Source organism: Aethalodelphis obliquidens, unplaced genomic scaffold, assembly GCF_003676395.1.
Source record: "Aethalodelphis obliquidens isolate GAN/ISIS:26980383/991018 unplaced genomic scaffold, ASM367639v1 scaffold5, whole genome shotgun sequence".
In the NCBI taxonomy this organism is placed as follows: domain Eukaryota; kingdom Metazoa; phylum Chordata; class Mammalia; order Artiodactyla; family Delphinidae; genus Aethalodelphis; species Aethalodelphis obliquidens.
The window spans coordinates 33051936-33196114 of record NW_020837949.1 but is presented as its reverse complement, the minus strand read 5'-3'; the positions used below and the strand labels follow the sequence as shown (position 1 = coordinate 33196114).

The 144179-nt window shown below is 37.8% G+C and overlaps 1 protein-coding gene and 1 pseudogene across 2 annotated transcripts; both read left to right on the top strand.

Moving 5' to 3' along the window:
- The first annotated feature begins 28280 nt into the window (after positions 1–28280).
- On the top strand, positions 28281–75904 carry TES (testin LIM domain protein). 2 transcript variants are annotated; one of them, XM_027102128.1, is made up of 7 exons: positions 28281–28481; positions 54287–54372; positions 65484–65736; positions 66907–67242; positions 68214–68429; positions 68848–69006; positions 74647–75904. In XM_027102128.1, the coding sequence occupies exons 1-7, from the start codon at positions 28455–28457 to the stop codon at positions 74833–74835; spliced, it is 1266 nt and encodes a 421-aa protein (XP_026957929.1). In that variant the 5' UTR covers positions 28281–28454; the 3' UTR covers positions 74836–75904. The 2 variants fall into 2 exon arrangements, with proteins under 2 accessions (XP_026957929.1, XP_026957930.1); XM_027102129.1 differs by lacking the exon at positions 28281–28481 and adding an exon at positions 38485–38505.
- A 7351-nt stretch (positions 75905–83255) lies between these two features.
- Positions 83256–111251, top strand: LOC113618567 (zinc finger and SCAN domain-containing protein 5B-like; annotated as a pseudogene).
- The last annotated feature ends 32928 nt before the right edge of the window (positions 111252–144179 follow it).

Sequence of the window (144179 nt, the reverse complement as noted above, 5' to 3'; positions counted from 1 at the left end):
GTGGTTTTGGTTTATATTCTCCTGATGACTAACGATGTTGAACATTCTTCATGTGCTTTTTTGGCCATTTGTATATCTTCTTTGAAGAAATGTCTATTTATATTCATAGCTCATTTTTTAATTGGGTTGTTTTTCTTTCTATTGTGGAGTTGTAACAGTTCTTTATATATTCTGGATACTAGTCCCTTGTCAGATTATGATTTGCAAATATTTTCTCTCATTCTGTAGATTATCTTTCACTTCTTTGGATAATATCCTTTGATACACAAAAGTTTCAGATGAATTCCAATGTATCTATTTTTTTCTTCTGTCAGTCTTTCTTTTGGTGTCATACCTAAGAATCCACTGACAAATCCAAAGTCAAAAAGACTTACCCCTATGTTTTCCTCTCATAGTTTTATTTTCTTAACTCTTATATTTAGGTCATTGGCCCATGTTGAGTTAACTTGTGTTTATAGTGTGAGGTAGGGTTACAACTTCATGTTTTGAATGTGGATATGCAGTTTTCTGCATACCATATATTAAAGAGATAAGTCTTCACCCATTGAATGGTCTTGGCACCTCTGTTCAAAATCTATTAGCCATAGATGTATGGGTTTAGTTTCTAAACACTCAATTCTGTTCCATTGTTCTATATGTCTAGCCTTATGCTAATACCATATTGTTTTGATTATGGTAGCTTTATAGTAAGTTTTTAAATTGGGAAATGTGAGTTGCCTAACTTTGCCCTCTTTTTTGAGATTGTTTTGGCTATTCAGGGCCCCTTACAATTCCAAATGAATATAAACTATTCCATTTCTGTGTGTTGCCACTGAAGTCTTTGTTCCTTTATCTTGTGTTCAGCTAGTATTTTGACAGCAATTTCCTTGTACACTAGGAACTTAAAAAAAAAAAATCCTCTCCCAGTTTTCATAGATTGGCTCTGTGATGAGTCACTCCCTCAACACTTAGCCAGGATGTTTACAACTCTGACTTAAACTTTACTTCCTGCTTACACTGAGACTAGAGGTCAGCCAGAGGTAAAATCTTAGGGCATTCTATGGTCTTTTCTGAGCATCTGACCTTCCTTGAGCAAATGTGTGGTTTTCTAAATTCCCCAATATACATGGATACTTTTCCATGTTTATTTCTCAAAACAATTCTCCCCAGCTTTTCTTCCCAACCTTTGGGCAGTCTGTTGTGTCTCAGCTGTAATCTTTAACCCTAGCTGGCTGTGGGTTTTTCCTCACCTTACAATGTTTCTGAGCAATGCTGGCCACTTTTCCACCCTGAGTGAGTTCCAAGTTAGGCAAACCAGAGACCTTGCATAAGTGTCTCAGGCAGTCCCCAGAGAGCTTAGAACAGACAAACATAATATTTTGCCAATTAGATCTGCTCTGCTCCCTATGGAACTGGGGGTCAGAATCTTACACTGGGTAGGTGGGCTACCACCTTCAAGAACACCAGCAAGCTGGGGAGGGGGTGGGGCAAGGGGAAGTAAAAAATGTCACAGAGCTTTTCTGTCATTGCTAAGTTGCTTTTTGTTTGCTTGTTTGTTTTTGATTCAGCATTCACCTGGCTGCTGTAAACCTCTGACTGTTTTCCAGATGTCTGACAAAGTTGATTCTGCCAATTTCTGTTTCTTTTCAGTGTTTCTGTAGAGAGACAGGAGCTTAGAGCTGCCTGCTCTGCCATTTTGCTGATATCTCAAAGATCTGTTTTTAAGGGCATGCAAATCTACTCAATGTGTATTTAGAAGTTCTTGTGGTGGTCTGCATCAACAGGGTAATTGAAATAGGTAGGAGGCTACTCATAAATTCACCTTTCCAGAGTATATCCTGTCTGCCAACATATAAAGAATTTTTTTGGTCAAATTTTGTTTGCAGAAATGACTAGAATTTTATTTTAGATGTCTTTGGGTGTTTTATAAGTACTTATCATTTTTAAATATCATGAATAAAAATAACTCAGTTAAAATCTATTATATGCCTAGTCAGTACACCTCTCTATTAAATAGAAAAATGCCACACACTACTATTAAATGTAAAACTGCTACAGGGCTTCCCTGGTGGCGCAGTGGTTGAGAGTCCGCCTGCCGATGCAGGGGACACGGGTTCGTGCCCCGTTCCGCGAAGATCCCACATGCCGCTGAGTGGCTGCGCCCGTGAGCCATGGCCGCTGAGCCTGCGCGTCCAGAGCCTGTTGCTCCGCAACGGGAGAGGCCACAACAGTGACAGGCCCGCGTACCGCAAAAAAAAAAAAAAAAAAACCTGCTGCAATACAAGGATAATTTGTGGTTTGGAAGATAATCCATTTTATGTGGTCAAAACTCCAGCTTTGTATTTCACTGATGTGTTTAGAAATGTAGATTTATATGTACAGTGTAGATTTATATAAATAAAGGCATAGTTGCTCACATATTTAAAAAATAACGAAAAAGTACATTTTGAAGGTGATATCAAATACTTAACCTGACTTCAGTCTCACAGGAAGCCTGTGAGGGAAGGATTCCTACAGCAATTATTCTGAGGCATCAGGACTGTGACTCATGGGTATCATAAATATCATTCTGATCTTGTACCTGAGAGAGATGAGCTGTGAGAAACAGAAGAATATGACTGACAGAAGACTATCTTAACTGGAACTTGAAAAAATGGGACTAGCCACTAGGAAGGGGAATAAAAACCAAGAAAGATATAAAAATATTTTAGGGAACTTCTTGGCCAACTAGCAGGGAGACTCCCTTCTCTTTATTGGGCTCTTAATTAACTAGTTCTTTTTTTGTAGGAGAGTGTGAAGAAAGATCTAGAGCTCTAAGAGAGAAATATTAGTCAAAAGGGTTTGTTTGTTTTCAATGAAGTCCTATTTACTTTCTATTTTGATGGTGAGGGTCTATATTTTGTTTCAATTATAGAAAATTAAAAGCACCCTACCTCTCACATCCCTTACCACTGGTTTTAGGAGAGGCAGACAAAGAGACAGAGGTTCATCTATTATATTATAGAGAGGCAAGCATAAATAGTTTTTTAGCACACAAAATAAGATTTCAAGATACAGTAAAACATCCCTTAATTTTGTTTTTATCTATTATTGAAACTCAGATAAATTATTTTTTATGATTTGAATTGCTCAGGTGTTACCTATATTTTAAGAAAGCTATTGATATTGGAATTTATTTCCTGGGATTAACTAAATTCCACGGGAATATGTGTAGGTATGAGTCATTTTTTTCTTATACTCTGTTTTGAACTCTGTATGCTCTTTCTATCTCCATACTTTTGTCTTCTTCTAATTTGAGATGTTTTCCTTTATGTCTTTGGTAATTTTCTTCCTGCCATACCTCTTCTTTTTTATAGAACTTCTACCATATACTGGGTCTGCTGGATTTACCCATTATATCTCACTTTTTTCTCTCTGATTTTTTACACAAATATCTGTCCAAAGAGTGTACTCCATGTCTCTTCAATAGCTGACAGTGGCACTGTCTCCTCTGCACATTTCTCTAAGGCCCTCGGAAATTCCACTGCCAGCTACCCTGTGGACACTCTCTGGCACTGCCCAGTGTCATCTGGGATCCTGGAGTAGGTGTCCCAACAGGCTGACATGGTTTCTGCACTGGATCCTGAGAGACCATTCCCTTCATGAACCTTCGTAAGAATTCACAGCACATCAGCCAAACATGAATGGCTGGTTCACTGGCAGATCAGAGCAATCTCAGAAAGAAATTACAAATTTAAATTCTAACAGCTTCCCTTAAATGTCACAAAGAAAGGAATTCCTATGGGTGCCCTGACTCCAACCTCTGACCAAGCTTACCTACCTTCATGTTTGTAACCGTAGGGGGAAAATGCATAAGAAAACATACTCTAAATGACAAACAGTTATTGTGCTACGATGGTAGGGATACGGGGGATTGTATTTATTTTTTCCCATTTACCAGTATTTGAGTAAAGTAGTCCTATTAATTTTAAAATAAACAAAAAATTCAAAGTAAACCTTAAAACAAAAATGTGAAGCATATCAGTGTTTATATAGTCAGTGTTTATATAGTCATTTGATAGTCAAATATTCGTGACTTTATATACAGTAAATACTACAGTACTACACCATCAGCAATTGGTTGAATCCACAGATGCAGAACAGAGGATAAAGAGGAACCTCGGATATGGAGGGCTGACTATAAATTATATGGGTCCTGGGGACTCCTTGGAGGGTTGGTGGCCCTAACACCCACGTTGTTCACAGGTCAACTGTAGACATTATTACACCCTTTCTACAGATGAGGTTAACTGAATCTCAGAGAGCTAACCACTTTGCTTGAGATCTCAAACCTAATAAGTGCAAAAGCTAGCCATAAAACCCTGCTTCTAAGTCTATTGGACTACCCATCTTTCCAGAGCCACCATTTTTTTAAGATGAGACTACACAAGATATTGATCTCAATGGAGACCAGCCTTATGAATAGTACAAGCAGCTAACGAGTGTGTTGAGAAGCTCTAGGTAAAATCCCCTTCTCCAAAACATTTCACTCACTCACTATTTCCTCATCCTTGTACCCAGGTCAGGAGGAATTTAACTGAGATGAAAGTAGTAACAATTTCTGCCCTTATCAGTTAGTAATAAATATCAAAATAATGTTGGAAGATTTTTCACTGTACAGTACTTATGCCTAGAACCCTCTATCCCCTCCTCCCAAATTCGTATTTGGTATAGGGAGGGACTAGCACATATGTATACTGAAAATCCAGGGGATTCTGAAGTACTTCTCTAATTTAAGAACAACTGTCTTATAAGGATTTGTTGATAGATGGCTGTGAGCAAACAGTATTTTTCCTTTAAAATATATTTATTATCAATTATCCCTTATATGTGGAATCTAACAAAAATGGTACAAATGAACTTATTTGCAAAACACAAATAGAGTTACAGATGTAGAAAACAATCTTATGGTTGCCAGTGGGAAGTGGGGGGGGATGGATAAATGGGAGACTGGGATTGACATATACACACTACTATATATAAAATAGATAACTAATAAGGACCTACTGTATAGCACAGGGAACTCTACTCAGTACTCTGTAATGACCTGTATGGGAAAAGAATCTAAAAAAGAGTGGATATATGTATAACTGATTCACTTTGTTGCACAGCAGAAAGTAACACAACATTGTAAATCAACTATACTCCAATAAAAATTTTTAAAAAATAAAAATAAAATAAAATATATTTATTATCAATCATATTTCAGGCACTATATCAGGCACTGGGAACATACTGATAAACAGGTGGGTCAGGACCACTGCCTTCAGAGAGCTTATACCTTTTTTTATTAGGTATAACAATTCTGTCCTATCCAAGCATTGAAAGATAGTAGAGAGATTGCAGAAAGGGCAACAAAGCTAAATTATCCATACCTGAGATATTAGGAAAATTAATCATAATTAAAAAGAAGCAAAATAAATACTAAGACTTGAGAAATAAAAATACTGACTTTTAAAGGTAATGATATTCTAGCTAGATACAGTTTATATAAGCATCAGCCTGACAGCCTTGCTGTAACAAATTCCAGATATTGTTAAAATATAAACACTGGAAAGAAGAAATTTTTGAAGCTGGAATAAAAAGTGAAGGAAAGAATATTGACATAAAATTCAGTAAAAAAAATATTTAGATCACTCAGCAGGGGATAAAGATCTTGTGAGACATAAGGATTAATGTAGTTCTTTAAAAGCAGTCCTTTATCTAGTGAACACCTGGTAACTGCCATCATTAAATAATAGTATTAACATGGAAAACTGGATTAGACAAAGTCCTAAGAGTTGCACACCAGTAATAAACTTTAATTAGAGGGAACTAACTATAATATGAGATGTTCTTTAATACTACCTTCTTTAATTCCATAGCATCTTCACCCTCAATTTCCACTGTTTTAATTTGGCACATGAAGCCTCCCATAATCTGGCCTCCCCCTCTCTTTCTAGCCTCATCCCCCCCAATTCCCCACAACTGGTCCCCATTGCATACCCAGTAATCTGGTCATACTGAACTACTCTAGTTTCACAAGTAAGATATTATCATTCATGGTTACTTGTTTTGCATATTCTCTTCCCTCTGCTTAGAAAAGTCTTGCCTTTATTTTGAAAAAGAAATCAGAATATGTCAGTTTGCTAGAGCTATCAAAACAAAATACCACTGACTACATGGATTAAACAACACAAATTTACTTCCTGGAGGCTGGAAATCCGAGATCAAAGTGTTGACAAGGTCAGTGGTTTGTAGATGGCTGTCTTCTCCCCCATGTCTTCATATTGTCTTCCATCTTGTCCAAATTTCCTCTTCTTACAAGGACAGAAGTCATATTGGATTAGAGCTTACCCTAATAACCTCATTTTAAATTAATTACCTCTTTAAAGTCTCTATCTCCAAATACCATCACATTCTGAAGTACTGGAGGTTAGGACTTCAACTGTGGAGTGTGTGTGAGGGGGAGACACAGTTCAGCCCATAATACAAATTCTTACTGTGTACAGTGTATAGCTTGCTCGTAATTTCTTCTAGGAATCCTTCATCTTGAATCTTTCCATCTCAGGCTGGGTTAGGTTTCCTTCCTCAGAACTCCCAAAGCAGGATACACATTCCTCTGTCACATTAAAGGGGCTGTTTTCTTTACTCCACTTTAAGATATGTCTTAATTTTCTTCATCCCAGCAACTATCCCTATGCTTGGTACATGGTAAGTGTGCAAGACTCTTTGTACCTTTATGCTTTATTGAAGTATAAGCCCTCTGGCTTGGCTGTATTATGACAGCATTTCCTGAGATAGGAAATAAAGGATTAGCAAGTTTGCCCAAGGACCTTTCTTTTGGCATGTTGAGTTTAAGAGCTATCTAAATGCAAATATCTAGCAGGGAGTTAGAAGTACGAGCACAAGCTCAATAGAGAAAACCATGCTAAAATTATGATTTGGTGAATGGATGTGATCATTAAAGAACATATAAATGAGAAGAATGTCATGAAAAAACCTTTAAAGAATGACAAAGTTTTTAAAGAATGGGAGAAAGAAAAATGAAATGGAAAGGTCAGAGAAGTAAATGAGACTTAGAGAAGTTGGTTTCAGTTTCCATTTACTCTGATTTCCAAACTAAAAAGTCTGGAATTTTGTGGTTATCTGTTTTTCCTTTATGTTGCCACCAGGGGTCTCCAACAACTCCTGCAATATCTGTCTGGCAAGTCCTCAACAAGTATCTTTTAGCTGTCATTACATCATTACAAGGGCTTTTCCAGCAGTGTCATTCACTCATCAAGAAGACCATGTACCTTGCGGCAGTAGAAGTTTATTGGATGCCTGACCCTCGACTGAGGTAAGTTCCGATGCGTCCTTCTAGTGAGTCAGTGGTCTGTGGTTTACTGACCTCCGTGTAGTCTCTTGAACTGGCAGCTTTATCACATGATAAATGAATGACACATCCTCTTCCCATTTCAAGAATTGGGGCTGGTTATCTGCCTAGGACACATTGGAGCCCAACATATAGATTGTATAAGGTTTGGTGAGCCCTCTAAGCATACTGAAAAAAACAACTGAATGTTCTAAAAAATTCATCATGTTATACTGACTCTAGAAACTCTCTCTCTCTCTTCTAAAAAAAAGATGAGAGGAAAAATAGTCTGTCCCCCTAGAACAATGAGAAAAGATGAGACTAGACAAAGCTGACATTTATTTCTTAAACTTTTTCCTTTTTCTAATTATTCCTGCAGATGACATTATTTCTGTAATGACAACCTCATTATCTCCAACAGGTTATAATGCAATTAAGTTATGTGTATATGTACTTTTATATTAGATATTTAAAGTTTTACTAACATGAAAATGTTTAATAATATAGAAAAGTAGAAATACCAAAATATCACCCAGAGACTCCCTATATCGTTAACACTTTGCCGTATTTATTTTTTCTATATATGTTTTCTTCTTGAACCATTATAAAATAAATTATAAATATTCTGATGCTTCAACCTAACTGCTTTAGCATGCATTTATAGAAAATAAGAGCATTCTCCTACCTGTTGACAGTACTGTCATCACATCTAATAAATTTAGAAAACTTCCTAATGTCATCTATTTCCCAGTCTATATTTTAATACTGCTACTTATTTCTAAAACATATTTTATAACTGTTTTTATTTTCAAACCAAGAGCTAATCAAGAACCATGCATTGTCTTTAGTTGTTGTCTCCCTTAATCTAAAACAATTACAACTCCCTCTTCCTTTTTCCTCTACAATACAGACTTGAGACAAGTTGTCTTGTAGAATATTACATATCCTTGCTTTGTTCATTTCCTTGTGGTATCCTTTAAATTAACACTCTATCTCCTGTATTTCCTATATACTGGAGGTTAAAACTGGACCTCCTGAATTATGTTCAGGTTTATACTCTTAACAAGAATTCTTCCTAGGTGATACTGTGGACAACATTGTGCATCACATAGAAAGGCACATCATGTCTGATGTCCCACTATTAGTGACAGTAAATGGGATTACTGAGTTAAAGGGGAGACGAGCTAATCTCTCGGTTTTAAAGTTAAATTATTTTCTTTTGGGACCTGCATATAATCTGTATTCCTCATCAACCATTTATTTAATGGTTTTAGAATTCATTAATTTTCCCTCCTGTGATAGGCACAATAAGGTCCCCAAAGATATTCATGTCATAATCCTCAGAACCTATGAATATGTTACATTACATGAAAAAAAAAAAAAGAGAAGTTTCAGATGTGATTAAGGTTAAGGACCTTGAGATAGGGAAATTATCCTGGAATATCGAGATGAATCCAGTCTAATCACCTTTCCCAGTAGAGCAAAGAACCTTTCCCACATGTAGTCTGAGAAAGTGATGTGATGAGACCAGGGTCAGAGAGATGCTAAGTTGCTCTCCTAAGCAGGGTCAGGAGATGGAGTAAGGGATCCATGAGCCAAGGAATTCAGGAAGCCACTAGGAACTGACAAAGGCAAAGAAACAAATTCTCCCCTAGACTTTCCAAAAAGGAATGCATCCAGCTGACACCTTAGATTTTAGTCCAGTGAGACCCCTGTAGGACTTCTGACCTACAGAATTGTAACATGATACATTTGTATTTTTTAAGCCACTAAATTTGTGGCAATTTGTTACAGCAGCAATAGAAAACTAACACAGATCTTCCTCAACTTACAATGGGGTTACCACCCAATAAATCCATTGTAGGCTGAAAATATCAAGTCAAAAATACACTTAATGAACCTGACCTTCTGAACATCATAGCCTAGCCTACCTTAAACGTGCCTAGAACATTTACATTAACCTGCAGTTGGGAAAGTCATCAAAGCTTATTTTATAATAAAGTGCTGAATATCTCATGTAGTTTTTTGAATACTGTATTTAAAGTAAAAAACCAGAATTGTTGTACAGGTACAGAATGGTTGTAAGTTTATCAGTTGTTTACCCTTGTGATCACATGACTGGCTGGAAGTTGCGGCTCACCACTGCCCAGAATCTCAAGAGAAGATCTAATGCATATCACTAGCCAGGGAAAAGATCAAAATTCAAGATTCAAAGTATGGTTTGAAATGCATATCGCTTTTGCACCATCATAAAGTTGAAAATCATAAGTTAAACCATTGTAAGTAGGGGACCATCTGTATACATACCTAAATCAATTATTTATTGAGGGATGTGAGTGAAAGTGTGTATGTGTTTTCTACATCAGTCATATTTCAAATAATATGCTCCTAAAGGCTATACCTGGTCTACTGTATTGAACTATAAACACAATCATGGCCCATCAGTATTTAAGTAGTTATGCAATTGAATGATTTTTACTAATTTGCATGTCATAGAATGAGATTTTCCTGGTTTTTCAAAAACTCTATACCTTCTCTATCAAAACTTAGGCCTTTATTATATAATAACAACATTGAGGTAAGCCAGAAAGTATTCATTCCTGGCAAGCATTATCATCCTCAGTTAAAGAATATTGCTTATACGGGAATTTTCCTGCATAGTTCAGGAAGTTTTAGAAGCTTTATAAACATTAGTTTCCTCCTCTTTCCTACACACTACTTTGTCCCAGAAGACAAATGCTAATAGTAACTAAAGAGAGCTGGAGTGGTTGTACTGTTATCAGACAAAATGGATTTTAAGATAAAAATTGTTACTAGAGACAAAAAGGGCATTTCATAATGATAAAAGGGTCAATTCATTAAGAAGATAAAACAGCAATAATATGTATACACCTAACAACAGAGCTTCAAAATACATGAAGAAAAACTGACAGAACTGAAGGGAGAAATAGACAATTCAACAATGATTGTTGGACACTTCAATATCCCATTTTCAATAATGGACATAACAACTAGACAGATCAACATGGATATAGAAACTTGATTAAATTATAAACATAGTAACAGACACAGAACATCTATAAAACACTCCCTCAACATCAGAATATATATTCTTCTCAAATGTACATGGGACCTTCTCCAGGAGAGATCATATGTTAGGTCTCAGGTTTAAAAGAATTGAAATCATACAAAGTGTGCTCTCCAACTCCAATGAAACAAAGTTAGAAAATAACAGAAGGAAATTTGAGAAATTCACAAACATACAGAAGTTAAACAACACACTCCTAAATAATCAATGGATCTACCTGGCTGGACAGCTGGATTGGGAGACGTTACTCCTGTAGATGATTATTGGTGATAAGCCTTAAGGCTAGAGGCAGTGTTAGGTAAGGCCTAAGAAATGCTGCTGTGTTCAACTCTGAAATAGTTCTTGGATTTGTCTTTGTCTGCAAACAAATATACATTTAATGGCTTCTGAGAAAAGCTCTCAATCCCATTATAATCAAACCTTGTGAATCTATTAGACTATTACTCATTACTGCCAGTCCAACTGCCCAGCTAGGTTAATTCCTCAAGGTTTTATGCCTTCACATCCTCTGTGCCTTGGCTATGTTATTGAATGCCTGCTCTCACCTCTCTGCCTCAGTATGAGACTCAATATGACATCATGTGTATGCAAAGTTTTGTAAACTATAATAATACATTAATGTAAATTACATTTATTGGAATTCACACTCTTCAAGAACCAGTTTAAGTCTCCTCTTCTTCTAAACTCCTATAGTCCTCACTGATCTCTTATTTCTTTTTCTTTTCTATATTTCCCTCCCTCCCTCCCTCCCTCCCTTCCTTCCTTCTTTCCTTCCTTCCTTTTTCCCTTCTAAAACTGTATTCTCCTTGTTCTATACCTCTATCCCCCCCTCCCCAAACCTGGTAAACACTATTTTGAATTCTATGTTTATTACTTCCTGGCTTGTTTCACAGAATTTATCATTCATGTATATTTCCTGAAATAATAAACTGCTACATTTTGTCTTTTTTTAACTTCACATAAAAGCAATCATAATGTATTTATTCTTCTGTACCTTGTTCCTTCTTATCATCATGGGTCTGTCAGTTAACTTGAGTAGGTTTTACATACGTGGTTCAAAAAGCAAAACAATACAATACAAAATACTGAAAGCCTGACTTCCTCCCCTGCTGCAGCCAACCTATGTCCCCCTCTACGTTGTCCCCATGGGTAATCACTCCTATCAGCTTCTTTTGAATCTTTCCAATAAAAGCAAACACAATTGTATTCTTACTCGCCCCCCCCACCTTTTTAATTTATAAAGGACCTGACATCACATATAAATCTTTCCATATAAATCTTGGAGCACTTTCTTATTCTTTTTTATAACTTCATAACATTCCATGGTGTCCATCTACCATAGTTTTATAACTAGTCCTCTACTAATGGACACTTGGATATTCTCTAATCTTTTACTAGTACAATGTTGCAGATAATAACATATGCCATGTTTTTTCTGTGTGCATATATTTCTGTAGGATAAATTCCTGTGAGTAGGACTCCTGGGTCGAAGGGGAAATACATTTATAATTTTGACAGGCATTACCAAATTGCCCTTCAGAAAGGGTGTGCTATTTTATGCTCATCCAATGATATATAAGTGCCTGTTTCCCACTATCTCATTAAACTTAGATTTTTGCTAATTTAATAGGTGTAAAATGCATCTATTGTATTATAATTAAAGTTGCGTATGTTTTTCTTATGTTTAAAGCCATTTGTCTGTCTTTTCTGTGAGATAGCTTTTCATGTCTTTTGCACATTTTTCCCTTAAATTATTGATACTTTTTCAAATTAATTCCTAGCATATTAATTCTTAGACTTACATGAGTAGCAATTTTTCTCTGATTTGTCATTTGTGTTTTCACCTTGGGTATTGTAGTTTTGTCACCAAGAAATTTTTTTAAATGTAACTAGTTTTGACAGTTTTAACATAGCTCTGGATATTTTTTTATTTTTACGGTATGCGGGCCTCTCACTGTCGTGGCCTCTCCCGTTGCGGAACACAAGCTCCGGACGCACAGGCTCAGCGGCCATGGCTCACGGGCCCAGCCGCTCCGCGGCATGTGGGATCTTCCTGGACCGGGGCACGAACCCATGTCCCCTGCATCGGCAGGCGGACTCTCAACCACTGCGCCACCAGGGAAGCCCTGGATTTTTAATCAAAGGTACAAAGTACTTTCCTAATTTAATTTTATCAAGACATTCTCCTATGTCTTCTTCCAGTATTTACATAATTTCATTTAAATCTTTGAGTTTATATCAGTGCGTAGTACAAGGACTCACTCTAACTGCATCTTTTCCTAAATGGAGCTGCCTGGTTGCTCCACCCCAATATTATGTATAAGATTCACTAGTGTTGATGCATGTAGCCACAGTTCATTCATTCTAAATGTTGAATTCCACTGTGTGAATATAAACAACTTATCTTCTCCAATGATAATGAACATGTTGGTTATCTCCAGAAGTTTGCAGTTATAAGCAGAGCTTTGTAAATGTGCTTATAACATCTTATTTCTAAAGTCTGTAGCACTTTCTGTCTATCACTTATAACTTGCATTAATTGAATAAATGAACTGATATTTATTTCTTACTACGCATTCACTCCTTTCACTCTAGGACTTGAGAAAAAGAGGATAGTCTTACATCTTTGGGCTATATACCATATCGACTAGGAGAGGAATGTGCTCTCAGTAGTAAATACAAACATTTCTCCAAAGAAGATATACAGACTGCCAACAAACACATGAAAGAATGCTCAACATCATTAATCATTAGAGAAATTCAAATCAAAACTACAAAGAGATATCATCTCACACCAGTCAGAATGGCCATCATCAAAACATCTAGAAACAATAAATGCTGGAGAGGGTGTGGAGAAAAGGGAACACTCTTGCACTGCTGGTGAATGTGAATTGCTACAGCCACTACGGAGAACAGTATGGAGGTTCCTTAAAAAGCTACAAATAGAACTACCATATGACCCAGCAATCCCACTACTGGGCATATACCCTGAGAAAACCATAATTCAAAAAGAGTCATGTACCAAAATGTTCATTGCAGCTCTATTTACAATAGCCCGGAGATGGGAACAACCTAAGTGTCCATCATCAGATGAATGGATAAAGAAGATGTGGCACATATATACAATGGAATATTACTCAGCCATAAAAAGAAACAAAATTGAGCTATTTGTAATGAGGTGGATGGACCTAGAGTCTGTCATACAGAGTGAAGTAAGTCAGAAAGAGAAAAACAAATACCGTATGCTAACACATATATATGGAATTTAAGGGGAAAAAATGTCATGAAGAACCTAGGGGTAAGACAGGAATAAAGACACAGACCTACTAGAGAATGGACTTGAGGATATGGGGAGGGGGAAGGGTAAGCTGTGACAAAGCGAGAGAGTGGCATGGACATATATACACTACCAAACGTAAAATAGATAGCTAGTGGGAAGCAGCCGCATAGGACAGGGAGATCAGCTCAGTGCTTTGTGACCACCTAGAGGGGTGGGATGGGGGGGTGGGAGTGAGGGAGACACAAGAGGGAAGAGATATGGGAACATATGTATATGTATAACTGCTTCACTTTGTTATAAAGCAGAAACTAACACACCACTGTAAAGCAATTATACTCCAATAAAGATGTAAAAAAAAAAAAAGTAAATAAATTGAAATGAGTTGAATTAAATTGAATGGAATTAGTAGCCTGCTGTGGGCAGTGAAATGTAACATTCTTTCCTTTTATTCACCAAAAGCAAAAGCACCAGGACAAAATTAACTGTATACCTATTTTGAATATGTATAGGTGTTTATTTTTTAAGGTTACAGAGAACTTGAGTCTTAAGGAGAAGCATACCAGTCAATTAATTCATTCACCTTTGATACTCTTGGAATGTCTTGTGCGCATATGAATACTGATACAGCTTCTATGACCTATCAAAAACAGATGAGATATGATGGAAATTTTATTGAGCAATTTCCTTTTCACGTATTCAAAAAGAACATGCTGGCCTTATTTGGCATACCTCTCACATCATTATTTTGACTAATCCTTTTGTTTAAATGATAGGCTTCTAGGAGTTACTACATCCTCTTATGGTAGAAGAAAAGCCTTTTAGAATGCATTCCAGGCTAGGTTTTTGTCCAGGGATTAAAAGCCTGAGTTTTAAGTGAACAAAATCTACATCTCTTTCAGAACTATAATTGATTTTCCTCCTTATCCAGCTATTACTGCAAGCATGACACTAAAATATTCACCAATAGGCTGTTGTCATCCCTTTTTAGGACTGATTCAACTTATGAAAAATAAATTAGTAGCTTGAGTTCACACTTAGGCTTACCAGAGACTCATATTTATACTATGGTTAAGAGACAGTCTTAAAAGTACAACATTTCCATTAGCCATATCATATTGAGCTCTCAGGAAATGGTATACGCAAGGAAAATCAGTTTAAAAAAAAATGAGATCTGTGTAAACTTTTAAGGTAAGAAAATTTATTAAATGACAATATATTAGATAGAAGAATATTTTCCTATAAAGTAAAATTATGATTTTACTATTAAGTAATAATACTCCTTTAAGGCAAGGTATTGTGTTATAATTAATGTAGAATTAAAATATCTGTGAGCTTTGCGCTGTATAGGAATTGCACATAGTACTGTGTCTTATGTACAAGCCAACTTGTCTTTTTCTGTACTAAAACACTGTACTAGAAAAACCATAATTACATTGTTTAGAATATAAACTGCTAAAATAGTTAAAAGAATGTAAGACAATAATATTTGTTTAATTTTGCATGTTACTTGTCTTAGTCCTTTTGGGCTGGTATAATGAAAATACCATAGACTGGGTGGCGTAAACAACAAATATTTATTTCTCATAGCTCTGGAGACTGGGAATTCTGAGTTCAAGGCACTAGCAGATTAGGTGAAAGCCTGCTTCTCCCTGTGTCTTCACATTGTTGAAGGGGCAAGGGAATTCCTTGGGGTCTCTTTTATAAGAGCATTAATCCCGTTCATGAGAGTTTTGCCCTCATGACCTAATCACTTCCCAAAGGCCCACCTCTTAATACTACCACATCGGGGTTAGGTTTCAGCATGAATTTTGGGGGGACTCAAACATTTAGTCTATGGCAGTGCTCATGGTTCTTTTCCACAGCTGTTTTAATTACTGAGCAAAACTAAAGAAGCCCACATTGCTTATTCCTAAAAGGTATCATTCTACCCAGGGAGCATGCTGCCTGAGACAATAATTCCACAAATACCATTCAGCACTCACTGCATTTGCCCACAAGAAAATATTTATTCTAAAAATGATGTGAAATTCTCCATTACAAGACACACAGGGATTCCTAGCCAATTACCTCAATAAACTCCAATGCTATAATGTCTCATCCTTTTATTTTACAACCCTTTTATATCACATTTTCCTTGTTTGCCTAGGAAAGTAGTGAGCATATACTTAGCATTATTATTAACATTTAACAATGACTTGTGGGAGAAACAGATAATTTCTGCTTTTTACATCATTTCTAAATTCATCCAGCAATTCAAGAGGGATTATTCAGTGCTCTAGGTTTAGGGTAAAAATAAATATTACTAAATTTTGGTGTAATAGTATGGAGTTTTCTCAACCAAAATAACAGAAGAAAAATGTTTTTTTCCTAGAATAGAAAAATGAGTATTTTGTGCCAGTATCTTCCTTAAGATTATAAGGGACTTAAATAAGTGATAACACCTTGTGACTCCTTAGTATAATAAGAAAAGAAAGCTTGACTGATCATAGATCATTCCCAGAATTTTTCAAAATTGAACTTGTAAAGAAGAGCCTTATTTTATTTGGTTATGAAAGATGTGAGCTTGAACTATCCGTAGCCTTGTCACCCATGACATGGAGAAGCTTGTCTGAGAGAATGAACCTGAAATACTGCAAGGGGCGGGGGGGAGAGAGAAAGAGAGAGAGAGAGAGTGAGAATTATAATGAAGTCAATAAACCTAATTGGCTTAAACTATTTCAAATTATGTTTCTGTCCTATGCAACTAGATAATGGCAAGACATTGAGAAATTACTATCTGAAAATGGGGTATTGCAAAGGAAAGGCTTTAATATGTGATTCTGTTGGTGGAGGGAGGTGACAATGAGATACAATTCTTTGAAAATGATATTAAGAAAGTTGGTCAAATTTCTTTCCAGTTTTCTGTTAGGACACAGGCCATACACATCAAGGCTGTCACTTAAAAGAATTCCATAGCAAATGTCAGGGTATTGGAGGGTATGGGTGACATCTTGAAGTCTTCATAAGTTACAAGACAGAGATAAGCTAGGATCCAGGCTGGCTCATCAGAAAGAAGAAAGGATCCCTTGGGATCAATCAACAGTGTTTTTAAGAGAAGCACTTTCCACCTGTTGCCAGAAATCCAAAATAGCAGAAGGTCAAAAAATCAGGTGTTCTGCTCATTACAAAGACTGAACACTTTGTCCCATACTAAATGTAGTGTGTTGGCTTAGAGTGGTGCTTTCAGAAGGAATCATAGGAAGGAAATGGGGAACATTTAATCTCCCATGATTCACCAAATTATCTCCTGTGTACTCCCTACTACAGTACTCTCCAAAACCCTCATTTCAAGCCACAGTAACCTGGGATTAGCCCTGTGGCAAGGTGAAGCTTTCTATTATCTCTGTTTGAGGACAGTGGCCTAGAGCAGGCAATTAAATTGAGGTTAGAGGGGGTAGATAGAAACCCAAACTTGCTGCTAAGAGATCAAATCTATGGCTATAGGCTAGAGATACAAAGATTTTACTTGACAAGAGTGGCAGACTGTATTTTCCAAAGATGGCCACAAAAATACCTTCCATGCTATATTCTTACTATGTGATATTGACATCCTTCCTATTGCACAGTAAAGTCTATGACCCCGTGATCCTGAGTGGACCGTTGTGACTACTTTGACCAACAGAATTTAGTGAAAGCGATGCCATGAGACTTATGAGGCTAGTTCAGAAAAAGGTCAGTCACTTCCACCTTGCTCTCTGATGTTTAATCTGGAACTCAGCTACCATATGTGAAGAAGTTCAAACTAGCTCATGCTGAAAGAACACATGGAGAGACCATTTATAGATGTTCTTGTTGATAGTCCTAATCACCAGCCATCATCAGCTAGACACATGAAACACCATCCGATAATTCTAACCCTAACCATTGAGACAATCTCAGCTTTCAAGTCTTCCAGCAAAAGTGTCAAACATGATGTAACAGAAACAAGCCTTTTCCTATGTCTGTGGTCCCCAAGACCACTCTCAGATTCAATGATTCAGTAGAAAGACTCACAGAACTCAGAAAAGCTGTTATACTCATGGTTATGTTTTATTACAATGAAAAGATGCAGATTAATTTCAGCAAAGGAAAAAGGCACATAGGGCAGAATCCAGGAGAGACATGAGATTCTAGTTGTCTTCTCCCAGTGGAGTTATAAGGACAGCACTGAATTCTCCCAGTAATGATGTGTGACAATATTCATGAAGTATTGCCAACCAAGGAAGCTCTCCTGAGCCTTAGTGTCCACCGTTACTATTAGTAGTCATTCACATAGGCATGGATCTTAGTTACTCAGTCTACAGTCCCTCAAGAGGTCAAATTGATACAGCACAGTCCAAGGCCCTTACCATGAGTCACGTTTTTAATATAAACCATCTAGTATATCCTAAGTCTCCAGATATACAAAGACTTTGTTCTCAGGAAGGATATTCCAAAGGTTTAGAGGTTATCTCCTAGGTGACAATTAAAGCCAATCTTATATGTGGAATGTGCAGGGTTTGAACAACCCAGATCTGCTGAGTTAACCCTCTACTGAGCACAAGGCTAGTTCAGAAAGATGCCATGCACTTCCACCTTGCTGTCTGGGATCTTGGAATTCAGCTACCATGCTGTGAGGAAGTTCAAACTAGCCTATGCAGAAAAAACACATAGAGAGGTCATATTTAGATGTTCTTGCTGATAGTACTGGTCAATATCGATCATTAATCAGACATGTGAAGACATCTCCAGAGAATTTTGTTCCCCAACCATTTTGTCATCCTTAGCCTTTAAGACTTCCAGCTAAAGTCCCAAACATCATGGAACAATACTTTCCCACTATGCTCTCTCCAAATTCTTGGCCCACATAATTTTTAACCCTACTAAAATTGCTGTTTTATGCAGCTAACTTTGGGATGCTTTGTTACAAAGCAATAAATACAACAACAGCTTTTGAGCACTGGAAGTAGGGTCCTGCCCCACCCCAGCCCCCCAAAAAAATCTAAAACAGGTGGCACTGGGTTTGGGAAGAAGTGAGAAGAAACTTAAGCGGCCTTAAGGATACTATCTGAAAGTCTAATGGGCTTCTAGGCAACAGTTATCTGAAGCTAAAGGAAGCTGTCAGTGAGGGCTTAAAGGAAAGTATGAAAGTGTTACTAGAAGCTGGAAGAAAGAAAGCAGTTGTTATGTAGTGGCAGAAAGTTTGCCAAGACTGTTGTCTGCAATAATGTAGAAAACAGAAAATACCTAGAACTTGATGACCGAAGAATATTGAAAGTGCCATCTGGCTTCTTTTTACCATCTATGATAAAATGTGAGAAGAGAGATGAACTAAAGACTGAAATGCACTGTTAAACACTGGTACTGTCTGCGTTCAAAAGTAAAACTGTTTCCCGTACCCAACATTTCCATATGTCAAATAATTTTTAAATTAAGAATTGAGAAATGACTTCTGGGAAAAGATCAAATCCAGGCTGGTGTGTAACAGCCTTTGTTAAGACATCAGAAAGGTTTAACAGAGTGACTCATATATAAACTTTTAGACAGATGGAAGGCCCCCTAAGGATCTTAAGGGTGTGCCTCAGAAATCTTCTGCATTTAAAACAGAGAGTTTCTAAGAATACTAAATGTGATATCTCATGGAAATTTCACACTGGTAGGACAAGATAAAGAAAGGATAGTATCAGAGAGGTTTGTGGATACGACTTTGGCTTAATAAAATAGATTATACATTGACACATAAGAAAACACACATGATTTTTCAAATAATTATACCAGCTTGGACTGAAAGGGAGAGAGTCAGTACAAAATGCAAAGGGTTTTGGATTCCTAACTTTTGCATTCAGGAGGCAGATTGAGACAATGACTCAAAAGCAAACATGGAGTACTTTTGATGGAAAAGGAAGAATGCCTCAGAGAGCAGAGCCAAGATTCCAAAGAGTGGAGCCAAGATCCATGAAGAACAATTGCCAGGGAGTAGAAATGAGTCCTAATCAAGAAAGTCACAACATGGTCCTGGCTGGATTTCAGAACTGCTATGGAACAGTGATTGTTATATGCCTCCTGTTTTACCCATTTTTGAAAGGGATGGTTTACAGCAGGTATTCTAGGACTGGCCCACTATATATTAAGTGTGTGTGAGGTACAGATATCTTGTTTCTTTAGTTCAGAGTTTTTCAGATCAAGAGGAATGGTATTCAAAGAGCTGTAACCAATTAACCACACCTGAGTATCATCCACATCTAGACTTGATTTAGATGACTTTGTACTGAGAAGACCTGAAGATCTTGGAAAATGAAATAATTATATTTGGCATGTGGAAGGGATGTGAGTTTTTTTGACAATAGGGCAGAAGGTAGAAGATGATATTTTCCAAAGAAGATTGCAACAATATCTCCCATCCTCTATACTCTTCTTAAATTGTGATTTGGATACCCCTCCCATCAAGGTGGGGGTCTATGTCTCCTCCACTTAAACTTGAGCAGATCTTTAAGATTATCTCAAACAACAGAGCACTATATAAGTGGCACTATGTGACTTCCATAGCCAGATCATAAAAATGCCATAAATTCCACCTAACTCTCTTAGAACACTTGCTTTTGAAACTCAGCCACCAAGTTGTAAAGAAGTCCAATCAGCTCACAGAGGCCCTAGCTGGAGAGGATCTGAGGCGGCCCCCTACAAACATCACTGAGGTCCAGCACCAACATGCCAGTCATGTAAAACCATTTTGCAGTACTCCAGTTCAGCCATCTCAGCTGATAATGCATGCAGCAGAGACAAGGGATTCTGGCCTTTCCTGCTCAAACTGCTGATTTGTGAGCAAAATAAATTTGTTGTTCTTATTGTGTAAAGCCATTAAGTTTTAGGGTGGTTTGTTACACAACAATAGATAATAGATTTCTGGAATCATTTAAAGCTGAGTGGTTCTCAACCGAGGATGATTTTGCTCCACAGAAGACATCTGGCAATGTCTGGAGATATTTTTGGTTGTCACAACTGGGGAGGGATGCTACTGGCATCTAGTGGGTTAAAGCCAGGAATGCTATTAAACAGTCTACAATACACAGGACAGCCCCCTGCAACAAATATCAATAATTATCTGGCTCAAAATGTCATTGGTCTCATGCTTGACAAATGCCGAATTAAAGTTCCCCTGAAATAAAAATGACAGGCATATAGTTACCTTAAGTCTCAAGCCTGGCAAAAGGTGTTATGTTACCCCAAATACCTCAGTCCTCCAAAAAGGTGCGTATGCTAGCACAGCTCTCCAGAAGGAAAACCTCAATCAATGCCTTTCTAGAAATTCACCTTAGGGAACACTCGATAAGAAAGAGTTTTCCAGAAGGAATAATCCAGTGCATCTATAGTAGAAGACAAAGGAACTAGCCCCACTGACAGTAAATTTAGTTCTTATATTCTCAATTCTGCAAGATATAGTGTTTGCTGTGGAACAATGGCCACTGATTGCTTCTGCTTTTTCCAAGTAGCAGTTTTATTGTGGGTATGTTACTTTTGTTCCCCCACTGTAATGGGTCATACTGTGTCCCCCCAAAATTCATATCCACCCAGAACCTCAGAATACAACTTTATTTGGAAATAGGGTTTTTATAGATGTAATTAGTTAAGATGAAGTCACACCAGGTTAGGGTTGGCCCTAAATCGAATGACTGGTGTCTCCATGAGAGACAGGAGAGATTTAGACTCAGACACAGAGAAAACAGCCACGTGAAGATTCCTCAGGAAGGGCTCATGTGAATTGTATTTCCTAAGTTCTATGTTTATAAAAGTTTGTGCCCTTTATACTTGAAAGTCACTTCATACAAAATCCTTGGTTTACACTATCTTTCTTGAATAGCTTAAATATGTTACTCTACTTTCTTCTGATTTAGAGCATTGCTGTAGAAAAAGTGTGATGTTAATATAATTGTCTTCCCCTTGTAAGTCACACCCCTTCCTAAAGCTGGATACCCAAAGGATTTTTTTCCTATTGTTCAAAGTCCAGTAGCTTCACTACAATATGTCTTGTGCTGGTCATTTTGAGTCAATATAGTCTCAAGTATGCAGTATGATCTTTCAATATCTAGTTTCATATCATTTTTTTTTAATTCAGGAAAATTTTCTTGAATCACAGTTTTTTAGTGTTTGTTCCTTTGGTTTGGTTTGCTTCTTCAGAGACTCCTATCATCCATATGTTTGATCTCTTTATCTTATTTTCAATATTTGTAACATTCTTTAGAAAACTTTATATTTCTGCCTTCATTATTTTTTTATTTTGTTAGAAAAAAGAATTTTTACTATCCATTGTTTGTAGGCATTATCAGTTTTTTGGCCTGGTATTCTTTTTACTTTAGTTTTCATCTATGTAATATTATTTTCTTCATTTCTAATTCTTGCCTGAGTTCTATCACCTCACTTCTGAGTTTTTCTAACTGATTTGTGTGGTTCTTTCATGACATGCATTAACTTTGTAATGTCTTTAACTTGTTTTAAAGTAATAGCTTATAGTTTTGTTCTGTTTTGTGGACACATCTTTCTGACGTTCTTTCTTTATCTGTAGGGAAGTTATTCTGCTCTGTTTTCTCTCTTTTCTTATAACCTTGTATTGGATTTGACCTTAATATAACATTTACTGTTACCTATTTTTATGTGATATTAATTTTCCTAAACTTTTACAATGACGCAGCATTCAGAAAACCGTGTCCAACTTGAGAGAGCTCCATCTTCCCTTGTTTTTATGGAGTGTTTGAAAATACAGCAGGACTTTTAGGATTTCCTGACTCTGTTCCCCTTTCTGGCTGCTGAGCACTTGAAATATGTCTAAATTTTAAATTTTAATTAATTTTAGTTAATCTAATTAAATTTTAAACAACTACATGTGATTACTGGCTACTCTAATGGAGAGAACTCTAGCCTTTCACTTTCCACTGTCTCTTCTGCCCCATCCTACTTGATTTTGATTTCCTTCGACAAAGTTTCTTGTTGTGGGATCCTCTCCTAGAAAGGAGTCCTGGTGGGTTAGTTTTCAGATATCATAGGGTGAGATTGCTTCAGCCCCTTCAGTCACTTTTCACTGTTTCAGTTGCTGTTAGAAAATTGGCCTGCAATGTTTTAAAATGAGTAACTGGAGGAGAACATCTTGAATTTTCCTGTCCATCGGACACCAACTTATTGCTTCCCTCCCTCCCCGACAGAATTTTTTATACATGCATGTCTTGTGGCTCTTGGTGGTTTGTCCTTACCTCTTGTGTTTGGGGATTTATGGACATACCTTGTCACCCAGTTTTATTGTAAAGGTTGTCCACAGCTTTCAGTTTTGCTAACCAGTTTTTTTTTTAAATGTAGATTTTCAGGCAGATTGAAAAATTATGCTGCCACTGCCCTATCTTCCTAAAATGCTTTGAATACAGTAAGTCCCCTACATAGGAACCTTCAAGTTGGGAAATTTCAAAGATGCGTCCTTGCTGTGCAATAAAAGGAGCTTACTAATGAAGACCTGATGGAATTGGAGGTCCATAGAAAGGACGAAAAGAGACAAGAGGAAGAAGAAGTAACTGAAGAACTAAGAGATTCACAATGCAGGAAATAGCAAGGGGATTTACTTTATTTGAGGAGGCACTGTTAGTTTCTGAGGCACAGGAACCGAACGTAGAATTGTACACGAAGGTTGCAGCAGCCGTTCAGTATGCAATCCAGGGCTACTGTGTCATCTATGACGAGAAGAAAAGAGCTACTATCCAGAAACATTGGATCATTTTTTCAAGAGGGTAGAACTGAATACAGCAAGGAACCAGAACCTGTGCCATCAATGTCAGGTGAGTGAAATTGCAGCTTGCCCTCCGTCTCCTATTGCTGATGACCCTTCAGCTCTACTATCCGCCACCTAGTCTCCCTCCTCCACTCAGTAACTCTTCCTGTCTGTCACTTGATGCCAGACTCTGTATGCCAGCTGTTGTACTATACTACTGCACTTTTCAAGGTACTGTACTGTAAGATTAAAAATGTTTTCTTTATTTTTTGTATTTGTTTTTTATGTATTATTTGTGTGAAAAGTTTTATAAACCTATTACAGTACAGTACTATACAGCTGATTGTGTTAGTTGGGTACCTAGGCTAACTTTGTTGGACTTACAAATGCGCTCTGGGAATGGAACTCATTCGTATGTAGGGGACTCACTATATTATATTTTTAAATAAGGTTTTTCCATTAAGAAATATGCCATGATCATCATGGAATATTTTTTAAAGGAAGGAAGGAATCCCTATGGACCCACCAATCACAGACAAACCACTGCTGACATTTTAGTGAATTTTCCTCATGTTTCTTTCCTGTGCATGATGTTTTTGCATAGTTGTGAGCACAATCTATATAAATTCTATTTTGTTCCTATAACATTATAATTGTTTGCTGTTACAAAACAATTTAACATAAACCTATCATGTGAATCATCCATTATTTGCTTAGCCAATCCCCAATGCCTAGTCAATTAAAAAAATTTTTACAGGTAATAGTTTGCTCTGAGAAATGTTGGTATATCCCTATAGAACAATGTGTAATCCTATACCAGCTGCTAATGAGCAATAATAGCTATGTCAGTAGCACAGGAGTTCCTCTAACAGGTGTTAATAAATGATTAATATTCACTAAAGAGGCCACCTTGGACCACATTAATAATTGAGGAGACAGGTACAGTCATCTTTACCTTGAAAATTTACCTTACCTGGTATAGAAAACGTTCCAATTGGTGTTTCCTTTTCCTAGTGTTTACAGTATGTTGACCATGTGTGTGTGTTTATATGCACATGTGTATATGTAGATGTGTGTGCCTGCATATGTATAATCAGTCATCTGTATCTCCAGCCCAGATGTTTCTTTTGACTGCCAAACTCAGATCCAATTGGCCTTGCAAAATCATTACATACAAATGAAACCCCTCATCTTTCTCAATCAAACTTCCTCCTCCTGTTTCCTATCTTGAGTGATTTACAGCCATCATACCAGTTACCAAAATAGATTCCTAAGAGTCACTCTATGCTCATCCTCCCTCCCTTCATTTCAACCAGTCAATTCCAATTTTCTACTGCCTTAAAATCATTGGTTACTCCTTCTAACTCTCCATAATTGTTGCTGCCTCAGTTTGGCCCACAGCCTATTTCACATGGGATATAGCTATCACTTCCCAAGTTTACCAATGACTTCCTTTTTGTTAAACCCAATGAGAATTTGACACTTCTCCACAATTTGACATTGTTGATGAATTCCTTCTTGAATTTCTTCTCTTAGTTGTTGGGACTCTAATTTTTTTTTCTTACCATCTGACTAACCCTCAACTCCTTTCTGTGCTTTTTTTTTTTTTTTGCGGTACACGGGCCTCTCACTGTTGTGGCCTCTCCCGTTGCAGAGCACAGGCTCCAGAGGCGCAGGTTCAGCAGCCATGGCTCACGGGCCCAGCCGCTCCACGGCATGTGGGATCCTCCCAGACCGGGGCACGAACCCGTGTCCCCTGCATCGGCAGGCAGACTCTCAACCACTGCGCCACCAGGGAAGCCCTGTGCTTTTCTTGCTCAGCTTTGCTCAATTGTAGTGTTTGATATTCTTTTATTTTGCAATATCCCATGCTGATCTTACTCCATCCATGGCTTTCAATTATTTGTCTATGTAAGATGTTGACTCCTAAATTACCATAGCAGTCCAAGTCTCATCTCTAAGATTTATATTTGGATACCTTACTTCAATACCCCAACCTCAAACCCAATATATTAAAAACTGTACCCTTAGGGAGATCAGCTCCATGCTTTGCGACCACCTAGAAGGGTGGGATAAAGAGGGTGGGAGGGAGACGCAACAGGGAAGGGATATGGGGATATACGTATGCATATAGCTGATTCACTTTGTTATACAGCAGAAACTAACACAACACTGTAAAGCAATTATACTCCAATAAAGATGTTAAAAAACAAAACTGTACCCTTTGTCCCCACCTCACCCCCAAGAAAACACAACTAAAAAAACACTGCCTATCATCCTGTATTTTCCCTTTTCCTGAACCATCTATATAAATGATCAAGCCAGAAACATGTGTCATCTTCTACTCATTTCTCTGTTATCAACTACATCTTGTCATCAAACAATGCCAGTTCTAACTCCTCAGTATCTCTTTAGCTTAACACTTGAATAGCTAAATAAGAAATTGAAATCTAATCCTCCTAACTTAATATTTATCTACCTCAAAGTTACTTTCTATATAATTGGCATAGTAATGATTCCAGGTAGAAATCACTGCATTTCACCTTGCCAATGATACACAAAGTGATGCTGGGAGGGTTGAGAGGGAAGAGAGAGAGAGGGGCAAAATATGATGGTAATAAAATGTTTCCAGATATCTTTCTTAGTGTTGTCTCTGAAATCTCACCAAATAAGCCCAAAATTTATGTTACAACATTTGTTTGATGCCTTATTTAAACTGTTTCACTGGACATTTTAAGCTCCCTGAAAGAGATCAAGTTGCCTTGTCATAACTAAACCTCATGCTCATTGGAGCTTACACTGGGTAAACTTTGCAGGGGCCCAAACATTGTAGGATGACTTGGGAAAATGGGATGGGAAAGTTTTACTTAAACTGAGTGAGAAGAAAAATTCATGACCATTTTGGTCATTCCATTTTTAGTTTATTAATAGGATAAGGAAAACATCACATTATAAATCAATGTTCTGTTACTGAACTGAACTTGGGTCTGCTCATCCAATGCACAGTAAAGCTAATCTACTGACATGAGATGGTGGTGAAGTAAAGTATAGTGTTTATCGCAAGGCACCAAGCAAGGAGAACAGGAAGCTAATGCTCAAAAGACTGGAACTCCCCAATGGCTTTTACAGAAGGGTTTTCAAAGGCACATCAGGGGTGTGGGCTGCAGGGTGCCTGACCAGCTTGTGCACAATTCTCTGATTGGTCAATGGTGAATTAACAGGGTGCTGTTTCAGGAATCCCTGAAGATTCATTCATTCCAACTGGTCTGGGGTCTACACTCTGGTGGTCAGCAGTTTTCATCTTGGGGGGGAGGGTCTGCTTTCTGCAAAATCAACTCAAGGATGGTTCAGGATATTATCTATAGCCGTTAAGGAGGAACTAAAGGTCCCTGACTTTATTTTATGGTTAAACTATTATTATTTAGCCTTGCTTGACTGTTTTCCTTTGTTTCTGCATTTTCTCAGTTCTCTGTTTAAATCTGCTCTTTGGAACTTAGGAAAGGCCTAGGTGGCTAAAGCTCTTCTACAGACAAGGAGCAGAGGACACCAGGGGTCTGTCCCTGGGAAGGTCCTGCAGGGTCTTGCTTGGTTTCATGTTGAACAACATTAATAAATAGCCAAGTAAGCAAAGGGTTAAAAGTGTTAGCTAAAATGAATTTGGGGTGTTTTCAGTTACCAAATTTCCAGAGGTAAGGGGGAGAGAAATCTGGACCTATATATCTACATGATTTGGGACTTTTTCCTTTTTAAATTTAGATGCCAGATTAAGAGGTCACCTGCTACCTGACCATTATAATTTTCTGTCATTACCGTGAACTGGGGAAAAAAAAAAAAAAAAAAGGATTCTTTTCTTTTAATTAGTCAAAATTCTGTGTTTGCTGTCCCAAACATGCTGGAGACATTGCTTAAAGACTCATGAGCACTAGCTCTGCCCCCAGGAGACTATGAAATTGGGCAGGTCCCTATACCTCTGGGGTCCTCAGTTCCCTGCAAAATGAGAAAGCTAGACTCAATAATCCTTAGGATCCCTTTCAGATCCACCAAGCTAATGGTATATTCATTGCAACTGCTCCTGAATGAGGCCATGATTTGTATCCAGCTCTAGTGCTTCAGTGTTGCTTGTTATGTCTATGAAACTGCTTCATCAAAACATGACGCACATGAGCACCCTCACACCATTTCACACAACAAGGACAAAGGGCAAACCTCTACTTCCAAAGGAATGACATAACCTGTCTCTGAAGTGGTTCACATCATCCTCATCTTTGAACTAACAAGTGCTCAGAAAACACATAACCATCTTCATTGACATTAAGGCTGTGAGAGGAGATTCCCAGTCAGTGCTTGGGTCTTGGAGAAAAGCATTTAAGAAAAGGCCATCTCCACAACTTAATAGTGAAATTAGGGTGCAACACCCATCACAAGGATCCCTAACAACCTCCACGATTTCTTTGCTAGGAAAAGAAACCAAGAAGCTAGTAGTGGTATAATACTCCGCTGGACACATATCCAAGGTCCCAAGCAAAAACAGGTACAAGCTTACTGAATGGAAGGGCTCTTCTTCAGTTGGAGGTAGGCTGGGTTCCAATTCTTTACCATCAGGTCGGCTGAAGGCCAGGGCAGCCTCAGACACCAGGTCAGGGATACTGAATTGCGCTCTGCAGAGCGCCGCCCCGGACGGGGCCCCGCCCCTCACCTTGCCTTCGCCGCGCTCCGGCCGCGAAGGTGCGTGCGGCGCTCGGTGATTGGCGGCTGCCCGGCGGGGCCAGGCTGCCATTGGCTGCCTGGGCCTCTTTGTTCCCGGTCCCCGCCTCAGGCCGCCTGTAGCGGACTGGGCGGCGGAAGTTTGACGGCGCCAGGCGAGTGGCTGCGGCAGCGGCGCTGGAGACCCAGCAGTTCTCCCCTAGTACCTGCAGCGGTGCCGGGGGCCAGGCGAGCCCGGGTGTTAGATCCCGGACAGCAGGAGAAACCCCTCTGACACACAGATATGGACTTGGAGGCCAAAGTAAAGAAGGTAGGGCGGCGCGGGCAGCGGGGCAGCGGCCGCTTCACCTGCGCGGGGCGCCGCCCTCTGGCTGCCAGCGGCGGGTGGGGCGCACGGGCCACCGGGCCCGAGCCAGCTCTGGGTCTCCGGAACCCGGAGCCCAGGTACCCGACCCTCCCGGGAGAGGGGATCCCCGGCGGCCTCGCAAACTCCTGAAACCTGGGAGCGACGGAGAGTCGTGCGCGCGCGCGCGCGCGAGGGTGGCACGGGACATTTCTCCCCGTCTAACCACGTCCAACGGTTGGAAGTGTTAGAAACTTTCCTTAAGATGTTTCAGCTGCGCCTGTGCCTCCCTAAAAGAAAAGGATGAGGTTAGGGCGCGTTAAGGCGAGGCTGTGACACTACTTCTTCCTGCCTCAGGAAGTTCAACTTTATTAAGCCTTTGTGGTTTGGGGTCACTTATGTGACTTTGACAGCTCAGACCTCCTCCCCGCCCAGCTCGGCTGTCCGAGGCTCTCTAGAGTGAGCGTTGATTGAATGCGCTTCCTTCGCACCCGCGGCTGGTGATAACGTGAAAGGTGATGATGTTTTTTATTTATTTTTTGGTCATTCATTACTTGACTTCCAAAGCACTGCCTCCCTCTTCCAAAGAAAATGTTCTCCCTGTTTGGCAGCCATCCCCAAAGGAAGATTGTCACCAGTGGTTTAGCTCCAGGAGACGTTTCCTGCCTGGCTGCCCTCCGGGCGTCAGTACCCACGGCCCTACCTGAGCCGCTCCCTGATTTGGGGAGCCTTACGTTTCTTGGGAGAAAGGGGTGGGGGACCACACTGTGTCTGAAAAGGAATGCTGATGTCACATTCCAGTGTAATGTTCGGTGTGAAAGGTCTCATTCCAGGGAATTGCTCATATTTACTTTGCGGTAAATTTAAGCTAGCTGCTCCTTATCAAATAAGGAAGGAAGTTTTGCAGAGAGAAAAAGGGGAAAAAATAGAACCTAATTTTCTTCTCTTGCCCACTGTTGGTTGCCAACATTGCCATTATTTCATCTTCTAAAGACAAAGTTCCTGACCTGAGCATTAATTCTGTTTCATGCCCAGAACTGGATTTTTGAAAATGTATGCAAGTGCAAAATAGTAGGTCAGGAGGCTGTTGAAAAATGAAAACCTGCGGTGGGAAAAAAAGTTTGCCCCTTATGGCTAGAACCGGCACTCAAAACGGAATCCAAGGACGGGAAAACATAGTGTAAATTCTGACAGTCCTGATTGCATTCTGTTATCTTCCAGTTTGGTTTCTTATTTTCTTTGCTTTTAGATGACACTAAAATTTTTTGTTAATTTTGCTTGCTACTAGGAAAGCATTTTGTTTGCCGCTAATTAGTCTTCTGTTGATGAACACTTCTTATTTTGTTTTTCAAGTGGGAAAGAATGGGTAATTTAGTACTTGTCAAAAATTTGGGAGGTCTTGTCTATGCTTAAACATATATTGCTTCAAAAATTACTTTTTAAATGTTAACATCCTTTGGGAGGGGAGGAATGAATGCATGAAGCACAGAGGATTTTTTTGGGGAAGTGAAACTACTCTGTATGCTACTATAATGGTGGTTACATGTCATTATATATTTTTCAAAACCCACAGAATGAACAACACCAAGAGTGGACCCTAAAATAAACTATGGACGTTGGGGGATGATGATGTGCCATTTGTAACAAATGTACCACTCAGATGTGGGATATTGACACTGGAGGAAGCTTCGAAAGGGAGTAGGGAGATATATGGGAATGCTGTCCCTTCTGCTAAATTTTGCTGAGAACCTAAAACTGCTCTGAAAAATAACATCTACTTATAAGAAAAAAAAAATCAACATCCAAAAGTGATTTTGAAATTATTTGAGACAAAGAACAAGTAATTCTGAGGGAGAAAGTACAGAGTTAAGAATTACATGTGCTAGGAAGGGAAAAATCCAGACATTATTTATAAACAATTTACTTAGTTTTAGAATGTGGATTATAATAAGTAATGCTCTTGATATATGGTGTAATTTTTCTCCTCCATCTCCCCTTTACTTTAAAAGGTTATCTTTTCAACCAAGAATCTTATCCTTCTCTCTAATCCTCCTTCTCCCCTTCCCCCACCCTCAAGAAAAAGGATTCCATAAGTTTAAAGCTTTTACAGACAATACCATGACTGTAACAAATCCTTGTTTCACTACTTTGTCATCACTGGTGATTCTCAGGACAGAGTCCTTAACTAGTAAATTGCAAAGTACTAAAAGATCCCAAAGGTGTCCAATTTGACTGCCAACCATACCCTCTGTGTCTGTGCAGGACCCTTGACAGACTTAATGTTCTGTGAATTCAACAAAATGTTTCCCAGCACAAAGAATTTAGAGGTCCCAGGAACACATTTCATAATCTCAAAAAGAAACTTGCATTCCCTTTAGAAATTGCTTTCTAAGACACCAGAAGAAGGAAACATTACAAGATCATCTCTGAGCTATGATCAGAGCCTTCTTACCCTATTTTGGTACCTAGATAGTTTTCAGGTCTCCTTTCTTTTTGACTTGGGTGTACAAGAAAACTAATAGTTTGAATGTACCTTTTAAAAAGCGTGGTTGGAAGTTGGAACAAAGACACAACCATTTAAGTAAAACAATTTGACTTCTGGTTTAAGATACATGGCATTTTTTCCTTCTAAAACCCTTGTACTGTTGTTTTCATAAGAAATTTTCTCCAGGCAGATGATAAATGTTACTTTCCTTTCCCATTAACATTTTGTGTAAAAAGAATTAAAAAGGGTTGTCTTTATTTCACAACCACCTAGGTGGATGATACTATTATAAGATTCTTTGTTTATAAAATGAGAACTTGGGTGTCCATATCATTGGCATAAATTTGGATTCATTACCAGTTAAAACACACAGTCACAAAGGCAAGGAATTTTTATAATTAGATTTTACTATATTTTGTTTTGTTTGAGGTAAGTGAGCTGTTGCTAGGATGTGAGAGCTAGTTTGGTTATACAGAGTTTTTGTTTCAATAATATTTTAGAGTAGAATTTGACTTTTACGTATTGGCCCTGTCGTCTGAGTTATTTGTCTAGATCTCTTCATTATAATTGACTTCGTGTAAGTAGACCCTATGTTTGCTTGGAAAAAGCAATGGACTTCGAGAAGCAGAAAGAGAGTCTCATTTTGGTGGTGACTGGTAGATCATGGCCCACAGCCAGATGTTTTCTTCTTTCCTTTCTGTGTTACTCTTCCATGAGAATCACTTTTTTTCCCTTTAAAAACATACCAGAGAGAAAGAGAACTCTAGTAATTTCCCTTATGCTGCCTGGAATTGCTGCAGAGCTTTAAATTTTACACCTTATTCGTTGTTTGTCTCCATTCTAACCTCCATCTTTTGATCCTTCCTGATGTCTTGCATTTTTTTTCTTAGGACTCTTTTGTTTCTTTAATTTAATTTTAAAAAGATGAGATGTACTTTAAAGATTACAAGTCACTAAAAACCCCCTTTCTCAGCATCCAAACATGTTTTGAAAGCTTCTGTCATTTGCCAAAAAAACAAAATGAAACCAAGTGATTGTGCTTGGAAAGAGTACTGAACCACAAAGATTGTTTCCATTAGAAATTAGAATGAGCCTTTTCTCTAAGGTGGCCCCTGATTGAATGGAAAAGGCAAGTAAATGGTGACCTGGAGGCAGAAATCTACAGTTGAATTCTCTGCTTGAAGCCATTCTTTCTGCGAGAATCATTGGCAAGGCTTGGGGTAATGGGAGGGCAGCGTGCTTCCAGGGCTTTACCTTAGAGGCAGTTACTCTCTCAGAACAAGTATAGAATAAAGTGGTCCTCAGCGGGGCTTTTATCTCTTCCAACCCATAGTATCAGTCATTACATTAATTGGATATGAAAAGTCACTTTCTCTAACTTGGTCTGAATATTGGTTTGAATAGAACTGTAGTAGGTTATCTATTGATTTTGTTCCTTAACTTTATCCTATGAAGTAGAATTAGTGATTTATGTCTCTGCTGGCTGTTAGCTGTGTACCATCATCTCTCTCCTTGACTTTGCTTGCTCACCTTCAATACTAAATACTACTCATCTTTAAAGACACACTCCTTACCCTACCCACACCACACATCACCCTCCAGGTGATCTTTCTTCTTGTTCCTATCTGGATGGAAAACCTCTTTCTTCTGTATTCCCAAAGTATGGCATCATAACTCTTAGGACATTCATCACTTTCTCCCTCTAGATTATAGTCTTCTTCTTACCTAGATTGCAAGCTTCTTGAGAGTGAAATTCATATCCTATTTATACTTGTATAGTTATTTTGTTTGCTGTTCAAAGCAATTTATGAAGTAGATCTTAGCCTCACTTTAAGGATAAAGAAACTAAGGCTTAGATACATTAATCTGAAACTGGCAGAACCTAACTGTGATCTTGAACCATAGTTTTCAGAATCCATGCAACTCCCATCATGCCACCTAGCCTGAGTCCTCTGATATCCTTTGCCTTGATCACTACATGTATGTTTGAATGAAGTACCCTAATATAAAAAGAGAAATAACCTGAGGTCTGTTTCAACATTTTTTATTGGTTTGTTTAAAGGAATTATATTGGAAGAAATGGTTTCTATTCCAATAAAATTACCACCCTACTGGTTTTCTACATTTTACTTATACTTTATCCATGGTTATATGTATGCCCTTTAGTGTAAGTTGCCTTTGACCTTCTTTGCACGGAAACAAGTCTAAATAAGTAAAAATATCATGAAAAGGAACTTCTGCGAGACTTTTACAGTCAAAGAAATTCCATAAGCTCCAATAATATTCTGGAACGTATCTTCTGGATTCTTCCAACTTCCCAGCTTTTGTTGGGAGCAATGATAATGCTGCCTCCTAGCTACTTAATATGGTTCTGAACAATAGCGACCCTGCTTTTGGCTCTCTGCTTTGGGATTTCAACCAGTGACATCTGGAATTGTATAGAGGCACTCATGGTTGGCCTGTTCAAGAATCTGTTCTACCTGCTGAAGCCCAGACTTGATAGAAAGCCTTACACATAGCATGGTAGGCTAAACCTCTCTTTCTCCTAGCAGCAAAGTGCTCAAAGTGCCACTGGAATGGCAGACCAGGCAGCTTAGAATAGAGCAGTTAAAAACAAAAAAAGTTCAATGCTAGGAAGAGAACTGTTCATTAAAGAGCTACCGAGAAGCAGTAGGAAACACCAAAATGTTGAACTGTTTTGTGAGGCTCTCACTGAGCTCTAGGATGATACCAGCATTGTGAGCACGAAATTAACATCATGGACCATCAGGGTTACTCTGAGGGGCCTATTTAGTAGAAAGAGAATGATAAATTGGTAAAAGAGTACTACTTCCTATGTTCTTTTTCTGAGAACCAGAAGTAGTTTGCCCCATGCTAATCTGAATATGTTTTTTATAAACCAGATCACTACAATGTGTTCAGAAATTAGAAAAGGTCAGTAAGTGCCAGTATAGGTAAAGAGCTGTAGTAGTATACAGAAAGATCTTCTGTACTATATCAGCTTTCTCACTCCTGTTTATCAGTATGATATCATTAAATTCACTCTGGGCTGAGAGTTAGTAGATCTGGGTCCACTCTAGTTTTTGTGATCTTGGCTACTTTGGATTTCAGTTTTCATATCTATAAAAATCAATAGGGGGGCTTCCCTGGTGGAGCAGTGGTTGAGAGTCCGCCTGCCGATGCAGGGAGCACGGGTTCATGCCCCGGTCCGGGCAGATCCCACATGCCGCGAAGCGGCTGGGCCCGTGAGCCATGGCCACTGAGCCTGCGCGTCTGGAGCCTGTGCTCCGCAACGGGAGAGGCCACAACAGTGAGAGGCCCGCGTACCGCAAAAAAAAAAAAAAAAAATCAATAGGGGAACCAAGTGATTTCTAAGATTTCTTAAAACGCTGTTACTCTTTTTGACTATGGAAAACATTATAGTTTACCAAGTATAATAGTGTTCCACAGTGCTTAAAAATCATACAAGCCAAGAATATATAAATATATGTGATTTTAATGAAATGGCATGTATGTACTCCTGTGAAGTCCATGAGAAAAATGAAATAATTTTTTTTTCATAGATCTTAGCTGTTTTTCAACTTGTTTTTACTTAATTAGTTTGCCTTTTAAATATTTGTGGGGATTTGAAGACATTAAGTTTAATTAATTTAAATCTGTAGTATAAAGCTTCAAAGGCATATAAACTGCTCTGTTAGCATGAGTCAAATAAGCCTAGGCATGATGTATCACTTTCCTTGGTACTTAATTACAGGAAAGTGAAAAATAATGGAGCTTTTATTGTCTTTAAAAGTTATCTCTTCCCAAATAAGATGAGTCATTTAAAAACTATGTGAGTAGTTTATGTGCAAAGCACTGTTCTAAACTCTGGGGGTATAGTGTGAACAAAAAGGCAAGGTACCTTGTATTATAGAACTTACACTGTTGAGAGGAATGATAGAGCAAAAAAAAGTAAATGAAAGTAAATGACAAAATAAATGATAGAAAGTAAGTGCAAATGGGATTATACCCCTTAGTGAACTCTTTACAGGTCAGGAGTACATTAGATTTCCAACACAGAATGTCCTTTTTTTTTCTTAAATAAATTTACTTTTTTATTTTTGGCTGTGTTGGGTCTTCATTGCTGCATGCGGGCTTTCTCTAGATGCAGGGAGCAGGGGCTATTCTTCGTTGTGGTGTGTGGGCTTCTCATTGTGGTGCCTTCTCGTTGCTGAGCACGGGCTCTAGGTGTGCTGGCTTCAGTAGTTGTGGTGTGTGGGCTCTAGAGCACAGGCTTAGTAGTTGTGGCGCACAGGCTGTGGCATGTGGGATCTTCCTGGACCAAGGCTCGAACCCATGTCCCCTGCATTGGCAGGCAGATTCTTAACCACTGCGCCACCAGGGAAGTCCCAGAATATCCTAATTTAGTGGTGATTCTTGGTATTGGTTCCCGGTTTTGCAAACTTTGTAATTAGGGGTTATTATTTATCTTAAGTAATGGCAAATGAAAAAGAGATGAGAAGGTAGCTTTTATGTATTAGAATATGAAAAAGCTCATAATTAGATAAAGCTAAAATATTTACAATCTTACACCTATAAAATACACAAACTGTCTTTTGCCTGATTACAAATGCCCTACAAGAGTCATTCCTGTATTGCGTTTACTGTTTACAGTCATTACTAATTTTTGTTTGGTAACTACTGTCATGGTAACTGAAAGAATGACTTTTAAAAATCTGTTTATTAGATCATTAATATATAGTACATTTAGGAAATTATTTTGCTTTTTACAAAGTGGTGATGTTCAGGGAGCATTATATAAATTATGAATTATGAAATCAAATTTTTCAAGGAGAGGAAAATAGAGAAAAGACTAACCAAATTCAAAATGGGTTTTAAAACCTCATAAATTTTCAAGATCTTAAGGAAAAATAGTTTGATAATTGATAAATTCACCCCTAGTCTTTGAGTAAAATCCAAGTATTAAAACTTGCCTTAAGCACTGTTATTAGAGGATTAAATTTAGAGGCTATGATTTTCAGCTGTCTAGCTCCAATCTTTGATTTTCCTATAAAAGAGCTCAAGTCATATTTGGTTTCGCTTATTTTTCTAAGTACCTGATCTACCTAACTCCCTACTTGAATAATAGGAAATTAGATAATAATATGCCTGACTGTAATTTTCTAATGAAAGTTCATGCTGTGACCCTAAAATGACTTTTTAATTACTTTTCTTTCTTTCTTCTCAACCACTTTAATCACTGTTCATTGCCAGTGACAAGAACATTAAGAAAGAACAGAAGGTGATAGAGGAAAGAACGAAAAGAAACTTACTTGGTATAATTTGGGAACAGTGCTATGAAAGTGTTTCATGTTTCTATCACAATGAGTATTTAGCTATAAAAACTGGTTGATTCTAGGTATCATTACTTTTATTTCGGTCATATTCAACAAAGGAGAAGAGCATAGCTAGGATTGCCAATTTCTCTTATCCTTGGCTAGTCTGCCAAGAAAGCAGGACTGCTTGGGTTTGAGCATGGCTTGAGGCGGGGAACTGTAGGAGAAGCCAGGCATTGAGCATTGCTGAGAGCTTATCTGCCAAATGACAGCCAGGCTCCCAGTATATAAATATAATTAATCTCTGAATGAGGCTGGATCATCCTCAAATCACAAATGATTCAGCCTGTGTTTATTACAGTGACATTCTGACCACCATACAGATTTTAAAAAGGGGTTTCAGGTTGTCTGTTGGTTATAAAGGTTCTTATCTGAACAGTGAGCCTAGCAAAAAGGGAGGCTGAAAGCCTAGCACCAATGCCTTGGTGCTGAGTCCATTAATAAGTCTGCCGCCACCATGAACTTGCCTGTGCTTTGTTTGAAGATGAAGTGATATCATGTTTCATTGCAAAATGATTATGCAAATGTTAGGTGGATTTTTATTTCTGTAAGTGTAACATCATAGAAGTCTTGATAGAATGAGTCACAAAGTAAAGGTAAAGAATGTATTTCCTTCATGGGGTACTGGCTACAATAAAAATAATCGGGGGTTAAACAAAACAAAGTCACCCTCTGTTTTTCATAGAGAATATTAAAAGTTTAGTTTAAATGTAAGACTACAGAATCTCAACTCCTTTTCTATCAATATTACCTGTGGAGCTTGTATCCCCCAAAATACTGTGATGTCAGCTTTGGTGGATAAAAGAAGGAAGGTAGGCAAGCTAGCTAGTGGGCAAGACATGTACGTTAATTACAGTGCTAGATAGAATGAAATAAGTGCTGTATGCTGTAATACAGTGTTGCTCAAAATATCTATGTTGAAGAACCATTTTTTCAAAACTCTGAATCTGTCATGGGCCGATACTTTTAAAACAAAAAAAATGAATTACTAAAAGGAAAAAAAGACAAATACGAGGCCAATTTTTTAAAAAATAAGTATATCAGACATAAAACTACTGTCAAATTGCTTAACAATTCCTAATTGCTTTCTCTCAGTTTCTTTCTATGTCTGATCACAGACTGGCAACCAACAGTTTGCAGACTGCCACATTTTGTAGCAGTGCAATAATAGGAATAGACAACTACAGTATCCCCCCCCTTATCTGCGGGGAATATGTTCCAAGACCTGCAGTGGATTCCTGAAACCCCAGATAGTACCAAACCCTATATATACTGCTTTTTCCTATACATACATACCTTTGATAAAGTTTAATTTATAAATTAGGCAACAGTAAGAGATGAACAACAATAATAATAAAATAGAAAAATTATAGCAATATGCTGTAGTAATAGAAGTTTTGTGGATGTGGCCTCTCTCCTTAATTAACTTCTTCAACTCTGCCACAAATTCAGCAGTGGCTTCTTTATTGGCAGACGCGGCCTCTCCAGTAATTTTTATATTTTTCTTTCCAAACCTATTCCTGAATCTTTATAACCATCCCTTACTTGCAGTAAATGCTGTTAACACATTTTAGGGGATCCCTTGCTGAAGTCTTCATGTGGGCTCTATTGCTTTCTGGTGCCACATGTTACTACCAACTGGAACATGTTTTCTGTTTGTGTGTCCCACCCACAAATTTAATGTCTTTTCCATCTTAAATAAGCAATTAGCATGCACTGTGTGGCCATAACTTCTCCAGTTTGAGGTGCGACAGCAACACTGACATGAATTTCTTTTTCCTTCTTCACAATTTCATGGATAGAAGATTCCTTCTTACCATAGATCTTAGCAGCATCAGCATACGAGTTTTGTTTGTTTGTTTGTTAAGTGGAGAACTTTCACCTTTTCACCTAAAGGAAGCACTTTAAGGCTCCTGTTTGGCAGATCCAAATTGCTAGCATCGCTGCTTCTGCACTTGGCCAGCGATTTTTATTTTGGTTGGCCAAAAATTAATTCTGTTATTTCACTAACACTTTGCAGGTTATTACAGTCTATAGTTACACGTGACACAGCTGTAAATTCTTCCAGTTTTCATGAAGTGCTGTCTTCAATCCACTCTTCTGTAGAAGCAAAGGAGCATTCTCTAGCACTGTGAGTTTCATTTTCACTTTCCGTATCAGAATAGATCACTAAGGTTTTTTTGTCTTTTTGTTGGTCTAATATTCACATCATCTGAATCAGAACTATATTCTGAAGAACTATCATTTTCTGAGACACTAGTATATATGTCGCTCAGACAGTCAGAGGAAGTATCTGCATAAAATTCACCGAAAAATTCTTCTTCACTCAACATTTCGCAATGCATCATTTTTGAAAGTTTTACGTTTATAATATACACAAGATTGGAACAAAAACCTAACGGAGCAAAATGTGAATGATAAGGACAATCATAAGTTGTATAATGAACCCTTGATCAATTTTAAGCTCTAACAACTTCTCATGTTATGTTAATCGTACCACTGTCTAAAAACGTATCAATACGTCTTCGGTCAATAACGTTCCGGTAACAAAAGACGAATTAATACGTCTCCAGTCAATAATGTGTTTAAGTAAAAATAAGGGTTACTTGAACACAAGCACTGCAATGTACTGCAACAATCAGTCTGATAACCAAGTTGGCTACTAAGTGACTACCTAGCTGGATAAACTGGACAAAGGGATGATTCGTATCCAAGGCAGGACTGAGCAAAGGCTGGAGATTTCATCACGCTACTCAGAATGCAATTTAAAACTTAGGAATTGTTTATTTCTGAAATTTTCCATTATATATATATATATATATATATATATATATATATATTTTTTTTTTTTTTTTTTTTTTTGCGGTACGCGGGCCTCTCACCGCCGCTGTCTCCCCCCCCGTGGAGCACAGGCTCCGGACATGCAGCCCCAGCGGCCACAGCCCACAGGCCCAGCCGCTCCACGGCACGCGGGATCCTCCTGGACCGGGGCACGAACCCGCGCCCCCCACACTGGCAGGCGGACCCCCAACCACTGTGCCACCAGGGAAGCCCTCCATTTAATATTTTTGTATCATGGTTGACCGTGTATAACTGAAACCATAGAAAGCAAAAATGTGGATATGGGGTGGCTACTGTATTATGAAGTTTCAGAAGCAGAAGTAATTTAATTGGGTAGATTGGGAACAACATTATGGAGGAAACAACATTCAAACTGACTTCTGTAGGACAAATAAGGTTTCAGTAGGCAAAGAAGGAATTCCAGGAAGAATAAATAAATGAACCGAAGAAACAAGGCTGCAAAAAGTCGGTAAACCCTTGGTATTCACACCATAACATTTTCAGTGTTGACGCTTCTAAAACAAAGCCAAGGTACATGATCTGTAGTGATTTGTGACTTTCCTAGATTTCAGGTTTGAATTTAGGAAGTGTGCCACTGAGCTTGTACAGGAACCTAACCTACTGCTGAGGATCTATATCTTTATCCTAATCTTGATTCTTATTTAATACACTTTGTCATCTCTTGAGGTAGAGGAGGAAATTTCACTGGAGTCCAGCTGATATAGTCTGGGCTTGGTTCCAAGCTGTGGGTTGGGACTACGTTGGCTCCCCGTATCTTTCATCTTCCTTAGATCATTGGATATCTTAAGCAAAAGTTTGGAGCAATAGTGGGCATGTCCAACTGCAGGAGCACATTTTAAGCCTCTGCTTGTGTCACAGCAGTCACATGTCCAAGTTCAAACTCAGGGGGAGGAAAAGTCCAGTTTAATGACTATGAGGCAAGAGTGTGGATGTTTAATAACTACCTGGGAATGAAGAATTGGGATCATTACTTCAGCCTATCACATATTCTATAGTGGGATTTTTTTTTTAAATTTGGGGGTGTAAGTATACTTTTCTGAAGTTCTCTCATGTATCAGGAGTCCATTCTGAGAAGATATTCTGCACAGTTTCATAGACAGCTGGTATTTCAAAGCAGGGTAGTTTTTGACCCTTTTGAAAAATTATAAAGGAAAATTGACCTTGGGGTATCCTTTACTTGATTTTTAGAGGGTTCTTTTTTTCATTTAGCCACTCTTCTGTTAGTTTTGAGACTAACAGACTTCTCCAAATTCATCCCAGCTAGGTCATATGATCTCCATGTGAAGAAATGTAGAACTCATTTCTTTGGAAAATGTCAAGTTGCCAAAGGTTTTTAAGAGGAGTTAAAAAATCTGACCTTTGAAATACTACAACAAATTGGAAATAGATTCTACAGATATTCAAATGATGCCATGTGTTAGACTCTGCCAGTGGTAGCAGAATAGAAAATTATCCCAAGAGAAATAGGCAGAAATTAATGGTAGAGGGAGGCAAGACAGATTTGAGTGGCTTAATATCCATATTTCTTTTAAGATGTCACAGGTAAAAACAACTGAGATGTTATTTGTTGGCACTTTTCTCATGGACCAGATGAAATCAAGCCAGAGGATGGAATCATCCAGTAGATCACTGATTGCCCACTCCTCTGGAACACAGGGAGTTTAGAGGGAGAAGAACAGAACTTTCATAGGTTTGAATCCCAGTTTGACACTCCTCTAGAAATTTGGACAAGTTTCTTAGCCTCCTTGGCTTTAGGGGACTTATCGTAAAACATAGATAATACCTCCTTATTGGGTTATTGTGAGATTAGATAAAGTAATGCTTGTAAACACTTAGAACAGTGCCTGACATATAGAGAGTACTTGATCAGTGTTATTATTAATGTTCTCTGATCGGTTTTGTTTAGTTATCGAGACCTTAGTATCAATAAGTAAATGTTTGGAGAACCAGAATTGCAGGAAGGTTATCAGCTTTAGAATTCTGGTTTCAGTCTTAGCCTTGGCACTTACTGGCTATGTGAATTTGGCAAAATTATTTAACCCTCTAATCCTCAGGATCTTTATCTGAAAATGTATTGCAGCCATCTATCTCACAGGGGTATAAGAATAATTGACATGAACATTTTAAAGCACAAAGTATGGTGCCTGCACATACAATAAATAGATGTATCATAATCGTTATCAAGAAATCCAATTTAGAGGGAAGAAAATCCTGCATAGATCTTCAAACCATTTAACAAGCACCTGAATCTATCATCAAGAATTTTATGACAACACGCTTTCAGAAAATTATTGATACTTGATGCTTTGTTGGACACAAAGAAATATTTAAAATTCAATAACTGGAATTTATTAAATTACTAGATTTCATTTTTTCCTTTTTATAATTTGCAAATTATTTTGATTTTAATTTTTTATGATAAAAATTTATAAGTGTTTCTAGTACTTGTTTGAGTACATGCCATGAGCTAGTCATTATGGGAAAGATTTCAAAGCTATATTAATTAGGTTCCCTAGCAGGGGCACTTGATTTAACATTACCAGGTACTTTGGTCCAGTATAGGAAATAGGTATGTTTTCCTGAATAGAATCTTCCTCAGAGTTTTTGGGGTAAATTGCAAAAATGGCTACAATTCTTTGCAGCACCTCCCATTAAGAAATGGAGTCTATTTTCCTACCCTTTGAATCTGGGCTGCTGGTAGACAGTGGTAGAACTGATGTTGTGTGTGCTGCAGGCTTGGCCCTCACGAGGGCTTGTTTGCTTCTAACTACTTTATTGGAACCCTGCTACTATCATGTGAACTAGCCTAGTCCAGCCCACTGGAGGATGAAAGATGACATAGAAAAGATGAAACATCTCAGCTGAGGTTCCCCTATATTAGCTGTCCCTAGCTCACCTGAAAGGTGACTACAGATGTAGTGAGCCCAGCTCAGACCAGAAGAACTATCCAGCTGAACCCAGTCCAAGGTGTTAAACTGCAGAAGCATGAGCAGAATATCATGACTGGAAACTACAGAATAAATGATTGTTATTTTAAGCCACGATGTTTAAGGGTGGTTTGTTAGGCAACAGATCGTAACTTATACCCCCTCTATTGCTAGGATGTAAGTCTTCTCAGCCTCCCACAGTGAAAGCTATGGAAAAGGTCTTAGAGAAGGCTTTTCTCATTCAGAATTACCCTCATAGCCCTCTGTACATAAGAAAGAGTAAAGAATCAGGACACTGTAGCTTCCCTGACATCATTGGTCACTTGAGAATGGGCCCCCTTTCTAACCTAGTCAAATCTAATTTTGATTTTGAAAGTTGTCTATTTCCCCTGAACCCTAGACAAATCTAAGATGATGTCTGTGTACCTTTTGTAGTGACAAAGTCCTTGGGCTATAGTTTAAATATAGAACAAAAAGCATGTGAATCTAAACCATTTCTCTAATAGATCAAAAATCAGAAGATGGATCAAAAATTAGTGAAGGCACTTATGTTTACACAACACATCATATAAACATAATTCATTTTTTCCAGAGTAAGGGATGGTGTGAAAAGGCTGAACAATAAGTAAATAAGCATAAGGCATCTGGCAGTAGGGTTTCTGTATCTCTCCCTTCCTTTCCCAGTTTCCAAGACCCCTATCTGTGCTATAAGACTTTGTTTTTGCTCTAAATACACCTGAATGCCAATCCTGGGCAAAAGTGGAAAATGAGAAGATTGTCTTTTTGTGCCTTTTACCCGCAATTTTCTGTGAAAGCCTTCTCTCCGTTGGGCTTTTCTCTCCAGGTCCTTTGGATGCTCATGATTCCTTGGGCATCCTTCTCTAACAGCTCTCTCAGCCAGTGCCACAGGCCTTTCCCTTCATTCTGGCTCTGAAAACATGCCTGTACTGTCCTCTTTTCCTGCGTGTGCTCTGATTAAATAGGCAATTAGTGGCAATAATCACTTAATTGTATAGTTATCCTCACCCCACTCCTATAACAGGTTACTCCTAAAGAAATAATACTGTAGCCCTTAGGCCTGGTAAACAATGATGGTAATATTCAAGTTTTGGGATATGCAGTCTTATTAAAGGCTTCTCAATACACAGCACTATCTGTGGAATCCACTCTTTAGAGCCAGCTGTGGAGGTAGTGACAAGACCAAATTAGAACTGTTTGTCATGATCTAAATTCTTTTAAGAGACTCCTACAGATGGCTTTTGGAATCAAGTTTTTAAAATCCCTTTTATAGCTAATAATTGGGAGTCTCTGAGACCTGTGTATAAAAGCAAACGCATTACGGAGTCTTTCCACTGAGCCAGAGCTCAGCCTATCCTAATTAAGAAGCCATTTCATCAGCAGTTGTAGCCTGTGACATTTTTATAGCCTGCATTGTCTTTCGCAAAGTAACAGAGTTAGGAGGAGGCCCTTTTTGAGTAGAATTCGCGGAAGAGGTATTCTATTGGTGAACATCTCAAGTGACTGCCTTTAGGTAAGAGTTTAAAAATAATTTGATAGTAGTCAGTTTGAAAAACGTTTATAAGGAGCCAGCATAAACTGAACAGACACAATACATTTCTTTTTATAATTTGCTACCTAAAATAAGTGCAGTCTCTTAAAAACAAAATCTAAATTATTTTGTCCCTAATAATACGGTGAGGATACATTAGGTTTCGAAAAAGTATACAGTACTGAGAAGTTGGTTATGAACTGGTGACTATAAATACTACCTAATTTGAATCAAGTAATTTACATTCTGATATCACAAAGAAGTGCTATATATTTTTTCCTTTACTTTCCATCACCAGAAGAGTTATGTAATAGAACAAGGTTTATATCAATCTTTTTCCAGTTTTATTCTCTATTCATTAAGGAGGACTATGACATATAAAAATTGTGAAATTTTTCTCTTAAATATATTTCTAGAAATTTCTTGCTAGTCAAACCTGGTATTTTGTATTCTGGTTTGTGGCTGTGTTCTAAAACACAAGTATGTGTGCACACAAGTGTGTATGTATATACATTGAGATGGTTAGAGAATAAGACTTAGAGACTAAAAATCATATTCTACCCTGTCTTCTGGAAGACTGTTCCCTGATCTTGACTGAGTGAACAGGTAAATTGAGGTGAATAAGAGCATTTATAAAGGAATGAGCAAAGTTTTGTTTTACTATGCCCGTTGGGGTGAAGACACATTTAAATATTTGAAATGGAAAAAAATAAAGTCAGGGGTTGTAGATAAGCACACCCTATATCCTCTCCCTTTGTAAAGTCTGTCATCACAAATCGCTTAGTATTTAAAATCAAAACAGAATAGAGGCCATGGCAGACAGTCTCTAAGGTGGCCCCCATTGATCCCCACCTCCTAGAATTCATACTCCTGTATATTCCCCTTCCCTTGAGTGTGGGCTGGACCTGGTCAGTTGCTGCCAAGGAATATAACATGGCAGATGTGATGGTATATCCCTTTCAAGATTAAAGACTGCAGCTTCTGTCTTGGGTACTCTCACCCTCTGTGGGATCACTTGCCCCTGGGAAAACCAGCTGCCATGTCACAGGTGCCAATGTGAGAGAGCTTAAAAGTGGATCTCCTTCCAGTCGAGCCTTGAGATGACTGCAGCCCTAGCTGACCTGATTGCAACCTTGCAAGAGGCTCTGAGCCTGCCCACCTAGGTAAGGCACTCCCACCTGCCTGACCCACAGAAAGCTATGAGATGACAAATATTTGTTATTTTCAGCCCCTAAGTTTTAGGGTAATTTGCAATTAATACAGAGGTTTTCCATTATAAATCTAGGAATTTAATGATTTGAAAAAAAAATGAAAAGAATTATTGCAGTTTTTGCCTCATTATGTAACCCCTGGACACTGCATAAATGTACGGATTCATTTCTACAATGTAGTAAGTAATTTTGAGTACTAGTGATGTCTCCATGTTTTGAATAAAGATCTTTCAACTCTGAGATTCAATTTGTTCGTTTGTATTTCGTTGTTTCTTTTGAAACGTTTTTTCTCTTGCTATAACATTGGAAGAGACCTATTTTGCATCGGGACCCTGGATATTTTCCTTGACTCCTGACCCATTCTTTTGAGGGCCCTCTTGTGTGCGTGATTAATCACCTCAGGGCATTCAGTGTTAGTGCAGCTGACACAGGTTTCTTATAATCAGTCTCAGGTTTGTCTAGGAAGGAGAGCTCCTGGCTGGTGACGAATAAGCAGTCTTTCAGATCAAAATCTATTGTTCTACAGAAGTTACAGATGAGGCATATTACTCATTTAAATTATTACTTATCTTCAAAGTCTCATTTTGGAGAAAAAAAGTGGTGACTTTATAGTCAAGAGCTCAGGATTTAGAGTTAGAAATGCCAAGATTCAAATCTCAGCTCTGCACTTGGCATATTGCCAACAAGATAGCTGGGCAATCTTAGACGAATTTCTTAATCTCTCCAGGTCTCAGTGTCTTTATTTGTGAAATAGGAGTGATAACACTTTCCCACAGGTCGTCTTGAGAGTTTCATAAGGTGATGTATGTATTGTGCCTGGTAGGTATTAACATCTTAACAAATGGTGGTTGAGGTATTTTTACTACCACTTCCACCTTCACAACTACCAGTGCTCATTAAGAAAAAGCATAATTAGAATCGCTTCAAGGTATCCTACCAAAACTAAAATTCATTATTGTTTCCTAGAAAAAAGCAGCAGGATATACCTCTGATCTTCATCAAAAACGTTACCATATTTATTGAAGTTGTATGGATGTCTTAGGTAATCTGCTGCAATTTGATTACATCCCAGATCGAAGTAGACAGGTTGCCTTGGTTACAGTCCTTGTATCACTTACCTAATACTGGTACTGACCTAAGAAATGTAGGGGAAGACTGGGTGGGAGTTATCTATTTAATTTGTTAAAGTTCCAGGAAGATTGACCCAGTACCTCCAGAATAGAATTTATTATAAACTACTTAGACTGAAAGATCACTTGTTTCCTTTTCTTTCCTATCACAATGATTTGTTAGTGATGATTTACTACTATGTGTGAACAAAAAGGTGTCAGTCCATTTGTCTCACAGTGGATTTTATGATACAAATTCATCATGTAGGGCTCTGGCTTTGTACTTCATGTGCTGAAAAGCTGAAGGGATGTGGAAATGAATCCTAGAATCTGCTATGAAGAGTTTTATTCCCACTTACTTCTGAATAAGTGGTCTTGAAAACTAAAGACCCTTCATTGATTATTTTATTCTTGGCTATAATATTTTGATCTCAAGTTAAAATTATATTTCTTTCTATTTAAAAAATTAGTTACTAAATATTTATCTAACCCAGGGTCTTTCCATGTTCATGACCTATGTTTAGGCACTGGAGGTTAAGAACAGGCTTTCGGCAATGCAACTGACATTGGGTCCGTTAACAATTTTCTGCTTTAGTTTCTTCATCTGGATGAAAATGCAGATAATAATGAATAGTTTTCATAGAATTGTTATGAGTATAAAATGAGATGATCCATATAAAAATCTCATAACCATGCCTGATAATATAATTGCTCAATAAATATTTGCCATTGCTTTTATTATCACCATCACCCCTGCCAGAGCCCTTTTATTTTATTTTATTTTATTTATTTATTTTGCGATACATGGGCCTCTCACTGTTGTGGCCTCTCCCGTTGCAGAGCACGGGCTCCGGACGCGCAGGCTCAGCTGCCATGGCTCACGGGCCCAGCCGCTCCACGGCATGTGGGATCTTCCTGGACCGGGGCACGAACCCCTGTCCCCTGCATCGGCAGGCGGACTTTCAACCGCTGCGCCACCAGGGAAGCCCTACAGCCGTTTTTTAAAAAATTTTTTATTTTTTATTTTTCTTGTGAAAAGCAATGGGAATTCCTTGGGGTAAAGGTGCTATGTCATAAATCATTTGATAATTAAAACAAGTATTAAATAAATAGATAACACTTTTTGGCATTTCTACAAATCTCAGGCTGTGTAGCAGGCGTCAGGAATTCAAATATGAACAAGAAACTCACAGTCTAGTAGGGTAAATGGATGTCATAGTATAGAAAAAAGGGACTAAATAATAGAATTTGAACCAAGACCAATAGGAATTCAGAACTTTGCTGAGGATAGTTCAAGGAAGGTATCACCAAGTAACTGCTGTTTGAACTGGGTGTATAGAGAGTAGCATTTTACCAGATGGAGAAGAGGAATGAGATCCAGGCAAGGAGAAAGCTCGTCTAGAAGCAGAGCATGGCTGGAGGGGAGGGGTGTGAGGAAGGGAGCTGTAGGAGCAAGGGTGGTGCCAGGTTGAAAAGGCTTTTTTCTCTCTGCCAGGCTAAGACATGTGAAATTCACTGCACTCATTAAAAACATCTAACAAGGGGAATGTTATGATCATCTTTGGGTTTTATTAAAATAATTTTGGGAGCAGCACTATGACATTATATGAAAGGAGTGATTAGTTTGGAGAGTATGTTCCCAGGTTGATGTGATAGAAGTTTGAACACGAACTGTGGAGTGGAGATGAAGGAGGAAACTGTAGGTTTTAGAGAAGAGACCAGAAAAGACAGGGACCTAAAAAGCATGGCTTAGACGAGGATAAAGAAGGCCTTGTGACTAAGTGACTGACTAAGTAATGACTTTTTCTTCATTCTTGTTCTCATGTATTTCAGACTTGAGTAAGTGAGAGATGGGAAGTTTTCGTTCTTATGATTAAAGGAAAAGATAACAGCAATTTTAGTAGGAATGATTAATCGTGGCTCTTAATCACAATAAATTATTCTCACCTATAAAGTGTTCTCACCTAAAACACTTGGCAAACTATAGAAGTTAAAGGATGCCTCTCTTTTTACTTTTAAGTCTGGTTTTCTATGCAACGTAACCTTTTTTTTTTTTTTCCTATGGGGGGTGGTTACTGAAAATCTTAGTAGATAATGTGAAACAGGCATTGAGCTAAAAATCTAAAACTGTTTAAAATCTGTCAGAGAGATTAATGAAAACATATCGATTTGGGTTTGGGTGGGGGGAACTTCACAGATTATACCAGGTTTCTAAAAGAGCCACGTGCTGAGAGGAATTATTTACATAGAAATGCAGTTCCTTTGTCCAGAATATTCATTCGTGTGAACAAGATCTAAAATGCCTAAGAGTGTAATATGAATGCATGTATGTATACATATATATGTATAGGTAGATGAATACAGATACACATATACAGAGAGAGAGAATATATGTGTATTTCATATAATCTACCTTGGTCAGCTTCATTCCAAGATGATTAAAGAAGTCTTAGTAACACTTGCTTGTTTAGTAACCACATATGATTTTTTGCTCCAGAGGGAAATTTGGTTATGAAAACAGCATGAATCAGATGATCTCACCATGAATACTGAATAATATCTTCCAGACCCAAATTGTATCCAAATCAACTCAGACTGTGTTTGAAATACCAGATGTTCTCTACTCTTCTTTCCTCTTTCTTTAAAGTATCTGACATGCAGTACCCTTTCCTGGGTCATAAGGGTCACTTGAAATATTGCCAACCTATCTGGTTGCCTGAAATTATGAATATGGAGAAATTGAACCCATTCCCATTTCTTACTCTAAAATAAGCAGGAGATGATGGATGTTTGGAGGCACAGATCATAGTGCTATAAGCTCAGTATCTGGATCCTATAATTAAGGATATTTTAAAAGTCTTATTTGTCTATGACTAGTGTTTCAGAATAAATATTATACGTCATTTTTATTTTTTCAAAGGACCTTGATAGGTATTCCTAAAGCGTGACTGTAGTTTTTCCAAATATAGTCAATCCAAAGAACCTGTTTTCTTGGACACCGAAGAAGAAAAATTAATCTGTCATAACCTTGTATTGATGCTGACCAGAATGCGTTACTAAAATTATATGAAGAAGACAGCTTTGGGACTTGTGTGCTTATGAAAAAGCATGTGTTTTCAGGCACCAAGCATTGACTCTGCAGGGAATACTGTATCACATTTGCTGTTGAAATAATTATGTGCAACAGAACTGTGTCTTATCCCTCAGAACGTAAATTTTTTGTTTCCTATGTGTACTTTATAAACTACTATTCCAAGCTGAATTCCAAATGATTCTGACCTGTAAGAGCCAATAATATATTAGCTTTCTCAAATAATTATTTTCTATTTAGTGTTTAAATGTTGAGCAGATGACCATGCTGAATAACAACTAAGATGAAGTTAATCTGAAACATGATTTTCAGTCATAATTTTAGAATTAAAAGGTGTCTTGGAATTGATCTAGTTCAATTCCTTCATTACCTAGATGAAGCCTAAAGAAGAAAAATGACTTCTAAAATCACTGGACTTGGCAGTGATATAATACCTTGGGGCCAGATCACAGTTTTCCTGACTCTCTTCCAGTGCTCTTTCTACATTTTCACTGTTTAGCCATGTAATTCTTGATCATTTCCTTAATACCTGGTGTAGCTAATTCTCGTGACATACGACATATGAGCACACATATATTGGTGTTTATATTACTCCAAGGATCTGAACTTCACGTTCTAAGCAGCTAGGCTATCTTAGCTGAGGCTAATACTTTCTGGACTTCCCTTCCTCTCTACCACCCCCTCCCACACACCATGGGTATCATTAAATAACACCTTCCCTGTTCTCATCCCTCACCAAGAATTCTCCAGCCCAGAAACCTGGGCAGAAACTAACCGGTAAGATCCGGATGTCTAAGAGTAACAGCCATGGCCCTTGAGGAAAGGAGAAGGACCCTGACCAAAGAATGCAGTCTGTGCTGCGGGTAGGGGGAGGGACAAGGTATAGTGAGAAGAATTCTGGATCCTGGACTTAAGGGAATCCTGAACACAGAATAAGGAGGAAGAGAAATTGGCTGAGCCCTTAGGACAGATGGGGTTCCAGACCCTCAAACTGAGACTAAGAAGAGTTGGGGAATCCCAGCTCCTGTGACCTCTGCCCAAAAGGTCTCGGAATAGGTCTTGAGAAACTGTGCCTAGGGCAGCTCTGGCTCTGAAACTCATTTTACTACAGAGTAAAATCTGTACATTTTACTTCATTTGATATATGTTTGACTTGTTAAAGGGAGAGTAGCAGATTCCTGGATGCCTAAATTGGCGTGGGAACAAAAGCAGAAGAAAGTTGCCTCACACCAGTAGGGATGTGTCTGCTGGGGGTGCAATTTTATCATCTAAATTGGATTGAACAGGATTAGAGAACACACTGCACTCTGGATTATAACTTAGCCTGGAACTAGGCACATCGACGAAACAGGGAAAATGCTGGAGTGTGACCCACAGATCTTTGTTGTCTGAGTGGCTTTGTGCTTTTGTATCCTAACTGAGGTTGATAAAAAGGGTAAGATTATGGAAGACGTATCCACCCAGTAAGTGGCATAAGTTAGAGATCTTCAATGCTGGGTGTCAAGGAGGTTGACTTTTTATAGCTTCATTTACAGGGGAAATTTAATGAAATTCCCTTAAAGAGAGTAAATTCATTGCCAGTCTGAAACTCTCTAATCACTTTAGCTGCTAACAGTGGTTTTGAAAACTAGGTGCTTTTTTGGTTTGAGTGTTGTTTTTTAATTAGAACTGCTTCCTTTGGGTTATAGCAGGAGAGAGTGTATCATATTGCCATGACCTCATTCCACTCTCTTTTATTTACTTGTTGTCTCTTTGTGATTTTTGAGAGTCCCCTCACTCCTTATGTCTGGGCCCTGGGGGAAGAGGAAAGTGTGTGTGTTTGGGAAGGTGGGAAGGGACATGTTCTTAAGGTGGTCACAAACCCAAATTGCAGGAAACAGCCTGTATGGAATTAAGGTGACCTTCCAGGCAGGCCGGCCGGCAGGGGTGGAAGAACATTGGAGCAGTGCTTTCTGAGCTTTCCAGGGCAGACTGCAGAGCCCTTTTCTCAAATTACTGCTTTTCTCAGAGTCGGGTCTCCTGAAAACTAAAATAGCTAGATTCTTTTGTCTTTTGCATAACGCACTTTATTTCCGTGGGTCTCCCTAACCCTGAGGTTTGGCCAGCAGAACTTAAGAGGGGCTCTTGCCCCCCTCCCCCCATTCTCCACCCCACCCTCATTGCCTGCATGGCTTTTCTCTAAAGCTTCCTCCTTAGAGTATCATCCTTTCTCTGGGAATGTCTTCTCTGTTAAATCTGGTGGCCTAAGACACCGTACCAAATTGTTCAGGAGATATATTTCTTCCTCAGGAAAAGGAAAAAAAGAGAGAGAACCCCACCTGGCCTGCTGCAAGACTGGCTGTATCACCTCTCAAGTACTCTAAGATGTCCTCAGCTTTAACCATCCCTCTTCTGTCACAGGCTTCAAATATGGTGTCCCCTCTGCCTTGAATGTACTTCCTCCTCCTCTTTACTGAGTTAGATGTTGCTCATCCTTTCCAGCTCAGTTCAGCTATCACTTGTTCAAAAGAGCTTTCCCAACCTCCCTGCCTGATTCAAGGCTTCTCTTTATAGAGGCCTCAAACTCATCTCCACTGAGACATGTTGCAGGAGGCTTGGGGCCTGTAGTTCTTTTCCTTGAAGCAGAAATGAGGCAGGGAATCTTTTTAGAAAACGGAAGGGGTCCCACTGGACACCCTATAGAGTCTGCCCCAGCAGCACTAGCACAGTGCAGCACAAGTCAGACTGGGTTTTAGGTTAGCTTGCTGTCGACTAGCTGTATGACCAGGAGCAAATCAACTCTCCTCTGAATTTTAGTTTCCTGATCTCTTACACCAGGGGGATGCCTAGGCCTGTCCCGCACTAAGAATATGTGGGGCACTTTAAAAGAGTAGATGTTCATGAGACACCACCAGTTCTAATAATTCTAATAAATAAACTGATAACCATTTTAAGACATTGAAAAGCAGGTAGGAAAGAAACAACTTGCCCCTTTCCAAGCCTGACTTTGTAAATCAGCAATGAGCTACACTGAGGCCTTAGTGTAAAATCTCTGGTGACTAATTGAGGTTCTAGTTACATTAGCTGAGCTTCCAAGTTTCATTCAGAAATACAGAATGAGATCGTATTGGTCCAGTATGTTTCTGGTATTTTATTAAGGCCAGTGTTGCTCAGACCAGATGATTTAGATTGGAAGGCAGGCAAGAATTTGTTTAGGTGGCCATTTAACTTAGAGGCAGAAGCATACTTAGTTCTCCATTATTATATAAGCCAGTAAATCTTTGTTTCAGGATTTTATACACACTTACATATAAGTTTGTGTATGTCTGCATGTTTTCTTTCATGGGATAAGATGTATTTCTTACTATGAATTATATACAAGAGAGTTTGAAGCAGCTGATTTAAGCTAAGCTATGTGATTAAGCCTTAATAATGTAATCTTAATTTTCATTTGGGATCAGAGTTTAGCAGGAGATGCATGAAACACAGTATGAGGCAAATCCATATACCAGGAGGATTCAGGATTGTTACCTCTCCTGTAATGGAAAACTGGAAAGGGCTTGAAAAAGAATAGACCTCTTTTTAGATTTGCTGTTCATTTTACTGTGGATATCGTAATGGAGAAAACTCTTTAATTATGTTCCTTGCAAAAGACCAGAAAACTAAAATAGCTAGATTCTCTCTGTCTTTTGCGTAACCCACTTTATTTCCGTACTGTGAACTATAATGATCAGTGACAAGGAAATAATTTGATTCTTTCAAAAAAAAGTGTCTAGTTTTAAAGTATACAATTTAGAGAATTTTAAATCTTTGAAAATTGGTAATGGAGACATGGCAAAGGTGACAAAGTTTAGTTAATGCTGGACAGATTTTTATCCCCTTTAGAAAGTATTCTTGAAAGGGTATACCTTTAAAATATTGTAGGTTCTCCTAAGCAGCTGGGTGGACCAGCTGGTTTTGAATATGCCCTTAGTTATCATAAGAGGATGTGGTCATTTTCTTCAGGGAAAAATGGAAGGGCTTCATTTAAATTTCAGGGCATGGTCAAGCTGATCTTTCAAGGAACAAGTTACAATGTGGTTTTGACTGCACAGGAGAAACACAACTTGGTCAAGCTACAACAGGGAGCCACTGAAAAAAATCTCTCATCTGGCTTGAACTCTTACTCCAGACACTAGGCAGTAACAAATTTGTCAGCAGTCACTGATGTGACATTTAAGCTACAGAATAATTGAGGCACTGGTGATTTGCCAATGTGCTGAAGCAAAGCCAGTCAATCTTTTTTACTCTAGTATCAATAGTTGGGTAAAAGAGGTTCCATTGCCTTCTTGTGTCCTTCCCTCATCTGCACCCCCCTCTTCTGCTTATTAAGTCATGTCTCAGGAGTTCCAGAGGGTTATTGTTCAATACGGGAAAGGGAAATAGTCTGCTATAATGAGGACAGTAGTACAACCCCTCCACCCCTACCTCAGGCATAAGAGCACAGACCTTGGAGTCAGGTAGACCTGGAGTCAGATCTCTTCTCTACCATTTATTAACATTTTGATCTTAAGCAAGCTCTACAGCCTCTCTGAATTTCAGTTGTCATCTCTAAGATGGAGAACAATATTGCCTACTTTATAAGCATTTTATGAGGTTCTGTAAGATTTCAATGAGATAAGTACTTTATCTCTATTCCTGGCATTCAATATGTTTGTTGTTGCTATTATTATTATATTTATCAAAAAATAAAATAGTATTAAATTGTATTTCCCTAAATCATTTACATATTCCATGTTTGCCAAAAAATATGTTATTTGGGGCTAGGCTTGCTTTCCGAGCTCTGGCTCCTCTGACTGCTCCCTGTATCTATTGTATACAGGGCATGAAGTGGCCAAAGAGATGAATTCATGACTTTTTGTCACTTGCAATATTTGTAGTATTCTATGTAGTTGTATTCTAATGCTTTTCTATTCATGAAAAAAAGCAATAAGAATACAAAGTATGTTGTGTGTGTACTTGGAATCGCCATTTAGTGTACCTGGGTGTCATCACTGACTAAACAATGTGACACTCATAAAAGATTTATTTGCAAGTTATATCAACAGGAGTGGTAAATGGAATTAAAGGTATAATTTATTGAATTTTTTAAGATTTTTTTTTAAAAAATGTAATAACAGGTTCACGTTGTTTTCTCTTTAACAGATGGGCTTAGGACATGAGCAAGGATTTGGAGCCCCCTGTTTAAAATGCAAAGGAAAATGTGAGGGGTTCGAACTGCACTTCTGGAGGTAATGTTTTGAAAACCACAACCACAATAGTAATTCCTGCTTTTTGTCACTGCTTCCTCAGACAGCAGAGATCGCTTACAGGCTACCCAGCATGGTTGCTAAGTTGTGGATCTGTAAAGCTATTCTGACTTCCCATCATTATTCGAGCTAATTGGGCCATAGTAACTATATTTAGAATTGTTTGATTTATTTGCTGTTCTTCAGTTTCCCTATGAGACTGAAATACTGAATACGTCTCTTTTCTGAGTGGCAAATAAGTTTGTGGTAATCTTGAAGGACTATTTATTAGTTATTCTTTTGTTAAAAACGTATAACTGCACATCTCATCTGTACATTTGCGATAAACAATAAATATGATGAATTGAGCAGTCATGTCCTAGTTCTCAGGAAATTGACTTGAATCTAGGTCTTTCCAAAATTTTCAGCTGTAAATTTACTACTGAAAAACTTTGAAACACTTGAGTTTAAAAAAATAATAATTCATCGCCATTGTTTTTGTTTGAATCAAGTGCCTATATGTGGAGGATGAATGTTAGTGGATCAAAAATGTGTATTTTGTATAGCTCTTATTTGCATGTTTTTAAAAAAAATTATCATACATCATATAAACCTAAAATTGGTATTTTAAACCTGTTCTTTTGAAGAACATAAATGTTCATCAGCGGCTGTCAAGACCGTAATAGTAGTTTATAAGTCTGTTCAAAGTTAGAATTAGCACAATATTGCTAGAAGAAAAATATTAAAACGATCAACCATACATTATTAGGATGGAAGCTGCCTGTTGGAATGAATCTTACTTGAGAGCCACTTTTGTACTGCGTAGTTCCATAGGAAATGCTCTAGAATAAAAAATGTCCTCAGCTATTGAGGTTGTATACAGTGCAAGTTAAAGGAGAATGTAAAATAAAATTTGGGATATTAGGCTCTTTGAAAAGCTCATTTATTTAGTAAGTTTTAGGAAACAAAGACAGTTGTTTTAAATAGTGAAGGCAAAGGAAACCTTAGCCCTCCCCAAATGATGATACAGTTCTTTATCTGGAAGGAGCTAATATGTTCCAGGGAATTTCAAATTTACAGGACTTTAATAGCTGTTCCTTGTGCTGTCTCTTCAAGGGACATAGCAGTTTGTCAATATGTCTGTCACGTTTTAGAAAGGTAAAGTCACTAGACACAAAATAGTTTTCATGGATTAGAATATTTCAGCTCCTAATGTGAGCGCGACTCTCATTTGTACTCAGTGAGTTTTGTGGAGAGCTGCACTGCCCTCTGCTGGGCACAGTGCTTGCTTCACAGTCTTAAAATATACTCTTTTTAGTTTGACTATACATTTGCCAAAAACTGCTGATGAGATTTTTAAAGCTCATTCCTAAGTGATGGTGTCTTTTCTCTAAAGCAGGTTAGTTTATAGTAGTTCTTATTTGCTCTATGTTATTTTTGTATTGTAGATAACTATCATCTGATATTTTCAGATAAAAATGTCAGATAAGAACAGATATCTATGACATGAAAATCATTTATTTATTTTAATTTTTCCACACAATCTCATCTCCTTACCTGGGTATTGTCTGAGAATCTGCTAAGAGCCATAAAAGACTAGGGCTTTGTCATGGCCTCTAATCTAACTTGGGTTTATATAGTCTGTCCAAATGGTGTTACTTAGTAGTGCTGTCTTATTCCTGGCATTCCAGACACATTTCTCAGAATTTTTGATAATTCCTTGACCTTTTCACCACAACTGGAAGGCTTGAGGGTAAGTGCCTTTACCTCCAGATGAGCCATTTTCAGTACAGTCTTTGAAGACCTTTTACAGACTTTCTAAGGCTGGTTGTCCTGAGTGTAACAAAGATTCCAGGTCTGGTCCAGGGCCACAGAACTTCAGGGCTGGGACTGAAGTGGACATGGGGTCTCAGGATCCTGTCCACTTAGCTTCCTCCTCCATCTTCACGGTGACCCTGGACTTCTGAGACCCTTAGGGCCTCATGGAGCACATTGTGAAAATCAGAGCCTAATTATTCTTCACTGTTATTAGTCTGGCCTTCTATGCAGCCACAAGAATGGTCTTTTGAAAATAGATACTATTATGTACTTCCCAATAGCTTAAGAACCTTCAGTGTTTTCCCACTGGAGTTGATCCTTTAAGCGAAGTCTTTGGCCTTTGATGTTAAACCTCAATATCTGGCCTCTGCTACTATTCCAGCCTCCCCTCCCATTTCAGGCACCTGTGCTTCAACTACTTAGACACATGCTGTTTCCTGAAATTTCTGTGCCTTGCCTCATGTTCCCTTTGCCTGGAAAGACCCTACATCTCACCACCTGGAAACAAAAAGTCCTTCCTGTTCTCTTCAAGTCTTAGCCCAAGCACTATCTCTGAGAAGTTCTTTACTCCCTGTATTAGTCAGCTCAGGCTTCTATAGCAAAATACCATAGACTGGTGGCTTAAACAGCAGGAGTTTATTGTCTTACAGTTCTGGAGGCTAGAAGTCCAATATCAAAGCATCAGCATGGTTGATCAAAGCATCCTCACCAGAACCACTTCCTGGTTTGTAGATGACCACCTTGTGACTGTGTCCTCACATGTCCTTTTCTCTGTGTGTGTACATAGAGAGAGAGAAAGATCTCTCTCTTCCTCTTGTTATATGGCCACCAATTGTATCAGATTAGGACCCCACCCTTATGATCTCATTTAACTTTACTTCCTAAAAGCTCTGTCTCCCAATACAGTCACATTGGGGGTTACAGCTTCAACACAGGAATTTGGGGAGGGACACAGTTCAGTCCATAGCACCCACTGTCCCTGCTTCCACACACTCCCAAGTAAAGTAAATCATTTCCCCCCTTAGCACCTTGTACACTTGTAGGAAGCCAGGAAATAAATACTCAGACCTCATTTTCTTCATCACTTGGACTTCCTGCTGGTGCTTTCCATTGCTGGGGACAAGGTAACACACTGCTTCAGTCCTTAGGGGTCAGCCTCCTAGGGCACAACACAGGGTACTGTGCAGAATGGATCTAGAGAGTGAGTGGAAGAGATCCAACAGGCATGACTGTCTATTCAAGGTGTGTCTCGAAAGTTGTGAAAAGCTGAAAATGAACTGTTAGATGTATGGAAGTTTAGAGTGGGACTAGTAACTTAGCTAGCCAAACCTCATTTTACAGATCAAAGAACTAAAACCCAAGGGAGTTAAAAATGACTTGTTTGAGCCTATTAGTTATTAATAAGAAATATAATACATGAACATCTTCTGTGTCACACACCAATAAACACTTATAATAGTTTTCTGTTGCTGCATAACAAATTGCTACAAATTTAGCAGGCTAAAGTAACACCTGTTAATTAACTCAATATCCATTTATGCTTTAGATCAGAAGTCTAGGCAGCTTAGCTGGAGTCTCTGCTTAGGGTCCCAAAAGGCTGAAATCAGAGCGTTGGGTAGGTTGAGCTCTAATCTGGAAACTCTGGGGTCAGAATCTGCCTCCAGGCTCATTCCTCAGGTTGGTAGAATTCATTTCCTTGTGGTTGTAGGCCTGAGGTCCCTGTTTCCTTGCTGGCTGTCATCCAGTGGCTGCTCTCAGCTTCTAGAAGCCACTCACATTCCTTAGCACTTGGCAACCTCCATCTTCTAAGCCAACAACATTGCTTAGAATCCTTTCTGCACCTTCGATCTCTCTGAATTCCTCTCATGCGCCCAGCCAGAGAAAACAATATTTTTTAAGGGCCCTTGTGATTAGATTAGGCACACCTGGATAATCTCCCCTTTGCCATATAAAGTAACATAATAATAGGAATAACACCAGGGGTGAAGGTCATGGGACGACTTAAAATTCTGCTTATTGCTTTATTTACCTGATTGTACCTAATCCTCATAATACCTTTTGAGATAACTGGTAGTATTCCTGTTTTATATACAAGAAGTCAAAGACTAAGAAAGTTAAATAACTTACTAAGCAAGGCTTATCGATGGCAGAGCTGGAATTTGGACCCAAAACTTGCCAAAACCTTCCTTATCACCACCTTTCTACAGGATAGAACAGAAACTCAGAACCATCTTTACACTCTCCTGCCCAGTGAACTGTGGACTGCACCAGACTATCCACCCTACATGTGGCACTTTTGCGGCATAGACATTTTGGTGGACAATAATATTTTAACTGTGAGCTCTCCTTTTTTTTCAGTGCACCAGTAATTACAAGACCAGAGAAAAATAAAAGGTTGAGGAGACCTGATACTTATCACATAAGAGCTACTATCTTCTGGGCACACTTTTAAGTAATATTTAGAGATAACAAATATTTATGAAATGCAAGGCAGAAACCTAAGATATCAAAGAGTTTATAGCCAATTATTTCATATCATTGGAACCACAGGTTCTTTATCATATAAGTAATATAATTATTTGTTTGTCTTATCCTTGATAAATCCTTCCAATAAAAGAGTTACATTTTACAAGAAAAGTGTTACTTGAATATAGCATACATCTGTCCGGAGAATTTCTGATTGGGGTAGAGCTGGCTGAAAACTGAAAATTCCCCACCATAAATGGATTAATGCTTGTGCTGAATTCTATAACAGAGGCCCACACTTAAGTCCATATATGTATATCCCTGTTGTAAAAGGGCAGCTTCCAACTCTTTTAAATTATTGGTTTATAGCAGTGCCATGACCATTCCTTTAAATCACTGTGACTGCTGGCAGCATGTCAAAGCACTCCAGTTGCTACTACTTGCCTTGGAAAAATAATAATTTTTACAAATAGTACTACAAAAATAATTTCTCTATTGAGGAGATGAGGGATAGTTTCTTGACTGCTTTCAGCCTGAAACTGTAAATCTATCTACTTTTCTGAGGCAATGCTTTTGGTAAATTTTGGTACTCTCTCTCATGGACTTAACTCAAGAACTCTGAAGTTGTAATGTAAAATTTTGAGAACACAGTTCTGATTTGTCATGCATATTAATCTTTGCATGTGTATGTGTTAACAGCATTAAACATTTTTGTACAAAAACTTTTTAGTACAAATAACCCTCCTCCTCCCACATCTTAGAGCTTCCCAGTCTACCAGTCTACCCTCACATCTTTTTTAGAAAGTCATAAAAAAGACTGTTTTAAACTAACTTAACTCAGAATCCCCCCCACCCTTTTTTCCCTTCACACAACATTAACATCCCATGGAGAGCTTGGAGAGAATTGCTTTAGGGCAGTTTAGAAGATTTAGAGGTAAGACAACTGTGCTAAGTATGGGAACTGAGTTATATACTCCCCCAAACTGCTATTGAATTGGAATAGCTCAAATAAATTTAATAAAAATAAACTATTTAAGTCTACATATATCATCAGAAGTTATGTGTGAATCATCTGAGGAAAGATACTCTACAAACCTTACAAACATAGCCCCTAGCACATGGATACTGAGCTCACCTAAGCCCTGTTTTTGTTTTGTTTCCGGTTGGCATAAAACCAATTTTTTAAAGTTCCTTGTTTTCTTAAAAGGGATGGAATCTGGGTTATTTTAGACTGAAATTAAATATATTATAAATGTCCCACTCATCCTCACGCCTTCTCTTAGATACAAAGATAATGGTATCTCTTTCTTCCCTAATTCCTTAACAAAATTCTCCTTTTAATAAATTTATTGGCTAGTTTCCAGATGACTTTGAAAGTTCTTAAATGATATTTCTAAAAATAAAATAATTTTAACTTAAATATGGGAGATTCAAATATAAAACACTATAGACTAAAATCCCAAGAAAAGGATTTAAAACATTTTTTTAAACCTAGATAAGTAGTAGATGGCACACGTTTCCACATGGATAGCTCTTGGCACCTGGCCCAGATTTTATGGGTTTATTTCTTGCCTAGTGGTTTGTAGCTGTCCCTTTTTATTGTAGAAATGGAGCTCTGGTATTAGGAGTCTGGAAGGGATGTGGTCATTCCAGCTCCTTCAGTGATGACAACTCTGACTAAAAGAACCATCCTACCCTTCTTGAGTCACATTCCTGCCAAGTGCTCTGTTACTGCAGGTTACCATGCTGGCGTAAGGATGCAGATGAGGCTAATAATATATTGGGATTTTCAAAACTATCATGAGTCAATCATAGGTTTTCCCCACTTAGAAAACTGATAATCAGGCATAGTCTGACTTCTTTAGCTACTTCTTTTTCCCTCATCACTGCTGCTATTGGTGTAGTGTTTTAACCTGATTTTTCTTGCTTTAATAAAGGTATTTCAGGTGGGTGAAGGGGTGGACAGGGAATATAGATTTTCTCAGAATGTAAATATTCCAAGAATAGCCAAGATGAAAAATAAGAAAAAATATAGAGATGGCTATTATATCACTGGTTAATATACCTCTTTTATATAACATTTTCACAGTAAATATAATTTATTTAACCATGCTACAGCTTGTCGTAGTATAGTTCATGCTTTAGAAAGCCCGCAGGCTTTATTTCACTTACTCTTTTACTATTTGTCTTTCAGATTCTAGAATCTAACTCCCCTCATTTCATAGCATACATGTTGTACTGGTGTAGAACTGGATAATAAACATTTCCAAAGGAACTCCAGTATTCATCACATCCTTGTAAAATTATTACTTCCTTCTTTAGTGAACCACTTTGCTAATATTAGGATGCATGCCATAGTTCACAGCCATATAAGGATCTATTTATCTGTATTAAGAACTAAATTCCCAACCCACCTCTTTACCCTCAGGAAGGTGTGATTTAAAACTTGATCCAAAAGCAATGTGATAGTTTTATGTATAATTATATTGTTTTTGTTAACCGAAGAACAAGAATGAAGAACATACTGTAGTAGAATAGTATGCTCCTTTCCACTAGATGGAAGTATGAGATAACCAGATGTAAGAGTCTTTTATAGCTGAACTGGAATATGCAAACTCTTCAGCGAATTCTTACCAAATAAAGAATTCTGACCAGTGTGTGCACACGGGAAGTATTTAGCCTCTCTACCTTCATATCTCTGACACTCTGTCTCTTTCTTTCTCTCTCTTTCTGGGACTGTATAAATCAGATCTAATGTTTTCAGTTTGCATACCTCACCTTAAGAAAACAGGACACAAAAATCAATAATTATTTAATAATGTGTTATTTGGCAAAGAGTTTTTTAGTTGTTTTGTTTTTTGCTAATTTTCTGATGTAGAGAAATCCAATGATTTATATTAATTTTAAATCCATAAGACTTATTAAACTCTTAATGATGGTGATACATTTTTATATGATCAGTCATAGCATGTGTGGTTAACAACAGTTTAGTTTCTTCCTTTCTGATGAATCCTTATGACTTGTATTTCTCTGAACTTTCTTACTGCTTTGGTTAGTAACCACAGGACAAAATGAATGAAGTCACGATGGCAAGGTTGCTTTCTTGCTTCAGATCCTAAAATGAATGCACTAAGTGTGATGGATGCTGAGTCTTGTGGGGTTTTTTTTTTCCAGAAACCCTTTCTAAAATCCTAATTCCCTTCTACAGCTAAAATTACTTTAAAATGTAATCAGAAGAAATGTTGAAATGTATTGAATCCTTTTCCTATATCTGACGGGAAGTAAACATTTACCTTATCAGCTTCCGCTGTTATCTTTATTTTCCTTCTTTTTTACTTTAGTCTGAATTTTTCCTAACTTCCTGAATTAAACACTTAGCTTATTAATTTTTATTCTTCTTTCTAATTTGAGCATACCTTAACTATAAATTTCCTCCTCAGCATCCCTTTACTTGTGTTCTACAAGTTTCAGGAAGTAATATTTTTGCTTTCTTTTTTCCTAAAATGATTTTGGTTTTAATTTCTATTGTGATTTTTTCTTTCAACATTGAAGTTTTTAAGAGGCTTTTTAAAAAAAGTACTTTGTAGTTACATTTTTGCTGATGATTTCTAACATAATTGCATTCCGTTCAGATAATGTGGTTGATGATGTGTCCTTGGGCATTTCTTGAGCCTTGCTCTATGGCATAGTAGACTTTTAGATTTTCAAAGTGTTTCAAATACTTATTAAAAGAATGTATGTTCTCCAATCACTGGATATGATATTTTTATGTGTCTGTTAGATCAAGCTTGATAATTGTGTTATTCAAATATTCATTTCTAATTTTTTTAGTCTCACCATAATGATGGGTTTCTTCATTTATTTCTTATAGTTCTGTTACTTTTGCTTATATATGTTGAAGTTAGGTTATTAGGTTGTATTAAGTTCAGAATTGTTATATCATAGAAGTGTTTTTAAATGTTTGCTACAATGAAGTGACTCTCTTTATTAGTCATTAAAGAAAAAAGCATTAATTGTATGATATTCATATAGGTATCTAACTTACATTTTGTTGGCATTTACCTGGTTAATCTTTTTGCATCTTTATACTTTCATCCTTTCTGTGTGTTTAAACTTTAAGCATTTCTTACAGACAGCATATTGCTTAATTTTGTTGTATTATCCTTCTGAAAGCCTTCATCTTTCAGCTGGAGAAATGGGTCCATTTATTGTGACTGTTGATATGCTTGGGTTATATCAACCATCTAATTTTTGCTTTCTGCATGTCCTAATTGCCTCCGTTTATTTTTTTCTCCTCTCTTATTTGACTGATTACATCTTTATACTTTCATTCCTTTTTCTTTTAGTTTAGAAATTACATTTCTTTCTTTAGTTATCTAGATATTTTAACATACATGTTTAACCTCTAATGTTAATCTGTATCTTCAGTATCTTCCTGAACAATATAAGGATATCAGAATTTTTTTTAAGACTCAGATTCCTCCCTCTAACTTATATGCTATCATTGCCCTGTATTTTAGTACCAATATATGTTTTTAACCCTACAAAGTCTCTCTACTCTTCTGTTTTCCTCTGTCACCTTTTCCAGCTTCTGCTTCTTTACCAGACTCCTTCCTGAGTCCTCATCTTCTTCCTCTGCTCTTCCCCCAGGAAGTGAAAGTGACCTGTTCAATTAATTCCCTGACTTCCAAACTTATATTTTCTATCAGGCTACAGTTTTTAACACTAGATCTATATATCCTATAATCTACTTGATATCTTTACCCTGTCTCATAGGCATTTCAAACTTATTATTTCAGTTTTGGATAACTTTCACCAACCTTTTGCCCCATACCTCAGATCTGTTCTTTTGCTTTTACGATCTAAGAAATTAATTCCTTTCACCAACTTACTCATCCTGGAAACCTGGGTTCATTTTTTAACAGACTGGACCTTCCCTTCACCATCACTATATGCACAAAGTTTAGTCAGTTTCACATTCAAGGATATCTTAAATTTGTTCCTTTCTTTTTATCTCCAACATCAAATAATCTAGTCCAAGCAATTACACATCTTACCCAGGCCAAAACAATAACCATCCAAGTTGTAAATTCCCCTTGCGAAGTAGCAGTAGAATCTCTGTTATTTAGAACCTTGCCATTGCAAATTGGATGCACCATTGACATGTTAACTGGTCTCCCTACTTTCAATTATGTCTACCCCTAATTCATTCTCCATGTGACAAGTATTACAATTTTTGAAAATGATCTAATCATGTTATTCCATTACTTAAAAGCCTTCTGTGCCTCCTGATTGCTCTTATAATGAAAGCCAAATTTCTTAATGTGCCCTACAAGCCCCTGCATGATCTCAGGCTTGCCTACCTCTCCAACCTTGTCACCACCCCATTTACTTACCTCACTGTAGTCATACCAGACTTATCTGATCATGGGACCTAAGGGCACAATCTCTTTCCTAATTCAGGACCACCACAAATACTCTTTCTACCCAGAATGTCTGGAGGCTTTTCTTCTCCTTTCATTACCTCTTCTCAAATACACACACATACACAATTCACACCTGTTTTACACATCCTTCAGATCTCAACGTAAATGTCACTTTCTTATGGAGTAATGTTCTTATGGAGTCCTCTCCTCACCAGTTCTAAGTCAAAATTATACCCTCTTGGGCTTCTCTGGTGGCTCAGTGGTTGAGTCCGCCTGCCGATGCAGGGCACACGGGCTCATGCCCTGCATGGGAAGATCCCACATGCCGCGGAGCGGCTGGGCCTGTGAGCCATGGCTGCTGAGCCTGCGTGTCCAGAGCCTGTGCTCCTCAACGGGAGAGGCCACAACAGTGAGAGGCCCGCGTACCGCAAAAAAATAAATAAATTAATTAAAATTAAAAAAATAAAAAAATTATACCCTCTCAAAGTATCCTGTACTTTTCTTTCTTATCACAAATGCAATTATAGGGGTGTGTGTGTGTGTGTGTGTGTGTGTGTGTGTTTGTATGTGTGTGTATTTGTTTAATATCTGTCTCCCCACCAGGTGGTAAGTTCTAGAATGTCAGAGACTGGGCCTAATTTTTTCACTATTATGTCCTACTATCAAGTTCATTGCTTGGCACATGGGCACTCATATACATTGCATGAATGAAAGATTACATGCCAGACCAGTCTGGGGAAGGGAGTCGGTGTCCTTCAACTATAAGAAGGCCAGAGACTTTATCTGTCTTCTTATACATAAGGGAGCGCATGATAGGTGATCACTACGTGTTTGAAGAAATAAAAGAAGGGGGAAGGAAAGAGAAAGGAGAAAGGAAATAGAACATGAGAAAAGAGAGGAAAGGAAATTGGAAAGGGGACAGAAAGGAAATGATAAAAGCTAAACCTAAATCTTGGATTACCGTCCTTGATCAGAAAAGGATATATCAACCTCCTTCTCTCTCACTTAGGGACAAAAACAAAAACAAAAACCCATGGGCAATGGCTGTTATCATGCAGTAAAATATGAAGCTGCTTACTCTGATAGTTTTTTGGTGATTTTGTTTTATTTATATATCTGGTTGAGAGAATGAGGAATACCAGATGGGGTTATCCTCAGACATGCCCCCTTGAGCATGCACTTTTTAATCAAAACCTAACTTTTTTCAAAGTCTTATAAAGCGAAGATGCATTTATATGTTTCCTTGTTTAAATTTATGGATGGCTACTTGTAATCTCCTCACCCTCCCCAAGACTTGACTTTGCATACCATTATGTGGAATATTTGTAAAAGTATATTTTGAACTATATATGTATGACTGATTAGATCTAATTAATCATTGCCTACTTATCTCCAAATTTATAGAAAAATATGTCGTAACTGCAAGTGTGGCCAAGAAGAGCATGATGTCCTCTTGAGCAATGAAGAGGATCGAAAAGTGGGGAAACTTTTTGAAGACACCAAGTATACGACCCTGATTGCAAAGCTAAAATCAGATGGAATTCCCATGTATAAACGCAATGTTATGATACTGACCAATCCAGTTGCTGCCAAGAAGAATGTCTCCATCAACACAGTTACCTATGAATGGGCTCCTCCTGTCCAGAATCAGGCATTGGTAAATAATAAGGGGATGGGAAGTCCCGGTATTAAAGTTCATGGGCTACTTATTTAGGGCAATTCCTTTAGTGACCCTAATCGGCCTCAGGTCTATTATTTTTCTGGGGTCCCCATTACTTTGACTTACAACTCCTATTGGTCTTTTGAAAGTAAGATTAGATACCTCATAGAATTTTTGACTACCTAGATAATCTGTGTTAACTTTTTCAAAGAAATGGTCTGACATTTTCAATAATTAAATGAGAAACAGATGTTTTGTATAAATCTAGTAACTTCTATGTTACTCTTGAGAAGATTTCTCTTAAGATAGTTAAGAATATCTAAAGAATAGAATTTTCTTTCATTTTTTATAATTCAAAAGATGTTCAACACTATATTTCTTTTACTATGTAAGGCAAAAAAATGCAATTTTGTGTCAAGGTACTTCCACTAATACAACAACTAGAGGAGACATTTGGAAATCTTTTAAGAAGGTTAGTTAAATCATAAGAGTGAATCTTGTGATATCATTTTCTTATAGTGATGAAAATACTGATGATCCTTAGACCATTCTAAACATGCTGCCTAAAAAATTGTATTCTCTTGCAACTATACAGTTGTGTTTTTTTGGTTTTTTTTTTTGTGGTACGCGGGCCTCTCACTGTTGTGGCCTCTCCCGTTGCGGAGCACAGGCTCCGGACGCGCAGGCTCAGCGGCCATGGCTCACGGGCCCAGCCGCTCCGCGGCATGCGGAATCCTCCCGGACTGGGGCACGAACCCGTGTCCCCTGCATTGGCAGGCGGACTCTCAACCACTGCGCCACCAGGGAAGCCCTTTTGGTTTGTTTTTTAAAATTTTTATTGGAGTATAGTTGATTTACAATGTTGTGTTAGTTTCAGGTGTACAGCAAAGTGATTTTAGCACATGTAAATATTAAAAGAAACTGGAAAAGAGAAAAGCTTTAATTTCATGAAGAAAAATGTGTTCATTTTTACTGACCTCAATCTATTTATTGTACCATTTTTAACGTGTTAACATCTCAAGATACTAATATTATGAAGATCAATTGTTAGTAATGGATAAAACTGACTTCTTTCTTCAGTATTTTGATTCTAATGAGTGTTGTAAAATATCATTTATATGATGGCCAAGGCATCTCCCAGTTAACACCGGTCTCCTTGTGGTCTAGGCCAGGCAGTACATGCAGATGCTGCCCAAAGAGAAGCAGCCAGTGGCAGGCTCAGAGGGGGCACAGTACCGGAAGAAGCAGTTGGCAAAGCAACTCCCTGCTCATGACCAGGACCCTTCAAAGTGCCATGAGTTGTCTCCCAAAGAGGTGAAGGAGATGGAGCAGTTTGTGAAGAAATATAAGAGCGAGGCTCTGGGAGTAGGAGATGTCAAACTACCCTGTGACATGAACGCTCAAGGGCCCAATAAAACGTACATTCCTGGAGGGGATAGAAGCACCACAACAGCGGTAGGGGCCATGGAGGACAAATCAGCCGAACACAAAAGAACTCAGTATGTAAGTGATAACAGTCACCATGTTGGGCCAATTGGTATATTTTACAGGTTCATTCCATTTCTTTGAATGGCTGGTGGGGGGGGCGGGGTCGACGGGGAGGAATACAGTTACTCTGTTTCCAAAAGGGAGTAGATGAGGGAAATAAATTGAATTATAATTCAGTTTAGGCTTATTTTAGAGAATTATCTACCATGTTTGAAGCCTTGGTCTAAAGCCAGGTTTTCTGATTATCTGTTGCCGAAGATAATTGTGAGTTTTATGTATACATAGCAGTTAGCATTGGTGTCGTGCTGGAATACAACATACAATCTAGAGTCTGTTTCTAAACATAATTTTGATGTTAATTGTCTATCTCTTCCCATAAATAAGAATAATACATGCTTAGGTTAATTCAGTTTTGCTTGTGAGAACATGCCTAAAATTCAAACTTAAATTTATGTGGATATATGGTCAATCATACTTTTAAAAAGTCTCTCTAGAGAGGGATATTGAAGTCTTTTTTTTAATGCCTTGAAAGTAGAAGCAAATTGTGACACAGATGAACAAAAAATAAGAACTAAACTTACTGTAATGTGTTTCTCACAGATCCCGTTAGCACATCAACCAACAAGGCTTAGTCCTGTATTAAAAAAAAGAAAAAATAAGTACAATAATTTCTAAAGTAGTCATTTTTGAGAGAACTACTAAAATTGAAGTGAAAATTACTATTAGCCTTTTTCCATAAGCAGCTTTAATTCAGAAAACAGTGCTGTGTTACACATAGGGTGCAAGAATTAGGTTTGGAGAAGCTGGAGAAAGCCTAGAGATTCCTTTTCACAAATACTAACACCATATTGCCTACATGGACAAATTACTGATTTCAGTAGAAATTATTTCTCTTGAAAGTGGTTTCTCTGAATTCCTACTAAAACTGTTGATGAGAAATGCCAGTCTTAGGATGACTAGATTGTTTTGGCTGGTTTCGCTTTCAGTCCTGCTACTGCTGCAAACTGAGTATGAAGGAAGGAGACCCAGCCATCTATGCTGAAAGGGCCGGCTATGATAAACTGTGGCACCCAGCTTGTTTCGTCTGCAGTACGTGCCATGAACTCCTGGTCGACATGATTTATTTCTGGAAGAATGGCAAGCTGTACTGTGGCAGACATTACTGTGACAGTGAGAAACCCCGGTGTGCTGGCTGTGATGAGGTATGTTCTCTGGGGCCACCTAAATGCAGGCTCCTTTTTGCACCCATCTATGGTTTCTCCACCATGGTAACCAGGCCACCCTTAGCGAGATGGTAAGATGAATTAACCAAGCATTAGTTGCTTTATTTATATCCAAAGAAGTTGAATGAAAAAAACTTTAAATTTCAGTAATTCTGAGTGTCCATGTTAACTGAGTTACCTAATGAAATACTGTCCAGAAACGTAAAAGATTGATTTGAACTAAACTAAATAATCACCCAAGTTCAAGCTTTCGGTTGTTTTCAGACTTCACACCCCAAAAAGTTGACTGATATTCCTTGTGGATCTAAATCCCTTATTGGTCTAAAGAACCTAGCTTGGTTATTTGTAGTAAAAAGGAAAAAACATGATTGATCTTTTATTTTTATCCTCTTCCCAGCTAATATTCAGCAATGAGTATACCCAGGCAGAAAACCAGAACTGGCATCTGAAACACTTCTGCTGCTTTGACTGTGACAACATCCTAGCTGGGGAAATATACGTGATGGTCAATGACAAGCCCGTGTGCAAGCCCTGCTATGTGAAGAACCACGCTGTGGTAAGAGACATCTTGGGATGTGGTAGCCTTGACCTGCCTTATTTAAGCCTCCTACAAAGGAGAAACAGAGAGCACTACTCTTAAGTAGGAAACACGTGATTCCTACCATAGGGTGTTAAAATCCAGGTAATTCAAAACAATACATGCACTGACTAGGATGAACCACCTCAAGATTCTACCTGTGCAGTTTACACTATAAACTGCTACTTGATAATCAAATCCCCACCAAAAAAAAGTTCCTTAATGGGAGTTAGACTGATTGATTCTCATCATACAGATCAGATTTCACTTAAATTAAGGTATTTAGGGGCTTTTCATATTGCTTTAGCTCTATTTTAATGTTTATATTTCTGTTCTTGTTACCAGATCACCCACTGTGGCTTTGTTTTTGCTACCTGTAGATTGTACAGTGCCTGCCTATTTCTTAAACTCTCATTGAATTTATATATATAACAAAATTTGACTTGCATATTTATATTTATTTGCATGAGCCAAACATTCAAATATTTAATGTGAAAGTACATATATATATATATATATATATATATATACACACACACATACACCCTGCTTACACAGAGCTTCTGTTCAATGATTGCCCAGAGATAGATAAATTAAATAAAGAGTAGATAAAGAAAGAGTTGGCCATATGTGGTAAAGCTTATAACCCAGGGGGTATTAAAAGGATAGATGTTTACTTTATATGCAGATAAATAAGTACTAGTTAAAGATCTCCCTGAGCTATCAAGTAGAGGAGACTCCTAGCTAAGGAATAAAATGACATATTTATTATGTATAGTTCTCGGAGTATGATACAATGAAAATACGATAAGAAGTTTTGGTGTCAGTGCCAGTTTTCAACCTTTACCCACTGCCCCCAGATATAATCTATCAGCTATCATCTTCTATCAACTCTGCCTCATCGATATATCTCAAATTCTCACAATTACAACTACTCTACTTCAGATCTTTATTTTTTTGTTGTTTGGATTATTGTAGTGACCTCAAATTTGGCCTCCCTACTTCCATTCTTCTTGTTCAAAGCCACCTTCCATAAAGATGGAAGATAATCTTTCTAAAATGAAAATCTGATCATTAAGCCTCTGCTTAATAGATCCAGCCCCTTCTTATCTGTCCAGCCATTTCTACTAGTTATCTAACCCAAATCATACATTTCCCAAGTTACCTGCATTTCATAGTTTATACGCTGTGCTTTGTCTTCTGCTCACACTAATTCCTTTGTCTGATATGTCCTCCTAGTCCCTGTTGTTTTTTTAACTTATTTATTTATAATTTTTTTTTTTGGCCACGCCACACAGCTTGTCGGATCTTAGTTCCCCAACCAGGAATCAAACCCAGACCCCCGGCGGCAGTGAAAGCGCTGGGTCCTAATCACTAGACCGCCAGGGAATTCCCTCCCTGTTTTACTTGACTGTGCCTGCACATTCCTCCAGACTCAGTTTAGGCTTAACTTTTTTTCAGAACACCTTTCCTGATTCCCTACCCCAAGCTCCACCCCTTTCTCTCTGGCTAGGCTGGATGCCTCTCTTCCCACAGGACTCTGTGTATGCTTGCCCACGTGTGTGTAATTGTTAATATCGTTCATCTGTCTCTTCCACCAGACTGTAAACAGCTGGAGGATAGAGCTTGCCTCTTTATTTTCACACCCTCAGTGTTTGTACTTAGGAAATGTTTGAGTGACTGACTTGTGTTTTAACATTTCTCATTTGCTTTGGGGGTCAACATGGACCTTCCTTATACCTGGGGATAAGATGTTGAATCATCATATGGCCTGATACGTCATTTAGCTAAAAAAAAAACGCTTCTCTAAATGTTGTTGCAACAATTTCTCTACAGAAGAAGATTATCATAATGTGCATTTTACACATTACAGGGGTATGTTACCTTGGTTTCAAGGAATAGAATGTAAACTCCATGAGGGCAGGGATTTTGTCTGCTTTTTTTCTGTTCTATTTCCAACACTAGAACAACACAGTAGGTACTCAGATATTTATAGAACAAAGCTGTAAACAGATGAAGCTCCTTTATTGTTACAAGCTTCTTTCCATTGCATTGCAATAATCATTGGAGAGGAATAACCACAGATATGATTAAAAAGAGAATGAGAATCTCTAAATTATTTAGCTTTATAATATGGCATGATTTCTTTTAGAAGGTTTACTTTCTCAGTAAGATACACTATTGCCATTTGCTTAATATTAAAATGAACATATCTATCCATCACCTGAATAAACCTTAGCTGATAGCAAAGAGAGGTACCCATGCAACATGCTAAATGATATAAAAATTGGAAGATTATCTAGTTTAGGGAATTGATCTGCTTAGATCTTTTAATCTTAAAAAGAAAAAAAAAAGGAGTGAGAATACAAATTATTTTTAGACCTGAAGCCAAGAACCCAATTCAAAACAGGGCTTTTCTGAGGAAAAAATTAACGTGGAAGGAGGAAAATGAGAAATAACTTAGTTTGTCTCTTCATAGTCTCTGGAATTCTAGTCTCAAATGGCCACCCCCAGAATTCACATCTCTGAGATTTCATAGGATCCTCCTGCTAGAGAGCACATTACAACAAGTGTCATTATCAATTTTATATTGTGTATACAAATAAATAAAAAGTAGGAGGGATTGAAGGAAATAAGAACTTATTGAATTATTAGCGGTTTAATTAAGAATCCAGGAAAGGGCTTCCCTGGTGGCGCACTGGTTGAGAGTCCGCCTGCCGATGCAGGGGACACGGGTTCGTGCCCCGGTCCGGGAAGATACCACATGCCGCGGAGAGGCTAGGCCCGTGAGCCATGGCCACTGAGCCTGCGCGTCCGGAGCCTGTGCTCCGCAACGGGAGAGGGCACAACAGTTAAGAGGCCCACGTACCGCAAAAAAAAAAAAAAAAAGAATCCAGGAAAAATCTAATGCCAAGCAGAAAGTGGTGAAGTACATCATCTCCCTGACTGGTCCTGGAGTCTCCAGACATTTGGTTGGGACCTGGGCAGCTTTCAGATCTATGAAGAATGAGGGATTGGTAGTTTTTACCTGGGATCATGTCAGACTTTGGGATGAATGGCAATCAAATTATTAATAAAACTAAATTTCATGAAGCCCACAACAAACCCTAAATTCCTATACCATTCAGCGTGCTAATTATTTTTTTTTTACCAAAACAATTTCCTTAATTTTACGTGCAGTTGAACAGTAGTTATCACTTTTTTTAAATTGCAAATGAAAATGTGAGTTTTGAAAAATTATAAAAAGATCTACAAACATGAGAGGGCTGAGATAAAGAAGGTAGATCATGGTCTAAAATCAAGGGAATAAAAACTTGAGTGTGAAATGCTTCTATTGTACACAAACAAGTTTTAAAATATTGAAAAAATAATATGAAATATAGAAAACAACAAAGGGCAACATTCTAAATGAATTACAAAGCTATAAAAAATGAATATACACAAAAGCAATTGCTTGCATGGTGCAGCTACAAATTAGGAGTATGTTTGTAATCAAAACACTCATTTTTGTTGTATTCAGGAATAGTGGATCAATAATGCAAAGAGAGTATCTCCCTTGCTTCTCAGGGAAGATTGGGTTGACATAACCTGTGAATTAAGGAGCTACAATCTCTGTAATTAGAAGCCTTGTAGTTCTAAAAAATATGGAAAGTATATTGCAGGTCTGAAGTGAATATTTATAACAAGGCCTCACTTCACACCCTAAGCCAGTTCACCCACTGAGTGGCAGCCACACTTTCAGGTCTTTTCAAGTAAGAAGGCTTAGGCTAAATGACCTTCCTCAACCCACCCACCCTCATCTCTCAGGAATTCCTGACAATCACATTAAGAGACCAAGGGTGTGGAAGATTAGTCACTTTGATGTAATGCTGGACAATCTTGTTGGTTTCTTCATTTGTTATAAAATATTTAAAACAAAAACTTTAGACACATTGATTTATAATATATATAAACAAGAAGGCATATGAACTATCTAGTGTTTTGGAGCTCTCAACTGGGTAGTTTTGTTTTCTGCTGTAATATTGCCAGTTATTCATTCATTTTCTTTCTATACATGTCCAACTAAAGAAGAAAATTATGTGTGTTTGTGGGTGTGGATGTGTTTATGTCATATGTTTATTTGTTCATAACATACATGTACACTGAATGGTATATGGAATGTAAGTGTTAATGTTCCATGATATTAGATTATACATAAATTATGACATGACAGAAGCCAGTTAACTACAAGTTATATTTTTAGTGCAAACTAATTATTCTCAAACACTGTCAGTATTTTTTGACTGAGTCCTTAATTACTTTGAACATGATTTTCATTTACTACTGTCTAGAAATTAGTGGTGTTAATAATCTCATGTGTCATAGGTAAGACTGGTAAAATTACCACTTCAAAGCTTTAGTGAGTGACGAAAAATCTCTTTTTTTTAAGCCTATTTTTTAGAGCAGTGTTAGGTTTACAACAGAATTGTGAAGGAGATACAGAGATTTCCCATATCCCCCCTACTCCCCTCACATGCATTGCCTTGAGCATTATCCACATCACTCACCAGAGTGGTACGTTTTTTAACAGGGGTGAATCTACATGGACATGAATCATAATCACCCAAAGTCCACAGTTTACCTTAGGGTTCACTGTTGATGTGTATTCCATGGGTTTGGACAAATGTATAGAATGGACAAATGACATATATCCATCATTGCAGTATCATACAGAATATTTTCACTGGCCTATAAGCCCTCTGTGCTTTGCCTGTTCATCTATCCTACCTCCCTGTCCCCTACTCCCTACCCCTGGCAACCACTGATCTTTTTATTTTCTCCATAGTTTTGCCTTTGCTAGAGTGTCATATAGTTGGAATCATACAGTATGTGTAGCCTTCCCAGATTGGCTTCTTTAACTTAGTAATGTGCATTTAAGGTTCCTCCAAGGCTTGACAGTTCATTTCTTTTTAGCTCTGAATCGTATGAATGTACCATAGTTTATTTATCCATTTACCCACTGATGGACATCTTCCAAGTTGTGGCAATTACAAATAAAGCATCCAGGTGCAGGTTTTCGTGTGGACATAAGTTTTCAACTCATTTGGGTAAATACCAAGGAGCATGATTGTTGGATTGTATGATAAGAGTAAGTTTAATTTTAAGAAACTGCCAAACTGTCATCCAAATTAGCTGAACCATTTTGCATTTCCACCAGCAATGAATGAGAGTTCTTATTGTTCCACATCCTTGTCAGCATTTGGTAGTATAGGAAAAATCATAAAACTTTTTTTTATAATTGCTAATGTACAATCTAATAGAATACACTAGAACCAAACACACTGCTTTGGAACTTGCTGTCAAGACTTTTTGCCGTGGGGATATCTTACAAGCACTGAGTCCTGTTTGGACTTCAACTGTTATTTCTCACAGTGTTCCACATATAGACCCCCATTAACAATTGTTGGCTATGAAGGTGAACGAGAAGAAGGTCATTCTCAGTTGTATATCTCTGAGGTTGTCATTCTCAGTTTAATCTGCCATCTGAAGCAATGCGCTGAGTTTGTTCTAACATGAAAATGTTACCATCACAGTTGGATCTCTCATCTTCTTCTTTTCTTTGTATAATTGACTTAACAGGTATGTCAAGGATGCCACAATGCCATTGATCCCGAAGTGCAGAGGGTGACCTATAACAACTTCAGCTGGCACGCGTCCACAGAGTGCTTTCTGTGCTCCTGCTGCAGCAAGTGTCTCATTGGGCAGAAGTTCATGCCAGTAGAAGGGATGGTTTTCTGTTCAGTGGAGTGTAAGAAGATGATGTCTTAAGAGGAGGGTACCAAGCAATATTGAGCCATAGCTAACCAGAGTGGTCTGCATTTCTACTGTAAAATGCAATTTAGAAAAACAAAAGGAAAAAAAGAAACTATAAAGGAAACCAGGAGGTTTTGTTCCGTATCTTTCTTTGATGTTTTTCCTTATCAAATTTTTCATATCAATTTTTAAAATCTGCTTTAAGCATTTGATTTTAAAAATGGTAAAGAGTTTTACCTTTTCTTGGCTTTCCAGATGTAAAATCTTTTGAGTTGGAAGCTTGGGTTTAATCATTCTTCATATTCCTGCCCCCTTTGTGCCAAACACAGTATATATGAAACATTTAAAAGTTAGTATTTGAATGGAAAGATGAGCATTTCATGTTCTATATTCTTTTTCACTTCTTGTATAAAATGAAAAGGAAATTAAACTTGCCCTAATGCCAAGGTTCTACGTTTATTGCCTCATCATATTCACTGAATTTTGTAGCGATACACAATGAATTCTTTTGACAGAGAAAATAGAAATGCAGCATAGTATGAAGAGCCGTTATCATTTTAATGCCTATGCATTTGCTATTTCCTAACTTAGGCAGAGGTGGCTTTATCGCATATCTCTATTTTTTTATTTGCTCTGCCTTTCAGTATTCTCTTTGTAAGCTGATGACCTCCATCTGTGGCCTTGAATATTTTATTGTCACATGTGGCATCCACACTTTTTAATTCTATAGATGATTTTTGGCTTGGACGTAAAAGCCAAGCCACTCCTTTATATTATGCTTTCAATCCAAAGAACATGCATACTTTTTGTATCCAAGAAACTATAACTTGTATTGTTTGCACTTGCCTGCTGTGGTTTGGATAGACTTTTTGCATGGTTTTCTTTCTTTTCTAATGGATACTGTCCTATGATGCCTTTTCATGGGTATATATCAAATGCCTTCTTTGCCTGTATACTTCCATCCTTAGATATTTCTAATGTTAATTCTGCCTTATCTACTTCCATACATAGCTATGCACTATGAAAATTAAATGGAATGAATGATATGTATATTATTATTCAAAATAAAGTCTCTTTCACTTTAGTACTTGTATCTTTATTCTTCGTATCCTTTTCATTTCAGAGCAAAAAAATCCTTCTGCAATTAAGCATTTGTTACAGCAGGGGGCGGTGTTTCCAAGCATAAAAAAATAACCCCCCACATAAAGGCTACTTCTGACAAAACAGGACAGAAACTAGGCTTTTCATTATGGTGAAGGGATAAATTTTATGAAACTTTATAATAAATGAAAGCATTTAAATTGTTGGTTTTCAAGTCATGCACGAGTTTTTTCTTTCAGGAAAAAAAATGTCATTTTAATTGAAGTTTGGGAAAGCTGTATTTTCTTGAGGTAAGTCTAACAAGTATTACTCTTATACTCAAATTGCAACTCTGTTTGGTTTTCTAAGAATTTTTTCATGGCAGCCTATTGTGAAAAGGGAAGCAAATGTGGAATAGTTTTAACTTCATTCTTCCTAATATTAGCAGGTCATGAGATTTCTTTTCTTCTTAGTCTGAAGCATTTGTCAGCAGGAGTAGCACTTTTCTCTGACACATACCCAGAATAATTTGATTTTTATTTTTTTCAGCTCATGTCTGTTTGGCTAATAGCGCTTCTCCTAAATTCCACAGCCAGCTCCCCCGGCCCACCCTACCCCGCACTCACTAACATACAGATATCTGCACTTATTCCCTCTGCACTGTGCCTTCCCCAGCCATGAAAAGAGTGTCTTGAACACATCACCTTATCTAAGAAGTACTCTCATCCTGCATACAATCACAGATATCACAGATATCCATCATTGTCTATAAATATCACTTTATGCTTTCTCTCTTTTACCCTTATCTCAAATGGCAACAGATATATTTCCATCTTTTCCATGAAGTTGAACAACTTAATTTTCCCACACATGGCTAAGTGGGAATAAATTGAAAAAATTTCTTTGCATGCTAACAGGCCTACTCCACATGTCTGCCTGCACAGCCTGCACTCTCCTGCGGCTGAGATTGAATCAGGCTGTTTTGGAGATGTAGAGGCTCAAGAAATTTGGCTAAATCCATCACTTACTACCTGAGACACTGATTGCGTGTATATTAGGCATTTCCTAAAAGAATAAACTACTTTGCCTGAGAAATACAGAACCACTTGTTTTGACTCATTACCCTAAGTTTTAGTTTGGCTTTCTAATACAACAGAATGAACTGTAATGAAATGTAATGCAAGAGAATGTGCACCATTTTTAATTGTTAATCAGTTTTTTTTAAAGAGGTCTTTCAAATACTTTGTCCTATAAGCACTTAACAAGAGTGGAAGATGGTTACTAGATTCTATAATTTTTATTTTTCCTCTAGCCCTTAGGATATGTTCACCGCCTCACTTTCCACCATCATTTTATATTCTGCATTGACCTCAATTCTAAATAATGGCTTACTTGGTACTGGCGCCAGAGTTAAATCCTTCCTTTGCAATGGGGAAAAGATAGGAAAGTAATAAATATTTCTATCTGAATGTGTGCATTTTTTTCTTCAAAAATAGATAATGGAGAATAAAGTTTTGGTCTACTTATTTCTTATGGGGTCAATAAATAGAAATTTCTATCATCCAGATCTCATTTACGTTCTATTTTTCAGATACATATAGCTTATCCATTTTTTGTACTCAATATAGTAGGCATTTGACTAACATGTCTATGTAGTTAGCAGTTGAGAGACCCTTACCCTGAAAGGGACTAGACAGGGAGGAAAAGAATACCAGAATATGAACCACGATAAAGGCACCACAGACAGTAAGAAAAGAAATGCCTTTTTCCCTTCTGCAGAAGCCAACATCTTGGATATTAAAAGGTATAATGATGACTTCTGATTCTCTTATTCCCCTGTTCAGCCGTGGGTACTTCAGAATAACAATGTTGGATGAGGAAAGAGAAGGGAGATATTTCTTTCCTGAGACCCAGGAAGTTCAAAAGAAGATTTTGACACATCAGTTGCTAAAGTATATTGAAGTAATACATTTATCATCCTTATTGGAAGAATCAGACATGTTAGAATGACTAATCATGAACTCATTCACAGAATCTGCACATAGCCTATTCATCTCTAAGCAGAAGGATTTTGCTCTTAACCTTTGAATACAGTTGTAATTTTGAGAAATCAGTGGATTTGGTTATCCAATCCCTTTAAGAAATACAAGTTACTCAAAGAGACTCTAGTCATCATACTTTTTGCTATGGTATCTTTTTTAATTTTTTTTTAATTTTTTTGGAAATGAGGGGATGAGGGTTGTTTTTCCTTTAATGAACTCTATCTGAAACTTCTGTGACTCTGAAGTCTTCAAGCACAGGTTTCCAAATCTGACTTTGAAGTATTTCAGCCCAATTTCACCAAAGGCAAGAAATTCATTATTGACTCATTCTTAAGGAATTTTCAACATGCAGTGTTTAAGCTCATCCAGCTTCACCATGGTTACCAAAGAGACACCACAGCCCAAGATCAGCATTAAGCCTCTGTCTCAAGATGCCCTGGCATATCTGAACTTGTCTTCTGGCTATTCACTTAATTCCTTGGAAAACTTATGACTCCATCAATGTCTCCATAAAATAGCACTTTACCACAAATTCTTACTAGATATGCCCTGCCCCTCCCTGACGTCTCCCGATTGAAGTGTTCAATGACAACTCTGACGACTGTACTGAATATTCACATATATGAAAGGGGTACATGGGTGTGTTTTGATCAAACAACCTGAAGCACATTCTGGCTTGATTAATAGATTTTTTTTCATATATTTACTACATGTTTAAATAGCTTTAGCTAATTATTTTGTCTTCACGGGGACAACATGTCATTGTAGCTTCTATTTAATCTGATAATGTATTTTGAAACCCTCAAAGCAAGGTATCATTAACCTTTTATATTGTTTTCAATGGCATTTTATGCTGACATTTTTGAAGGATGCTATTGATTTTTCTTCAATACTTCCCCCCAGGATATCTCAACCTTCAGACAAATAGCAAAAACAACCTATACCCTGGGGTACCTTTACTAGAGCCAGCCATTATTGAATGCAGAGACATTCGAGTTGATGTCCCCATAAGTAGTGACTAACTGTGAAGGCAACATGGTATAGTTCAAAGGCGGGCTGGGGTCAGGAGTCTAGAGACCTTCTGGCTAAGTCCCACTGATCCTCTCCTCCTCACAGTTACACTGAGTAGGACAGAGGACAAGATTGTTGGATTTGAGGAGTCTAGGAAATAATAGGCCCAAGTGTGGGTTGGACATCTATGAATATATTGAAGTCACCAAGAATAAAAACAGGGAAATCAGTGGAGAGAAGAGTGAGCCAGAGGCTAAAGTCATTTAAAACAAAAAACAAAAAACCCATGAAGGAGTGTCCTGGAATTTGATAGAAGATGGCATCTAAGGGTAGAAATGGGTGGTAAAGTCTGTGGCCACATACTAGATATGCTTCAAAGAGCTGTGATTGTGAGGAAACAAAAAGGAATTAGTAGAAATAACAATGGAGAATGAGGAAGATACCTACCCCACCGGCATTGTGGAATGCCCATATGGGAGAAAAAGTAACTGGCCTCTACTTGAAAGGTCTGGAAGGAAAACCAGGAGTCAGTTGGAGCAAGATGAAGCTGTTGAGAGTACAAGGGAGTTTGCAGTTCACAGAAGTTGAGCATAGAGGTAAATTTAGGGAGTATAGGAAGGGATAGAGCCAAATTAGGGGATTTGCAAAGTAGAATGGATATCAGGTTTCCAAACGAGGCCAAAAAAAATCTAGATACCTGGGGCAAACAGGACTGAGGGGCATACCAAGGTTAGTTTGCTAGAGGAGGATAAGTAATCAATTAGGAATGCTTTTGGTTGTAAGTAACACAGTTAAGAGTAGCTTAAAGACATAGGCTAGCCCAAATTTGGCTCAGAACAAGCTCTTTTTAATCTCTGTGCTCTGCTATCCTCTATGTGTTGCATTCCATTCTCAGGTTTGTCCTTTCATTCAAGCACCACTCCCTCACATAACAGCATCCAAGATACAAAGCAGAGCAACGGCAAAAGGTTTTACTTTCTTAACAAGGAGATAAATCTTTCCCAGGAGGCACCAGCAGACCTACATAACTTTTCCATTTCATTGGCTAAAACTAGTTCACATGCTTGTCCCCATCTGAAGAAAAGGAAAATAGTAGCTATGGTTGAGTTATCCAATCATAATTCATACCCTGAGAGCTGGGCATATGGCCACCCAGAAGAAAATTAATGTTCTGATAGAGGAAGAGAAGAAATGGCCGTTGAGTAGGCGAATGACAAAAACCACTAAGGTGAATGATGGTTTAGAGTTCAGAGTCTTTAGCTGGAAGGTATGGGATGCCCAGGCAGCTGTTTAGTTCTGAAGCTTGGGGTTTCTGTTGGCCTGTGAGATGAGCCAGGGGCATCATTTGGGGGCACCTTTCTTAGGCAGGATGCCACTTACGTGGCGAGAGATGACATGGAGTCAGAGGAAGAGACACTGTGAAGTCCTTGGGGTGACATTACTAGATTTTGCTTGGCTTGCTCCCCCCACCAGCTCACTCTACCCAATCCATTTTCAAGCTGCAGGACATTGTTACTTCCCCTGTCAAGCTCCCTCACACTCTCTTGATTTCTCTCTCTCTCTCAACCTATAACTTGTTCCTTGGTGCCCCTACCATGCTGACTTATCTGGCCATCTGAAACACATTTCAGTCTGTCTGTGCCTGTCTCTCCAAGACCATAACCAACACTTTAGTGGATAACCTCATTGTTTCTCATCAGGGATATTGTAAGTTCCTTTCAAGCCCTCCTGTTGATAGTCTCACCCTCTCACCCTCATTCTAACTCAGTGGCTCACAAGCTTTAGTATGCAGTTTTGTCCAATAGAACATGAACAAAAGTAAAGCAGTCCCCTTCTAGGCTTGGCCATTAAAACTCAAGATCCCCTAGAAGATGGTGGAGCCAAGAAATAAAGAAGGCCCTTGGACATGCATACTGGAACATATGTGAGCAAGAAACAAGCTTTTACTGTTTTAAGCCACTGAGATTAGGTTTGTTTGTCATAGGAGTTAACCTTTCCTAACTAATACAGATAAATAAAGCAGACTTTTTACTCATTTTACAAACATCCCTTGACTAGGTCATGTGTTATATTGGGATGCTGGGGAACTGGGGGTGAAGAAGGCAAGACTTCTGCTCTCAATTCTCCATAGTCTCATGGAAGAGATAGATAAGTAAACAGAAATTAAAGTAATGAAGGGGACTTCCCTGATGGCGCAGTGGTTAAGAATCCGCCTGCCAATGCAGGGGACATGGGTTCATGCCCCGGTCTGGGAAGATCCCACATGGCACAGAGCAACAAAGCCCATGAGCCACAACAACTGAGCCTATGCTCTAGAGCCCGCACACCACAACTACTGAGCCCGTGTGCCACAACTACTGAAGCCCGTGTGCCTAGAGCCTATGCTCCACAAGAGAAGCCACCGCAGTGAGAAGCCCGTGCACTGCAATAAAGAGTAGCCCCCGCTCACCGCAACTAGAGAAAGCCCCCGTGCAGCAACGAAGACACAATGCAGCCCAAAATAAATAAAATTAAATCTTTAAAAATAAAATAAAATAATGAAGACCTGTCCCCAAGAGAAGACAATGGAAATGATCCCAGAGTGACTGTGATATTGAAATGTTTTCTCTGATAGCAGAAGTTATTTTCACTGTTTTCTTAGGTGAGTGGATGGATAAATAGAAGAAACACTGCAAATACAGAGTCTAAAAGACCTATCACAGTGGGATAGAAGGACAGGGAGGAGTCAAGGACAGCTCCGAAGCCCCAGCCCTGCCAACTGGAAGGATGATGGTAACAACCATAGAGATGGGAAATCCACTTGTGGAGGAGCTAGGTTGAGAAAAAAATGATGGGCTAGCTTTGGAACATGTTGAACTTGAGGCAGGTGGAAGGGTACAGTTTAGAACCTGAAATCTGATGCTCAAGAAAAACCTGTGGCTGCAGATGTAGATAAAGAAGTCAATGGAGGGGCTTCCCTGGTGGCACAGTGGTTGAGAGTCCGCCTGCTGATGCAGGCAACATGGGTTCATGCCCTGGTCCGGGAAGATCCCACATGCCGCAGAGCTGGGCCCGTGAGCCATGGCCACTGAGCCTGCACGTCCTGTGCTCTGCAACAGGAGAGGCCACAACAGTGAGACGCCCGCGTACCACAAAAAAAAAAAAAAAAAGAAGTCAATGGATAAAAGTTACATTAGCATCTCATATTAACTTTCAAAAAGGAGCCCGAGTTTCCTTATGAAATATGACTATATGTCAAAGATACTTTTGAAATGATTTCCATGTTACTCTATTTTTTCCAGGGTAAAATTATGACAAGTTTAGTATATTTTCTCTTGAAAAAATAAAAATTATACAAACAGTTTTGGTACTTCCACAATAGGCATTGCAAGTTCTGAACAACCACTTAAACTTTGTCTCAGTTTCTCCTCTATAAAATGAGAATATCAATCCCTATGTGGCAGACTGCATTTTGAAAAATAGCTGTGGTAATAATTCTGGTCCCATATGCTCTTCCAGAACCTTGCCACTCACCATCTGGAGTCTAGCCTCCCTCCCCTTGAACCTGAGCAGGACCTTGTGACTACCTAGATGAAGAAAATGTGGCATGCATCCCTTCCTAGGCTAGGTAATAACAAGTGATATGACCTCTCCAGGCTCTCAAGGGTTATGTCTAGTCACCATAGTGTGAGGAAACCAAAAATAGCCCACCCAGTCCATGTGGAGAGGCCCATGTGGAGAGGAACTAAGGCTCCCAGCCCAATGCCAACATCAACTACCAGAAACATGAGTGAATGATTCTTCAAATAATTCCAGTCCCCAGCTCGAGTCTTCCAGCTGAAACCCTGACATCAGCAGAGAAAAGTTAAACCCATGTGTCTTGACCAAATTCTGGAACCATAGAACCCATGAGCATAATGAACTGCTGTTTGATGTCACAAAATTTTGGGGTAATTTGCTATGCAGCCATGATATTGAACAGAATTATTATATGCATGTTTTGCAAGAATTCTCCTTTCTGCATTATTATACATAATACATAACATTATACATAAAGAAGCATTTCTACAAAACATGTAAATTTGCTCCAGATACTACAAAATGTTACTTATATAAATGTATTACTTGGGATATTAACTTTCATCCTTTTATCTACCTTTCCTCTCCCTTTGCTTAAGGATTTCTGCAGACATACAGTCAATAAATGTAAATCCATAAACTCCATCTGCAGAGTTTATAAACATCAGAAACAGTTATAATAATCTGGATTCAGAAAACCTGGTGATCAGTATTTCAAGACAGTACATTCCATGGGTTAGGATCATGGTCCTGGAGCAAGTGGAAGGCCTATATCCCTATGAGGAGTCTTCAGGTCTTGATTCCTACTGGACAAATGAAATCCTCAGCACTCCAGTTGCCAAGGTGAGAAACACCTTCAATGCTGCTGAAGATTCAGGGAAAGAACTTAGAATACAGAATACAGGGCCTTGTTTATTCTCCAAATCCTATGAAATAAAAGTCACTTATTTAGGGAAGACTGAGGGGGAATTTATTAATAACCCACAAGTTCCCAAGTACTGTAGGTATAAAACTATATACAATATAGGCCTTGCCCTCAAGAAGTCCACAATCGCATAAAGGAGACAGACACTTAAACAAACTAGCAATCCATTGTGATAGAAGAGTAGAGATAAAATCTGGAAATTAGCTCAAGAGTTTATCAAAACTTACAGTTTATCAACAAATAATACTATCACAATCAGTGATTTACTCGATTTCTTATAATTTCTTTCTCAAATTTAAGATGCATTACTTCCCTTTAATTGCAGTTTATATAATACCTTCAAAGTATTGAAGCATATGTAAGGGAGTATGTGAATTTTGACAGTCCTGCTTAACAAAGGCATACAGTACATTATTTTATTTCCACGCACATTTTCTCTTTTTTTTCTTGTTCCAAACGAAGTTCTGCTAATAGACTTGAAATGGAGCAGGGGGAGGTGCGGGGAAGAGAAGCTAGAGGACAACATAGGACCATAGCAACATACAAGACTTTCATTCTGAATCGATTTTCCATGCCTCACTCTATTTTCCACCAAATGGCACTGCACCCAGCATTTTCCAATATCAGGAAATCCCTTTGCAGTTTTGCAAAATCTTTGAAGTAACTGTAGGGAATTATTGTGAAATCATCATCATCACCATTTAATATTTGTTAAGGATTCTTCTCTGCCCATTCCTACTGATGGCAGCATAAAGCAGAGAAAGCACTACAGGCGGAGCTGCTGACATAAAGTGTTTTATCTTAGAGGGAGAGTTCAGTATTCCCATCGAAGACTGAGAATAATTCTTGCTTCTTCACTTATAAAATGAACATAGGAATTTCCATTACTTATCTCCAGCAAAAAACTCATTGCAGGATAATCACAGAGCCTTATTCGGAGAACTTAATAAGGATTTTACCAAAGGAAGAGTTTAAAGCTTTAAAATGACATTTCTTATTTGTGTGTGTTGGGGCAAGCATTATTAAATGAGAGCAAATTTGGGCTGGAACATTTTTTTTTAAAACAAATTTCATTCATAGTCACTTTCTCCTTTTTAAAATTGCCTTAACATTCTTTTTTTTTTTTTTTTTTTTTTTTTTGCGGTACACGGGCCTCTCACTGTTGTGGCCTCCCCCGTTGCAGAGCACAGCCTCCAGACGCGCAGGCTCAGTGGCCATGGCTCACGGGCCCAGCCGCTCCACAGCACGTGGGATCTTCCTGGACCGGGGCACAAACCCGTGTCCCCTGCATCGGCAGGCAGACTCTCAACCACTGTGCCACCAGGGAAGCCCCACCTTAACATTCTTTTGAACAGCAAAGCTAGTCACTGTTCTAAGTGTTTTATACATATACACTCAATCCTTACAACAAACCTTTCAGGTAGGTATTTTTTACTATATCATTTGACAGATAAGGAAACTGAGGACAGTGCAGTTATGTAATTTGGCACAAGTCACAGAGTTAGGAACGGGAAGAACTGAAATTCGAACTCTGGCAATCTGCCCCCAAAGTCTGAATTCTTACTCACCTCACTATACTGCCATAGTGAGTACATGTCTCTTCCCTTTCATATAAACTATGTCAGGACCACATAAAAATAGTTTTCTTTGGCTTGTTTGCCCTGCACAGGAATTTCTCCCATGCACCTCTGCATCTTCCAAAAGCTTTATTAGCGCATCCTTTAAAGAAAGGTCTTCTCTCCTTAAGAAGTTGCTCCACATCACATTGATTCTGGGCCATGCAGCCAGCAGCAGCCCCATGTCAGCCTGCTAAAGACAAAACCCTTTCTGTTTCTCAACCAAATCCCTTATATTTTGAGCAGAAAACAAGAACTGCCCTGCTGAGGTGCCAAGGGAAACATACTTACATTATGAACTGTTTCTAACAAATGTTTTGGAGACTTTAAAGGGACAACTTTCTAAATATTTGAGACATTTGCAAACAACCCAAAAACACAGGCCAGCTTTGCAGCCCAAGTATCGCTTCTGGGTTGTATAATCTTCTTCCTGAAAGCAGCTGTTGCGATGCCCAATTATCAGTCGTCCAAAGATAACAACAAATGTTTTCTAAGGTTAAAGTAAACAAAGTAATCTAGGCCTTTGATTTTGAAATGTACATTATTAATATAATTTTGGCATTATTTAACAGATTTCAAAGTGGAATCAAAGGTTTATGTTTATAAAGTTTATATTCATTCCACAAAGTTCAAGACGTTTGGCACTGCTAGGGAAACTTAAAAAGAGTAACAAAAGATTACCATGAGGAATTCAAAGCTGCCTTGTATGGTAATGCTGATTCAAACCACCACATAGCTCAGCATTGTAAGTTTAGCTGTAATTTTAAGGATGGATCAGTGTGTAGCTGCAGAGATTACTAAGTATAACACAGTGGTTTGCCCATTAACAATTAATAAGGGACTTCGGAAATTTTACAATTAATGTCTCAGTTTTGAAAACACACTGGAGAAATGAGAGAGAGAGAGAGAGAGGGAGAAAGAGAGAGAGAGAGAAACAGAGAGAACTGTTCAATTTTTGGCTTCATTTACTAAGTATTTAGTAGCCTCTTTGACTGTTCTTCAGCAACAGCAGCTCCTCCTTGCCTTGTAATTGTAAACTGCACACTTTTGCCAACTTGGAATGCACACTGTGTTCCTGCCCAGCCCAAGCTCTGAATCCGCCCGCTCTCAATCCCTGCTCTCCCAAGCTCTTGATTTGTTGGCAGCCGGTAAAAGGGGTTTCCTTATGAATCATAGTGCGTGGGGAGGCTGAGTGGTATACCCCTCACTTGTGCCATAATCTGTGTGGAATGTATTTGAAATAGAAGACAGAAATCTAGAGTTTAGTTCAACATCTGACTTCAAGCACATTCTCAAAAAATTGGAGTGCGATGTGGAAAAAACACTGTGTCTCTACTGCTGTGGAAAAGTTTATTCCCACTAACATTGTCTCCAAAGGGACAGGAACTAAGTTGCGCACTTTCAGGCTCTGAGGTCTCTGATTAGGAAGGAGTCCATTTCTCGACGCTTTTAGATGACCCAACTTTCCTGTTCAGTTAATATACTTTTATTACATCCTTTGGTGGGCTGAACTGGAAAGGCGTGTGGTTAAGAATACACAGTTGCCATAGACAACAGTTTTCATCAATTCTATTGAACAAATGTAAAGTCTGATGGATCACATCTATAACTGCAAGACGAAGGCTAAGAATATTATAAGATAGGTGTGTTTATAAAAGTCAGAATAAATGTGAGAACACTTTCCCATCACCTGTCATCACCTGTTTACGTTATGTTAAAGAAAAGGGGTTTACTTATCAGCAACGTGCACTTACCTGGCAAAATGAATTGCAACTAGCTATCCAGTTCTAAATTTCATTTCAAAGAAACTAGATACACTGTACTAACCAAATCTTTTATTTTCTTCTTAGATTGCACTAAGTACGCAAATATCTTAAATGAAAAAAAAGAAGACTGATAAAGGCATTTTGAATGAACAGAAAAACTGGGAAATGTGTGGCTATAAGCTTAGAATTTGCCCTAGAAGCTAAATGTATCAAACTCACATATTCTCCCAAACTATAGAGAATAAATCATGTTTCAGAAATGTAAAATGCACATATATCATAAAGTTTTCTCTGGTTACTAGGCAATAAAATGATTATACCTTCTTAATTCACAAATCTTATAAATGGAAATAAGTCTGATACCTGCTGACTTTGATTAATATTCAAAGAAATAAGTCAAGTTATTTTGCTCATATACCTTGTAACATATATTTCCAAGTAAAGGTAAGTGATGTGAGAAAAGAGGAATGAATAATAATAATAATAAGTAATCTATTTTGGATACTCATAATTTTGGCTTGATACAGAAGTCCCTTCAGTGTCAATCATCTAATACAATCACTGGATATGGCTGATGTCAGCAGTCTCATCAGTATGTAGAAAATATCAAGCCTGTGTTCACTCATTTATTCAACAATCAATCACTCAGGGCTTACCAAATTTTGTGATGTTTACAAGGTGTACAAGGAGCCCATAAGCTCAGGAAGCTCACCATTTGGGGAGAGAGGCAGACATGCCAGCAAGTAATAAGCATGAGCATGTTAAGCCCTCAACAATTGAGGACTAATAAGAAACTGCTATAAAAAAAAAAAAAAAATTTCTCTCTCAGTCTTTGCTCTTCTTTTAAAAATTTATTTTTATAATGGGGTATAGCTGATTTTCAATGCTGTGTTTCGTGCTGTACATCAACCTGAGTCACTTACACAGAGATATAAATAAATTCTTTTTCAGTTTCTAAAAAAAAAAAAAAAAGCCCTCAACAGAGTGGAACATGAAGGGAGCAGAGAGAAGAAGACCAGGGCAGACTTCGGGAGAAAGGCAATAGTTGAACTGGGTCGTTAACAGGAGTGTAAGTGACCCAGGAGAACGGGTGGGAGGTTTTGATAATGTGATTTATAGTAAGAAATATGTACTTGGTCTTTGTCCAGTTCCTGGCACAGGGCTCCCAAAATCCTTGAAATTCCCTAAGTGATAATAGAGGTAAAAATGTCTTTAGTTATTCATAACAAGCCTTTTTCAACCACACTTTAGTCTGCCAGGGGAACCAACCACGTGATTAGAGGGTTGGAACTTTCAGCCCCACTGCCTGACCTCTGGGGAGGACAGAGGGGTTGGAGATTGAGATCAGTCACCAATGGCCGATGATTTAATCAATCATGCCTAGGTAATGAGGCTTCCATAAAAACTCAGAAGGATGGGGTTCTAAGAGCTTCCAGGTTGCTGAACACTTGGAGATACAGGGAGGGTGCTGTGCCCAGAGAGAACATGGAAGCTCTGTGCCCCTCCTCACATACCTTGCCCCATTCATCTCTTCCAGCTGGTCGTTCCTGAGTTATAGACTTTTATAATAAACCAGTAATCTCATAAGTAAACTATGTTCCTGAGTTCCATGAGCCTCTCTAGCAAATTAATTGACCTGAGGAGTAGGTTGTAGAGACCCCCCAGTTTACAGCCAGTGGTCAGAACACAGGTAGCAACCCAGATGTGTGACTGGCATCTGAAGTGGGGGACGTGGAGAGGCAGTCTTGTGGGACTGGGCGCTTAACTTGTGGGATCTGCAATCTCCAGGTAGATAGTGTCAGAATTGAGGTAAATTGTAGGGTACCCAACTGGTGTCACAGAATTGTCTGGTGTGGGAAAACTACCACACATTTGGTGATCAGAAATACCAGAAGTAAAGTAGTGCAGTGTGAGAGCAAGGAAACACACATCTGGCCACTGAAGTGTTCTCTGTAAGCAGGAAAAGGAACACACAGGAATGTGGTCTTTCTGTTCGTTTTTTTGTTTTGTTTTCAGAAGAGACATGGAGCAGTAAAGGGCATTTCAGACAATGGCATTTGCAGCAAGATGGATGGACCTAGAGATTGTCATACTGAGTGAAGTAAGTCAGACAGAGAAAGACAAATATCATGATATCACTTATATGTGGAATCTAAAAAAAGGGTACAAATTAACTTATCCACAAACAGAAACAGAGTTACAGATGTAGAAAACAAACTTATGGTTATCAGGGGATAAGATGGGGTAGGGATAAATTGGGAGATTGGGATTGACATATATACACTACTATATGTAAGATAGATAACTAATAAGGACCTACTGTATAGCACAGGGAATTCTACTCAATACTCTGTAATGGCCTACATGGGAAAAGAATTTTAAAAAGAGTGGATATATATATATATATATATATATATATATATATATATAACAGATTCACTTTGCTGTATACCTGAAATTAACACAACACTGTAAATCAACTATACCCCAATAAAAATTTTTATAAAAAGAAGACACTGTTTGTGCAGTAACAAGACATGTGAGTATGGAGTGAAATGAGGTAGCGGTAGCTTTTGATTAATAAAAGAAAGGGAATATTCGTGGAGAGAGTGATAGATTTTGGGCTGGCCAAGCAGAGATGCAAGGTGAGTTTCACTGTAAAGCTTGCTAAGGAGAATGGACTACACAGCAATATTTTCCAAAAGGTGTTTTATGAACTCTTAATTTCATAGACCACTTGTTTCTTGGGTTATTTATAGTGAACTGAGGTAAACAAAAGGATTCTTATTCAAGTAAGTTTGAGGAATGCTGGATTTCTTTTCTGCAGAAGTTCTCAGAGTCCTCAGTACACTAATCCACATGGCTATACAAGACAAGGTAATAAAGACTGAATTTCCCACACTTATTTGACCAAAGAACCCTGTTTTGCACAGGTTATTTCAAAGAAATAGTGTTCCACATAAGGTAATTTGGAAATGCTACTATAAGGAGTTGAGTGGAATTAAAAGTCTTAATTATTAAAGGTCAGGGAGATTTGTGGCCAAATCTGTATTTCAGAAATGCAACTTTGGCAAGATTAGGGAAGGGGGGTTGGAAGTGAGTCAGAGTTGGAAGATGAATGGGTAAGCTAAGAAAACAATCTAAGCAAAGGCCATGAAAATGGAGGAAAAAGTCTGAATTTGGGAAATTTTCAGAATTGACAGCTCCAAAAGGCTAGTTGGACATGGAGAGTAAAGAAGTGAATGAGAAGGAAAAAGTAAATAATAACTTAACCAAGTAATCCAAGGTAACGTCATCCATAATGAGACAGATTGACACCATGTGCTTCCTGATGTGATACACTGAGAAAGACACACTATCACTTACATTATATTCCAAACAATATATAATCTGAAACTAATCTTAAAAATATCAGATAAACCCAAATTGATAGATGTAAAATCAACAGAATGTATTCTCCAAAAATATCAATGTCACAAAAGACAAAGAAAAGCTGAAGAACCACATCAGATCAAGAGAGACTAAAGAGATATGAAAACTAAGTGTGAGTGTGATTCTTAATTCCATCCTGGACCAGCTAAAAATATGATAAAAAAGACATTAAAGAGACAATTGAGGGCTTCCCTGGTGGCGCAGTGGTTGAGAGTCCGCCTGCCAATGCGAGGGGACTCAAAACAAAAAAACAAAACAAACAAACAAAACAACAACAACAAAAAAGAGACAATTGGAATAATTTGAGTAGGTCTTATGATTAGATAATAGCATTGTATCTATATCTATATATATATATATATATATTTTTTTTTTTTTGCGGTACGCAGGCCTCTCACTGTTGTGGCCTCTCCGCTGTGAAGCACAGGCTCCGGGCACGCAGGCTCAGCGGCGATGGCCCACGAGCCCAGCCGCTCCACGGCACATGGGATACCCCTGGACCGGGGCACGAACCTGTGTCCCCTGCATCGGCAGGCAAACTCCCAACCACTGTGCCACCAGGGAAGCCCCAATATTAATTTTTTATTCTAAAAATTTTACTGTGATTATGTAGGAGAATGTTCTTATACTTAGAAAATAACAATGAATATTTAGGGGGAAAGGTGCATGAGGTCTGTAACTTACTCTCAAACAGAATAGAAAAATTTATATGACTATATGTATGCATATAGATATATGGAGAGAGAGAGAGAGGGAGAGGGAGGAAAGAAAGAAAGAAAGAAAGAAAGAAAGAAAGAAAGAAAGAAAGAAGGAAAGAAAGAGAAAGAAAAAGAAAGAAGGAAAGAAAGAAAGAAGGAAAGAAAAAGAAAGAAAAAAAGAAAAAGAAAGAAGGAAAGAAAGAAAGAGAAAGAGGAAGAAAGAAAGAAAATATGAGAAAATGTTAAAAATTGGTGACCAATCTAGTTGAAGGGCATTTGGAAACTTTTGGATATTTTTGGCAACTTTGGAAACTATTTCAAACTAAAATGTTAAAAAAAAACTCAGCCATTTCACTTGCAAAGCCAATAGGTACAAAATACAAGTTAATGATGGTTTTGCAGTTTCTAGCTTCAGTGATGGATTGAGCATACAGACTAGGGAGGAGCAGGTTTGAGAGAAGAAGGTGGAGTTTTGTTTGGGTCATGTTTCATTAAAATGCCAATATCATGTCCAGGGGAACACAGCTGGTAAGATGCACCTGAAGTTCTGGAAAGAGAGGACACTGGAGCCAAAGATTTTGAGGACACCTTTACATATGATAGTCTCCACCTGCTGGTATTTTTAATTAAATGACAGTTTCCCTTTTCATTCAAACAACTTTAGTTGAGCCAGAGCAAATTTATAACTTTAACTTGGGCTTAATTTTTAATCTCTAAATATGACATATGAAATTTTACCACCTTTTGGATGAGCTAGACACTCCCAAAAAGGATACTGACATAAATGACTTAGTTACAATTAAGTTTAGAAGAAAATTCAGGTATATTATATTAAATAATTGATTCTCAATGAATATTAGGGATCAACAGCCATAACCTGGCTTCCTAGACATTAACAGCGATTAAGATTCTGTACATGTGCTCCAAAAGTTGATTGAAAATAATAACATATTAGTTGAGATTGAGTTGAGTTGACTCAAAAATACCAGTGGTGTTTTTAACCTTCCTAAACTTCATGATCTACAGAGCTTGTGTTTCAGGAGCAACTTGAATATTGGTTTCGTTAAGTTAAACAACATTACAGTGAAAACATTTATTTTAATAAAGACTTCCCTTTAACCTAAACCTCTAATTTCATTAGAAAATGGAGAACACTAACACTAAAGTAGATTCAACTGGCCAGACTAAAAAAATGTCAGCTTTTCAAAACCTCAGCGTATAAAAATGAACAGGCTCAAAATATTTTGCCGAAATAAATATTATCTCAATTTTGTGTACGTAAGGCAGTTTCAACTTTTCCAAGACTAAATGCAAAATATTTTTGATGACTCTTGCCTGTTGCAAAATGCCATAGATACCCTCCTGTCATGCTGGGACACCAACTCACCCTAACATATAAATAGCTCATGCATGATTTCCTTCCATCTTTTGGATCAATTATTTGAATAACAGCAGAGTAATCCTTCCACTCTCTTTACTGGAACTAAATGCTGTTTAAAGCATGTCAAACAATGTCTAGCCAGACTGCCTGGGTTTAATTCTGTCTTTGCCCCTTATTAACTGTGACCTTGAACAAGTTGTTGAATCTCTTTGTGCCTTGTTTTCCCATCTATAAATGGAGCAATGACAGTACTTAGAGCTTTGGTCACAGTATGTGCCATATCAATTAGCCAAAGTAAAATTAATCCCACCTGCCTAGATGAATAGAAGTTCCAGCTTCCTCCAGGGGCCAATCCCTAGTATCTCATCAAGAAGCTACAGAGACTGTCATACAGTGTGAAGTAAGCCAGAAAGAGAAAAACAAATATAATATATTAACACATGTATGTGGAATCTAGAAAAATGGTACAGATGAACCTATTTGCAAAGCAGAAATAGAGACATAGATGTAGAGAACAAACGTGTGGACACCAGCGGGGGAAAGGGGAAGGGTGGGATGAATTGGGAGATTGGGACTGACATATATACGTTACTAGGTATAAAATAGATAACTAATGAGGACCTGCTGTATAGCACAGGGAACTCTACTCAGTGCTCTGTGGTGACCTAAATGGAAAGGAAGTCCAAAAAGGAGGGGGTATGTGTATACATATGGCTTGTTCACTTCACTGTGCAGCAGGAGCTAGTACAACATTGTAAAGTAACTATACCCCAATTAAAAAAAATAAAGAAACCATATTAAAGACAACAAATACTCAAAAAAAAAAAAAATGCTGGGACAAGAGGACTCCACCAACACTATTTATATGATGGCAATTCCAGAAACAAATGCCCTCTGTCCTGCTGTTGTGACCGCTGTCACTTCTACCATGACCTATGGATGCTTCTAGAAGTAACTATGGCAACTGCTCATGCTCTGCTTGTGTTTGTTAACATTACCATGCTCTGATCTAAAAGAAGAGAAACCAACTTTCCTCTTTACCCATCTGCCCCAAGAACTGTAATTCTATAAGCCTATCACTGCAATTCAAGAACTCCAAAAACTAATCAATAACTAATTTTAAATTATTGAGCAGTCTATTTTGGTATTTTTTTAAAATAAAATTCTTCAGGGACTTCCCTGGTGGCACAGTGGTTAAGAATCTGCCTGCCAATGCAGGGGACATGGGTTGGATCCCTGGTACAGGAAGATCCCACATGCCACGGAGCAACTAAGCTTGCGCACCACAACTACTGAAGCCCGCACACTCTAGGGCCCGCGTGCCGCAACTACTAAGCCTGCGTGCTGCAAATACTGAAGCCCCTATGCCTAGAGCCCATGCTCTGCAACAAGAGAAGCCACCGCAATGAGAAGCCCGTGCACTGCAGCGAAGAGTAGCCCCCGTCCACTGCAACTACAGAAAGCCTGCATACAGCAACAAAGACCCAATGCAGCCAAAAAAGTTTTTAAAATAACTTCTTCAATAAACTGTACTCATCAATTTATATAAATTCAATAAATTTCCCATCTTGGAAAAATATCTTTATCCCAATGCTATGTTCAGGAAAGCCAGCACAAAGGCCATTAGAAGAGGCAGGAAAAGTATTACTTAAGGAGGGCAGACAGAAGGTCTATGCAAAGGAACTGGAGAGCACATTGTGACCTGAAGTGAGTTGAAGAAAATTACTCAAAGCATTTGTTACCTCTCAAAAAGTAATGTGTCAGGGAGGACCTTCAAGATGGCAGAGGACTAAGACGTGGAGATCACCTTCCTCCCCATAAATACGTCAAAAATACATCTACATGTGGAACAACTCCTACAGAACACCTACTGAATGCTGGCAGAAGACCTCAGACTCCCCAAAAGGCAAGAAACTCCCCATGTACCTGGGTAGGGCAAAAGAAAAAACAGAGAAAAAATAGGGACGGGACCTGCACATCCGGGAGGGAGCTGTGAAGGAGGAAAAGTTTCCACACACCAGGAGGCCCCTTTACTGGCGGAGATGGGGAGTGGGTGGTGGGGAAGCTTCGGAGCCATGGAGCAGAGCGCAGCAACAGGGGTGCAGAGGGCAAAGCAGAGAGAATCCTGCACAGAGGATCAGTGCTGACCAGCACCCACCAGCCTGAGAGGCTAGTCTGCTCACCCACTGGGACAGGTGGGGGCTGGGAGCTGAGGCTCGGGCTTCGGAGGTCAGATCCCAGGGAGAGGACTGGGGTTGGCTGCATGAACACAGACTGAAGGGGGCTAGTGTGCCACAGCTAGCCGGGAGGGAGTAAGGGAAAAAGTCTGGACCTGCCAAAGAGTCAAGAGAACACTGTTTCGGGGGGGCGCAAGGAGAGGGGATTCAGAGCACGGCCTAAACGAGATTCAGAGATGGGCACAAGCCATGGCTATCAGTGTGGACACCAGAGACAGGAATGAAATGCTAAGGCTGCTGCTGCTGCCACCAAGAAGCCTGTGTGCAAGCACAGGTCACTATCCACACCTCCCCTCCTGGGAGCCTGCGCAGCCCCCCACTACCAGGGTTCCGTGCTCGAGGGACAACTTCCCCGGGAGAACACAGGGCATGCCTCAGGCTGTTGCAACATCACGCCAGTCTCTGCTGCCACAGGTTCTCTCTGCATTCTGTACCCCTTTCTCACACTGGCCTGAGCCAGAGCCCCCGAATCATCTGCTCCTTTGACCCCCTTCTGTCTGGGTGAAGAACAGAAGCCAGAGGGAGACCTACATGCAGAGACGGGGCCAAATCCAAAGCTGACCCCCAGGAGCTGTGCGAACAAAGAAGACAAAGGAGAATCTCTCCCTGCAGCCTCAGGAGCAGCGGATTAAATCTCCACAGTCAACTTGATGTACCCTGCATCTGCAGAATAACTGAATAGACAACAAATCATCCCAAAACTAAGGTGGTGGACTTTGGGAGCAACTGTAGACTTGGGGTTTGCTTTCTCTGTCTAATTTGTTTCTAGTTTTATGTTTACCTTAGTTTAGTATTTAGAGTGTATTATCATTGGTAGATTTGTTTATTGATTTGGTTGCTCTCTTCCTTTTTATATATATATATATATACACATATATTTTTTTTTCCTTTTTCTCTTTTTTTGAGTGTGTATGTGTATGCTTCTTTCTGTGATTTTGTCTATATAGGTTTGCTTTTACCATTTCTCTTAGGGTTCTGTCTGTCCGTTTTTTTTTGTTTGTTTTTTTTTTGCAGTACGCGGGCCTCTCACTGTTGTGGCCTCTCCCGTTGCGGAACACAGGCTCCGGACACACAGGCCCAGCGGCCATGGCTCACGGGCCCAGATGCTCCACAGCACGTGGGATCTTCCCAGACTGGGGCATGAACCCGTGTCGCCTGCATCGGCAGGCAGACTCTCCACTACTGCACCACCAGGGAAGCCCCGTTTTTTCTTTAGTATAGTTTTTAGTGCTTGTTATCACTGGTGATTTGTTTATTGGTTTGGTTGCTATCTTCTTTTTATTTTAATTACTTTTTCATTTTAATGACATTTTTTACCTTAATAACTTTACTGCATTTTTTCTTTCTTTCTTTTTCTTTTCTCCCTTTTCTTCTGAGCTTTGGGGCTGACAGGGTCTTGGTGCTCTGGCCAGGAGTCAAGCCTGAGCCTCTGAGGTGCGAGAGCCAAGTTCAGGACTTTGGTCCACCAGAGACCTTCCAGCCCCTTGTAATATCAACTGGGAAGAGCACTCCCAGAGACCTCCATCTCAACGCTAAGACCCAGCTCCACTCAAGGACCAGCAAACTCCAGTGTTGGACACCCTATGCCAAACAACTAGCAAGACGGGAACACAACACCACCCATTAGCACAGAGGCTGCCTAAAATAATAATGTCACAGACACCCCAAAACACACCACCGGATGCAGTCCTGCCCAGCAGAAAGATGAGATCCAACCTCATCCATCAGAACACAGGCACCAGTCCCCTGCAACAGGAAGCCTACAAAAGCCACTGAACCAACTTTACCCACTGCGGGCAGAAACGAAAAACAACAGGAACTATGAACCTGCAGCCTGTGAAAAGGAAACCCCAAATACAGAAAGTTAAGCAAAATTAGGAGACAAAGAAACACACAGCAGTTAAAGGAGCAAGGTAAAAACGCAGACCAAACAAAGGAAGAGGAAATAGGCAGGTTACCTGAAAAAGAATTCAGAGTAATGATAGTAAAGATGATCCAAAACCTTGGAAATACAATGGAGAAAATACAAGAAACATTTAACAAGGACCTAGAAGAACTAAGAGCAAACAAACAAGGCTGAACAACACAATAAATGAAATTAAAAATTCTCTAGAAGGAATCATTAGTAGAATAACTGAGGCAGAAGAATGGATAAGTGACCTGGAATATAAAATTGTGGAAATAAATACCACAGAGCAGAATAAAGAAAAAAGAATGAAAAGAATTGAGGACAGTCTCAGAGACCTTTGGGACAACATTAAACACACCAATATTCGAATTTAGGGGTCCCAGAAGAAGAAGAGAAAAAGAAGGGAACTGAGAAAATATTTGAAGAGATTATAGTTGAAAACTTCCCTAATATGGGAAAGGAAATAGTCAATCAAGTCCAAGAAGTGCAGAGAGTCCCATACAGGAAAAATACAAGGAGAAACACACAAAGACATATATTAATCAAACTATCAAAAATTAAATACAAAGAAAAAATATTGAAAGCAGCAAGGGGCAAGCAACAAATAAGAAACAAGGGAATCCCCATAAAGTTAAGAGCTGGCCTTTCAGCAGAAACTCTGCAAGACAGAAGGGAGTGGAAGGACATATTTAAAGTGATGAAAGGGAAAAACCTACAACCAAAATTACTGTACCCAGCAAGGGTCTCATTCAAATTTGACAGAGAAATGAAAACCTTTACAGACAAGAAAAAGCTAAGAGAATTCAGCACCACCAAACCAGTTTTACAACAAATGCTAAAGGAACTTCTCTAGGCAGGAAACACAAGAGAAGGAAAAGACCTACAATAACAAACCCAAAACAATTAAGGAAATGGTAATAGGAATATTCATATCATAATTACCTTTAAAGTAAATGGATTAAATGCTTCAACCAAAGCACACAGCCTGGTTGAATGGGTACACAAACAAGACCTAAATATATGCTGTCTACAAGAGACCCACTTCAGAACTAGGGACACATACAGACTGAAAGTGAGGGGATGGAAAAAGATATTCCATGAAAATGGAAATCAAAAGAAAGCTGCAGTAGCAATTCTCATATCAAACAAAACAGAGTTTAAAATAAAGACTATTACAAGAGACAAAGAAGAGCACTCTGTAATGATCAAGTGATCAATCCAAGAAGATATAACAATTGTAAATATTTATGCAGTCAACATAGGAGCACCTAAATATGTAAGGCAAATGCTAACAACCATAAAAGGGGAAATTGACAGTATCACAGTCATAGTAGGGGAATTTAACACCCCACTTTCAACAATGGACAGATCTACCAAAATGAAAAGAAATAAGGAAACAAGCTTTAAATAATGTATTAAACAATATGGACTTAAGTGATATTTATAGCACATTCCATCCAAAAACAACAGACTGCACGTTCTTCTCAAGTGCTCATGGAACATTCTCCAGGATAGATCATATCTTAGGTCACAAATCAAGTCTTGGTAAATTTAAGAAAATTGAAAACATATCAAGTATCTTTTCAGAGCACAACGCTATGAGACTAGATATCAATTATGGGAAAAAATTTGTAAAAAATACAAACACATGGAGGCTAAACAATACACTACTTAATAACCAAGAGATCATTGATGAAATCAAAGAGGAGATCAAGAAGTACCTAGAAACAAATGACAATGAAAACACAACGACCCAAAACCTATGGGATGCAGCAAAAGCAGTTCTAAGAGGGAAGGTTATAGCAATACAATCCTACCTCAAGAAACAAGAATCACCTCAAATAAACAACCTAAACTTACACCTAAAGCAATTAGAGAAAGAAGAACAAAAAAACCCCAAAGTTAGCAGAAGGAAAGAAATCATAAAGATCAGATCAGAAATAAATGAAAAACAAATGAAGGAAACGATAGCAAAGATCAATAAAAGTAAAAGCTGGTTCTTTGAGAAGATAAACAAAACTGATAAACCATTAGCCAGACTCATCGAGAAAAAAAGGGAGAAGACTCAAATCAATAGAATTAGAAATGAAAAAGGAGAAGTAACAACTGACACTGCAGATATGCAAAGGATTATGAGAGATTACTACAAGCAACTGTATGCCAATAAAATGGACAACCTGGAAGAAATGGACAAATTCTTAGAAAAGCACAACCTGCTGAGACTGAACCAGGAACAAATAGAAAATATAAACAGGCCAATCACAAGAACTGAAATTGAAACTGTGATTAAAAATCTTACAACAAACAGAAGCCCAGGACCAGATGGCTTCACAGGCGAATTCTATCAAACATTTAGAGAAGAGCTAACACCTATCCTTCTCAAACTCTTCCAAAATATAGCAGAGGGAGGAACACTCCCAAACTCATTCTACGAGGCCACCATCATCCTGATACCAAAACCAGACAAAGATGTCACACACACAGAAAAAATTACAGTCCAATATCACTGATGAACATAGATGCAAAAATCCTCGACAGAATACTAGCAAAGAGAATGCAACAGCACATTAACAGGATCATACACCATGACCAAGTGGGGTTTATCCCAGGAATGTAAGGATTCTTCAATATACGCAAATCAATCAATGTGATACACCATATTAACAAATTGAAGGAGAAAAACCATATGATCATCTCAATACATGCAGAAAAAGCTTTGGACAAAATTCAACACCCATTTATGATAAAAACCCTCCAGAAAGTAGGCATAGAGGGAACTTACCTCAACATAATAAAGGCCATATATGACAAACCCACAGCAACATCGTTCGCAATGGTGAAAAACAAACCATTCCCACTAAGATCAGGAGCAAATCAAGGTTGCCCACTCTCACCACTATCATTCAACATAGTTTTGGAACTTTTAGCCACAGCAATCAGAGAAGAAAAAGAAATAAAAGGAATCCAAATTGGAAAAGAAGTAAAGCTGTCACTGTTTGCAGACGACATGATACTATACACAGAGAATCCTAAAGACTACCAGAACACCACTAGAGCTAATCAATGAATTTGGTAATGTAGCAGGATACAAAAATTAATGCACAGAAATCTCTTGCATTCCTATACACTAATGATGAAAAATCTGAAAGAGAAATTAAGGACACACTCCCATTTACCACTGCAACAAAATATTAAAATACGTAGGAATAAACCTACCTATGGAGACAAAAGACCTATATGCAGAAAAGTATAAGACACTGATGAAAGAAATTAAAGATGATATAAACAGATGGAGAGATATACCATGTTCTTAGATTGGAAGAATAAACATTGTGAAAATGACTCTACTACCCAAAGCAATCTACAGATTCAATGCAATCCCTATCAAACTACCAATGACATTTTTCACAGAAGTAGAAGAAAAAATTTCACAATTTGTATGGAAACACAAAAGACCCCGAATAAGCCAAAGCAATCTTGAGAAAGAAAAACGGAGCTGGAGGAATCAGGTTCCTTGACTTCAGACTATACTACAAAGCTACAGTCATCAACACGGTATGGTACTGGCACAAAAACAGAAATATAGATCAATGGAACAGGATAGAAAGCCCAGAGATAAACCCACACACATAGGGTCACCTTATCTTTGATAAAGGGGGCAAGAATATACAGTGGAGAAAAGATAGCATCTTCAATAAGTGGTGCTGGGAAAACTGGGCAGGTATATGTAAAAGAATGAAATTAGAGCACTCCCTAACACCCTACACAAAAATAAACTCAAAATGGATTAAAGACCTACATGTAAGGCCAGACACTATCAAACTCTTAGAGGAACACAAAGGTAGAACACGCTATGACATAAATCACAGCAAGATCCTTTTTGACGCAGCTCCTAGAGAAATGAAAATAAAACCAAAAATAAACAAATGGCACCTAATCAAACTTAAATGCTTTTCCACAGCAAAGATACCATAAAGAAGACAAAAAGACAACCCTCCGAATGGGAGAAAATATTTGCAAATGAAGCAACTGAAAAAGGATTAATCTCCAAAGTTTACAAGCAGCTCATGCAGCTCAATATCAAAAAAAAACCCAAACAACCAGGGCTTCCCTGGTGGCGCAGTGGTTGAGAGTCCGCCTGCCGATGCAGGGGACACGGGTTTGTTCCCTGGTCTGGGAAGATCCCATATGCCACAGAGCGGCTGGGCCCGTGAGCCATGGCCACTGAGCCTGTGCATCCGGAGCCTGTACTCTGCAACGGGAGAGGCCACAACAATGAGAGGCCCACGTACTGCAAAAAAAAAAAAAAAAAAAAAAAATCCAAAAATGGGCAGAAGACCTAAATAGATATTTCTCCAAAGAAAATATACAGATTGCCAACAAACACATGAAAGAATGTTCAACATCACTAATCATTAGAGAAATTCAAGTCAAAACTACAATGAGGTATCACCTCACACCAGTCAGAATGGACATCATCAAAAAGTCTACAAACAATAAATGCTGGAGAGGGTGTGGAGAAAGGGAACCCTCTTGCACTGTTGGTGGGAATGTAAATTGATACAGCCACTATGGATAATAGTATGGAGGTTCCTTAAAAAACTAAAAATAGAACAACCATACGACCCAGCAATCCCACTAATGGGCATATTCTCTGAGAAACCATAATTCAAAAAGAGTCATGTACCACAATGTTCATTGCAGCTTTATTTACAATAGCCAGGACAGGGAAGCAACCTAAGTGTCCATCGACAGATGAATGGATAAAGAAGATGTGGCACATATATACAATGGAATATTATTCAGCCATAGAAAGAAACGAAATTGAGTTATTTGTCATGAGGTGGATGGACCTAGAGTCTGTCATACAGAGTGGAGTAAGTCAGAAAGAGAAAAACAAATACCGTATGCTAACACACAGATATGGAATGTAAAAAAGAAAAAAATGGTTCTGAGGATCCTAGGGGCAGGACAGGAATAAAGACACAGACGTAGAGAATGGACTTGAGGACACTGGGAGGGGAAGGGTAAGCTGAGATGAAGTGAGAGAGTGGCATGGACTTATATATACTACCAAATGTAAAACAGACAGCTAGTATGAAGCAGGCGCATAGCACAGGGAGATCAGCTCAGTGCTTTGTGACCACCTAGAGGGGTGGGATAGGGAGGGTGAGAGGGAGATGCAAATAGGAGGGGATATGGGGTTATATGTATATGTATAGCTGATTCACTTTGTTATAAAGCAGAAACCCACAGACCATTGTAAAAGCAATTATACTCCAACAAAGATGTTAAAAAAAGAATTTAAACAGAGGAGAAAAAATTGTAAAATAAATTTTTCCCCTACTTTTCTTTCTGAGCCTTCCTTCTATTTATTTATTTTCTTGGAATATCACTTATTAGAATATAATGCCATTGCTCTCAATGAAAATAAAAACAATAAACCAATGGCTTTTCTGTTCTTCAGTAACAAGTGTCTATTTAAAGGCTAAGTGTAGTAGCATGACTGTAAATGTGATTGGAAATATGGGGAAGTAGAGCATGCTTTTTGATCAAAGATGAAGTGTGCTATCTCCTCTGTTGAGTTTGAGGTAGATTGGAACCCAGATTTTTTTCTGTACTTCAAGACCCATGTGTTTTCAACTACCCCAAGGGTGGCAGGGGCTGTGGACACGCCCTCCATCCCCCAGCCTCTCTTAGAGTTCCAGTGGGGCCACATGACCAGTTATAACAGATGGGTAGGAGTGGAATGGCACATGTCACTTTGAGACCAGCCTGACTCTTCTACCTCTCTTACTAGCACATTGGAAACAAGATTTTATGTAACAGAAACTGAGTATGGGGTGGGAGTAAATCATTCACATTAAAATGTAACTAGAAAGTTAGTACAAACAAAAGAATCACTGTGATATAGAGTAATTATATGATTTTAAAATTCATTTTCATTATCTTTTGCTATTTTCTTCACACCTCACTTAAAGTATTACACAGCTTTGATATTGCTTATGTCCTTTGAGTTTTATTCTGTTTTTAATACGGCCAAATAATATAAAATAACATTCATCTGAAACCTCTGTTTCTGCCCCTGTCTCCATCTCTCTGCCTCTGTCTGTCTCTCTCTTTCTCTCACACACACATATATACACACATAGCCATTCTTTTTCTACATTTATTCTTAATATTATAAAAATCCTCTACCACCACAAGGAAATTTGAGCAAAAAGTCAAAATAAAATTTAGACCTAAAAGTGGCTTATGGCTTTGTTAACTGATAGCAACCCAACATCAGTATGATTCAATAATTAAAACTGCTCTTTCATTTGAATGGTTAAAGAAGGAAGTGTGGGCAATGGGGAGAGGGAGGAGGGAAAGGAGAGAAAGAACAGGGAGTGACTAGGCTGAAGAGGAGGCCGGAGTGCTAGAAATGCAGAAGTACAAGTGGTTAGGAAAAAATATTTTTGAAGAAAATTATATGACAGATAGAGCTCATTACTAAAGCATTGGGTTTATAGTTTAATGCCTATTCCTTTATATACTTATTTGTTAATTTCTTCAATTTATTTAGCTGGCTCACAAAATTACACCACCCTTTTCAGACAGGCAGATAAAGTTCAGGCAGAAAGATAACTAGGAAACTGTCTGAGACTTTATATTGCTTGTTACAGCATTCCCCGCACCCCTCTCTTTTTTAATAGAAATATGTAGGCCAGTGGTTTCTTCAGAAGAAAGCTTTCTTCGTACTCCAGAAAGTCATAGGGAGGTTGCTGAAAAGAACAAGCCGTGCACACAGAAACACGCCCAGAAGAAACAGTCGTTCCCTTGGCTGGAATGTTAGATCTGCTTTGAAGTAGCTGAGGTGATGCTGATCTCCCTGGAAAAATAGTGGGAGTAAAACCCAGCAAGGTCATTCACCGTGGGAGCTCGGGTAAGAGTAGATTTGGCCAATCAGTCCATGGCCATATTTTTATTCAATGTAGCTGACTCCTCAGTGTGTGGGACTTAGGATTCCATACCTAAGGAATCAAGAGATGAAGAAACCTATTTAAAAAGGCGGAAAAAAGAAAACTTGAATACTAGGAGCAAACGGAAGACGTGTTTGTGTGCATACAGAATGCTAGGGGTTGGCATGGCATGGGCTGGTGACAGTTGAACAGATTTGGAGACCAGAATCCTGGATTCTATCTAGTTTGCACCTCGTGCGAATCACTTTTTATGTCTGATCTTCATTATCCTCATCAGTAAAATGGCAGATTTTTATTAGATGATCCATGAGACTTTCTCTCATCTAATACTATACACACTCTAGGCACAGCTTTCTGATTGGCTCAAAAGTCTGAATCAATATGACTCATAGAGTGTGGCTTTGTTCTGGCTCGTTCTTGATTCTGGAGCATCCGGAAGCCTGGGTGAACTCCTCTTCCAAGGCTCTCCTTGTATAATGGTGACAGTCCTTACAACACAGGACCCATGCCCCCAGCCCCGTCCTTATTGCTGGGGATTTTTCTTCTCACTTTGGCCAACTCTCTGGTGATCCTAACCTGTGGAGATTTGCCTAATCACGTTTGCTGTAGAAAGCTGAACCCTGGTGCTGGATTGGGATTTAGATGGTCAGTCTTATTTTCTGTTCCTTAAAAATTGAGAGTAAAGTATTTCTGAATAATTAAAATGAAATGATTAATATAATGTGTTCAAGTTTGTTTCTGGGGCATTATTCCAGCAATTAATGAGTTGTGTGGGAGCTCCAAAACAGCAATACAGGAATGTATGTTGGGCAAGCTATAAAAGAAATGTCAGAGTTTTAACAAGTAGTGGCCTTGAGTAAATCATGCCAGGCTAGGAAATAGCAGTGCTTACCATACTACTGATCTAACTATATACCCCTCCCCCAACAATTCAAGACTTACTTCTTTTGAAAGCAACTGAACTTGGTAAATATAAGAAACAATAGATCACTCTGGCTACATATTATACTTGGCAGTGTGGGGGGGAGGTTAAGAATACCTTTGTCTGTCTCCTACTGGCCCAACCAATTAAATTAGGTTCTCTGTGATGAGGCCAAGGTGTTGATATATGTGCTAAGTTTCCCAGGTGACAATGCTTCTTCAGCAGACAGGGCTGAGAGACATGCATTTGATGGTCCCTTCCAGGGCAGCTTCCATAGAGTTGAAAACAGCTGAAATTGAAATGAGGAGGTTTGGGGTTCAAATTATGACTCTCTCATTTACAAGCTGAGTGTCCTCAGGCAAGTCATCAAACCTTCCTTAGTCTCAATTTCTCCAACTATAAACAAGGAGACAAATTATTCAGAAAGCGAAATAAGGTATATTTGAAAATATTTGCTACATAATAGGTATTCAAAAAGATATTTACCAAATGTTGGATTTGTTTTCTTTCACTTTGTTAGCTTAATTTTAGGTGGTGAGAAGTGGTTAGTTATTTAAAGTGGTGAAAATCTCAGTACTGAGTATGGTCACTATAGTAAATAAGATGCCTATAAAATACATGTGAAGAATGGAGACATTGATTTTGTTCTCGCTTCCCTCCCAGTTAAGAGATCTCTAATTGTGGATCTGCAGTTAGGCTGATTCCGAGTCCCTCCAACTGGAGTTCTGATATATAAGGGGATTAGAGCCTAGTTCTGAGTGGGTGATGGAGACCCATGGGGCTGACCTCCAAGGTGTGGCTGGTGGTGGCAGCGTTGAGGTCAGGTGGAGGGGCAGACCAGCCTCCTTGGCCTCTTCAGCCTCCCATCTCCATTTCTGTTGAGATCTATAAAGTCAAGGTGGTAATGGAAGCATGAACTGTGTCTTTTCTTTCTTTATATAAGAGTAGTCCCAGCTGTGATCTTGGAGGGAGGTGAATAAAAAAGGCAAACAAAAATGTAGGGAAAAGGGAAATAATTACACAAATACTTAAGAAAAGTTACAGATAAAATTGTCTGAGAACCATTCTCCCAAATAACTGCTTTGTATTTTCCAGGTTGTTGTTATTTTAGTTGTTTTTTTGTTTTGTTTTGTTTCTTCAGTATGAGTATTTTATAAATTTAGAAAGTAAGAGCTATCCAAATTAAAATTAAGGTATAGTACCTTCTGTCTTGTAATGAATGCCCCCAGCATCTTAAATCTGGATGGTTTTTCAAAACTTGATTCCACAAATAATGTTGAAAACCCCTCAAAATTAGTACAACCAGTTTTTAGACTGCTACATTAGCAAATCTTTTGCTACAATGTATAAAACAACAAGCTTTCTAGTTATTTCACAGAAATTTAGGTTTTAAAGATATCTGTAGAAATCAGCTAACTCATGCCACCCCCCTTGAGTCACATAGAAGCTGAACAACCTTCCAGGATAACACAACTCATCAATAGTGGTACTAAGAACAGAATCCAGCTATTCCAATTTCATTGATGCTGCAATTACAGATACCTGGTATCTGGATTTGAAGAAGACTTCTTTGTGAGCTTTCTTTCGAGAAACAGATTACATTGTTTCAAAAGAAATAACTTTCAACTTCATTAAAGGTTGATATCGGTGAATAAGGTCTGAACATCTAATGTATAACTAGTAACTACAGTTGATAATAATGTATTGTATAATTGAAATTTGCTAAGAAAGTAGAACTAAAATGTCCTCACCACCACCCCCACCCACAAAGATAAATATGTGAAGTTATGGATGTGTTAATTAACTAGATGGGAGGAATCCTTTCACAATATATCTGTATATCAAATTATCATGACATACTATTTAAATATCTTATTATTTTATTTATCAATTACACCTTAATAAGGCTGAAAAAATGTTACTATCAAATAGGGTTTTCCAGAAGAACTCATAGATTCTATATTCCCTGCATTCTCCTATGTTTGAAAATTTGCTTGTGACTTTTATAAATGAATATTTTGGCATGGTATAATATTTCTGGTTAAAATCTCTGACTTCAAAATTCTGCAGACATTATTCCTCTGTCTCCTGACATTGAATACTACTAGAGACAAGACAAAAGCTGTCTTAATTCCTGCTCTCATGAGTAACTTCCTTTGTTTTCTAAGTGTGTGAAGACTTATTTTCTTCTTTCTTAAAGTTCAATTATTTCAATACCATTTATCTAAGTATTGATTGTTCTTTATTATTTTTTCATGATCTGCAGACTTTATGCTTCATTTCAGAGGAAATTTCCTCTATTATGTATTTTAAATAACTTTCTATGTCTTTTGTTGGCATTTCTATTTTAGGGACACCTAGAATTCTTATATTGAATTTTATTTGTCCACCCTCTATATCTATCATTATTTCTCTAATTATTTTAATTCCTGTGGGCACTGTGGTTACCTAAAATTTTTCCACTGTGCCAGAATTTAGATTTCAAGCTGTATATATATGGCCTTTTCCATTTTATTTATTGTACAGTAGTGTTGTAGTTAACAATTTGCTTACTCAGTTAAGATGCCACCAAAAAACTACTAGAGCCCATCAATGAATTCAGCAAAGTTTCAGGATACAAAATTAATATACAGAAATCTGTTGCATTCCTATACTGTAACAATGAACTATCAGGAAGAAAAATTAAGGAAACAATTCCATTTACAATCGCATCAAAAAGAATAAAATACCTAGGAATAAATCTCACTACGGAGGTAAAAGATCTGTACTCAGAAAACTATAAGACACTGATAAAAGAAACGGAAGACAAAACAAACAGATGGAAAGATATACCATGTTCCTGGATTAGAATAATTAATACTCTTAAAATAACAATACTACCCAAGGCAATCTGCAGATTCAATGCAATCCCTATCAAAATACCAAAGACATTTTTCACAGAACTAGAAAAAGTAATTTTAAATTTATATGGAAACACAGAAGACCCCAAATAGCCAAAACAATTTTGAGAAAGAAGAACAGAGCTGGAGGTATCATGCTCCCTGACTTCAGATTATACTACAAAGCTACAGTCATCAAAATAGTATGGTACTGGCACAAAAACAGACACATAGATCAATGGAACAGAATAGAATCAATGGAAGAGAATAAACCCACACACTTATGGTCAATTAAAGAAGGCAAGAATATACAATGAGAAAAAGACAGTCTCTTCAATAAGTGGTGCTGGGAAAACTGGACAGCTATATGCATATTTAAAAAAAAAAAGATGAAATTTACAAAAGTTAACTCAAAATGGATTAAAGACCTAAATGTGAGACCTGAAACCATAAAACTCCCAGAAGAAACAGGCAGAATACTCTGACATAAATCGCAGTAATATTTTTTTGGATCTGTCTCCTAAGGCAAAGGAAACAAAAGCAAAAATAAACAAATGGGGCCTAATTAAACTTAAAAGCTTTTAGACAGCCTACTGAATGGGAGAAACTATTTGCAAATGATATGACCAGGGGTTAATAGCCAAAATATATAAACAGCTCATACAACTCAATATCAAAAAAACAAATTACCTGATAAAAAATATGGGCAAAAGACCTGAATAGACATATTCCAAGGAAGATATACAGATGGCCAACAGGCACATGAAAAGATGTTCAACATTGCTAATCATCAGAGAAATGCAAATCAAAACCACAAGGAGATATTACCTCACACGTCAGAATGACTATTACCAAAAGGACCACAAATAACAAATGTTGGCAAGGATATGCAGAAAAGAGAATCCTTGTACACTGTTGGTGGGAATGTAAGTTAGTGCAGCTACTGTAGAAAACAATATGGAGGTTTCTCAAAAAAACTAAAAATAGAGCTACCATATGATCCAGCAATTCCACTCCTAGGTATATATCTGAAGAAAACAAAAACATTAATTTGAAAATATACATGCACCGCAATGTTCATAGCAGCATTATATATAGTAGCCAAGATATGGAAGCAACCTAAGTGTCAATCAATAGATGAATGGATAAAGAAGATGTGGTATACACACACACACACACACACACACACACACACACACACACACACTGGAATACTACTCAGCCATAAAAAAGAATGAAATTCTGCCATTTGTTTAAACATGGATGGACCTGGAGGGTATTATGCTTAGTGAAGTAAGTCAGACAGAATAAGACAAATATCGTATGTTATCACTTATATGTGGAATCTAAAAAATAAAATAAATGAGTGAATATAACAAAACAGAAACAGACTCACATAAAGAACAAACTAATGGTTACCAGTGGGGATAGGGAAGCGGGGAGGGAGGGGCAAGACAGGGGTAGGGGATTAAGAGATACAAACTACTATGTACAAAATAAATAAGCTACAAGGATACATTGTATGGTACAGGGAATACAGCAAATATCTTATAATTACTTTAAATGAAGTATACTCTATAAAAATTTTGAATCACTTTGTTATACATCTGAAACTAATATAATATTATAACTCAAATATACCTCAATAGAAAAACATAAAACAATAAAGAGTTACCCAAATAAAGTTAGCAAAAGACAAAAACAAACAAAATGTTCATTGACAGAGAAGTGGATAAAGAAAATGTGTTTATACATACATTTTCACTGAAAAATGCAAAGTAATTTTTGATGCATGAGGAATATTAATGATGTTTTAAACTTTCTTTGCTATTTTTCAGCATCTTAGAATCACCATGTTAAAGCTTTGTTTGAGCTAGATTAAATCACTGATTTGATAACAGCCCACCAACTCTTCATACATTCTTTACTTGTTAAGCTATTGCTGCCTTAGGCATTTAGGAAAAGTAAGGATTTCTAAATTATATGACATTATTCTTTTTCTCTATTGTGTACAACCTCTGTTTTTCTAAATGCCTACTCAGAAAATATGTTCTTCTCACACTTTGCCTTGTCAACTGATTTTAGATAAAATCTTTTAAGACTCATTTACATTTGTAAAATGGAAAAAAGAGTAGGTGACCCAATTTGGTTAAAACTTTCGGAGTTATATCCCTTACCTCCTTCAAACACTGCAGGCATATGATAAAAAATTCACTAGACTAGAAAAACCAATCTTGTAGCCACTAAATACAATAAATAAAAGTCTACAATAAATAATATAATAAATGGCCTACAATAAAACCAATATATAGATTTATTTAATAAATTATTTTTTCTTTTGGTGGAGTTTCAATGGGAAATTTAATCCACTCAGATCATCTAAAATGGTTCCTTCCATGGCCTTAAACTAGTCATTGGGCTGATGAGGTAATGGGAAGAGAGGCTAGGAGTTTCGACCACTCTATATAAATAGAGACATTTCAGCTCAAGAAACAATTTAAGATCCAGTCCCAGACTCAAAGAGGCTGAAGGCAAGAGGATTCAAAGGAGACTTCTGAATAAACAGTGAATCTATTATGCTACTAAGGAAAACCAGGGTAAATCCCTTTTGATAGGTCTCAATTAAGCACCAGTTATAGAACATTTTGCTAAGAGTCATACGGGAAAATTCTCCAATAAGTAAAGCCACAGAACAGACATTTTCATGGGGTCACAGAAAACCCCAAGACAGCCCTGGATCAGAGCCACCAGTGTCTGTAGCATCCCAAGGAACACACTGAAAAGCAAGACTACAACTCTGAGACTTGGCACATTAGATTCAGAGCTTTTACCAGCTTGATGGAATCTGACCCTTCAAGGATTTGAGGAGACTGTGCACTCTGCCATCTGTGGCTGAGGCCAGATCTTCACACCAATGAGCAGATTATGGATAAGCTGGTGATGGAGCAGTTTATGATGTTCTTGTTGCAGGATTTCCAGGTCTTAGTCAAGGAAAGTGGTGTGGAGAGTTGCAAAGAACTGGAGGACATGCTAAGAAATAACAAGAAACCCCAAAATAGACCATAGTCAGCTTACAAGGAGAGAAGTTTCTTCTGCAAAATTCAAATGTTCAGATGGTGGAAGCTGAGATCAGTGACATGGGCAATGGGAGAAACTTATTCAGGAAGCCTGAACCTTCTATGAGTGAGATACATTCAGACGACAGAAGGAACAGAATATTCTCCTGCCAGAGACCATTCCTGAAAAAGAAACTGGAGGTTCTACAACTCAAACAGAAATTGGAGAAGGGTCTGATGGAAGACAGGGGAGAGACAAGAATACTTAAATCTCAGGAGCCTCAGCTTCTGAAGGGTCCTGAGAGGGAAGTTTTGACTCAGAGTGGAACAAAAGAGACTCTCAGAAGAGTCTAAGAAGTTCCAAAAGAAAACAGGACAACAGTTCCATTTCCCAAGAAGTGCCTCAAGAAGGAGCCACATATTTGGAGAAAGGAGAAGTCTCAGGACAACTTGGGTCAAATTCAGTTCTTCCACCGAGCACTGTGGGACCAACCGGTCATCATATTGGAAAAGAAGCCACAGACACCATATGAATGTAGGGTATGCAAAAAAAAAATTTCATTATAAGCCTCAGTTTGTCACTCACCAGAGGACACACACAGGAGAGAGAGACCCTTTAAATGCAATATCTGCCCCAAAGGTTTCATGCAGCTTTCAGATCTCCAAGTTCACCAGTGAATCCACACAGGTGAGAAGCCATACTGTTGTGAACTCTGCACCAAGGAGTTCACCCATGACTCCACCCTGCCTGCTCACAAGAAGATCCACACAAAGGAGAAGCCGTACCAATGTGAAGACTTTGAGAAAGCTTTAAGCCACAAAGGGAACCTCAACATTCACTGACAAACCCACTCTGGACTAAAACCTTATACATGTCCCTAGTGTAACAGCACCTTCTGTCAGCTGGGAACTTTTAAACACCATGAAAAAACACATTTAAAAATGACTTCCCAATGATTCCACCATCAGGTCCAAGTCCATTCTGCCCCAAGAAGGAAATTAAATGGTTGTAAAAATGATGTATGACATGTTGAGCACCTAACGAGGTTTCTGGAACATAATAGGAGTTCCATAAATATTAATTATGAGGACCTTTGAAAAATTACTTATCTTCCCTATAAGTTTTTGTTTTCTACTTCATTATAGCCCTTTGTTTTATTATTAAAAGTTTTTTAGGTTTATGTTGCTATTCTTCTTCCAGTGAGTGCAAGCCATGAGTTTTCAATATTTCATCATTAAACTGAGCTACTGAAAATAAATACTTAATTAAATAAAAATTTTCACTGTACCAGAATTTAGATTTCCTGCTGTATATATTGCTTTTTCCATTTTATTAATTGTCCAGTAGTGTTGTGGTTAACAGTTTGCTTACTTAGTGTAGTAATCTCCCCCTTAATGTCATCTTACTGTTTTATTATTTTAATGTCATATTACATAATTATTTTTGAATTCATAATTTTACAAGGTTTTTTTTTTTTTTTTAATAAACTCAAGGCACTCACAAAAATTGTCTTCCATTCTCTGGTTTTCTTCTCCAGACTGAGCTCATCAGTTTGTCTATTGCATACCTTGTTCCTCATCTATATGTAGATTTATCCAGCTATTGTTTGATGGATCACACTTCTACATCTTGTTCTTTTGTAACATGACAATGTGGATATTGTATAGTAAAATCTATTTGATAGCCACTCTCCTTATCTCTTGGTATGACACTTAAAGATCTGAATTTTGAGATCTGGATCTCTCTATTTTCTGTATACTGAAGGTACCAAGGAAGAAATGCTTAAATGAAGTCACATACTTTGTTTCCCTCCTGAAATACTGTTACTAAAGATACTTTAGCAGGGCCCCTGCACCCAGCCAGGGATGCATTCACTCCTGCAACTTTCTTCTGCTCTATCCACTTAGTACACATTCCTGGAAATGCCCAACTTCTTGCCTTTGCTGAGATCTTGCAGTGAGAGCTTATGCACTCAAAATGTTTCCTGTATTTATCTCTTGACTTTCCAAGGATGCCTCCTCAATCCACTTCCCTCCCTGTGGAAGAAGTTGGTGAGAATGTCACGATGTTGTGGATTCACAATATTAACTGAGTATTGTTTCTGCAGAATGGAAACAGGGTTAGAACTCTGTGCCACATCAGAATTTACTCACTTATTCAACACATATTTTTTTGTGTCAATTCTGTGGCGAGCTCCGTCTTAGGTTTACATCAGTGAAGAAAAAATTAACAAAGTTTCTGCCTCATGAAGATTACCTTCTAGTGGGAATGAGATAACAATGAATAAATAACAAAACATACATAAGTCAGGTGTATAAATGTGATGAAGAAAAATGAAACATAATAGAGAGTTACAGGGCTTGCTGTTTTAGATAGGGTGGTCGAAAAGGACTTCTGATATGGTGACAGAGCATAAACCAGAAGAAAGTGGGTGGTAAGTGAGCCAGGTAGCTTTGAGGGGAAGAACTCTCCAGGCAGAGAATATCTAAATGCAAAAGCCCCGCACTGGGAAGGTGATCAGCATAACTGAGGCACAGTGAGGAGGCGAAGGTGACTGATTGGCTGTGAGGTCAGATAGGTGGTGGGAGCCCCAGAAGACACTTGGGCTTTTACTTTGAGGAAGATGGGAAGCCATTGGAGGGTTTTGCATAAAGGAATGACATATTTTGAAAGGATTCCCCCCTCTCTCTCTCAGCTTGACACTTTCCAAATTTATGAAGAGAAGATTGCCTTTTTCTGCTTAGGCTGCTGCTAACTTTCTTACCATTGTTTTTGTGTTGTTGTTGTTGTTTTTTCTTTCAAGTTAGTTAGGAGTAATATAGCCTGTGAACCCTCTTCACTGAGCCATCTCTACCTCTGCCATCCAGAAGGAGGAAGTTTCATTCCCACTGTGCTCTGGTGGCTTGTAGGCAAGGTCCACTCACACTCACCCTCCAGGCCAGGTCAGGAGGGCTGTGCCCTGAGGCTCTCTGGGAACAGCACAGTGAGTACATTCACCACCCCAGCCTCAAATCAGCCTCACCTTCAATCCAGGCAGTGTGTGCCTGTGCAGTAGTGCTTTACGGTTCCTTTTTTATAAATATATGACTCAAAAGAATATTGTTCTTTGTTTATCTTTCTCAGAGTTTGAAGTGTTTATAAGAAATAGTTGTAGATTTATTTTTCAAGATTGCTACCATTAAATCAAGAATTTTTAAAAACATAAGTATGCCCCCAATTGTATTTTTCTTATAAGAGGATGCTAAATTTACAAAAAAAAAATTTTATATTTGCATTAAGAAAGGACTAGCAACACATTAAAATAATAAATTATCTCTGATACTAAATGTATATAGAAAATTTCTTGAATATCTGAAAAACAGGATTTCAGATAAAAATCTAACATACTCTGCTTTTTTTTACTGGACTACTTCAAATTTTGTTGTGTGAAAGGGGCTCCAAATGTTCTTCATGCAAAAGTCCAGGTCTTGGGTCTCATGTTTACTTCCTGTGACATAAGTGTAAATAATTATTTGAGCACAGTAGAAACAATGGCACTAGATTTATTAAAATTTGGTTTAAAATGTAAAGAACATGTAATTCTTATGAATTATTTATAGACTAGGGGACAAAACTAATGAAGTATTAAGGGAATAAGAAATGAACCTTGAATTCATAGATATTTGAAATAAATCTTTTGACTATGGTAAGGGCAACCTAAATTTCTGAAGGATAAACATAGAAAAAGCCTAAACTTAAGGTTATATGTAAGGTATATTGGGTACCATGTCAATAAGCTTATCATGTCATATATCGTGTATTGTTCTTGTGGTTATTTTTCTCAAAGAATTCTTTTTTTTTCTTTAACATCTTTATTGGAATATAACTGCTTTACAATGGTGTGTGAGTTTCTGCTTTATAACAAAGTGAATCAGCTATACATATATCCCCATATCTCCTCCCTGTTGCTTATCCCTCCCACCCTCCCTATCCCACCCCTCTAGGTGGTCACAAAGCACTGAGCTGATCTCCCTGTGCTATGCGGCTGCTTCCCACTAGCTATCTCTTTTACATTTGGTAGTATATATAAGTCCATGCCATTCTCTCACTTCGTCTCAGCTTACCCTTCCCCTCCCAGTGTCCTCAAGTCCATTCTCTACGTCTGCGTCTTTATTACTGTCCTGTCTCTAGGTTCTTCAGAACCATTGTTTTTTTTTACATTCCATATCTGTGTGTTAGCATACTGTATTTGTTTTTCTCTTTCTGACTTACTTCACTCTGTATGACAGACTATAGGTCCATCCACCTCATGATAACTCAATTTCATTTCTTCTTATGGCTGAGTAATATTCCATTGTATATATGTGCCACATCTTCTTTATCCATTCATCTGTCGATGGACACTTAGGTTACTTCCATGTCCTGGCTATTGTAAATAGAGCTGCAATGAACATTGTGGTACATGACTCTATGAATTATAGTTTTCTCAGGGTATATGTCCAGTAGTGGGATTGCTGGGTCATATGGTAGTTCTATTTTTAGTTTTTTAAGGAACCTCCATACTGTTCTCCATAGTGGCGGTATCAATTTACATTCCCACCAACAGTGCAAGAGGGTTCCCTTTTCTCCACACCCTCTCCAGCATTTATTGTTTGTAGATTTTTTGATGATGTCCATTCTGACTGGTGTGAGGTGATACCTCATTGTAGTTTTGATTTGAATTTCTCTAATGATTAGTGATATTGAGCATTCTTTCATGTGTTTGTTGGCAATTGGCATATTTTCTTTGGAGAAACATCTATTTAGGTCTTCTGCTCATTTTTGGTTTGAGTTGTTTTTTGTTTTTTTTTGATATTGAACTGCATAAGCTGCTTGTAAATTTTGGAGATTAATCCTTTGTCAGTTGCTTCATTTGCAAATATTTTCTCCCACTCTGAGGGTTGTCTTTTCGTCTTCTTTATGGTTTCATTTGCTGTGCAAAAGCTTTTAAGTTTGATTAGGTGCCATTTGTTTATTTTTGTTTTTATTTCCATTTCTTTAGGAGCTGTGTCAAAAAGGATCTTGCTGGGATTTATGTCATAGAGTTTTTTACCTATGTTTTCCTCTAAGAGTTTTATAGTGTCTGGCCTTACATTTAGGTCTTTAATCCATTTTGAGTTTACTTTTGTGTATGGTGTTAGGGAGTGTTCTAATTTCATTCTTTTACATGTAGCTGTCCACTTTTCCCAGCACCACTTATTGAAGAGGCTGTCTTTTCTCCATTTTATACTCTTGCCTTCTTTATCAAAGATAAGGTGACCATATATGCATGGGTTTATCTCTGGGGTTACTATACTGTTCCATTGATTTATATTTCTATTTTTGTGCCAGTACCATACTGTCTTGATGACTGTAGCTCTCTAGTATAATCTGAAGTCTGGGAGTCTGATTCCTCCAGCTCAGTTTTTCCTTCTCAAGATTGTTTTGGCTATTCGGGGTCTTTTGTGTTTCCATACAAAGTGGGAAATTTTTTGTTCTAGTTCTGTGGAAAATGTCATTGGTAGTTTGACAGGAATTGCATTGAATCTGTCGATTGCTTTGGGTAGTATAGTCATTTTCACAATGTAGATTCTTCCAATCCAAGAACATGGTATATCCCTCCATCTGTTTGTATCATCTTTAATTTCTTTCATCAGTGTCTTATGGTTTCTGCATACAGGTCTTTTGTTTCCTTAGGTAGGTTTATTCCCAGGTATTTAAATCTTTTTGTTGCAATGGTAAATGGGAATGTGTCCTTAATTTTTCTTTCAGATTTTTTATCATTAGTGTATAGGAATGCGAGAGATTTCTGTGCATTAATTTTGTATGCTGCTACATTACCAAATTCATAGATTAACTCTAGTAGTTTTCTGGTAGCATCTTTAGGATTCTCTATGTATAATATCATGTTATCTGCAAGCAGTGACAGCTCTACTTCTTCTTTTCTGATTTGGATTCATTTTATTCCTTTTTCTTCTCTGATTGCTGTGGTTAAAACTTCCAAAACTATGTTGAATAACTGTGGTGAGAGTGGGCAACCTTGTCTTGTTCCTGATCTTACTGGAAATGGTTTCAGTTTTTCACCATTGAGGATGATGTTGGCTGTGGGTTTGCCATATATGGCTTTTATTATGTTGAGGTAAGTTCCCTCTATGCCTACTTTCTGGAGGGTTTTTTATCATAAATGGGTGTTGAATTTTATCAAAAGCTTTTTCTTCATCTATTGAGATGATTATATGGTTTTTATCCTTCAATTTGTTAATATGGTGTATCACATTGATTGATTTGCATATATTGAAGAATCCTTGCATTCCTGGGATAAACCCAACTTGGTCATGGTGTATGATCCTGTTAATGTGCTGTTGGATTCTCTTTGCTAGTATTTTGTTGAGGATTTTTTGCATCTATATTCATCAGTGATATTGGTCTGATTTCCTTATTTATTTTCATTTTGGATGATCTGTCTATTGGTGAAAGTGGGGTGTTAAATTCCCCTACTATGTTTGTGCTACTGTCGATTTCCCCTTTTATGGCTTTTAGCATTTGTCATATGTACTGAGGCGCTCCTATGTTGGCTGCATAAATATTTACAATTGTTATATCTTCTTCTTGGATTGACTCCTTAATCATTATGTAGTGTCAATCTTTGTCTCTTGAAATAGTCTTTAAAGTCTATTTTGTCAAATATGAGAATTGCTACTGCAGCTTTCTTTTGATTTCCATTTGCACAGAATATCTTTTTTCATCCTCTGACTTTCAGTCTGTATGTGTCCCTAGGTCTGAAGTGGGTCTCGTGTAGACAGCGTATATACGGGTTTTGTTTTTGTATCCATTCAGCCAGTCTATGTCTTTTGGTTGGAGCATTTAATCCATTTACATGTAAGGTAATTATCAATATGCATGTTCCTATTACCATTTTCTTAATTGTTTTGGGTTTGTTATTGTAGGTCTTTTCCTTCCCTTGTGTTTCCTGCCTAGAGAAGTTCCTTTAGCATTTGTTGTAAAGCTGGTTTGGTGGTGATGAATTCTCTTAGCCTTTGCTTGTCTCTAAAGGTTTTAATTTCTCTGTCGAATCTGAATGAGATCCTTGCTGGGTAGAGTAATCTTGGTGGTAGGTTTTTCCCTTTCATCACTTTAAATATGTCCTGCCACTCCGTTTTGGCTTGCAGAGTTTCTACTGAAAGATCAGCTGTTAACCATATGAGGATTCCCTTATATGTTATTTGTTATTTTACCCTTGCTGCTTATTAACATTTTTTCTTTGTATTTAATTTTTGATTGTTTGATTAATATGTATCATGGCATGTTTCTCCTTGGATTTATCCTGTATGGGACTCTCTATGCCTTCTGGGCTTGATTAACTATTTCCTTTCCCATATTAGGGAAGTTTTCCACTATAATTGCTTCAAATATTTTTCTTTTTTTCTTCTGGAATCCCTATAATCGAATGTTGGTGTGTTTAATATTGTCCCAGATGTCTCTGAGACTGTTCTCAATTCTTTTCATTCTTTTTTCTTTATTCTGTTCTGCAGTAGTTTTTTCCACTATTTTATCTTCCATGTCACTTATCTGTTCTTCTGCCTCAGTTATTCTGCTGTTGATTCCTTCTAGAGAATTTGAAATTTCATTTGTTGTGTCTTTCATCATTGTTTGTTTGCTCTTTAGTTCTTCTAGGTCCTTGTTAAACATTTCTTGTATTTTCTCCATTCTGTTTCCAAGATTTTGGATCAACTTTAGTATCATTACTCTGAATTCTTTTTCAGGTAGACTGCCTATTTTCTCTTCATTTGTTAGGTCTGGTGGGTTTTTACCTTGCTCCTCATCTGCTGCATATTTCTCTGTCTTCTCATTTTGCTTAACTTACTTGTTTTGGGTCTCCTCTTTGCAGGTTGCACATTCATAGTTCCAGTTGTTTTTGGTGTCTGCCCCCAGTGGGTAAGGTTGGTTCAGTGGGTTGTGTAGGCCTCCTGGTGGAGGGGACTAGTGCCTGTGTCCTGGTGGATGAGGCTGGATCTTGTCTTTCTGGCTGGCAAAACCATATCCAGTGGTGTGTTTTGGGGTGTCTGTGACCTTATTATAATTTTAGGCAGCCTCTGTGCTAATGGGTAGGGCTGTGTTCCTGTCTTGCTTGTTGTTTGGCATAGGGTGTCCAGCACTGTAGCTTGCTGGTTGCTGAGTGGAGCTGGGTCTTAGCGTTGAGATGGAGATCTCTGGGAGAGTTTTCGCCATTTGAAATTATGTGGAGCTTGGAGGTCTCCGGTGGACCAATGTCCCGAACTCGGATCTCCCACCTCAGAGGCACAGAACTGACACCCGACCAGAGCACCAAGACCCTGTCAGCCACATAGCTGTTACTGGAGTAGATACTTGTATGTAGACTCTACATAGATCCCATTTCCAGAGTTAATATCAGCAGTAGTTGTGGCCAGGTGGTTAAGGCAATGGAGTAGAAATCCATTGGGGTCTCCCCATGCAGGTTCGTATCCTGCCAACTATGAGAAGCCAGTATTTTGGTACAGATCCTTTTTTTCCTTTTGCAGTCTTGTCCACGGATTATTTAAAGAATTTATGAACTGCTGGAATACAATTGGGACCCCAATGGGGCTAGATGAGGAGCAGACGAGGGAGCTACTAAGTCGTGTGATTGTGGTTACAACTTGAGTCCGGAAGAGGGAGATGACAAAACACCCCAAACAATGTGGAACAAAGAAAAGCAAAGCATCGCGAAGTAGCACAGGAAGGGACAGTTCCGACTGACCTCTCGCCCTGCAGAAAAGCCTGCCTGCACCCGGGGCTTCGGGACCACACTGCAGCCTTCTGCACGAGTGCATCAGTGCCCCTCAAATAATTCTTATCAAATGTGTTCCATATTTTGGTGGAGAAATCCTGGCAACTACAAAAAGGTTGTACCAATTTTCACTTCCACCAACTCTGTATGAGAACTTTTCAAAACCGATGAATCACTATCTTCTGGTTTGGATGAAGTTAGGGGGGTATTGTTAAATAATCTAATTTTTATGTAACACTTTTTCTGAACACAATTATTTCAGTGTTTTCACAATGTTTCTAAATTTAAAAGAAAGTGTAATTATTATTTTTTTTTATATTTTGCGGTACGCAGACCTCTCACTGTTGTGGCCTCTGCCGTTGCGGAGCACAGGCTCGGGACACGCAGGCTCAGTGGCCATGGCTCACGAGCCCAGCCGCTCTGGCATGTGGGATCTTCCCGGACCGGGGCACGAACCCGTGTCCCCTGCATCGGCAGGTGGACTCTCAACCACTGCGCCACCAGGGAAGCCCGAAAGTGTCATTATTATTGAAAACATTTTTGTAATGAGCTAACAAAGTCCCCCAAAATAAAATAAATCATACTCTTGAGAGATCTACGTTTGATATACTTTTTTCTCTCAGCAAGCAAACCCATCCAAGACCTCTGTGTAAGATTATAAAACAATAAGAAAGCATTATAAAAATACATGCAAAGCAAAAATAGAAAAACAAAATATGTCTGCTTCTATCTTATCTCTGGTTTAAATTAAAACCCAGAGAGAAAAAGCATCATAACCACAGGAAATCAATATTCTTATAACAATATTACTTGAAGTTTTTATCAAAAAGTATTGTAAACATTTTCATGGAGAGTTTTATGTCATGTTTCCAAGGGCCCACACATTTCCTTCTCTAACTGTAGTGAACAAGAGATGTCCAATAAAATAAGTTCAAAATACAAACATTTCTCCTGATAGTTTCTCCTAACTTTCTGCTTAGTCTTCTTGTCTAAACCAGCATTGCTACATAAATAGGCTAATGCATGCTTGATTACATTATTCCTTTAAGTGCCTAGACATCAAACTTATGTGTATGTAGAAAACAAAGCAAATCCTTGTGAGAGGTAGTCACTACTGATTAATTCATTAATTAATGTATAGTTTATTTATTTTGATCCTTCTTATTTAATAACAAATATAATACTTTCAATTTGCTTTTAGTTACAGTAGACCTTTATATGCAGTTATTTCAGTAATACTATTTCCTGAGTAATTATAAATTTTTATTTCCTTTATGGCCCTAGACTTATTGAGAAAAGTAGTTTTCAGTGTATGAGTGGTTGACCTTTTCTAATATCCCTATATAATGAATTTCTAAGTTCATTGCATTATTGGCAGAGGCTGTGACCCTCACAATGTCTTATAAGTCCCATGTTTGAAAGGTGAGATATTTATTCTCTGTCTACAGAGTACAGAGATTGATTTAGTCTTTTAAACTACATTAATCCTCTTATTCAGATCCTATACATTATTATGTCATACATTTTTATGTAATACCATTTAAAGTCTCTGTTTCAGTTGAGGTCCTAAAAGCTAAAAACAATAGATTAGGTGCTGAGAGTTCTTGTATCCTAAATTAAGGGATTGGATGACCTAGTTGATACAAGCCAAACCAGTTCTTCCAAATTTACCAGGTTACAGTGGATTTACTGCAAGTTAATGAAGATTAAGCTTCTGGGCCCCTTCACATGCACAGGCCTCTCCTCAGATAATGAATAATGTCTATTAAAAAAGTATTTAATATTAAGTGCTCTACCAGAACTCTGGAAACACCCTGAAATCTTACAGCTCATGTATGAAAGAAATTTAATAGCGGTTTTCCGAAATTTTTCAAGAATTTCAAAAATTTACATGCTGCTCCAAAAAAGAAGTGTAAAGGTGGAAGAAACTTTTAAAATTATAATAAAAAAACAAATTTTAGTTAACCATGGCAAGAGAAAATTGAAATACCTTCCTAATATATCTATTGAAAACAGATCTATTTCCAAATAATTGGCATATGAAGAGGAGATCAAAGAATATGCAGTGAAAGATGTTAGAGAAAAAGGTATTTTAGAGAGATGCCAGGCAGTTCATCAATAAAAAGGTTATTTTTTATTTTGTGAGGTTGAGGGTGTTTGTAAGCTTTTTATAATTGATAATAAGTTCTGATTTCTTTTCACTTTACTAAACATTCACATTAATTCTTAATTTTGCATTTGTTCTTTTGTATTCTTTTTCTTAACCTTCCCACAAAACTGTACCAGCTTCAGACCCCACAAAAGGTGAATTATTCCCTGGTGATCATACACCTTCAGTGACTCAAGAATGAAATGTCAAAGGGTTTAATTAAAGAGAAGATTCACTTGTATCCCCCCACCTTACACCAAATAAACACAAGCGTGATGAATCAAGAAGCTGGAGACGCGGTTACATCACTGTGTCCCTACAACACTCCCCCACCCCTTACCCTACCTATGAAGAAGAGCTTTCCCATCACCTCAGTCAGGTGAGAAGGGCTCTGAGGGAATCATCCCAAGTCCCTAGTTGGCATGTCCTTTAGAGGAAGTGGTGTCTGAGGCTTCCCTAGAGATTTTTAGTGTCTGGAGCTGTCTTTTTTGTCAGAGGACTGGGCACAAGCCATACTTTCCAAGGAACAGGGAAAGGGTACCTGAGTTTCTCAAGAGGCAAGTAGTTGCCTGGGAGGGAGCTACCACTTGGGAAGCTTTAAAAGGCCCCCACTCAAGAGAAATGCCTGGAGATGCAAACAGAGAAAGTCTGTGGGGGGTGGACCATCCCACCCAGACCAACCTCCACCCTCCACCTCCCTCTCCCCATGTCTGGGGAAAGGGAGAAAGCTTCAGCTTAAATGAAATCTGGAGTTCTGATTACTGCCTTGGACTGGGCATTTTAATTATCAAATTGTGATTTTCTTTGTGGCTGAGTGACCCACCTGAGCTGTCATTCATCGGTGGGGAAAAACTTAATCGAGCTTGAGCTTGAGGGAACTATGGGAAAAAAATAAAATTGCTTTATATCAAACCCTAATGAGCCAAACTTATTCAAGAAAAGCTATATACATTTTCCTTTAGCCTTCTTAATCTACTGGGGACAGTAATTTATGTGAAAGCATGCCTGTTTTTTCCTCTAGAGCTTCTCTTCTATTTTTAACAAATTTTTACAAATTGCTTTTCAAGGCTATGTTACACAGCATATAAAAGTTTACTATCTTTAAGATAAATGAACATGTCAACATAAATCATGCCCACTGTTTTCTTTTAATTTTAGTATTTACCTAACTAAACTGAGCTTTCAGAGAAGAGGATATAGCCTGAGTAATTCCTACCCTTCGAAATATTTCGAATTTTCTTTGTTACCTTAAAAATGATTTTAGGCATTTTTAAAAATAAATATTCCATGGTATTTGAAAGAAATCTATATTCTATGTTTAAAGAAGGTAAGCTTTTTGACATATCTGTATTCATGTCTGTAAGTTAAATAGAAAATAAAATGATTTTTTCCCCAAAATTATTCATCAGAGAAGAGAAAGTACCTTCTTTATATTTGAAATCCATAGCAAGCTCCAAGAGGAGTAGAAGAGACAGTGTGAAATTCTTTACATTTAGCAATGGAAACAGCACATCTGATTTTTTCATGTTCTTATGAACCCATCTATGTATACAAAAAAGGATGGAGATGGCAGAGTTGTTCAATGTGATGACCCTAGATGCCCTCCCCAGAGCCCTGGCACCTTTGCTAAACCCATATTATTCTAGGAATGTGGTCTGCAAGGCAGTCAACGATTTTGGAGAGAGGTCAGACATTATTTCAAATATATGAGAACTAGAAGTGGGAGTGCAAAAAAGGGGTTCCCAAATTGGCAAGATTTATGCAAATTAAAAATATTTATACTCTTTGGGCCAGCAGTTCCACTTATAAATATCAATCCTAGAAAAACATTTGCACATGTGCATCAAAAAATACGGTATTGTGGGACTTCCCTGGTGGCACAGTGGATAAGACTCTGCAGTCCCAATACAGGGGGGCCCGGGTTCAAGCCCTGGTCAGGGAACTAGATCCCACATGCATGCCGCAACTAAGGATCCCATGAGCTGCAACTAAGGAGCCTACCTGCCGCAACTAAGACCCGGCACAACCAAATAAATAAATTTAAAAAATGTATATGGTATTGTGCTCTTCAAAGTTTGTTGAGAATAAATCTCATATTAGGTGTTCTTACAACCGAAATCCCAAAAGGACACAAGGAAACTCTAGGAGGTAATGCATATGTCCACTACCTTGATTGTGGTGATGGTATCATGGGTGTTAACACATATTCAAACTCATTGAATAATTACACATTAAATATATGCAGTTCTTTGTACATCAATTATACTTCAGTAAAATTGTCAGAAACATTTAAAAAATATTCAGGTCCACTTCCCTTTTTTGATACGTCTGGTACATAAAAATTAAATAAATGCCAAAACAGGTTCCAAAAAAAGAAGAATAGGAACATTCATGGAACATTGTTTTAAAAGCAAAATATAGGCAATTATCCAAATGCTAATCAACTGAGGGTTAACTAAATTATGATATATCAATACCATAAAATACTGTGCAATAATTATAAGTAAAATTTACATGCTGACATGCCAGATCCATAGATGCTGTTAAGTTTTTATATGAAGTTGCAAAACAATATAGAAAGTCTGATTCCATTGGTGAAAGTGTGTGTGATTTTGCATAAATGCCTAGAAAGCACTTTGGAAGTGTGTACAACAAACTATTAATAATATACTTTGGGAAACCAAGTGCGACTGGGGAGGCAGTGCTGAAGGGATGCTCTAGATATACTTCTCAACTGATTAAACTTTACAATGAGAATATTCTTATGTGTTGTATAAAAGGTTGTGATAAAAATCCACCCTTTTATAACTTGAAAGTTTGGGGTTTTATAACCCACAGAGCCAGAAAATGAAATTGAATGCCATATGGATTATAAGTCTTTAAAATTTTTCATTTCCTTTTTATTATATAATACTAAAAATTTATTCTCTTTCATTGCCACTAAAAATTTTGAGTAAACTCTCCTTACCATTAACAAAGGTGCCAGATTATAGATACTACTGGCAAATGAAGAAGTCATCAGGTCAACATCCATAAATCAGCAAGCATTTATTAAATATAGGTTATACTTCTCATACTATGTTAGACATAAATATCACCAAGCATCCTGGAACTTCAAAATGTAAAATGTAGTGATATTATATTTGGACTAGTCATAGAGATTTGAAAAAATTAACCCACATAGCTTCTGGTTATCCAATATGTGTACCTTCAATATTATGATAACTGACTACTTGAATAATAACAGTTAACTGCTATGGTATTTACCAGTCTTCAGATTAATAATACAATTGGAAAATATTAATAAAAATACCACATTGAATAAACAATACTGTCACTATTTTCAACATAAGGAACTGAGGGTAAAAAGCTATAAGTGCCCAAGGCCATATTATAAATAAGTCTCAGAATCAGAATTTGATTCTGGGCCTAGTGGGGCTATGTATTTCAATTCTTTCCACTCTATCACAACACCTCCTCTCTACCTATCTGGTAATTTAGAAAAGCTTGCATGTCCTCTCCCCTTTATTTTTCAGTTTTAGAACTGAAATAGCAAGTTTCAGAAACTCTTCAATTCACTGGTCCAGAACACTGCATTGCTCATAGATGTTATAAATACAATATTACTATAAAATGGGCCATAACACGTATTTCAACGCATTTTGAAAACAATTTTAATCAGTCTTTTCTGGCCTTCTCCTGTTTCTTTAAAATCTTCCAAAAACATTTCATTCTTTCTTCATATTCTCTGAATTTTTTCCAGGTTGAAGTCTCTTTAACAAGCATTATTTTTAAGAGGCAATCCTCCTGAGTTGTTTAGAAATTCTACCTTTGATGTGAATTACTTTAATCAAATTGCTTCCACCTTAAACTCTAAGTGAGATCTCAAACAATGGTATTGTGGATGGGGAGTAGGGTTGGTGGGTGAAGGAATGAGGGAAAGGGAAATGAGAAAAGAGGTCATTTTAGAGTATAGACACTGTGGAAGGGAGCTGACCTGGGTGTCCATCATCACACAGGGTGTGTCTGGAAAGATGTGAAGAAATGGCAGTGGAAGTGGAATTGATTATAAAAATAATGTTGATAATGCCACTAACCAAAAATGAATAGCATTTCTGGTGTGTTTAACCAAGAGCTAGGCACTGATAAGCCTTTTTATGTATGATCTCATTTACATGTTATCTCATTTACCCCTCACAAAAGCCTTACAATACAGATATTTTTATTCCCATTCTACAGATGAGGAAATGGAGGCTTAGGAACATTGAGCAACTTGCCCAGTTTACATGTTAGTAAATAAACAGAGCCAACTGGAGTAAACAGAGCCAGCTGGAGTGATTTTTAGTATTTCTAGGATCAGATTTCATATACATTGGGGAAATTCTCCAAGTTAATTCTATGAAATATGCTATTCATTTTAGTGCTTAAAAATATAAATAGAGGGCTTCCCTGGTGGCGCAGTGGTTGAGAGTCTGCCTGCCGATGCAGGGGACACGGGTTCGTGCCCCAGTCCAGGAAAATCCCACATACCACGGAGCGGCTGGGCCTGTGAGCCATGGCCGCTGAGCCTGTGCGTCCGGAGCCTGTGCTCCGCAACGGGAGAGGCCACAACAGTGAGAGGCCCGTGTACCGCAAAAAAAAAAAAAAGAAACGTATAGTTAGGTTAGGGCTTCCCTGGTGGCACAGTGGTTAAGAATCCGTCTGCCAACGCAGGAGACACGGGTTCGAGCCCTGGCCCGGGAAGATCCCACATGCCACAGAGCAACTAAGCCCAGGCACCACAACGACTGAGGCTGCACCCTAGATCCCGCGAGCCACAACTACTGAGCCTGTGTGCCACAACTACTGAGCCCACATGCTACAACTGCTGAAGCCCGTGTGCCTAGAGCTCATGCTCCGCAGCAAGAGAAGCCACCACAATGAGAAGTATGCACACCGCAATGAGGAGTAGCCCCTGTTTGCCGCAACTAGAGAAAGCCCGTGCACAGCAACGAAGACCCAACATAGCCAAAAGTAAAAATAAATAAATAAAAATTTTTTAAAAAGAGAAACCTATAGTTAGGTTAAATGTTATTTTATTCTAAATTCCCCAAAGTATTCAGAGCAGAAAAGGAACAAATGATCTGTGAAGGTCAAGAAAAATCTGACAATTGAAACCATATGATTCCTACTCAAATGCCTTCCTATTACCTTACATTTCATATGAAAGTCTCTCTCTCTCTTTTTCTCTCTCTCTTTCTCTCTCTTCCTTGTCTGAAGATTAATATTCTCCATAATGGCCTTCTTCATGGCTCCTCTGGCCTTATAATCTTAGTTTTCACGTGGTTCTGGCTCACTGCAGCCTTGATTCCAACATGGACTCTCCATGACCTTGCTGTCAGTGCTTCACTGTTACCTGACACAGGTGTGCCTCAATGTAAGTTCTTAAGCTTGCACACTTTGGCCCAGTTTGAGTCAGTTTTCCACTCTTCGTGCAATTAGTTATTGTCATGGTCCATGTGATAATGGAGCTCCCTCCACTGGAGGCTTGTAATTGGACGGTTTTTTTCTAAGAGAAGAATATGAACGAGGAAGAAAAAACTGGAGTCTTTAACACTATGGGTTTGAAGCAGTGGGTAGAAAAGCCAAACTTTATTACAAGGGGAGGTGGGCTTAAGAAAGTAGAAGACAATCTGTGAGAATAAGCCAGAAAAGCAAGGAGCTGTGAGTGGTGGGGAACGTATTGGAAGGGGAGAGAAAACATCACAAGGTCATTTCAATGTAGAATAAAACTCAAAGGAGAAATACTTGGAGATAAAAGAGAATGATGCTTTTCTTATGCTGGGACTAGGCAAGAGCCATAGAGTATGAAAATCTAATATCACTAGGACCAGGTGGGAAATCTGCACCAACTGATAAAACTAGCCTCAGATCTTGGGTAAAACTGAGAATCCTATAGGTTCTTAGAAACTATTGACCCAAATCTAACTTAAGCTAAGATTTTGTCTTTTTCAAGTCTTCTAGACCGACTTGGAGACATTCACATGTCACTTGTAATGCCATCTCATCTTATTTGTTATTTTTAGGACATGTCTTCTTTTTATTTGTTTATTTCAGTTCACTGCTAAAGCTATCATTTTAAGCCTTCTAGGGGGTCAAGGAATTTGTCAAGAAAGAGGAATAGATAACTGTTTCCACACCACTAGACTGTGGGTAACTCAGGAGGAGGGACAGTGTTATTTAACTCTGCATCCTTAGCAACCAGCACAGGATCTCGCTTCTTGCGGTTGCTCATTAAATATTTGTTGAATGATTCAGACCTGGAGCAGACCACCCTGGGCAGCCAGGTGTCATGTTAGCAGAAACAGACCAGATCAAGGGCAGAGGCGATTGGGCAATGAGAAAATATTTCAGGCAGCAGGCAGTGAGAAAAAATTTCAGAAGGATAAAATTCAACTGCAAACATACCTTAGTATTTCTGAACACATAATAGCAAGCCCTGAACTGGGACTAGATAGACAACTATGCTTGAGTCTAACCGTAAGCGACTAATAGAGCAAAATTGTTTATCCCAATACTACCAAAACAGCTCAGAACTCAAAGGGCTTTGTGGTGTTTTAAAACTTTCTAGAAAAGCCTGGGAGTATGACTGATGATGACACAGTGTACTTTTTTCATTTAGGCAATTGGCTCACACCTCACCCTCTGTTGTTCCCACCACTGAGCATCTAAGAAACCTCTTTGATGAGTGATGAACAAGTGGGTAGCTATAGGTTTTTTTCCTAAAACTCTTGCCAAGTAACCAAACAATATACTAAAGAGACTGCATGGACCAACTAGAGATAAATGATATTTTTCACCACGTTTGTTGAATCCAATAAAATATACCATTTTATGGAAAGCTTTTCCTCCAACCCCCAGTAACCTTGAGGCAAATGTTGCTCTTTGATCTATGGAAAAGTCAAAATGAATGGTAAAGATAGAGTTTTCTTTTCAAAATCTTACTGGCTAACTAATCTCATTGAAAATGTATGAAAAGGAAGTGGGCCAACAAGGGAGACCATAGCTAAGTCAATCAGTTTCAGTCTTCGTGTATTTTACATTAACTTAAATTTATCTAATAGTCCTCTTAACATGATTTCAAGAACTACCATTTCTTCTCCATCTCTATGCTGACAAGGAAAAACTGTCCTTCACAAAAGTATGGGTAATGAATAAACATTTTTTATGTCTGATACTCAAAAGTATATAAGCATAAAGTTTAATTGAAATAAAAAGGTATCTGACTTTCTGAGTGTCCCTTTGCAGATTTTGATTAATGACTTAATATGAAGGGCACAGGCTTTGGAATAACTTGTGACCTTTCATTACATGGAGTCAGGTAAGATTTCAATTTATCAGAGTGCTAAATTTCATTCTAACAACGGATACGACTTCTTGGGCACCTCACACTTTTCCTTTAAAAAGTCTCTCCTTTTTCTAACTTACATATTTGGCTCCTGTGTTAGTCTTATCTCTTCTATCTTAGGATTTGGCTCTAATACAACTATTGCAGCTGGACCAAGGCCTGCCCCTGCCTGGCAAGAACATGTGGAATTTTGAATTCACGCTTTAGGAAAATTTCATTTTCCCCTCATATTAATTGTGATGTCAGATTCAAAATATTTCCCAGCTCCAGAGTGGGATGTTTTCTTTTTCCCTCTCCCTACCCCACTATTATGGAATTAAAATGACAAATGCTACTAAATCCCTCAGTATATGTTGGTATAACATATATTAACATATATCTTGTCAAACTAACATTGACATGGAGTAACTGCAAAAATACTTGGGTGATTTTTAAAATAATAATATAAACAATCCTCACTGAACCTCTACTATCTGTAAATCAATGTGTTATAGGGGATACAGAGACATATAAAGCCAAGTTTGTGCCCATATGAATTTTCTCATAAGATGGTCCAACTTCAGAAATGGATAAAATCTAGCTTCCTTTCATCCAAGCTCCATACCTATCTTATGGTTTATAAATGTCCCAGGTTGAGACCACACTCTCAGATAAGAACCAAAAGTGCCTCAAAGTGATGCTTTTAATTCACCTAATTACTTTTATGGATGCATCTGACTGAATCACATGCCTAAATTCTAGCTGCAAAGAAGACTGGGAAATATAGTTATGGCTTCCCAAAGTATAGAAAGGGTATTCAAAAAATATATAGGTCAGCCACAAATATAAGGTGTGTTAATTAACAATCCTTTGCTGCCCAATGTCAGCACTTGCCCTTCTGTATTTAAAATTCCAAACAACACTATTTTCTCATCCAACATTATACCACTATTTATCATATGAATAAAACACTCTCATTCTTTGTTAAATGAGACAATCCAAATTTCATTAGTCACTATAACTGATTTCCAGTTAGGATCTCTCAGAAATAGTATTTCCCCTCTATTCCATCATGATCTTGTTTTATATTTTGTGAGCTGTGGACTAAATACTAAGATTGCCTACTACCAACCCGTCCGCATACAAAAGAGCAGGAAAATTGGAGTGATGAAGGTGGAAATAGGATAGTTACGACAGGATGAGAGATCTGTATTGGAAACCCAATTATTTCTAAGCAGGATTAATTTTTTTCCTGGATTTCTATTTGCACTTCTTTTTTCTTTTTCTTTTTTTTTTTTTTTTTGCAGTACGCGGGCCTCTCACTGTTGTGGCCTCTCCCGTCGCGGAGCACAGGCTCCGGACGCGCAGGCTCAGCGGCCATGGCTCACGGGCCCAGCCGCTCCGCGGCATGTGGGATCTTCCCTGACCAGGGCACGAACCCATGTCCCCTGCATCGGCAGGCGGACTCTCAACCACTGCGCCACCAGGGAAGCCCTATTTGCATTTCTTTATTTCTATTTAGTAGAATTTATTTTGAAAATATCAGCTAGTCTTAGCTTTTCTAAGCGGAAACAATTGAAAGGGCTTTTGTGGGCTGGAGCCAGGGTGTTAAAAAGTTGGGAGGTAATTGTGGCAGCAGCCATCAATGTACCAGACTCCCAAGAGGGAAAGAGACCTGGAGAGAGAATCAGAGTTGGCTTATAACCAGAACACTTGTGAACCCTTTTCTGTTCAAATCTTGGAAGGAACTGCTTTGTTTTAATTATGGAAGCCAGCACTTACAAAAGGAGATGAATTTAATGAACGTTTGTCAGAAGGGATTCAGATAGGTATAAAAGGTAAACTCAAAAGTTACTGGGGAGCAATTTGCAGAAAGAAAAGAAGACAAAGCTTTAGTTGGGTCAGGCATCATGTTCAGATTTGAATGAACATGCAGTTTTATTGATGTTTAAAAACTTGATTGAAATAAAATATGCATAAAGGAAGGGGCATATATAATAAATGAACAGCTCAATGAATTTTTGCAAAACAAATACACATGAAACTAGCACTTTCCTAGTCTAGCCCACTCAGAATTAATTCCCACATATATTCCCAAGATCTTTGCCATTGCAAATTAATAAAGTATTTTTAATCAGCTGGTATATAAACTTCCTCCTCCTTTTATGTGAAAGCGGCTGGTATCTGACTCTAGTTATACTGACAGCAGTGAAAGGTGGTATAGGCAGGCATGAGGGAAAGCAGCTTCCCTCTGCAAGGCTATTGTCCCAGGCAAGGTTGTCACAGATCTTGAAGCAAACCAGGGAAAGGCTCTTGACAAAGGGGAGAAGGAGCTGCTTCTGCTTGTAGAGGCAATTCCATGGAACTTGTGGGTTTATGTCTCATGATCTGACTCCTCTCATTTAGCCCTAGGGTAACTCACAGATTTCCATCGAAACCAAGAAATGCCCTTTTACTTGAGAAAAAGGCTACAAATTAAACTGACTGTAATCTGGTGACCCTCAGTATAAAATTTTGCATTTTATTTTCAACTATGATTGTTCCATTACTGAAAAAATTTAAAGATAATTTCAAACAGTCAAGGAAATTATCTACTCTTGGATGCATCAAAACAAGAATTTTGCATGCGGAGCATATTGTTTAATTTCTATAAATTTTCCAGCACACTTAAAAACAACCTGCCTACTCCACAATCCTTGCATTTCTCACACATATCCTACTATTCCAGATCAGTGGACATTTGGTTCCTAAAGCCTGCCATTCCAGGTAATCACAGGTGAAGAACTGTTTTTCCATTGCTTGTCATGGATGGCAGGGTCCCATTATCTGCTAACAGTTTTACTCTAAGGCCTTCAGACATAAGCAGGTCATATAATTTCAGATCTCCATTTCCATAAGGATCTGGATGCTTACAACTTTTTTTGATACCATTTATTATTTTGGTCAGGGAACTAAGTTGTGAATAGCTGAATCAACTTGAGCTACTTTAAATCGTAAAGAAATATATTAAAAGATATTGGGTCCTCACAGAACCTGTGAGAGTCAGAGACCCGATGTAAGAAGCCACTCAGCCAGGAACCATGTCTAATCATGCAATTCTTGCCACATCTTGACTGTATCACTGCATCCTTCACAAATACTGCGACTTTCTGTGATGACGTTTGGGACTAAATAAGAGAACCTCACAACTATTGCACAGGAACTGTCAGTTACCAGCACTGTTGCTCTCATCATGAGAGCCTAATCACACATGTTCCAGGTCAAAAAGTCTCATGCAGTTGCATGGGTGGAAACCTTGTCATATACAGGTGTCCAACAAGGAAGGCTGGGAAAATGGCTTCTGACTCTGACACCTTATATTGTAGTGAGAATTTCACCAACTATAAAAAGGATATTTAATAAACAATTGTTAGATGGTGTTTTGATCACCTCCTGTTTACCCTGCTGCTGATGGAGAAATTTTTGCTCTATTGTTATGGGAATGGCTGAATACATGCTCCCCAACACTGGATAGATGATACCAACAGCAATTTATTAGTTACATATACTCACAGTCTGGAGGAGGGGGACACTACACGCACACAAAGCCATGCGAGGGTTGCATTCAGGGACAGAATGAAAAAGTAGGGACTATGGTTGGCCAGCTTTGTAAAATCAAGAGGGTGGAGTGACCCTTAGTTGCTGCAGAAGGATGTGATTGGCTTGTTTGAATAATCCACGAGCTAGTGAAGAACTGAAGCCCAACACTGAGGGATAAGCAGGAACTGTGCTTAGTCCCTGTGATAAGGAGGGCTGCTAACCTGGGACAAGGTTGGCTGGGGGACCTTATCCATGGGAAAACAGTGAGGAGGGGAACTTGCAGTTAGGCCGTTGGAGGTCCCCCTGATTTTACTAGATGTCAAGTTAGCACATTAATACTGAGTCTTAATTTTAAGCCTTATACCACTTATATCACATATATGACAAATGCCTACCATAGTATATTTATTTTAAAAATTGAAAAAAAATGTTTAAAACAAATTTTTATATTGAATATACAATTTAATAGCCTGCTTTAAAATTTTACATTATATCATAAACATTTTCAAGTGTCAAAAATAGTGTTTAAAATATTATTCTAAATGTACACATAATAATTTTTTTAAAGTAATGTCTGTTATTTAGGAAATGCTGTGCTAAGAATTTTTCTGAAAAATCATTTCTTATCCTATGTAACCGTTTCCCTAATGTTAGAATATACATTGTTTCTAACTTTTCATTATTTTGAATCATGTTATGATGAAACTGCTGATAATTCTTCTTAGGCCAGGTCTTTATTATTTTAAAAAATATTTTTAAAATAGTTTTATTGAGATATAATTGACATATAACATTGTATAAGTTTAAGGTGTACGATATGTTGATTTGATACACTTACATATTGCAAAGTGATTACCACACAGGTTAACCAACACCTCCATCACATCACATAAGTACTATTTCTTTTTTGTGGTGAGAACATTTAAGGTCTACTCTCTTAGTAACTTTCAAGTATATAATACAGTATTATTAACTATAATCACCATGCTGTACATTAGATCCCCAGAACTTACTCATGTTATAACTGAAAGTTTATACCCTTGGACCAGCATCTCCCCATTTTCCCCAGCTCTCAGTCCCTGATAACCCCCACTCTACTATCTGTTTCTGTGAGTTCAGCTTTGTTAGATTTCCACATATAAGTGATATTATATAATATTTGTCTTTCTCTGTCTGACTTACTTCACTTAGCATAATGCCCTCAAGGTTCACTGATGCCACAAATGGCAGGATTTCCTTCTTTCTTATGGATGAATAATATTCCTCTGTGTGTGTGAGTATGTGTATGTTTGCATACAAACATCTACTTTATCCATTCATCCACTGATGTACACTTAGGCTGTTTCCATATCTTGGCTATTGTGAATAGTGCTGCAATGAACATGGGAGTGTAGATATTACTTTGAGATCCCTTTTTCCTTTCCTTTGGATATATACCCAGAAGTGGGAATGCTGGATCACATGATAGTTCCATTTTTAATTTCTGAGGACCCTCCATACTCTTTTCCATGGTGACTGTACAAATTTATATTTTTGGTTAGATCTTTAGAAATGTAGTTAATATGTCTAAACATTTTAAGATTCTTTATATAGCCACTTAATATGTCAACCCTTTGCATATATACTTTATAAAAGTTAAGAAGAATTACCTAGTACAACTGGTTGAAACTACTAAGACGTCAATCACCAGTATAATAATGTTTTGAAGACTACTGTTTCCAAATAAATGTAACTCTTCTATTTTAAAATGGGTGTCCTTTCTTCAGGTGTTAAATGTCCCACGTCAGAGGCTTCATAAAATTTTTCACTGTTTTTATGCTTTGTAACTCAGTACTTTTCAGAGCCACAATTATTAAAGGGCTTGAAGAAAAAAAGACTATTTAAAAAGGTTAGAAAAAAAGGTTTATTTTACTAAGAGGAGAGTGAGAAAGAAAGCCAACGTGAATGTTTACATGTAGGAGAGGTTATTTTATAGGGAATGAAGGCAGTTGTTTTCTTTTTCCACTGATATAAAAATTAAATGATAGACATTCATTTTAAAGTGTAGGTGTATGTTTGACTTAGAGAAAATGTTGACAGGAGAATGTTACCAAAGGGGATTGTAGAATCTCCTTTTTTAGATATTTTGAAGGACTAGGCAATGATATAGTTTGACTTGGGAAGATTCTTGCCTTGCATGCCCTTTCTAAAATACAACCACCAACATCAGCATCATTTATGGCAGCATATGGGGTAAGCTTACTCTTTGAATTCATTCAACAGACACCTACGGGGCTTTACATTGTACCAGACACTGGGAGGTCAACTTCCAGTTCACATTCTGTATGCAAACAGACATGCAGATAGACATGCAGACAATGGAAATGCAACATAAGTGTATGCTAGAAAATGGGAAGAATCAGTCCAGTAATCATGACCACCCTCTACTGGGTTCTTTCAGTGTACTAGGCACTATGTCAAGTGCTCTATGTGTATTATTTTGTTTAGTGCTCACAGCAACCCTATGGAATATATACTATCATTTGCCAGATTTTATCAATGAAGAAACTAAGGCTAGAAGAGATTAAATAACTTGCCCAAGATCATGCAGACAGCAAACTGCAGAGATTGTTTTCAAACACAGGTCTCTGGCAGTAGAGCTGAAATTCTTAAACACTGGGCCAGCCAACCTAAATCTGAGAGGAGGTGGTGCTGGGTGAGTGGGAATTGAAGAGCCTGAGGAAAGCCTTTAGCAGGAGAAGCCATAAAACTGAGTATTGACTATTCCTGTTTTGTAAATAAGTTCATTTGTATAATTTTTTTAGATTCCACCTATAACTGATATCATATGATATTTGTCTTTCTCTCTCTTCCTCACAGATATAGAAAACAAACATGCTTACCAAAGGAGATATGGGGCCGTGGGGAGAGATAAATTAGGAGTTTGGGATTAACATATACACTCTACTATATATAAAACAGGTAAACAACAAGGACCTACTGTATAGCACAGGGAATTATACTCAATATCTTGTAATAACTTATAATGGAAAAGAAGCTGGAAAAATATATATATATCTGAATTACTGCTGTACACTTGAAACTAACACAACACTGTAAGCTATCTATACTTCAGTTAAAAAAAAAACTGAATATTTAATGAGTAGGAATTGGCCACCTCCAAAGAGGTAGTGGTGGAGGGGTGGGAGGTGGAGAGGTGGGTGGAGGAGGGATGAAATGTAGAAGGGTGAGGAAGAAGAATGGGAGGTGGAAGTTTAGGAAGTGGAGGTGTGGATGGTGGAGAGGTGTGAGGTGAAGGGGTGTGAGATGGAGAGAAAGACAGTCTTGTCAGAAACCAGCTGTGGAAGGAATGAGTCTCAGTCACTTGTTATTTAGTTAAAGACTTTGTCATTCTAAAGTCCTCACTGGGTTCTTTGGTGTTGAAAGCAGGGTTTTTGATGAGTAGTGCTCAACTTATGACAAGGGTTAAGGGGCTGTCATTGTCTTCCTTAGTCTAAGTACAAATAGTATTCCATTGGACATCTGCATTTCAGTTGCTCTGCCTGTTTTTGGTCAAGCCATTTGCCACTCCCTTCTTTCCCTCTAGCCTCTAGCTTCCTTGTAACTACCCTTTTAGTTCCTCCTCTTTCTCTCTGAAGGGAAGCGCTCTCCTTCCCTTAGAGGACACTCCCTCCCCTGTCCTACTGGGCAATGTTTCAAGCACAGCCCCATGACATCTCACATACCCTATTGTGATTGATCCTTATTGCAATCCTGAAATAAATTACCCTTAGTCTGGGATCTGATATTACTGCATGATCTGACAATGTCTATGGCCGTGCTTCCCTCTTAAACATTTGCAGTTACTTTCTTTTAGAAGGGAGAGGAAGGAGTAAAATTCATAATTCTTTTCTTCTTTCAGGCTTTTTGAGTTCTGGTTCTTCTGTGGTCAATTAATACTCATCAAAGTGGAGCCTTATGCTCTCTCTATGCTGATTCTCTTTTATGCATCTGCCTGTCTGATGTCACACAACAGTATAAACAAATAAACATGAAGAGATTTGGTTTGTATTCTTTTCTTCTCATTTTTGCTTCTTTTCAGAAAGATAAATTCTATTTAATTTTTCTGACTGATACTTAGATACACATCTTGCATCTCACATAACTTTGTTTCTTAATCAACTACTGGAGCTTTATTAAGATCCAAAACCAACTCTTCCCTTTCTGAAGAACTGAATTCATAAGCAACTGTGAGAGAGAGGCAGAGTCATACCAGTGGGCTCATAGAAGGTGATTTAGAACTTAGCTTTAGATCTGTAGCCATAACTGGTCTCCATCGCTTAGTCCCTGAATGAGAAAGTTGGACCCAGTGAGTCCAAAGCAGAGCTGGGGAATCACAGGCTTTTCCTAGGCCATCCCCACAGGGCCAGAGACTGGCCTGAATTGCTCATCCCTCTAGGGAAAAGTGAGTCAGAGCAGCCAGAGCAGGGACTGACATGTTCAAGGAAGTTTCTCCACATAGAAACAGGAGGCCAGGAAAAAAGGAGATTCTTCCATGTTGGGAAAGAATCCTTATTTAGCTTTGCCTCCTTGGATAACATTAACTACTGTTCCCTTCATATTAGCCTTTTGTGTTTCATTTTATACAGAGAATTGTCTTTTACAATATGGGTAATACTCAAATATATTTACTTAAAATTTATTATGCCTCATATTTCTCAAATTGAGGCCCTTTCACCCTTCCTTTAAAGCTACGTCACTGTTCCATTGTAACTGCTATCCCGTAGAAATAATAATTGGTATTTTTATAGCATGGGCTTTAGTAATGCTCATATCTTCATATTTACAAAGTGCATTTTCCTGAGTTGATTTTATCAGTGACTTTACTTCCAAAATAATTTCCTTTTAGGAAGATATCAGAACAGCAAACATAACTGTCCCCAAATCATATCTGGAATAAGATCACTTGGGAACATGAGTCAAAGAAGGTGTATAAACAGCTCTGCTACTGAAATAGCAAGCAAAAGAATACTGTAGATGGCTTAAAGATTTCAAGACATAGGACATAGGTTTCCTCTGTGTGATCCAATTGCCTCACCTAAATTTTCATTAGGCTGATTCATTCATTCCCCAGCAGGGTTATTTGATGTGCTTTTTCACCAATGGCATCCATGGTGTAAAGCTGTCTCTTACTGGCTTTCATCACAGTAGGATTCAGGATGCTCACTTTGGAAAGACTGCAGGTCTTAATAGATGGTAGAAAATTCAGTAAAATGCACACAGAGTTTAAGAATTGTCTTTTATAAGACTTGAAATCCATTTTGCTTATATTGAAATAGTTTTCTGCAGAGGGTAAAAATCCTGCCGGCAATTAGAGGATTGTGTGACATTCAAGTCTGCCCAGAGTGAGCAGCCAAGCAGAGCACTCTCTGCTCTACAGATTTGCACTGTTCTGCTAACTTTCCTATGCCAAAAACATTCAGTTGCTCCCTTTCACCAGCGTCTAAGGTCACAAGACAGACAGTTCTTTCTTGATTACTCAAACAAATACACGTCTGATTCAGAGGGGGAAAAAGAGAGTTGCCAACAGTCAATGCTTAGGAAGGGCAAGGCTGCTTTCGCTTTTTAAGCCAACCTGATGAATCACCACATCCATGACTAACTGTGGTATTAAAATGTACCCAGTAATATAGCCTGTTTTTTAGAGAGGAAAATACTAATAGAGACACAAATAAATATGGAAGAAAACTAGACAATTTTGCATGAATATATAAATGGCCCACTCATCACAATTGTCTTGATAAATACCTACATATAGGCTTTCAGTTAAGTCCTAGAAAATATGGAATTAACATTGCTGCTCTCAACCTGGCTTTCCTTATAAGTCAGCTTCATGAGCTCAAAAATTTTTTCCAAAGGTTTTCTAAATTTCATAAGGTTAGGCATGGGCAGTGACCTTAATAAATTATGATGTTGAATATTTTTGTTTTATGGAAATGATAAAAACAGACTGATTTTTACATATATGTATATAAATACATATATAAATGTAATATAGAATATAAATATAATGCAAATATACATTTATGTAATACAAATATATATAAATATATGCACATATATACATATATATGATTATGTATATCTAACATATGTACATATATGTCCCATGTTTTCTTTGTAGAGGTACTAACGATACAGTAATTTTAAAAAAGACATGGTTTTTGTCCTCAATTATATAGTCTGTTGGGGAAGAAAATACATAAACAGAAAATTCTAATATAGTGAGAAAAGATCATTAACAGTTCTTCACCAGTTATTATGGAAACAAGGGAGGAAATCTTAATGGAGGGGAGCATATCAAGAAAAGGTTTGGGAAAGGGAGAAGTAAGCTGATCTTAAAGGATTTTTAGCAGTTAATCTTATAAAGGTGGAGGGAGGGATGGACAATGAGTGAAGGTAATTCCAGGAAGGGGAGACAGCATAAATTAAAAAGGCAACGGGAAAGAAACTGCATGAGATGCACAGGGAACAAAAGCACTTTGACTCAGGTAGAGTAGGGGGAGGCAAACTAAGGTCTGTGAGGTCTCCGGCCTACCATCTGTTCCTATATGGCCTATGATCTAAGAATGCTTTTTGCATTTTTAAGTGGTTTTTAAAAAATCAAAACAAAAATACTATTTTATATATTTTGCATTAGAACTACATGAAATTTAAATTTCATTGTTCATAAATAAAGTTTTACTGGAACAGAAACATACTCATTCTTTTAGATGTTGCCTATAGCTGCTCTCCTGCTACAATGCAGTTGAATAGTCAGGACAAGGACTGAAGGTGGTACTCCCCTTGCATTGCAGTGCTGTCTGGTGTACTACAAATCACAAAGAAGCACTTAGAACTTGACAGTGTTTGAGTGCCTTGCATATCACCACATTGCAACGTTATTTTATTATTATTACCAATGCATACTTACCATGTTAAAACAGGAATAGAAACGCGGACTTCAAATAGAAGACCATTTTTTTTAAGTATAATTGACTTACAATATTATATTAGGTTCAGGTGTACAACATAGTAATTTGATATTTTTATGCGTTACAAAATGATCACCACAATAAGTCTAGTTACCATCAGTCACCATACAAAGTTATTACATTATAATTGACTATATTCCCTATGCTGTACATTATATCCCTGTGACTTATTTATTCTATAACTGGAAGTTTGTACTTCTTAATCTCCCTCACTCATTTCCCTCATACACCACATCCCTCCTGTCTGGCAACCTCCAATATCTCCTCTGTATCTATGAGTCTGTTTCCATTTTGTTATGTTTGGATTCCTTTCTCTTTTTTGTGTGGTCTTTTCTTTTCCACTTAGGGAGGTCCCTCTGAACATTTCTTATAAAACTGGTTTAGTGGTTCTGAACAGTTTTAGCTTTTGCTTATCTTTAAAACTCTTTGTCTTTCCTTCAAAGCTGAATGGTAGCCTTGCCTAGAAGAGTGTTCTTGGTTGTAGGCTTTCCCTTTTCATTACTTTGAATATATGGTGCCACTTCTGGCCTGCAAAGGCTCTGCTGAAAAGTCAGCTGACAGTCTTATGGGAGTTCCCTTGTACATAACTAGTTGCTTTTCTCTTGCTGCTTTTAAGATTCTCTATCTTCCATTTTTGACATTTTAATTATAATGTGTCCTGGTGTGGACCTCTTTGGGCCCTTGTTTGGGACTCTCTGCTCTTCCTGGACCTGGATGCCTGTTTCTTTCCCCAGGTTAGGGAAATTTTCAGCTATTATTTCTTCACATAATTTCTCTTCCCCTTTTTCTCTCTCTCTTCTCCTTTTGGGACTCCTATAATGCAAATGTCAGTATGCTTGATATCCCAGACGTGTCTTAAACTATCCTCAGTTTTTAAAATTCTTTTTTCTCTTTTCTGTTCAGCTTAGATTATTTCCATTACTCTGTCTTCAAGGTTGCTGATCTGTTCCTCTGTATCACCTAATTTTTAAATTTCTTCTAGTGTATTTTTTATTTAAGTTATTGTATTCTTCAGCTCAGTTTGGTTCTTTTTTTTACATTTTCTAGCTCTTTGTTAAATTTCTCACTGTGTTCATCAATTCTTCTCCTGAGTTTGTTGAGCATCTTTATAATCATTACCTTGAACTCTTTATGAGGTAGATTGCTTATCTCCATTTCACTTAGTTCTTCTGGGGTTTTGTCTTGTTCCTTCATTTGGAACATACTTGTCTGTCTATTCATTTTACCTGATTCTCTGTGTTTATTTCTATGTATTAGGTATGTCAGTTATGTTCCCTGATCTTGGAGAAGTGGCCTAATGTAGGAGATGTCCTATGGGGCCCAGCAGCACACTCCCTTCTGGTCACCAGAGCTATGCTGCAGGGGTGCTCCCTATGTGGGCTGCATGGGCCCTTCTGTTGTGGTGGGGCTGACTAATGTGGAGCCTGCTGGTATGTGGGGCTGTCCCCTGACCCAGCTGGCTGTGGTGGCTTCTGGCTTGCTGGTGGGTAGGGCCAGCTCTGGGGTATAAGACACGATTTTAAAGGCACAATGAAATGTGGATTTTTTTTTAACTGAGTTATATGGCAAAGCACTGCATTTGCAATGCAATGACACTATAGCTTTACTAATAGAATACAATATGTGTTAATATTTCCAGATTAAGAACTTGTTACAATATTCTCAACTCAAAGGAAATTAACAGTCAGAAAAATAAGAAAACTTAAAATGGAATATCTCATCACAGCAGAATTTCTACACAGAATTAAAAAATCAAGAATGAAGTTGCAACCAAATTAAGCTTCTGAGCAACTCATTTGTTGGCCATACAAGGAAAGCCATTTATCAATGGTGACTTGATCAAATCATATCTGATTGTAGCAACTGAAGAACGTGTCCAGAGAAAATAAACTTGTTTAAAATTACTAGCCTTTCTATGAGAACAGTTGCTTGAAGGGTTGAGGACATTAGAAGCAACATCAATAGTCAATTGAGAAATAAGGCAAATAATTTCAAGTGATTTTTCTTGGCTTTTGATGACTTAAGAGTTATCACTGAGTTTGAACTGACTAAAGAATTAGTTTCACAGTTCCAAGAAAGTCTGCATTGGAACAACTACAGATGAGAATATTTTCATAGAAGTTGAGAGAATACTAATTCAATACAACCTGAAGTAGAATCCGCTAAGATGTGATACAACTGACAGTAGTAAGTATATGTATGAAGCATAAAATGGGACACATTTATAAAATTTGTGAAACTGTAAAGTGTTTATTCATTGTAATACTAATTAGCAAATACTTTGCCTAAAATAGTTGCATCTATCATTTGTCATTGACCTAGAAGTATCAATGGTGCACTGCATTCACTTTCATGGATTTAATCATCATTTCTGTGAATTTTTGTCAGAAATAGAAGCTAAAAAACCTGACTTGCCTTACCATACAGAAGTGCAATGGCTTAGTAGTAATGAACTTTTACTGAAATTTTTTGAGCTCAGGGCTAAGACTGAAATTTTTCTGAATGAAAAAGAGCCACTCTCAGCCACTATTATTGAAATAGAATATTTTAGAAATTAGCTTTTGCTGAAGAATTGAATATGTTTCTTAATTAATTTAATCTTAAATTACAAGGCAAACCAGTGCTTTATATGTGAAACTTATATTCAGTAATGTCAATGACAACTAATGTTCTTGAATCACAAAAAATGTTAAGCTGCTTTATAAACTTCTATTCTTTCAAAAGTTAAAACAAGAAGTGAGATCCAGTCCAATACAACTTTACAACAGATATATATCCTGACCTCAAACTACAGTTCCAGAAGAATTTTTCAGAATTAAGTACAAATAAGAAGGAAATTTCCATACTATTTCAAAATCCATTTATCTGTTCAATTAAATAGCTTCCACCTAACCTTCTTCAATTGGAAGCAATTAATCTGCAATGCAGTGATATATTAAAAAACAAATATGGAGAAGAATACAAATCTATAAATGCTTTCTAAATAATAATTATGCTTAATTTAAATTGTATGCTCATGGATAGATATCAGCATTTGGTAATACCTGTCTATGTAAAAAGGCATTTCCAAAGTGAAGTACATGAAGTCTCATTACACACCAACATTAACAGACGTACATTCGTGATCAATTTTGATGATAGAGAATACTAACTTTGAGCTCCAATTAAACAAAATGTTATTCAGAGGAAAAAGAATGCCATTATTCTCATTAGTGGATTAGTAGTACAAAAAATTATTATACTCAATTATTGTCATTATATTTTTAATTTTGTCAGTAAAAAATTTGTGGAAAATTTTCTCCCTTGTCACATATTTACCAAATAATATCTGTGATTTTCCCCTTGTCCCACAAAACCTAAAATATTTATCATCTTGTCTTTTTCAGAAAGATTTTGCTGATCCTTAGGTAGAGTACAAAATAATAACCAGAGCATGGCAAAAATTTAGATGGAGTGGTATATAAATAATAAGTGAATAAATGCAGGATTCAATGTATATCTGCCTGAACCCAGAGCCTATGCTTTATGTAGTTAAGCTTCATTTTTTTTCCCCAAAAGAATTTTATCTATTTATTTATTTATAGAGGTACAGTTGATTTACAAGACTATATTAGTTTCAGATGTACAACATAGTTATTCAAAATTTTTATAGATTATATTCAATTAAAGTTATTATAAAATATAGTAGTATTAAGATTTTCAGTATTTTCTTCAATCTTTTTCTTCTCTATGCATAATCACACACTCACTCCTACACTTTTATAAATTTTTACCCTAATGTATACATTTTTTGTATCCTAGTTTTAAAAATTATGCCTTGAATATTTTATGATGTCATTTATTATTTGAAAGTACTATATATAATTGTTGCATAGTATTTTACCATGTAAATATTCATCTGTGTTTAATCAATGTCTTAATGCTGATCATGTTTCTACTTTTTCCCATTATAAATACTATTTTGATTATTTTCCTAGTGAATAAATATTTTTGCATATTTGAGATTATTTCATTGATATAAGATCTTACAAGAATAATTAAAGGATCAAATTATATCAATAATTTTTAAGTTCCTTTTACTAGTCAACAAATACCCCTTCAGAAAGTTTGTGTAAGTTTAAAATTCTACTACCCGTACTTACCCACACCCTTGTTAGCAATATATATTATCTTTATAAAAGCCCTGCTTAACTTGAGGAGCAAGAAAATAAGATTTTACTATTTTTATTTTTTATTTCTTGTATTCCTAATGATGTTAAAGAATTTGTTTAACCATGTATTTTTCTTTCTAAATTGAAAATTAATACTATTCACACATTTAGTTGTTAATCTGTAAAGCTATAATTCTTGCTATACATGTTTAAAATTCTTCAGGAGTTTTTAAATTTCCTTTTATCTTTATTAGTATATTTTTACCTTTAATTTTTTAAAATTTCATATTGTTAAACTTATGTTAAACTTTTCCTACACGCATTTTCCTTTGCTTGAATGCCATAAAAACATTTCTTTCCCTCAAAAAATAAATATTTATTCCTAATTTCTGCTAGCTCAATTTTTTAATTTAATTCTTTAGTGTACTGAAAAATTTTTGAATCAAACTATGAAATGTCTATCATTATTTTTTCCAAATATTTAACCAAATATCCTATTACCATTCATTAAATAATATTGCCTTTATTTTCTAATTTGAATTGCTAGCTTTACTGTATACTAAATTCTTTTACCTATTAAGAGTTGTTTATGAATTGTTTATTCTATAGCTTTAATCTGCCCATTTTTGCATAAATAATCCACTGAATAATTGTTGAGTTTCAGCATATGCAGCAGTCTAGATAAAATCAGTAAGCACAGATACACTACAACATTACCAGAATAAAAGGAATTTAATATAGGAATTAGGGCTTGCATAAATGTGGAAGGTAGTCTGGAGACTGCAAACAAAGGATTGGAGGATCAGTTACTAATGACTTCTGCTCAAAGACCTAGAACAGA

Coding starts and splice junctions, on each gene's coding strand:
- TES (XM_027102128.1), top strand. CDS start 28,455: ATGGACTTGGAGGCCAAAGTAAAGAAG. Junction 54,373..65,483: donor TTCGAACTGCACTTCTGGAG/GTAATGTTTTGA, acceptor CCAAATTTATAG/AAAAATATGTCGTAACTGCA. Junction 65,737..66,906: donor CTGTCCAGAATCAGGCATTG/GTAAATAATAAG, acceptor CTTGTGGTCTAG/GCCAGGCAGTACATGCAGAT.